The sequence below is a fragment of the Chrysemys picta genome, chromosome 2 (genome assembly GCF_011386835.1).
Source record: "Chrysemys picta bellii isolate R12L10 chromosome 2, ASM1138683v2, whole genome shotgun sequence".
In the NCBI taxonomy this organism is placed as follows: Eukaryota; Metazoa; Chordata; order Testudines; family Emydidae; genus Chrysemys; species Chrysemys picta.
This window is the reverse complement of record NC_088792.1, coordinates 156241854-156386032: the sequence shown is the minus strand read 5'-3', so window position 1 is coordinate 156386032 and position 144179 is coordinate 156241854. Positions and strand designations below refer to the sequence as shown.

The 144179-nt window shown below is 44.2% G+C and overlaps 1 protein-coding gene across 9 annotated transcripts; it reads left to right on the top strand.

Annotated features, from left to right (window-relative positions):
- Positions 1-28968: 28968 nt before the first annotated feature.
- Positions 28969-125994, top strand: DPYSL2 (dihydropyrimidinase like 2). 9 transcript variants are annotated; one of them, XM_065584469.1, is made up of 15 exons: positions 28969-29351; positions 30119-30476; positions 53678-53766; positions 54958-55142; positions 86642-86806; positions 88914-88975; positions 90328-90408; positions 91598-91666; positions 95296-95416; positions 108107-108263; positions 108493-108634; positions 109705-109875; positions 118165-118344; positions 120391-120556; positions 123081-125994. In XM_065584469.1, exons 2-15 carry the CDS (start codon positions 30138-30140, stop codon positions 123170-123172), a joined length of 2019 nt encoding a protein of 672 aa, XP_065440541.1. In that variant the 5' UTR covers positions 28969-29351; positions 30119-30137; the 3' UTR covers positions 123173-125994. The 9 variants fall into 9 exon arrangements, with proteins under 9 accessions (XP_065440541.1, XP_065440538.1, XP_065440540.1 ...); XM_065584466.1 differs by having other exon boundaries at positions 28974-29351; positions 120391-120568; XM_065584468.1 differs by lacking the exon at positions 28969-29351 and adding an exon at positions 29548-29588 and having other exon boundaries at positions 120391-120568.
- Positions 125995-144179: the final 18185 nt, after the last annotated feature.

Genomic DNA, 144179 nt, shown 5'->3' with positions numbered 1-144179 from the left:
ACTGTCCCACTGCTACTCCAAGGAGGCTGGGCTGTCAGGATAGAGTCACAGGGACCCCGTGTTGTGCTGTGCCTAGGGTTTAGAATTCTCTTAGTCTGGGAGTTGTGGATGCTCACTAAATTCAGGCCTGTACTATGAATTATGGGCTGAATAGTGACTATATGAAAGACAGCCTGCTGTGATTTAACAGGTATACTGATTGGAAGTGTGGGTGAAATTCACCGTGCACAAGGTCCTTTTTTTGTGCAAGGGAAGTGGTACAGTATATGCCTTGTGCCCACTCTCTGTATCAGGGTGAATTTCACCCATTGCTCTTATCAGCAGGTTTCAAAGCCCTTCACAAAGTTGGAGTATCAGGACCCCCCACTTCAAAGATGGAGAAACTGAGGTGTAGAGAGACCATGAGTTGCCTAGGTTACGCAGCACATTAGCAGCAGAGGGCCTGATCAACGCTTGTTGAAATCAGTGGGAGTCTTTCCATTGATGTCAGTGGGCTTGAGATTAGGCCCAGAGTGAGGAATAGCACCTAGGAATCCTGATTCCCTATCCTGCGTGCTATTCTTCCAATCATGCTGACTACCCCTGTTGGGTTTATTAAAGGGATCCTGCAAAGGGAGATTTAATAGCAGTCTAGCCCTCTCAGAAGCCAGCCGACTTCTCACTATCAGCTCTAAAGCTGCTGTTTTCAGTGCAGCTCTGTCTGCTGATGCTCCCAGCATAGCTCATCAGACATGCTGAGATGTAATTAGTCTAGCAGGTGTCCAGCACTACAGCTCATTAATAACAATCCCTAAGATAGTGCTGTAAACGTGCACGATGCTTTGCAAAGGAGCAGGGTACATTTCCTGCCCCTGAAAAGCTCTCAGTTGCTTTCTATCTTAGGCAACTTTAGCACCTCACATAGGTTCCGTCTTACCCCATGTGCATACACTGGAAAATCATTAGTTTACTGGATTCACAAAAAATTTCTCCAGCGTCTCCTCCCCTGTAAAACTATAACTTCAGAAAAATAATCCAAGTTCAGTCTCCATTTTTAAACTGAATTAAGGTTCCCAGGTTTCTCACTTTGCAACTTTTGTCTATCAGAGCATCTTTGTCCTGCGTAGAACTCCATGGACTCCTGGCACAGGTTTTGGAGTAGAGCTGGCTGGAATTCTGAAATTTCAAAAAAGTCAGAAAGGAACTATTTAGATGAAGGTTCAAAAAAAGGGGAAGAAGAGAAGGGATGGGGATTTTTTAAAAACAGGATATGGAGTCTTTCACCTTCAGGTTGTTGTTGGCCTATGTGAAGTGAACTGAACTGATGGGTTTGTGAGTTGACAGTGACTTTTTAGAATGCTAATGTCTGAGGAGTAAAGCAGTGCGGAAAATGTTCTTGCAAAGTCCATTCTTTCCTGCCACGTGCCTGTTCTGATAGTCAAAAGAAATACAAACCAAAACAGAAAAGCTCAGGGGGAAGGGAAAAATAATCTCTGAATGGAATAGTTATTTTGATGTCATGAATGCATGGGTTTCAAGGTTTGAGAGAGGAGACAGATGCTAGCTGTAGCAATACAATTCATTAAGGTCGACCTAAATATTAAACTGAGTTATATTAACCCCTCCTAATTGATTATCTTGCCTTTGATCTATAGGACTACTAATGAATAAGGAAGCCAGGGTTTGGCCTATACACTGGTTTCAATGTGGTTACTTCTATGAATAAGGGGAGCAAATTTCCGCCTTTGCACAGTTTTTGATGGGCCTACCCGTGTGGTTAAGGAGAGCAAGATTTGACCTATGCACAGGTTGAAATGGGACTGATCATATGAACAAAGACACAGGTTTGTCTTACATATGTATTTGAATGGGACCGCCCATGAAAGTAAGAAAAGCAGGAGTTAGCCCCACATAGATACTTTTCTAAAGCATCCATCACTATAGTTTCTAGGTCCTAAGGTACTGATACACCCTGGGGCAGGAAGGAAAATTGTAGTGACACTAATTTGGCTGTTTTTCCCCAGATGCAAATTTCCCTCCCTAACAAAACCAGGATGGGGTCTCATTAATTTATACCTGGAGCCTAGGACACAGATCAGGGGGGAAAGCTCATAGCAGCTGTCTCGACATCCAGGTGTAACCCAGGCAAAATTCTGATAAATAAATGATTCTGTACCATTCTAATGGCCAGCCTGTATGAAGATATCCATGAAAGCTGACTTTCCTTAGAAACTGTCTAGACTATCAGATGAAACCATTCCAAGCAGACTCATAGAAAGCTGTCTGCAGTGGGTGGGGTAGTTGCTAGCAGACAGCTGGTTTCTTGGTAGCGGGAATGGCTGGCATGACATTATATTTGCAGGCAGGTTTCCTCTCTATTCATCGATGTGGGTCAGGCTCCTTTTCTCACAGCCTGTTTCTTAGCGAGCTTTTAAACACGGTAACATCTCTTTCTCCGTTGGTTTGCCTAACAAGCAAAGGACATGCTTGTATGTAACAAAGAAAAAGCAGTGCTGCCATCCATGAGTTGTAGTGCTCCCATCCCCCCTGAAATCCCCTTGTAAACCTCCACATTGTTAGTGCCCACCCCGCAAGGGACACAGAGAGGAGTTTCCTGGATTTAAATGTTTGCTGCTTTTAAAGTGCTCCAGTCCGAACCGGATCTATCTTCACTACCCTTATGGAAAAGTCGTCTGCAATTTAATCAAAAGGGATCTTTCTGCAGATTGTTTTTAAGACCATTCCATAGGATTTAATAGAGAATGATCCATTTGTTAGTCTCTAAGGTGCCACAAGTACTCCTGTTCTTTTTGCGGATACAGACTAACACGGCTGCTACTTTGAAACCTGCTATAGAAAGGTTACCATTTTCATTACATTGTTTATTCTGAGTAGTTTCTATTGAACCCTTTATTAAGGCTGATGTTTTCAGAGGTGACTAGTGATTTTGAGTGCCCACTTTGGGACACACTAAATGGGCATGATTGTTAGAGGATGGGTGCTCGGGCCCTGTGAGCTGATCCACCAGTGGGGGGATGTGAAATCACACTCCAAGCAACTGCCCAGCTCCAGCTAATTTCACAGGGTTTTCCTTATCAACAGAGACTCAAGACAACACAAGAAAGCTGCCTGATCCATCTCACCACCCTTCAGGGTCCTGTCTAGCCCTTGTCATAGAATATCAGGGTTGGAAGGGACCTCAGGAGGTCATCTAGGCCAACCCCCTGCTCAAAGCAGGACCAATCCCCAGACAGATTTTTACCCCAGTTCCCTAAATGGCCCCCTCAAGGATTGAACTGAGTTTCACAGGCAACTGCCTGTCAGATGCAGAAAGCTCCTTCACTGATCAAGGGTCTCTCCTGTTTGCTCCCCTGCCTAAGCACCAGGAAGCTTTATATACGGTCTCCTGTAGGGCACATGCATGAAAGAGAGCAAGCATGTGACTTTTCAGCTACAGCTCCCAATCTTAAAGAGCCCAAGGACTGCCACAGGTGCACTGGAGCATGAACCTTGAGGCCCAAAGCCCAGACCCTTTTTATGGTGTCTCATGGTGGGACCCCACCCTCATGAGTCACTTTTGAAAATCTTGCACTGTAGGACTGTGACATAGGCGTGGGTGTCTATCTGCTGAGGGTCTTATATCATGCCCTCACCTTCACACCGGAGCCTGTAAGAGAATTGTTTACTACAGCATGGTTTAGTTTTGGGTTGCTCCCAGTTTATTATTCCTAGGATTAGCCGGCTGGCTTCAGCAGTTTAGGGATGGCAGCAGCAGTGAAAACCGTAGCAGGAAGTTGCTGCCCTCCAGCAGTGCAACCTGCTTGTCAGCCCTAATATTTTGTAAGTGTCGGAGTAGATCAGCCCATCTGGGCAGCTGATGCCTGTTCTCACTAGCCGATGCTTTCTGTCATGCATTCCCTTGTCTAAAGCAAGGCTGGGAACTGCAGAGGAGCTTAAGGGCGTTGTGAGGTACCCGTCTCCCACTGAATGTATTTAGAGTTCCGCTTTATTGGGCTAAATACAGAGGTAACGGGGTGGAATTTTGTGGAGTGTGTTCCACATGAGGTCAGATTAGATAATGTAATGGTCTCTCTCCTGGCTTTAAAAGCTATGACTCTGTGAATTCTAGTGTGAATTGAGTGTCTAATTCCCTTGGCCTCCATGGAGAATCTCCATCAAAAGCTTTATTGTTGATTTTTTAAGGAAGGCTACTACACAGAAGCCCTATTTTGTATCCAGCCTCAGATGAGCCTTTAATGTTTGTTGGTCTTGCCTTTTTTTTTTTTTTTTTTAAATCCATCATGGCAAAATATTATGGGTGTGAGGGATATTCACCTTTTCAAAGGGCTGCTTCTGATTCCTGATTTTAACTCTACAGCTACGAAGTGGTGAAGTCATTAAGACGGAAGAGTATTTTTCCTTTGCATAGGACAGCTCTTACATTTGCAAGCTTCCCCCCGAGCTTCAGTAAATTAATTTAGATGGTATTAGGAATAGAGACGGCTACTATCCCTATATGTTAAATAACAACACTTGGCCAGTTACAGAGCCCTATTCACCTGCAAATCTCAAAGGGCTTTACCGATGTCCTTAAGTATCTTTATCCCCTTTATATACACGGGGAAATTAAGGTACAACGAGGTTCAATAAGGGTGGCAGGCAATGCCTATTGTGATTTCAGTGGGCCAAATCCTGGCAGGGACTCAGCCTCTTCAGGGTCCAGTGAACTCAGGAGGAATTTGTCAGAGTAAGAGCCAAATGAAAATTGAGCAAGGGCTTTTGACCTTCTCGAGTAATAATGTTATTTATTAAGACAACTAGACATGATTTGCAATATGGGATTATTATCTTTAAATAGTCTATAGGGACTTGGGCAAAGGTGCAATTACCAGAGAGGCAGTGTTTCCCAGTGGATAGGGCACTCTGGACCAAGACTTAGAAGACCAGGATTCTATTCCTGACTGTGCCACTGACTTTCTGTGTGACATTGGGCATGTCATTTCATCTCTCTGTCATTTCCCCCCTCTCTATTTAGACTGTGAGCTCTCTGGGGCAAGGATTCTCATACTCTGTGTTGTACAAGAGCTAGTACAATGGGACCAGTGGCAGCATCTAGATGCTACTGAAATTCATATAGTAGTTTGCAATTAAAACATTAATATCAAGCCAGCTGCAGCATGAGAATTAAGATGTATATAAACTGCACAGTTTCAGGGATTCATAAGCTCCTTTGGTAATACAGAATTAGCCTTTATTGAGGAACAAAAACATAACGCATGCTTCACAAAGGATTGCCTGTTAACAGCAGTGGTCATTTAACATGGATGCAGAATGGGGGTGGGGAGGGGGGGAGTATTTTCCAACAGGAAACATAGTCATTGGAAGTGAGCCAAGCACTTGTTAGCACAAAAGGGACAAAGCCTGGCCTGTGGCCATGTTGTACCATCCAGGCTGCAAAGGCTGTGGAGCAGGAAGGTCCCTCATTGTGCTAACGGACTGATCATCCAAAAAGGGATGCTTCGGGGTGGTGACGATGATCAGTACGTGAGAATGATAGCGAGCCGGCCCCTCTATGATAATTGATTAATTATTCTCATTTTATTAACCAGTGTATTAAGTAGGGGTCAGTGCACTAAAAACTCATTAACCAGGGCAGCCAGGGACAAGCACAGAAAAGTGAAAATGAATTGCATCAGAAGGGATGCAAACAAAACCCCCTACCTCGAATGGCCCAAGTCACCCTGCTCGAAAGTCTCAACGTGCAGCACTGCAGGAAATGTTGCTCCCTACTAGACTATCTTAGCTATTATTTTTTGTATTACAATAGTACCTAGCTGCCCCAACTGAGATCAGGGCCCCATTGGCCTGAGTGCTGGGCACACAGAGAGTGAGAGAGTGCCTGTCCTGAGGAGGTTGCATTTTAAATGGACAAGACAAACAAAGGGTGGGTACAAGGAAGATCTTATCCTCGTTTGACAGCTGAAGAACAAAGCCAGAGAAGGTAGGGATTTAGTCAGTGGGATTTAGTCTCCAAAGTCACTTGTTTTCACTACAAAAAAGATGTGTTCTTAACTTGAGTTCAAATTCTAGTGAAGATGAAGCAGGAGTCATTTTAACATGAGTTAGCAGTGCAAGTTAAAACACCAGGGTGCCCTGTAGTCTTTAAGGGTATGTCTTCACTGCAAAGCTAAGTCGTGTGATCTACATCCAGGTCTGAGCACCTGGGTTAGCTTAGCACATAACTGTGGCCTCACTGGCACTGCAGTCTCCTGTGTCTCTCTCTAGGGCTTCTAGGGGGAATATTGCATAGTTCTTTGTGGTGCAGAGAGCTGAGCTGAGCTGCTCTAAAATTCTTTCCCAGTGAATTGTGTAAGAAGTTGTCTGTCCTTCTAGTCACATGGGGGGAACTGTGGGAAGGCATTGGAGGACTATTAGCATTTGTGGGATTTAACCTGCATCCTCACTGCAAAGTGGGCGGGTTATCAACCTGAGTGAAAGCAGCAACTGGGTTTTAGCCTATAGTCCCAGGGTGGGCCAGCTAGACTGGATTGAGAGCTCCATTATATTCAGATCAGAGGAGCTGGGTTGGAGCAATACCTAAATAAGAGCCCAGTTCAACTTTGCAGAGAAGACATATCCTAACTCACTCAAATTGGCTTGTCTTCACTCGGATTTGCACTCAGGCTATCTTCTGGTGAGAACTCACCTTTCTTTGTAGGTCTTGGATGCTTTCTCTCAGAGAAATTAAGGACCAGTTTTTCAAAAGTGGTCCCACGTGAGAACATTTGAAAATTGGCTGTTTCATCCTTTCAGCCAACTGGGAATGACAAATAGTTGAATTTACCTTACCTTAAACTACAGATTGGTCAGCTTCCTAGTGATCTATATGCTTTATGGATTTTGCAGATTATCTTTATTCTGATGTGTTTTTTTTAAGTGTCTATATTGGGTTGGATTTTCCTGGTTCTGGTCTGCATGGTCCCTGAAATGCAGGGTTTGCAAGAAACCCAGTTCAATAGATTATGGTACAATTAAAAATCCTGTTCTCTTTTTCTTCTTCTTTTCTGGCACTCCTGAACATAGAATAGGTCATTTCTACATGGAAGATCCAGTAAAGTCTACAACTGTGGGACATCAATGGAGAAGGATGGAAAAGAGACAAGTGTTTTTTCTTCAAGGTAGGTGGGGAATGGAAGTTAGATGATGTCTCATTTGTTTCACCTTAAATTGCTCTACTCCTGAGAGTTTGATTCCACCCCTTCCCCAACTTTATAAAAGCACCATAAGCATCACTAAGGATGCAGGGCCAACGGAGCTACACTGATTTACACCAGTTGAAGATCTGGATCAATAGCTCCAGAAATGAAATTACCCAGTTTCAGCCCATATAGTCTTGGAAGCAGCAGATTTTTATCGGTAAATGTCGATTTCACTGTACCCACAAACTGACAAACATATATTTCTATCAGTAATCGAAATATACAGATAGGTGAAGAAAAGTGCTGCTTGTCAGCTTATTAGAGTTTGGTTTAAGGATATTTACTTTGTATATTTTGAGGAGCTAAAGGGGGTGACGTAGCCGTGGGGAGTAGAGTATCCTGTAGTAAATCTAGAACCCAGGAAGAGAAAATAGAGAGGTTTGGTAAGAAGGAGCCCAGGGAAACGGCAAAGGGATGGGGACTGAGGACCTGGCCTGTGGTTATAGGGTTCCTGGACTGAAACCTGGAGTAGTGATGGACCTGGGTTCACCTGCCAGCCACTGGTAATGGGACAGAGTCCTGAGTGGGGGCGGGGGACGGGGGGGCTGAACACTGCCTGGAGTTCTTCTGTTGGACTTTGTAACCCCAGACGAGGTGGACTAAGGACCCAGTTCCCAGAAGAAAGACCATTGCAGAGTGAGCAACGAGCAGCAAGGGAGCTACATTCCCAGACCTAGATGCAAGCGGTGTGTCAATCCCGTTACAACCTTCTTGAACGGGACTTTAGGGTACCTAGATCTAGGGTTGCCCCCCTCCTCACTGACACGTCTGAAATTAAACTGCAGCAACTATCAAGCACAAAGTAATATACAGCTCTGAGGCAGGTCCTCCTGGAGATTACCTGGTTATAAACAGGGAGATCGACAAAAGGGGATAGGGAGGGACGAGAGAGCAGATGGTCTTATGGTTAAGGCACTGGACTGGGACTCAGGAGATCCTGATTTAGACACTTTATATAAGGGCCAAGTTTTCCGAAGCAGTCAGCACCCAATGTGCACTAAATATGTTGGGCTCTTTGGAAAATCTGGCCTTAATTTCTCAGAACCTCATTTCCTCCTGTCCACCCTTTATCAGTCTTATCTCCTTAGATTCTGAGGTCTATGGAGCAGGAGCTGCCTTACGCAATGTGTTTGTACAACACCTAGCAGAATGAGGCCCTGGTCTCAGTTGTGGCTTTCTGATGCTGCGGTAATGCACATAATAATAACAGAGAGAAATATTTTCTTGTCATAAATACTTGCGTAATCTTCACGGACAAGCTAAAAATGGCACATCTGTTGTTTTCCTTATTTCTTGCCAGCCTTGTGATTTATACGGGACCTCCAGGAATGACCCACATCCTGAGGCATTTACTCATTCTTAGCCCAACTTTCTATCTGGCCGGCTGCCTGAGAGCAAAAATCTTTCAGTAATATAAAGAACAGGACATAACCGAGAGGAAGGCTGATCTCGACAGAGCCTGCAAAGGCCTGAGCTTGATGATTGGTAACCACGGCAACAGGGCCTCCTTTGAAATAATTGCTTGTTACAGATCCCCATTTTGTGCAGTGAACTGGTCAGCATTAAAAATTGGAGAAGACAAGGTAAGATCTATGAGGCAAGCGAAGGCATCAGCCTGGCCTATAGGAACTGACTGCCACCCAGCTGAGTAAATTAAAGCAGGCACTGCCCTGGGGGACCAGTGTTAAATGGTGGTTTGACGATGCCCAGCAAATGGCTAAGCAGGCTGCTGCAGCTTCTCGACTTTTTGAGTGATGAAAATAAAGATTTAGCAACCCAGAGTGCCCATGTACGAGTAAAAGGGACCACGTGCTGCTCTCGTGTGAATTCACTGGAGTTACTCCAGATTTACGTCGTTGTAATGGCAAGCAGAATCTAGCCCAAGGCCTTTGCCGTATGGAAAACTCCTAAAAGCTCTGATTCTGGGTTGCTCTGCTTGGCATAGGAACAATGGGAAGGGGGTTTCATAAACCACCTTGTGCTCCACGTATTCTGGAGAAGGTTGGGGTTCTGCCGTGCCCATGGTGTAAATTAGACCAGCCTTAGGGCTGCTACAATTTACACTCCGCTCCCCATGCATTCTTAGCACAGTGTCCTGGCTACATTTCCCCTTGTCCCCCTCAAATGTCCGCTTCCTCTGATCGTCCCAGCCCATCCCCGACATTACCCTTATACTGAGTGAGGAAGAAGTCTTGTGCTGGCTTTATAGTGGGCAGTGAGGCCCATTGCACTGGGGTAATCCTTGAGGTGCATCTCCAGTGGCTTTTTGACCCCTTTGTACTGCTGGAGAGGAGCATCAAGGCCAATCACAATTGAGAATTGGACCAATAGAATTTAATGCCAACCATCTTTTTGATGGTGTTTTTAAACCAGCCCCCTGAATCTTACAACAGGGATGCAATGATCTATTAAACCTTGTGGGATATTGACAGAATTCAGTACAAAGGGGTTATCTAGTGTGTAGTCATTTCTGTAGGATCCTATTAAATTTCCAGAGAACCCAATTGGTTTTATCCCTATGAAATTCTACAGGACTCTTCTGTAAGAAGGCCTCCCAGGACACCACTGCAGGAATCAGGATGAACTTTGTGTTCGGGGAAAGTGCTGGAGACTGAAGGCTTAGGGTATAGCTCAGAGCAAATGCTGCATAGGCAACAGCATTGTCTCTTCTCCCTCACTCAGCCCAACCTAGCTCTCATTTGTATTGATATTAATAGCCTGGGGCTCCATTGGATTCAATGGATTTGTCTGGTTTCTCCCTTAAGTGCTAGTTGAGGGTGATCCTGCACCATGGCCGTGCACTACTTAAATCTTTAGGTATAGCTCCTCCAGTGCAGAGGGGTCAGTTCTGGAATTGCAGCCCAAGTGCCTATTTCTCCACAGTAAAAGAACATTTCTTTTGGAAGTGTCAGATTTTGACACGGAGCATTTGTGTTGAGTAACACCTCACAGGGCACTTGTCAACAGAACTATGAGTGTGCTCGGTACCGCTCAGCATCAAGCCTTTTACTAATAGAAACTGGAAACAACTTCTGGGAATAGTAAAGGAGACCAGGTTTAGTTTTGATCTCCCCTTACACCAGTTTAACTCCACTGATGTCACTGGGGTCACTCCTGATTTTCACCAATATCAGGGCTTGTCTATATGCAGAGTTGCACCAGTTTAACTTAAGATGTGATTTGTAAACTGATTTAGTTTAAACCAGTGCCAGATACTTCAGGGCTGGCATTAGAGAAAATGGTGCCCTGGACAAACTTGTATGTTGGTGCCCCTGGCCCCCACTGCCTCCCTGGGCTCCCCACCCTTCCTCCCTGGCCACTGCTGCCTCCCCTCCACCCCATTGCCCTGAGCTCCCTTCCATGACCTCACACCCCAGGCCCACCCCGCTCCTTGACTCCTGACCACAGCGCTCCCCTGACCATAGCGCCCTGGGCAGTCGCCCACATCGCCCACCCATAAGCCCTGTCCTGTTGTGGGCACTTACCTGGGCTTAAACCAGGCTCATGTCAGTTTGTCAGTTAAGCTTAGGGTGACCTGACAGCTAATGTGAAAGAAAGGGACAGGGGGTGGGGGGTAATAGGAGCCTATATAAGAAAAAGACCCCAAAATCGGGACATCTTGTCACCCTAGTTAAGCTAAACTGCAATAAGCCCCTCTTAAACCAGAATAAGAACTTCTACACAGGGATTTTCAGTGGTTTAACTAAATCAGCGCAGAGGTGCGGGTAGACAGCCCCTAGGAATGAGGAGAACCCGGCCCCAGGGTTTCTTTGGCAGTGTTTCATGCCCTCTGAGGAGCAGCCATGCTACATTCTGTTGCCATTACTATAGCAACTTGCTACCTCCTGATTTCGTTATGAATGGCAATAGGAACAGCCTCAGTGCAGGCTCCAGCTGACACCCTGCTGCTTCAAACATGCTTGAGGATTGCTTTCTTTTTAACCCGCCAGAGACCTGTGTGTTCCAGCTGGGACATCTCCGTGCGTGTGCTTGCATTGGTCTCTCTGTTACAGCAGCACTGCACATGTACGTTGCGCAGAGGAGGCAAATCAGGGCCAGTTTTCAATACAAACCAATGCTGGGGAGGAAAAGGGGTCGTGCATTTTTGGGAGCTTGCTGTTCACAGCATCGATCCCCCAAGATCAGTGGGAATCGAGGGCGCTCAGCACCTCACAGGATCAGGCCTGGAGAGCTGGCTTGGCTTATCTGTAGCAGTAGAAAAACACCCCTGCTGGATTTTCTGCCACCGTGGACCTTTGCCTTATGCTGCTGAAAGACACCATAAACCAGGGGTGAATCTATTTAATCTATCTATTTCAGTATTACTATCCCCATTTAATAAATGAGGAAACTGAGTCACGCAGACGGAAAGTGATTCCCCCACGGTCAAAGGGAACCATTGTCAGAGCAGGGATAAGAACATGGGGGGTTGGGTTCCTGGCACTGGGTTAGGCCACTATAATTTTGATTATTATGGTAGCGCCTAGAGGCCCCAGCCAAGATCAGGATATCATTGTGCTAGGTGCTGTACGCACACGGTCCCTGCACTGAAAAGCTTACAATCTAAATAGAGAAGACAGACAAAGGGTGGGAGAGGGAGTATTGTTTTCCCCATTTTACAGATGGAGAACTGAGACCCAGAGAAATTAAATCACGTGTATTCGGGCGCACAGGAAGCCTGTCGCTGAGTCAGGAACTGAACCTAGATCCCCGGAGTGACGGTCTATTACTGTAACCTTTTCTCTCCAATGTGAATGGTAACACTTCCCTTGCAATGTAATAGACCCCAGGAGTCTGTGACTTGTTCTCTCTATGAGCATCTATGCTGTGTGACCTAGAGGCTTGATTTCCCTACACAGCCCGAGGTGCTGGTAAGACATCATTCTGGATTTGCCATGGGGGTAGGCGCTCTTCTTGTAGTGCCAATTTTGCTGTGCCTAGGTGGAGCTCTAAGGCTCCAATGCACTGTTGGCTCACCAGCTCACTCCCCCTCTGAGTCGAGAGCTCCTCTGATGAGGGATGTGATTTAAATTCATTGCTCCTCAGAACTGACTGGCCTTTCATCCATCTAAGGATGATATATACACCTTGTATACCAAGTTTTTGAATATAACCGTTTACTGTAACATTAACAGTCCTCAGAGCCAGTTTTCAAGAAGATAATTGCTTAATTATATATAATGCAATGAGCCTTCAGGTCACTTCATTTCATAATTGAATATTTCATGGACCTTTAATCCCAGTATCTCAAGGCATTTTACAGTCATGAATGAATTAATCCTTACAATCAACCCCTTAGAGATAGGGTAGTATCATCCTCATTTTACAGATGGGCACAAACAGGTGAAGTGACTTGCCAAAGGTCCCAAAGTGTATCAGTGGCAGAGTCAGGAGTAGAACCCAGAAGACCTGATGCTCACTTCCCTACTGCTGCCCCAAGACAATGCTCCTTCCCTTCATAATCAGATTGTGGGGTGTGGGGTAGAAGGGGAAAGAGATCTGATCTTAAGTGAGAAAATGACTCTGGGCCCAACCCTACAGATTATTACCTAAACAATCCTTACACAAATATTCCCATTGACTTTAGTGGGACTACTAATATGTGTGGAGCTTGCAGTATCAGATCCTATGCCAGAGTGTTACATTTACACACATTAGCAAAGCAAATAGAAAAATTACAGAGCAGCTGGTGCACATGTCGCACTTTAATACTAACTTGTCTGTTTCTGTTAGGAAAAGAAAATGGTGAGCAATTAGCAGGTGGCTTCCCCCCTCCATCCCCCGCAAGCCTTTGGATAAAAGCTACCCAGATGGGAAGCTAAGTACGCTACAGAATTGAATGGACCGGGGAAGATCTCCATTGTGTTCTGGGGCTCTGTCCTGCAAGATGCTGAGCACGGTAGTCCTGATTGAGCAAAGCGCTTAAGCACGTGCTTAACTTTTAGTAGCTAAGTAGTCCCATGGTTTTCACTATTCACATGCTTAAATGCTTTGCAGATTCCAGGCTGGCTGTTCGCAATTAGAGCCAGAGATCATGCAGGGGGAATCGATTCAATCAGTTGCCTTTCCCACTTCAATTTTAATATTGATGCTCCTGAAGAATAAAGTGATTTCTTGCTTAGGGTTTCGTGGTCAGATTTGGACAACCAATGCACACTCTCTGCAAAGGGAATTTTTTTCTCACAATTACCCAGCACTGCTAGATATTGCTGTGATGTTAGCTGTTCTGAGATGCTCAGTATAGAAAAAGCTTCCATGGCCTCTGGTGTGTTTAAACCCCACATCAATTAAACCTGCTCAGAGCAAGGCCTTGTCTATGTTGGAGTCCATAGCTGTATCAGTGCAAACCCCTTGTGTAGACCCTGTCTAACCCAGTGCTCCAAGCAGGTGCCAAACACATACATTTCAGGGGTAGCTACTTATTAACTATAGAAATATATTTAGGCTTGTAGCAAGCTTTGTATTATCTACACTTGAAATGTATATGTCTGGACAGCGCCTTGCACACTGGGACCCTGATCCATTGCTGGAGCCCCTTTGTGCTACCATATTAATAAACTGCAATTTCAGTTAGCTACAGTGGGCCTGATCCTGCTCTCATATTGGCTTTAAACAAACGTAACCCTGAGTTACTCTTGATTTATATTGGTGTAAGCCAAGGCAGGATCACAGCCACCAACTTCTTCACTTCCAGTCCTCCGCTTTTGTGCAGCGTTGCTGTGCGCCATTAAAACAGCTGCTCCGTTCTGCCCCAGAGGTGGCCACATTTCACTGGTGGGTAAAGTGGCCCTGTATGTATAAAGCATGCTTGCTAGCTAGCATGGCATCTAACCATATCTCCAGGAGCAGCGCCCTAGACGGGGGTCCTTCCGCGCTCCCAGTCGTCGTTGGCAATTCTGCGGCGGGGGGGTCCTTCCCTGCTCCCGGTCTTTGGGGCACTTCAGCGGTGGGTCCCGGAGTGAGTGAAGGACCTGCTGCAGAATTGCCGCTGAAGACCTGGAGCACGGAAGGACCCCTCGCCGCCGAATTGCCGCCCCCCCAAATCCTGGCGCGGTCGCCTAAATGGAAGCGCCGGCCCTGCATATCTCCTTCTGGATCCCCCTTGCTGCTACAATGTCTCCCTAATTTAGGCATTACACTGGGGTCTTGTCCTTCCCCTGCATGAGCTTTCCTGTAATGACTCAGACAGCCAGGCAGCAACCAGCTGGATACAGGCAATAGCTGTAAAACCCTTCCAGATCCTTCTGGTCATCGGGTGCTATGTAATCGTAAGGTATTAGTATTCTAACCCAAGTGCTGGAAGAGTTTCCACTGCAGAGCTGATAGAGGGAGAGATTTGGTGGTGAGTTTATGAGTTAATTCTCCGGAAGCTCTGGGAAGCACATAGATTTTATAAAACAAAAGGTCATAATGTGGTTTAATGAGATTAGATTTATTCAATAAGCAGGGTTCAAATTTAACCTTAGCTAAAAAACACCCAGAGCTAATGGGTTTTATGAAGCAACGCAGACTGGTCTGATTTTTTTCCATTTCTTTTTTTCCTTCTGAATTGTAGGGTTAGGAGGTGGTCTTTTAGTTTAATACTTCTCAGTCTGCCAGGTCAAGCTTGGCATTTCAGAACCGTGACAACCTTGTCTTCCTCCTCTATTCGATCATAGTCTTTCCTATGGCACATATATTCCCAGGGGGAGTGGTCTAGTAGCTAAATCACTGCAGCAGGACTCAGGAGAGTGGAGTTTTATTTCTGACTGTGCTATAGATTCCAGCTATGACTTTGGGCAGACCATTTAATCTCTCTCTGCCTAAATTCCTCATCCATAAAAGAGGCTAATAATACTTCCTTTGTCTGCATTGCCTACTCAGGCTGTGAGGCCAAGATTTTAAAAAATAACAAATGATTTTGGGTGCCCAGCTTGAGGTACCTTTAAGGGCCTGATTTTTCAGAATGGCCTGAGTATAGCTTTGGGAAACCAGGCCCCTCGAAAGCTGTCTCAAGTTGGGCACCCAAAATCTCTTGACACTTCTGAAAATCTTGGCATAAGCGCTTTGGGGCAGAGATTGTCTCTTATGATGTATTTGCACAGCCCCTAGTGAGGCCCCAATCTTAGTTAATAACTGATGAATTATAATAAAACTGAACATATTGGGAAGCTTTCAGCCTGACTCTTCTCATTTGTGCAAGTTTTAAACCAGTGTAACTCAGCTGACTTCCATGGAGTTAACCTGACTCTTGCTGGTGGATGTGGGATCAGGATCGGGCCCTTTGTGAAGAAGGCGGGAGCCAGGAAAAGCCGGGTTACTGAGTCCTTACACTCTGGGCCTCATTGACTATTTCTGTAAATGCTCATCTCAGGTGAGGGAAGATTGGACAATCTAGCTCTGTGTCTTCAATAACATTCTCGCCAAGAGATGCATTCTTTTCTGTAGAGTTGTCTCTGGTTTTCCTTTCCATTCCGTAAATAAAGGATGACAATCTATTTACCTTTGCCAGCGGATTCAAGACCTTCCCCTTTCTCTGTCTCTCTCTCCAGGAATTCCCCAAATAAACCACTCTGCTCAGATGAACAATTAGGAAAAAAATGGACCCAGAGGTGTTTTGCTAAATGCCCATCATTCCAATGCCATGGCTCTGTTAGTTAGCTAAGTTTAAAATAGCCTTCAAAGCCATCATAGACTATAGAGCCACTCAGGTGAAGCTGCTTAAAGATAAGGTCCTCTTGTAACCAATGAACAAACCAGATAAACAGAGCATAAACATGTTCCATTGTAGGTGAGTTGCTGAGTACAATGCAGCTTTTTGTGATGAGTTGTATCCAAAAATGCTTTGCCGTGTTAAATATTTCCATTGCGGAGAAAAAAAAAACACCTGTTTTTTTTTTGATACAGGTAAAAGAGTTGACAAGACTGAGAGATTCAGGGAGGCAGTGCTAATTGGCCAGAGGTGCAAAGGAGAAGGGACTTGCACCAAGAGTTGGTGGATTTCTTTCTTGCTTGATACATTCAGTCATAACATCCTTCAAGTTTACAGGCTTCTTTTTTTCCACCTTGAGATCTGATCCTGGTGGCTGTGTATCCTGGTGGCTTTGTGGTGTTTGTTCAGTTTTTGAGCTTTGGTTCTCTTCGGGGATTTAATGTTTATTGTAAAATCTGGTTTTGGTGCATCATTATTCAGCAGTTCAGGAGCTATGGGATGGACTGGAGCACCAATACATTTACAGTAGTTGTTATTAATATGGGTAATACTGACTGGGTGACCAAATCTGGTGCATGTCTAATGAAATTTGTCTATGTCCATTTATTAACCAAAATGACTAAATTTTTAGAATCAATAATCCTGATCTGTCTCCCTTTTTACAGTTGACCATCTGGTTCATGTTCTGACATGGTAGACCATGTTTAGGAACATAGGATTTGTCATGGTGCATCAGATTGTTGGTCTGTGCTTGATGCTTTGGAGGAAGTTGAAAACCCCCACAATGCATCAGGGCATTTGTGCAATGCTGTACTTGAGAGGGAAAAAAATCCTTCCTGACCTTTACATGTAAGTTGGTATTCTCCATGCTGGTCAAAAATCTGAAAAAAATTAAAAGGTTTTGTTCTGGCGTTTTCAAAACAAGATGTTTTGATTTTTTGCTTCAAAATGACTTTTTTTCTTTTGAAATTTCTTTCAGTGTCTTAAAAAAAAACATTTTAAAAGAAGCTCAAAATCAAAATGAAATGTTTGGTTTGACCTGAAATGAATTTTTTTTCAGAACTGCCAATAAACCAAAAAGCCAGTTATTCACACAGCTCTAATTAAAATAAATATCTCTGATATCACAAATGTATTTTTGAATCTCTTTTTTCAGTTGTAGGGTAAGAACTTACCATCCACAGAAAATCCATTGGTTTAGTAAAAATGCAATGCATAGCAGTGTATTCCCAGGGAAGCTCTCTTATGATTAGAGTTAGCAGCATTCTCTAGATGAAGTGATTTGGTGGGATCTGCCTTTTTACGCCTGCTTTCTGCTAACGAGATGCACTGTAATTCCCTTGAAGCATTACTTTGCATTTGTCTTTCTTAAAGGGGCAGTCAGTTACAGTCTTAGGAATTCATGTGGTTTCAGGGCTAGTAGGGACAGCGGAAATCTAAAACTCTTCCATAGCAAGATTATAAAATGTTCCCAATTTGTAGGCCATTTAGGAGTGGTGCTGGGGTTGAAGCATCAGGTTTAAGCTTTGAATGGGAGCAGATGAAGGGAATATTAAGGCAGAAGGATGGGGAAAAGTGTAGGGAGAGAGAAGATGGGAGGAATAGGAGTAGAGATTTAGATGAGGATCTCACCTTTAGGCTCTGATTCAGCAGGTCACTTAAGTGTTTGCTTCACTTTAAGCATGTGTGTAGTCCCATTAATTTAAGCCTGTGCTTCAGTGCTTTGCTGAATTAAGCCTTTTATAGCAACTTCCCTCTCAAAGTGCTTTACATTCTGATTTGCGGACTATACCTGAAGTTCACCTCCATGACAACTGAAATGCAGCCCCTTCTGGTGTGGAACTGGGCTGCTGTTTGACATTGCATACCAAACATTCAGCGATCTTTCAGACAAGTGGAAAAGAATACCATATACAGGGAAGATCTGAGGTTGACATAATATATTTACTTGAATTGAAATTTGACTGGCATGGTAGGGGTTAACACCCCGGCCCCTGTGAAAATGTCAAAGGCCTATTTAATGACCGAAATGCAGTCAGTATCTTTGTTTGAAGTCTCATCTCAAAGGCAGAATCTCTCTACAAGGTACTTTCAGGAGCTGGGGTGAAAGAGCTTGCACTGTTGCTGTCCACGCTTTACCATTGTGGGGGTAGATGAAAGACTTTAGACTCCAGAGATGGTAGTGTGGCACTTTTCACAAACATTTAATTTATATTTTAAAGAATCATTTTGAAGGGTGAGATTTTGAAAGGGCGGTTTGATTTCCAACTCCTATCCAAAATCAGTGGGAATCAGGTGCCTAATTTCCATTTGTGCCTTTGGAAAATCTACTCCTAAATGACTAAATATTTGTCCTACTGGCTGTGGGCAAGATGGCACAATGTAGCTTTCAGGCAATCTGTTTTCATGGACTAAAACTCATTGGCAATAAACTCTGACTGGCAGAAATTCACCAAGACTGGTTTACATTAGTCGAGGTTGCCAAGGACAAAAACCATAAAGGAAAACAAGGGTAAGTAAGAAAAAAAGGAGCATGAAAATAAATGAGCTTCGAGCATTTGAACAGACTTAACTCATTTGTCCAAAGACTTTCTTTTGGTCTTTAATGTTTTCAAATTACCGTCATTCTCTTTTGGAGTGCTCAGTGTCAGGAGAGGCTGTCAAACAGTTGAGCAATTATCATATCCCAAAGGGAAGCTGGCTAATGATTTCTCTGGCTGCAGCTTGGTCTTTCAGTTTTCATGCTATGCCAGAATAGCTCCCATTTAATCAAGTGTTTTAGGGGTTGGTTCTTGATGTTAGTGTATGATTTTGAAGTGTCGTGAAAGCTATTAGCTTCCTCCTCTTGATACTTCCCCATTGCCCCATAAGATGAGAATTATGAGGTCGCTTGATTAAATCAGCGGTAACTAAACTAATAACCAATAAAAGGAAATAGTTCTTCCATAGCAGGTGCTCAGGTAGTAATATTCATAGGCTGTTACAGAACTGCATAAAAAGGGTGGATAATTTCAACAGCTGCAAAATGTTGTGATCAATAATGTTTGTGGAGATGGGCTCGAATCAAAACCTTGAATCTGCTCACCCCCAAACTTTGGGGAGTTTGGATTTGGATGTGGATTTAGAGCCAAGCCTTGTGGCTCAGCTCGTCTCAAAACAGCATTTAAAATGGAGCAATCAAATCTCAATCTTCATCTTCACAGGGGTCAGAAAGAAATACCCCCTCAAATTCAGCAAGAATACATATCTTAGTGTACTCTAGATTCTTTTCCCTGACGGGCACTGCCAAAAACCTAACATTGATTTAATGGTCTAATAATCTAGGATAAATCTGTATTCCTGTGGCTAATAAAGACACCAGGATGAAATCTTCCATTGAAGTCAATGGAAGTTTTGCCATTGGCTTCAGTAGGGCCAGTGTTTCACCTCAGATGTTGAAAGAAATCTGGCATGCAACTGTGCATGAATTTGTATGGCTTTTTGTGCTTGCAATTACCGTGATTGCATGCACAAATTAAGCATTTACATGCACAAGTGCCTAATTTTCATGTTTGGTTGCAAATGTAAATTAAGCATGAATTGTACCCCTAAAATCATTGAATATCTGGGGTCATAGTCTCAGCTGGTGCAAATCGGCATCGCTTCACTGAAGTCAATGAAACCTCAATTTACCCCAGCTAAGGATTTCACCCCTGCTCCATCATATTAACCCTTCTGTCTTTTGCAAATATTTAGGAAGAAATGTATGTTTCATGGAATTTTGCCTTCACAAACATACATATTTGAGGGGCGCCAAAGTCCTATGTTGAATGATAAATTTAGCGTACATTGAAGATATTAATAATTAATTTTTTTAATAATGAAAGCTCCAGCTTTTGAGACAGTCTCTGTCATTTGCTTTTAATAATGGTGACATAGGCAGAATGTTCTGCTGTAATTTCTGTCTGAGTTCTTAATCTTTAAACAATGAACCAAATGACGTATTTGGGGCAAGGGTCTCACCTAAAGGTTGCAGGGGAGTTAAAGTAATTCAAATAAAGTTTGATCATTCAGCTGCACATTACACATGTAGATACTTAGGGAAAGGGAATTCAATAAAGCAGGAATTACACTTTTATTGTTTTGTGCTTGAGAAGTCAGGTGGGTTGCTGCAATCTAGTGAAATGGAGGATCTGAAATATGTAGGATCATGGTATTAGCTAGATGCAACATGATCTAGAAGAATGAGTACACAGTTGTATGTCCTGAGTTTTCTTGAGACAGTTGGGTCTAATGCACAGGGCACTGGCCTGTCAGGAGGCCCCAAGTTCTATACCCCAATCTGCAACAACCTACTGTGTGTCTAGGAGCAAGTCAATTTTCATGTTTCCCCATCTATATATCTTAGGGTTATATACTAATACCAATCACAATAGTATCCAAGTACCTCCTTGTACAAGTAATAGCAAAATCCCTTGTGTCTTGTCTATTTAGATGGTAAACTCAGGGCAGAGACTGTATCTTGCTTTCTGTTTGTACAAAGCTTAGCGCAGCGGGGCCCTCATCTCAGTTAGGGCCTTTAGCCACTACCATAATATTAATAGTATAAACCTAGCTCTGCCACCGATTCACTCTGTAGCCTAGGGCAAGTTATATGACTTCACCTTCCCCACCTTTCTCCCTCAACTTCCCCATCTATGATATAGAGATAACACTATTTATCTTTAAAGAGAGTTGAAAAATATTGGCTAAAAATACTTTCAATGCAGTTTTCGTTCCTTAAATTATTCAGTAAATATTTTCCCTTCCATTATTAGAGCAATTCTATTAGTTCATTGACTAATGTCAGTGGACTAATATATTCAGTTAAGTTTCTGTGTCAATTGGCAAATAAATTATTGGCAAATAACTGTTCACATTTTTTTTAACTCTGATAACCGTGTTCACAGCAATATTGCAAGGGTTAATTAATGCTCATAAAACACTTTGAACATGGGAAGTGCTGCATAAATGCTAAAGACTGTTACAGCCTGATTCTAATCTCACATATCAAATGGGACCTGTTCTTTACTCAAAGCAGGTTTTACATTTGCGTAACTCCATTTACTTTAAAGGAGTTTCATCTGTTGACACCAAGGTTTGTTGAAATTTGATCCATTGACTGCTATAGAATTACTCCCAATTTACATTGCTGTATGTGAAATCCAAGTCCGGGCCAGATTTTCAAAGGTATTTAGGTGCCCCAAGATGCAGATAGGCACCTAGTGGAATTTTCCAAAGGCTTTGGGCACCTAACAACTTTCAATAAGTCTGATGGTTGTCCACACTTGCAACACTACATCAGCACAGCTGTAGCACTTCAGTGCTGATGCTACCTATGCTGATAGGAGGGGTTCTCCTGTCAGCATCAATAATCCACCTCCTCGAGAGGTGGTAGCTAGGTTGACAAAAGAATTCTTCTGCTGACCTAGCACTGTCTTCGCTAGAGGTTAGATCAGTTTAACTACATCGTTCAGGGTGTGGATTTTTCACACCCCTGAGCGACATAACTATGCCAATGTAAGTTCCCAGTGTAGACCAGCCCTTAGGCTCCTAAACACCAGATTTTCAAAGGTATTTGGGCACCCAACTTCTGTTGATTTCAATGTGAACTAAGCTTTTAAACACTGATCCTAAGGGCTTGTCTACATGAACAATTAATTCACAGCAAGCTGAGATGTGAATCTACCCTACACTAGCCTGCCGCGCTGTAACCATCTGTGTGGATCCTGGTGACGCGCATTAATAGTTTGTTAATGTGCTTTGATCTAGTCCCGTTTCAAAGAAGACTAGATCAAAGTACATTGACAAACTGTTGAGGAACGACAGTTAATCTGCGGCAGGCTAGTGTGGGGTAGATTTGCACCCCATCTTGTGTGAACTAACTAATGTAGACAAACCCTTAAAATAACTTAGGAGCCTAAGCCCCATTTTCATTACTAATTAAGGACGTCTGAAAAATTTACCCTTAATTTTAAGCATGTGCTTAAATTTCCTATTCAGGAACTGAATTGTGTTGAAGTCAATGGGACTTAAACATGTGCTTAAAATTGAGCACGTACTTAACTGCTTTCCTAATAGACATGCCTTTCTTGATCATGGTATCTGCACTTCTTCATGAACTCAGTAAACTGATTAGTTGCTCTAAATATTCTAGAGTATTGGTTGATAGTCTGAATATATTTTTCCCTATTAAATATACATAAATAATAATAAATCCAAGTAAAATTGTATCAAAGATAAATGGTGTAGGGAACCACACAGGCTCAGGTTTAAATATGCTATGCTGTTAGATGGACCTGAATTGGAAAATGACTTTCAAACACAAGTGAACTCTGGAGAAGTTGGATTCCAGATCCAGACTCAGCTGTTTGGCTGTTCTGTGGGGGGCTAGAACGTGAACAAAGAATATGAGCAACATAGCACTCTGGAGCAGTTCCGATTAATCTCTGAACTCCATATTTGGGACTGATCTCTGGTTCTAAGTATCACTGTGTTTCACTGGGGCTAACTTTTGGTTTGGATGGATTTGCATGAGCCTGAGTTTCAGGCAGGAGCAAAAATTCCCCCATAAAAAACTGATGAAATCTCACCTGCTTTCACATCAGAATCATGTGAAGGATAGGTCCATCAATGGCTATTAGCCAGGATGGGCAGGGATGGTGTCCCTAGCCTCTGTTTGCCAGAAGCTGGGAATGGGTGACAGGGGATGGATCACTTGATGATTACCTGTTCTGATCATTCCCTCTAGGCACCTGGTATTGGCCACTGTCTGAAGACAGGATATGGGCTAGATGGACCTTTGGTCTGACCCAGTATGGCTGTTCGTATGTAAAACCATGAATTTTACATTACTTTGATTCAAAATCATAGACTGGCACCAGGCTTGCTCTGAGACCTCCCCTCAGAATCCAAGAACCTGCTGACGAACCTAGGCTGAACTTAGATGGCAAGAAAATCTAAAACCAGGTGAGTATTTTGCAGTTTGGGGGTTAGTTTGACCATTTTGCACAGTCTTACTTGTAAGCACTGCCCTATTTTCACATCATGCAAGTGGGGGAAATTTGGTCCACTTTAATGATTTGAATGGACAACAGAAGAGTTTGTATCTATTAATTACTGTAGTTGTTTGATGAAATATCAGTTTTGTCTCCATGGTCAATGGGATATGGTAACAGATCGATGTGTGTATGTGATATTGTACATCGATTTGTAAGCACGGCCTCATATCCTTGGTGCAAATGCCACTCAGTGACAAGTCACATGTTTTTGATCTGTATCACATTGTATTTAAAATATGCATAATGAAACTTTGTTTTACATATGCTACAATGGGAGTAATAAAAATCTTGACACTTCTACTTGCAGCAGCTTAATTTATGGTGGTGATTATGGAGCTCCTGTGTTAAGTGCAGGAAATACCACAAATATGGGTAAAAGGATAATGCTGTGGGACAGTAAATGGTAAGATTTATTGTCCCTCACTGTGCATGATTGGGTCAGATCATCACCTGGGGTAAATCAATGGAGCCAGGTTGATTTACTTCAGTTGAAGATCTGGGCCCATAATCTCTAGGGGCCAGATTGTGAACTTCTTACTTACACCGAGTAGTACCTTAATCCTAGAATAGTCCTGTTAAAATCAATAGGATCCTCTGAGGAGAAAGGTAATATGAGTAAGCGTATCAGAATTTGACACTATATGAATTAGTCTTAGCCTGATTCTGATCTCACACCAGTTTTATAAAGCAGTGCCACTGACACACTCTCTTTGCAGTGGTATGAGAGGAGACTCGGGCCCATCATACATGCTGGTTTATGTCTAACATATAGGGAATCTGCATATTGGTGCACTTGTTTCGGTCGAGGTGTACATCATATGGTACAGTATATGTATGACAGTTTTGCAATTTTTCGAGGAGTTAGTTTGTTTGTTTGCCATTTCCTTTTCTACTTCTTTTTATAAACAACTGTGAGGCAAAGGGAGAGTGACATGGCGGCACAGAGAGTATGCCAAAGGTTATGTAGGCAAAAGATATAAATGGATATACAGAATATACATGATGAGGGGATAGCAGCACTCCATAGGTACACTGGTCATAGAAAGTTAAGCTGATGTTTGGTGCAATAAATCCCTTTGTACACAAGTAGTGGGCATCCCTCACTGTTCTGGGCTTGAGAGTCTAGGGAGGTATTGCTGAAGATACCACAGCTGCTCGGTGATCCAACAGTCAAAAGTGTATTCTTCTTGCACACCTGAGAGTTTGACCTTTCCTCCCACAATCCTCCTGTGGACAGATGAGGTCTCCTGGGAGGCTCTGAAATCATTCCAAGTCTGGGAGTTCTGAGATTCAAGACAGGTCCCCTCCTGCGTGACAGCTGACATCTTGACCAACTTTGGGCACTGAACTGAGGACAACCAGAGCATGAGTCTCTACAGCTTGAGGTAAAGAACCAGGCTCTCATACCAAGAGCTGGACAAAACCCATAGCCTCACTGGTTTGGATGCTGAGGACATGTACGTCATCCACTGACCACTAGGGTACAATTGTGTCTAACATAATTGGGTGCTCCACAAGTATGAATGTGACACATGACAGTAAATGTTCTAGAGACAGTAAATGTGTGCTCAGGCTGGGAGGGTTGTTTAAAGGCCAGAAGAGGGAGTGTGAGAAAAATTTCTTTCATGATTTGGTTCCCAGCAAATATGGGTTGTAATTGTTTGATGATATCCCATACCATCACTTTGTCCAAACCATGGAAACAGCCATGGGTTCTAGAATGGCTCCCCAATATGCCAACCTCTTCATGGGCCACCTTGAGGGAAAATTTCTGGAAAAATGTGCCACAAAACCAACTATATACCTGAGATACATTGATGATATTTTCATCCTCTGGAGGGAAGACCTAAGATCCCTCATAGATTTCTACCACAACTTCAGCAACTACTAGTTGTCCACCAAACTCTCTCTAGAATGCTCCCACACCAGCAGCAACTTCCTCAACACCATGATTAGCTTAAACTATGGAACTCTACAAACAACGATATACAAGAAACCCACTGATCACCATATTTATCTTCACAGATCCAATATTCACCCCCCCCCCCCACACAAAAATCTGTTATCTACAGCCACAGCCTCAGCTACCACAGAATTTTTTCCCAAAAGAAAGTCTGGGATATATACTTAAACACACTTAAAACCACCTTCACTAAACAAGCACACTCCATCAGAGAGAAGCAGATTGTGTCATGGAACAGTCTCCCCAAGTACCTTGGTAGAACCTGCTTCAATACAGGAAAAAAAACCCAACCCTGACCACAGATGCTTCGTTATCACCTACCATTTCACACTGGAACACATACAGGGTCTCATTAAACTATTACCACCCATATTTGATGGGGATCACATCTTAAAAGAGATCTTTCCTGAACCCCCCCTCTTCTAACCTTCAAATAACCCCCACTTCCATCAGGAGCAAACTCCCCACAGTCCTAGACATACAAACTTAAAGTGTGACCAGACCCTGTTAGAACAACAGATGCAAAACCTCCAGACATATCTTCACTGTTATGATGATCAGTACCTCCCACAACACACCTTTCAAGATTCATGGGTCCTACACATGCTTATCACAACATGGGGTACCAGTACCTCATCCAGTGAATCAAAATGCCCCAATAACAACTAGGTGGGTGAAACCAGACAATCACTATGCTCTCAAATGAACTCACACAGAAAAATGATAAGACAAATACATCATATCACCTCTGGGCGAACACTTTTCACTAAGCGATCGCTTCATAGCTGATCTTTCAATGCTTGTCTTCAAAGGAGATGTGCACAATACCATCACAAGGTGACCGTGGAAACTTAAATTTCTAGACAGTGAAAGCCATGGGCTTAACAGCGAGGCTGGTCTTATGGCTCATTGCAGCAATTTGTTACACATCACATTGCCTACCACCCTTAATGGCTCACTTCAAACTCTTTATGCTTAACTATATAACCCGCATTTGCCCACTTCATTTCAAGTGACTGCCTCCCACCCCTTCTGCTTAACAATCTGTCCCAACTTGTGTTTAGCTCAGACACTCTGCTTTCTTCCTCAGACTTGAAGAAGAGCGTTGTGTAGCTCAAAAGCTTGTATCTTCCACCAACAGAAATCGGTCCAATAAAAGATACTACCTCACCCAACTTATCTCCATAATATCCTGGGACAACATGGCTACAACAACACTGCAAACAGTAAACGTGCTAAGCATGTGTGTGAATACCAAGCTTGAACGCACTCAGACCTGTTGAGCTTACATTGAGCTATATAACTTGGATTAAGCACAATCGATTTAACTGTGAAATGCAGACAAAACCTCTGAGGTCCATGACTGGTCTTCATCTTCCCCAAGACGTCCTCAGATTCCCTGCCTTTGCTCCCTCACTACTTTCCATGTTTTCTGTTTTGTAAACATTAAAACAAACCGGCAAGCTGCATTTGATCTGCTGACGTTTATGTTTATAGCTCTCTGGTCTGTAGTGAATGAATGTGAAAGAGACTTAGGTTTATGAGTGCACTTTTTATAAAGGAAGAAATTAACTGAGTAGCAATAAAGCTGTGGAGTTACATAGGTTTACCAAAGAATTACAATACAAATGTACAAAAAAGAATAAGACAACAAAGTGACTGTAATTTATCATTTTTAAAGGCCTGACTCTTGGTTGATTTCACAGGCCATAACAAAACCTAAAAAAATTTACACACCGTTTTCCAATATAACTAAAAAGATCATAAAGTGACAAAATTGTAAACCAAAAGTCCCAGAAATAACCAAACTGAAGAACATAACCATATAGACTTGGATTTTCAAAGGAAGTGACGTGCCTGCACCCATAGGATTCTTTGAAGATCACACCCATAGCTCCCCAAAGCCAATCATGGGGAGTTATTCTGTTGGATGGGCTCTGATACCCCTTGCTTGATAAAGGAGGCATTGATTATGCCTGACTAGCTGACGTATGGAGACTGCTGCTCAGGAAAGGTTGAGGTCAGATCAAACTTTGTTTATGGGATGGTGGGGGAAAGAGGTTACAGAGGTGATGGCTGGGCCATTCAAGAGTAGCTAGATTTTTGTAATCTTCAAGTCTGATTTCAGACCATGACGGAAGAGTGCATGATGAATCTGAGACAGGTCTCCACATTGTTATTGTTAGTTACATATGGAACCTTTTGATCATGAGATGAGATAAAGCCTGACAGCATAGATTGATGTAGCCTGAATTGGGTTGCTTCAGAGGGGTTCTGTAATTTCTTTGGAGTGCATGGAATCCTGCAGGAGTAAATGTTATTGCCTCAGTGGTTCAGTATGCATGTGAAACCAGAAATTAGTTAGATATGGAATAGGGCAGTACATCCTACCCAAATTTTGGTAAGCATCTCTCTCTCATAATTCTCATAAATCACCAAGATACCTAAACACAGCACAGCAATTGAAGTCCACACTGAATGTGCCCAGAAGTGCCATACCGATGCAGAAAGACAATGGCATTACTTGTGGAAAAGGGGAAATGGCTGTGGGACATTGCTTGATCTGTGATTGCTCTATGTATTGTTGGTGTTTGCCATGGTGAGGCAGAATGGGGCCATTTCTGAGCATGAGAACAGTGTGGAAGCCTAGGTTGTAGGAGTAGCCTTGATCAGCTCTGAAACACTGGGAAATTGTGAACTTTTCTTCAAGACCCAGGTCTCTTCACAGCCCTCCATGCCTTCATGACCCCCTAGGCTGGGTTATGGAATTTCATTCTATTTAGATTTTTCTTTGGTGGTCATTACTGTGGTAACTAACTTGCAGGGATGCGTCAAGTGATGAATGAGCTTTATTTAGGGGTATCCCTGAAAACCACCACATAAATGGCAGCAACTGCAGAATGTGTCAGTACAACTGCTACGCAGCTTTCATATGCTGACTCTGTCAGTGCTCTCTGCGGCTTGTATCGACTGCCTGTTCAGCAGTGGTTTGGCTATTAATATTTATAAACCTTAAATAATACAGGATTTAGTTGACCTGATAGACCATATGTTGGCCTGAGTCCCATAAAGGCACCTGAGATGGGCCTGGCTACAGCTCAGGACCATCCCCAGATACAATCTTGGGAGGAATAGGAGGAGTGGGGTTTATTCCCTTGAGGATCCGTGTCTCTGGAATGTTCTCCCCTTCATTAATCACCAGAGCACATCTCCATCATCCTTGAGGGCAACACTCCAGGTTTACATCTTTCCTTTTTAGTTGAGTCTTTTATAACTGAGTTGTGCATTTATTTTATGCCTTCTCTTGCGTCTGACCTTGGCTTTACTTGGGCACTTTGCCTTATTAGTGACAATATATTGATTTTTTAAAAAATATGTGTTTCTTGCTAAGATGCTTGCTACCCTTTGGGGCATGGTTGCCTCTAAATTAACATTTCATGGGTGCATATACATAGATGCATATTAATAAATAATGCATTGCAATTAATAGCTTAGCAACTGAGTTTGGTTCAGAACAATATTGCATATGGATTTAGCCTTAATAATACAGATCAGCATTATTAATAACATGTACCAAATGGTTACAGCTACATTAAACCTATGCGTGTTCCACTACTTACTTTTGTGATAGAAATATCTATCCTCCCCTCTTCCCCCCCACATACACACACTCACAGTGCATTTGGCTGCAATCAATCATTGAGGAATTATCAGGGCAACATTTTTTCTCTCTCCAGACCGTTGAACGGTTCATTTAGATATGAAAATGATAGAATAAGAATTTTGTTAAAAAAAAAATCTGTTCACCTTCTCTTGGGAGCTAGGCATGGGAGCCAAGGATTCAGTATGTTACAAGGGGTGTGTGGACTGTAACCCAGCAGCGAATGCAACAACCTTAAATAATAAAAGGGTGGAGGGATGGGAGCGTTGCAATACGGACATGATCATCTTGCAAGCTCCCATCGTACCTACATGTGGCTGATCCCCCCCCTCCCCATAACAATAGCAGCCGCATCTCTTCTGAGTCATGCAGAGGGCAGGCTGGTGCTGAAGGGACAGCGCCTGGGAAGCCGAGCTGGGCAAACCCCCAAGATGAGCGGGGCTGGGCGCCTCCCTTTTATCGGAGCGAGCAATTGATCAGCTGGGCTTGGGTGTCTCCCACCCCACTCCACGCTCCCACCCCAGGGCTCTGCTCGCATGGGCAGGAGCTGGGAGGGGAGGGTTTATCGCGCGCTCTCTCTAGCCTTTAACCATAATTAAATCTCAACAGCCATTTAGTGCCTCCCCCCGACCCCCCTTAGAAGTGAGATCGGGGGTGGGGGGCAGGGGGCTGGCACTGCTGGGTGTTTCCCTGTCTTGCAAGGTCACTAATTCCGGAGGTAAGTCCTGATTAATGGGCAAATTTCCTTCTCTCTTTCTCTCTCCCATCTCTGGCTGTCTCCAATGCCACCTGGCCTCCTCTTCGCCTTTCTCCCTTCACCCCCCCCCCTCTCCAGGGGACACTGCACGAGCCGGGTCACCGCTGACACCCCCCCCCCCCCGCCCATATATGATTCAGCATTTCGCCCTCCCCTTTCCCTGCGGTGCTCATCCTCCAGCTGCTGCCTTTGGAGAAAGTGAGGAACAATAGGCTAACGCCACGCTTCATTTGCAAGGGGGTAGGGGAAGGGGGCTGAGGAGGAGGGGGGCAGATCCCTTGCAGCTAACACGCCCCCCCCCCCCAAGCAGGGGAGGGGCGCTGCTCGGAGCAACTTGTAGCAGCAGCACGTTCGGGGGGGGGCGAGGGGGGGAGGCTTGTTGCTCCAACCCGGCTCGGCTCCGTTTGCCAATTCGCCAGCCCCACATCACTTCCGGATTAGGCCCCAATCTCTGCTGCAGAGTGAGGGATTTTTTTTCACCCCCTCCCTCATCATCTGGAGAGGCTGGGAACTTGAAATCTCTTCTCCTGATTGCAGCAGGAGCTGCTGCCTGCCTTCAACTTTGCATTGCATTTCCCTCTCCATGGACCCAGCTAGCCAGCCAGTCTCTCCTCTATGAGGGCAGGACATACAAACCTTGCAAGGCACACCCCTGTTGGTCTCTCTCTCTCTCTCTCTCTCTCTCTCTGGGGGGGATTTTGATCCTATTTGTTGTTGTTTTTCTTTAGCAGGGAGACCCCCGGAGCCATGGCCGAGAGGAGGCAGAATGAAGAAGAGGAGGTCCCAGCCTTCTTCAAGAACCTGGGCTCAGGCAGCCCCAAGCCCCGGCAGAAATTCTGTGGCATGTTCTGCCCGGTGGAAGGCTCCTTGGAGAACAAGACCATCGATTTCGATTCGCTCTCGGTGGGACGGGGAGCCAGCAGGATCGTGGCCCAGCAGAGGGATGTGGCCCACTTGGGCTCGGATTCCCAGTCCCTCTCTTCCAGGCAGGGCAGGAAGGGAGGGGAGCCATCTGTTGAATTCGGGAGAAAGGTGGAGATCAGGGCGGCTGCTGGCAAAGAGGCGCTGCAGAACCTCAATGACAAGGTGGGTGCAGATGGCTCTGGGTGTGTCTGAGGGAGATCTGCAACTTACACACGAGTTAAGCTGGGGTGGGGGGGGAGAGGGAAAAGGTGATCTCCGATCAGGCTTCCATTTCGCATCATGCCTCCTCATTGCATTCAACTTGCTGCATGTGCTCACTGAGGCAGCAGTTGATACTAGCCTCTTACCGCCAGACTATGTCCCTGTATTCTTCTGCAGGAGCGCGGGGAAGATAGGTAGAATTAGAGAGAGGACTGCTTCCCCCCTCCCCCTTTCCTTTCCATCTGCTGATGGAAGCCAACTTTTTGTTTCTTAGGCATTTCCAAGCACTACTCTAGCACAGTGCCCCACCCATCTGATTAATGCAGCTCACAGCAAGATAAAATGCAATTGTAAGCAAAAGAGCATCGGGCAGCAACCCTGATGGCCAAATCTCTGCCACTTTACTGAAGGTGAAACTCGGCTAGGGCTCAATTCTGAAGGCCTGACCCAGCTTTTTTACTCAGACAATGCTCTTAGTGGGAATTTTGGCTGAGGAAGAATTTTAGCAATTGGCCAGTTGACTGAAATGGGCATTTTGCCTGAATAATTCTTGTATAGGACTGTAGGAATCTGGGCTTGGATTGTCAAAGAACAACTCAAATCCCATTTAAATTATTTTATCTCCTTTAGACTTCTTTGAAAGTCCTGGTCCTGGCCCTTAGTCCCAGGTCCCTGCGAATGTGTCAAACCATGTATAAATTAAGCACCTCTTTGTCCCTTAACAATAAAATATTGAAAGCCATAGCTCTGGCTGATCATGTATAATTTCTTTCTCAGGTAAATTAAAGGAAATCAACTCAAACAAGCTTTATTTAGATGTAAATCAAGAAATATTGTCACTCTCTGTGGTTTCTTTTGACAAACACTAGCTTTGAAGCGTCAAGGTGAATGAAGAGTGGACCCGGAATTTGACAAACTTCCAATAGCAAAGTAGGAAAGAGTTCTTCCAAGTATTCCCCCATGTCCACACCCAAAGGTGCTTACGAAACAATTCCAGTCTCTTAAGAATTAATTTGAATAGCTGGTACCCAGATGCTGATTCACCAATGGCGTGGATGGTACATTCAAGGCAAAAAACTTGGGTGAGAGTGTCCATATGGGCTTGACCTTCAGCACCCATAAATCTAATGCGAGTGTTGGGTACTCAGCACCTCTGAAAATCATACCCCATATCCATCTGCTACTGCAAAAACCCAAGGCTTGATTTTGCCAACATTGATGCCTGTGAATGACTTTATTCAATGAAGTAGTCCCATTTAACTAAGTGAGATTAATCTCAGGAATACAATTACTCATCTGCATACGTGTTTGCAAGTTTAGGGTTCAAGAAAGTTTTTGCAATTCAAGACTTAATTTTGTGTGGTATGTTTCATACAAACCGTAACTCATGATGCTTTGCAATACTAATAATAGAAGACTGGGAATGTGTTGTAAATAATAATAAAAAGGTGCAATTTTTGTCTGGCGGGGAAAAAAGTATCTATTTCAAATATTAATTGAAAACAGTAAATATGGGATTATTTGGAGGAATAATCAGGAATTGTAGCAGAATATTAACTGTATTTTAAAAAAAGTTTTGTTGCATTTTATCAGTTTGATAGTCACATTTTCATTATACCTTTAATTAAGAAGGCACAAAATAATTACATGATCCACCAGAATTTTTGAATTGTGTCCCATTAGCTGTGCATAATGCTGGCACCAATATGGTATTCTTTTTCCTAATGGTGGTGTGAAGTCTTCTGCGGTAAATGACTTAAGAGAGATTGGTACTCATTAGCAGGAATGCTGTAGCTTTTATGGTTTCCCAGGTGACTGCATCTGTGTATTGTATTGAATCAACGTGTTAGGCCCTCAACTGATATAAACTGGCATAGCTCCATTGAAGTAAATGGAGGTGCATCTAATTACATTAGCTGAGGATCAGGCTCAATATATTTATATAAGAAAGGGGAAAGAAAGTACTTCAAGATACTAGACTAAATTCAGACCTGTGTTAAAAGGCTAAAAGCCCACTGGCTTCAGTGGATTTGCGTTTGATTATCTGGGGTCTGAATTTGGCCATTTACTTTCACACCTCAGTTGGACAACATAGTGTTATTAACACACTTATAATCGTGTATAACCTAGCAAAGAACAGCCTATCTACATTTCTGTATAGGTAATGATAATGTGCAACATATCAAACAATAATAAATTCATTCACAGTCCCTGAAGTTATGAAAAATGTAGATTATCTAACAAAAGCCAAGATGTCCTAACACTCAGCTATCTTTAGCTTGGAGACTTGAGAATTATTATGGCCACAACCAATATTCTTAAGAACCCATATATTTTTGATGGTGTGTGCTCTGGTCCAGAAATCAAAGGGCCGTATCATCAGGTGGTATAAATGGGCGATGGCTCTATTGGAATTAGTGGCGCTCTGCCCAGTGACATTAGCCAAGGATCTGATCCAAAATACATTAAAGCACAGTCATCTTTTCTTCTGGTGTGTAGAATGATCCTGCCTTATGCTCAACCTACATTATTAGCGAGGCAACTAGGACCAGCGCATTTGGTATTTTTCTGTACTCTTAACTATCCAGGGAATAAAAAGGGAATTTAATTGTTCTGCATTAAATGGCATGTGTAGTTCTGCAGACTAAGAGTAATCAAATTCCTCTCTGTCTCTCTGGCTGCCTATGGTATTCCACAGGCATCTATCACAGTAGTATCTTATTGACAGGGTGCTCCATGCTTCCGGGCTTAAAATGACCACTAGGGACATCAGGAAGAGTTTCCATTCTACTTTACAAAACATTTCACAGTTAGGTCTTTAGGGGCAGCATAGCCTAATCAACAGGGCAGACCGTGGGAGATCTGGGTTCTGTGCCAAGCTCTGCCACTAACTTGCTGTATGGCCTTGGGGAAGTTACTTCACTTTTCTGTTTCCCCTTCCATTCTTTGTCTACTTAGTTTGTTAACTTTTGGGCAGAGAATGACTCACGCTATGGGTACGGCTACATTGCAACCAGCAGTGGGATTTATAGTTCATGTTGTTGTGTTTGCGCTAGCTCGCTAAAAATAGCAGGGAGGATGCTGTGGCACAAGACTCCAACACCAGCTGTACGAACAAGTATGTACCCAGGAGGATCAGGCAGGCTTGTGAAGCCCGGGTCATGGTGTCCTCATTTTAATTTTTAGTGGGAGTACAGCTCGCGCAGGTAGGTCTATACAAGCTGCCATTCACACCCCTGCCGTGGTATAGACGTACCCAATATGTCTGAGCATGTGCTAATACAGCACTGTCAAGGCTGGATCCCCACTTTGAACTTTAGGGTACAAATGTAGGGGCCTGCATGAAAACTTCTAAGCTTAACTACCAGCTTAGCTCTGGTTCGGCTGCCACCATTTCAATGGATTCCATTCCTGGGAAACCTTGAAAGACCTTCACCAAATCCCTGGTGAATACAAATCCAAACCCCTTGGATCTTAAAACAAGGAGAAATTAACCATTCCCCTCCTTCCTCCCACCAACTCCTGGTGAATCAAGATCCAAACCCCTTGGATCTTGAACAAGGAAAAACAATCAGGTTCTTAAAAAGAAGGTTTTTAATTAAAGAAAAAGGTAAAAATCATCTCTGTAAAATCAGTATGGAAATTAACCTTACAGGGTAATCAAACTTAAAGAGCTCAGAGGACTCCCCTCTAGTCTCAGGTTCAAAGTACAGCAAACAAAGATAAACACTCTAGTAAAAGGTACATTTACAAGTTGAGAAAAACAAAGGAAAACTAACACGCCTTGCCTGGCTATTTACTTACAAGTTTGAAATAGGAGAGACTTGTTTAGAAAGATGTGGAGAACCTGGATTGATGTCTGGTCCCTCTCAGTCCCGAGAACGAACACACTCCCAAACAAAGAACACAAATAAAAGCCTTCCCCACCCAAGATTTGAAAGTATCTTGTCCCCTTATTGGTCCTTTAGGTCAGATGCCAGCCAGGTTACCTGAGCTTCTTAACCCTTTACAGGGAAAAGGATTTTGGAGTCTCTGGCCAGGAGGAAGCACCTAGCACAATGAGGCCCCGATCTCAGTAGGGGCCTCTACAAAGTATTGTTGTAATAACAACACCCCAATTCAGGTAAAAAGTCCCAGTGATTTGCTGGAGTAAAGACGGCCAGGTGAAGCCCAAAGAGTGAAATCATGAATTTAATCTTGCCGCCTAAGTGGAGTGAAGTGCAAGGAGTAGAAGCAAACAAAAACCATGAAAAATAAATGAGATTTGAAAAAAAAATGTTGAGAATATTTTAAAATCTAAGGTGTTTAATTATTAAACTTGCTATGTCAAGTGCTTTGAGGTCCTCGGATGGAAGGTGCTATAAAGTGCAAAGTATTGTTACTATTGATGATCATTTAAAACCCAATCCTATGTATAGTTGTTTGAGTCCATCAAAAATCAGGGCTTCTTATTTAACTTCACAGTTGGATTTTGAATTTCTCCACCACTGGCTCCAGTCCTTTAAAGAACAGGCATTTGAATAAAAGATCTGTCCCCCAAAAAGGTCAATTTGAAGTTTTGAGGCTGCTAATATCATGATAATGTGTGATGATTCCATAAAGAAAAGGGATTATATAGTTATTATTTGTATTATAGTAGCATCAAGAGGTCCTATCAGGTTCCATTGTGCTAGATAGGGTGACCAGATGTCCCGATTTTGACGTCAGGTACTTTGACTGCTAGTATGGTGCTCTATCCACTATAATACACTGCCTCCCACAATACCTCACACTGCCACTCTCAGATAGAATGTTCTTTTTCTATCAGTCATTCATTAGTCTGTATGGAATAACTGGCATATGCTGCAGCAGACAATTACAATACAATGTAATTGCAATTAAAAATATATACGGTCTTGTGTGTGCTGCTCACTTGATTTTTCTGCTTAGAGAGAGATCTGAAAATACCAGGCAGCTCCATTTATTGTTACCAAAACTCTTGGTTATGCTAACACATTGGAAAGGTTAATTAAAATTAAAAACGGTTTGAATCTGGTTTCATTGCAACTCTGGTCTTCCTGTAAAGCAAATTCTAAACTCCTCATGTAATAATAATTATTATGGTAGTGCCTAGAGTTCCCAGCCAAGACGGGGCCCCCATTGTGGTAGGCACTGTCTAAACACGTTGTAAGAGACACTCCCTGCCCCAAAGAGCTTACAGTCTTACAGACAGAGTGCAAGGGGAAATAGAGAGGTGAGGTGACTTGCCCAGAGTCACTGGTGGAAAAAAACAGAGGTCTCCTGACTCTCACTCCAGAGCCCCTTTCACTGGACCATGCTGCCCCGCCTTGGCTTGGCCATATGACCGCTTTGTGCCTCAGTTTCCTCCTTTATAAAGGGGAATAATAATACTTCCCTATCTCAGAAGTGGGGGGAGGTTGTTAGGTTTTAGGCGATCAGTGTTTGCCCTTTGTAACAGGACTTTATGAAGCAAAGCACTATTATGGTGAAAGTGCTGCTACTAATGGAGGTCAGCTTTGTCAGAGAAAAACAGAGTTCTCACTATTTGTTTAGGTATAGCAAGTCAGATGCTTTATTAACTCTCACAATTGCGCAGAGGGAGAGAGCTAAGCAGGTCTCTCAACAGGTAAACAATTACAGCAAGCATTTATACCTTTTGTTACAGACAATAATGAGCAACAGTTGCATTTTGTTTATACATAGGCCATCTTGATATCTCATTTCCTCACTTGTTTTGACTCTTGCCAACATACAATATTTTCTATACCTTATCTACACAAGGTCTTCTACACCTTATCTATACCAGGTCATAATGACTTCTTACACAGTTCTTTCTCACCCGCCTCACACAATCCTCGCTTCTACAAATCTCGCGTTATCAGGGTTACAGTTAGCCTGACTCTTGCTAACGAACTGTCATGTATTGCATCCCCTTCCTGTCAGTTCTTTCTCTGCTTCCACAACTTCTAATCCAAATAAAGATGAAGGTTATTTATTTCTCCCTTTGTGGCTTTTTCCCTTTGCACTGTATGAAAGAAGCTGCCATTAGGCAGAGACTCAGGATCTACCTTTGCAGTCCTCTTATTCCCATTGAAGTCAGCGGGCTTGTTGAGTGCTGACTGAAGGAAAGTTGGATGCTCCAGATGTCTAGTTATCCAAAACTTCTGTCCTAGCTGCAAGGATTATTAGACCATCACTTTGTTTTGGCACAGCCAGCTTTTGGGACCTGTGAATTCAACAGCTTTGGTGGGCTCCTGATTAGAGTGTGCAAATAACATGTTTTTCGGCTCACATAGCAATTCCAAAATAATGAAGGGGGGGGGAGAATAGTTTCACGTTGAGCCAAAAACAAAATTGTTCAGAATTTTCAGTAAATTGAAAATTAAAAAAAACAAACAACCTTTCTTGTCAGACTAAATGTTTTGTTTGACCCAAAACAAAATGTTTTATTTCAATTTCGACCATGTTAAAGGTTTTTGACTTTTTAAAAATATAAAATTGAAGGAAATTTCAAAACAAAAAGTTGTTTCAAACCAAACAAATTAAAATTGGGGTTTGGGTTTTTTTTACACAATTTATCAAAACTGACCCAAATTCACAAAATGTTTTGGTGTTGCTGAATCTGCACTTTCCACCTAAACGTTTTGGCTAAAATACTTGCCCTGCTTTGCCCCTGATTTGGGGAGAGTTGATACATAGAGCTTTTTATCTGTTGATCTCAAAGTGCTTAACAGTTTGTTGTCCCTATTATACAGGTGGGAAAATTGAGCCACAGAGTCCAGAAGTGACTTGCTCAAGGTCACACAGCTAATTAGTGTCACTCAAATATGATCGGGCTTGCATTTTAATTAGGAGTGACTGGGAGAGAAAGAATCAAGGGGTGATGATCAGGGTAAAGGAGCAGAAATGGGGTGGGAAATAAATACATAAATAAATGGCCTGGCTTTCAGAGTTGCTTTGCACCTGCAGGTCCCATTGACTACAGTGGGATTTTGTGGTACTTGGCTCTTCTGAAAATCAGGACATTAATCTAAATAACTTACACACAGCACCTGTCAATCCAGTACATAGCATAGGTAGGAAGGATGGTAAATGCACTAGATTGGGACAGATGATCTCTCTGTTCAATCTAATCCAAATAAAGTTGCGGGTTGTTTATTCCTCCCTTTGTGGCTTTGCTTCAGACTTCCTGGGTGACCTGAAGCAACTGTCTTAATCTTTCTGTGCTTGAGTTCCCCATCTGTAAAATGGGAATAAATAATACTCCCTTTTTCTCTATCTGTTTAGACTGTAAGCTCTTTGGGGCACGGCCTGGCTCATACTGTGTGTTTGTACAGCACGGAGCAGAATGGGGCCCTGAGGCGCCATTGTAATACAAATGAATAACAATAGTTAATAAACACAGACTAGGAAAGCAATTCTATTTTAAAACTGTATCAACACGGAGGGACTAAAGTGGATTTAACATGCAAGGAAAAATAGGTTCCAGAAATAGTTCTGCAAACCTGCCAAATAACTGGGGTTGTTGCAAAATCCTCAAGCCCTCATGATCATGCTTGCCCATCCCGGCAACAAATAATGACTAACCGGACATTGTACAGAGCACAAATAATCCTAGACTTTGGAATGCTAATGGAGCCATTGTGCAAAGCACAATAGAGGTTGTTCCAAACAGCTGGAAATGCTGTTCCAAGTTTAATTTGTTACAATTCCTGTAATTTCTCTAGCCTTTTTTCGATAATCACTACTTGCAAAATAATTACACAGAAAAATGACTTGCATATTCTCCCAATGGATCATAATCATTTGTCTGGCTACTGAAAAACCAAACAAAATCCTGAAAGCTTCCCGGATCCCTCTTTAAGACACCAATCCATATGCTAGGGGGATGCCACACATTCTGAGAGCATAAAGTCTTCTATTAATTACTTATCACAAATTTACCAATTCACTCATCATTCCTTCTGATGCAGAAAAGAACCAGGGTCTTTGATATGGTGCCAACAAATACCATTTGGACTAAAGAGGCTCCACTGTTTGGGCCAGCAGGTGTAAATTGGCATTGATCTATTGTGGAGCTTTACACCTGCTGAAGAAACACTTAGGGGAACAGACTTTGTCTTCCTGTGTATTTACAGTGATGATGGGGCACAAATGGGGAAGTGATCGAGTGCTTTTTGTGCTACTGCAATACAAATAATATGAACATAGTTTTAAACGATTAACTTGTTTGATCAGCTACAAGGCAGTCTTCCAGGTCTGGCCCAAATCTGTTACAGACAAGGCTCTGTCTAATTCCTCATATCCGTTGTCATATCTGCGGCATGTTCAATTTGATTCCGTATGCAGTAGGGTTGTTGGAGAGGTGAGACGTTATTTTGGCAGCAAACTCTGCATCCCAGCTAGAATAACGTTAATATCCCTGTTCTACATAAATGGTTCCCTCATTTGAACTCCTAAAGGGAAGCTTCATTTGGGAGCAAAACTGCGAAAGGATCCAAGGCCCAACTCCTAAATATCTTTGAGGATCTGGACCTAATATAGCAAGAATCAACCATCTTTGTTCTAAGATTCAAACACAAAGGAGATTCCCATTCTTCAGAAGATCTGAGAGAAAAGATAAACTCCATGGCATTGATACCAAATGATTTTTTGGTGGAGAGATCCACCCAGATTTTTTCTTCTCAGTCACGCAGTCAGAATTTCCCCCAATATAGCAGAGTAGTTGAATCCACTGTTCATATTCACAGTTGACATGAGTCTGTTACAACTCCCTGCTAGTTCTTTAGGTCAAGCTGTAGGAGCACATGCTTTAGCTCTGGAAGGCCTATGTTCAGTTGTAGTGATGACCAAAATGACAACCTTACAGTACTTAGATTGTGAGCTCTTCGGGGCAGAGAATCTTTTTATGATGTTTGTACAGTGCCTAGCACAACGGGGCCGTGATCTCTGACTGGGACGCTGAGGTGCTTCTGCAATATGTAAGAACATAAAAACTGCCATGCTGGACCAGACCAAGGGTCCCTCTAGCCCAGTATCATGCCTCCAACAGTGGCCAGTACCAGAGCTCCAGGAAGAGTGTACAGAACAGGGCAATTTTGGCAAACTTCTCCTCCCAGTTTCTGGCAGTCAGAGGTTTAAGGTTGCCCCAAGCATGGGGTTCCATCCCTGGCCATCTTGGCTAGTAGCCATTGTTGGACCTATCCTCCATGAACTTACCCAGTTCTTTTTTTTAACCTAGTTATACTTTTGGCCATCACAACAATCCATGAAAATGAGTTCCTCAGGTTAATTGTGCATTGTGTGAAAAAAGTATTTCCTCATTTGTATTAATCCTTCTGCCTATTAATTTCTTTGAGTGACCTATGGTTTTTGTATTGTGCGAAAGGGTAAATAATACTTCTCTATTCACTTTTTCTACACCCTTCATGAGTTTATAGACCTCTATCCTATCCCCCCTAAATCATCTGTTTTCTAAGCTGAACAGCCCTAATCTTTTCAATCTCTCCTCATATGGAAGCTATTCCATACCCTTGAACATCTTTGTTGCCCTTCTCTGAACCTTTTTCCAGTTCCACTGTATATTTTTTGTGAGATGAGACTATCGTAACTGGACACAACATTCAAGGGGTGGGTGCACCATGGATTTAGTTAGTAGCATTATGATATTTTCTGTCTTATTTTCTACCCCTCGCCTACTAGTTCATACAAAGTATTAGTAAGTAGTAGTAGTAATAACAACAGTTACAAAAGTAGGGGAGCTTGTCTTATGTGATTAGAACAGCGATGGGCCTGAAATGCTTGGGATAAATTTCATCTGTCCTAGGAATATGGGCATAGAAATCATTCTGGGTGTGTTATGTATGCCCCTCTATGCCTGATCCAAAGAGCATATATGTCTGTGAAATCTTCCAGCCAGAGGCTGGGACTTTCCAAGGGGTTTAAGGGAGCTAGATTCCCGGTTCCCATTGAAAGCCATAGAAAATTTGACTCCCAGCCTTAGTGCTTCAGCTCAGCCTGGGGAGGTTCAGGCTTTAACTCTGGAGGTGGTAAGTTCAAACCTTGGCAACAACAGCCCTTACATAAGGGTCTGTCAGAACCGTCTATGTTTCTCATGATATTAGGGGCAACAACAAAAAATTAATCCAGAGACAAACACTTTGATTTGCTTTTATCCACTTGTTTGCACAAATGGAAAATAAACCCTCCACTCAAAACCTCAGATACTATTTATTCAGAATGTCTGACTGTAGAAGCTGAAAACAGTCATAAGATTGTACCTCATCATCATAGCTTCTTTGACCCCCATGTGCATTTAAGTTATGCTGTAACATTTATTAGCAGTCAAAAGAAAATAACTCCTCCCCCACTAGTGACAGAAGGTCCCCTATGTAATTGATAGCTATTAACGGTAGATATTTCTTTCATCACCTTTTGGGAGGGACAAACGTATCCCTACAGATATTTACCAACTTACCTCTAATGCTTCTAGCACTTGATAGCATGTGGGTGTAATGTTGTACTCACATGGCATGCCAGTCAATGCTGCGCTGGTGCAGCAATCTACATGTGCTGATCAGGGCCCTAGTTATGAATGAGTGAAAAGTCTATTGGCCCAATCTTGCTTCACCTGAAGACAATAAAAAGACTCCCATTGACTTAGGTGACAGTAGAAGCCGCTAATGGGGGCGGCTTATTAGCATTTATCTGTCATCTCACATGTCTGTTTTCCTAGGAAAAAAATATAAAGCTTGTTGAGTGAAACCAATCTGTTTCTAACTTGCTTAGTATTTCTCACATACTAAGACTGATGCTGTTGTGGAGTTTCCAGAACTACCAGGGAAGGTTTAAATCCACCCCGATACCTCCTTTCATTCCACTTCAAAATATATGTTGCTGTTCTCATGCCATCACAAGATGTCTTTATGGGAAAAACTGTAAAGAATTTAATAGGGATAAAACCAACAGGATGTTGTAGAACGGGTCGGCAACCTCTGGCACGTGGCTCACCAGGGTAAGCACCCTGGCGGGCCGGACCAGCTTGTTTACCTGCCACCTCCGCAGATTCGGCTGATTGCGGCTCCCACTGGCCGCGGTTCGCTGCTCCGGGCCAATGGGGGCGGCGGGAAGCGGCGCGGGCCGAGGGATGTGCTGGCCGCGGCTTCCCGTCGCCCCCATTGGCCTGGAGCAGCGAACCGCGGCCAGTGGGAGCTGCGATCGGCCGAACCTGCGGAGGCGGCAGGTAAACAAACTGGTCCGGCCCGCCAGGGTGTTTACTCTTGCGAGCCGCATGCCAGAAGTTGTCGACCCCTGTTGTAGAAACTCAGCAGGGTCCTACTGCAATTACTCAAAAATCCTAGAGATTGAAATAAAGAGATCCTTTTCACTTGAACCATCCTGTAATTTATAGTGGGAATGTAATTCTCTACTACATTTGATAGGATAGTCCAAAAAAACCTATTGAGTCATATCCTCAGCTGGTATAAATAGGTGTAGCTCCATTGAAGTCAATTGAACTATGCTGATTTACACCAGCGGAGAATCTGGAAGTGAAAGAGATTCTCATTCTCTATTAAATTCTATCAATAGGACCTGAGATGGTATCAGAGTGGGCATGTGCATTTGAAGACTGTGGTCTGAAGGTAAACACAAAGAAGACTGATGTTATGCAAGTAGGGGATATGGAAGAAGAGCTGGTGAGTGAGATTTGAGGAGAGAAGCAGAATCAGAAGATTTTGTGCACTTGGGAAGAACACGTAGTGCCTCCGAGAGAGATTTGGGGCATGGAAAGGAAGAACCCATGTGCATGGGTGGCAGTGAAAAAGGTGGCAGGAGTACTTTAAGTATTGGCAGGAGCAATTAAGTAAATAACTGAAAGGAAGAAGCGTAGGCTCTGCCTGCTCTATTGTTTGGAAAGAAGGAGTCTTACAGAGATGGAAGAAAAGAAGACACAGGTAGTAGAAATAATAAACTGAGGAGGGCAATGGCAGGCAAGCAGAGTGTAGACAAAGTACACATGGAAGAAAGTAGGAAGAAGATGAACTTGTCACTCTCATTGATAGCCTGGAGAGCGCGTGTTGGAGGTGGGTGAGACATGTGATAGCAATGGGAGAAGAACAACCAGCAAAGAAAGCAGGGGAGGAAGAGGACAGCAAGATAGGACATGGAAGACTGAGGGTAGGATGGAAACTCTGTCAAGGGAAGTTTGAAGAGAAAAGGCCTGGAACTTGAAGACCTACGAACCCATGCCATGGACCGGAAGGAGTCGTGAAGAATTGTGGGCACCTCCAACTCCGTGTAGGGTTTGGCCTATCTACTGGACAGTGTTCCTTTAACATGAAATGCACTCTAGTGCAAAGGACCCGCACAAGCCCTTATGCACCATTTTAAGCCTCATAGAGGCAAAACCTGACTGCAGCCATGGCAGGTCCAGTGGCCAACAAACCACTGTGACCGTGCTGAGCAAAGGGTGGGCAGGATTAGTAGGGGCTGTCAAGGGCCATGCACCCCCTGCAGGGCGTGACTCCTTGCGTGGCATGGGGTGGGTGGGGGCAGGCCTGGGAACAGGCGAGGCACAACTATCTGCTTCTGTGTTTATTCTCCCATCCCCCACCACACTGGGAGGGTGGGGGAGGGCTCGAGGGGGAGAAGAGGGCTTGCATAAGGCCCTGCAGAGGCTATTTCAGCTATTGGACAGGAATAGCCCCCATGGAACAGCAGTGCAACTACTCTCCAATCTTGGGGAAGAATCCTTCCTCCTATCACAAGCCTGGGTGCGGAGGAGAACATTTACTCTTTAATTTGGGATTTAATTGGTGCCTAGGCTCTGTGCATTGGGTAATTCCACCCTCGATGAGGGATGCATAGGGCCACACTGGCAGAGATAGGTCTGGGATACTAACATTCTTCCATTATCCCTCACTCAGCAATTTCCAGGACTTTGGGTGATATCAATGACCTTAAGCATCCCACTCCTTTGTCTGCTGTCAGGAAGGTGGCATTTAGGGTTTGGGCTGACTGGCAATTCCCCTCTGCTTAGCATTTGGCAAGAAGGATCTGGCAAAGAGCTTGTTCATTACGGTGTCTTCTAATTTTAAGTTTCCCAGCCTGCTGCAGGCAGAGCCCCACCTCTGGAGTACAAAAGGAATCAATAGACTGAATTCCTCAGCTGTCTAAGTCTTCCAGAGCTGGATGCATTCCTTCCCTTTCCACAATGTGTGGGCAGGATTTATTTTTTGGTAATAGCATTGTTGTATCACAACAGGGCTATGCCACAAGCCACTAGGACGTCACAAATTAATCCGGTCCATTCATTTTAACCTAGTAATTCACGACCACAGTTAACTTTTCATTGGGATTTATTGGTCTTAATTTAAAGTGTGTGGATTTAGGCAAAACTAAGGCCTGTAAACAAACAAAATAGACTCCAATACAAAACATCTTTCAGAGAATACTGGTTTCTAATTACCATGATCCATTAAGAACAAGGACACATCGTTTTTAAGATGGTCAATGTGAAGAAAGGCATGGGCTGTCATCTCATAAGCTACATTTTCTTTTCTAAGTTACTATTTCAAGAAAGTTTAATAATTGTTTTTTAAAATCATTTATCTTCTGAGGTCTTTTAACTTCCAAAAGGAAAAATCTTGGGCCAGACCCTCAGCTGGTGTAATGGGGCTACATGGGGCTACACCAGCTGAGGATCTGCCCTCTCAACTTTGCACATAAGGGTTAGAGATGGGGTTGTGATCTGGGAGAGGATGAGAATCTGGATGTCTTTTTCACTGTTCAGATCTTGTGTTCGGGATCAGCCTATTATCCAGCTATCTAATTTCTTCATCTGTGTTGTTCTGTGCTAGGAAGGTTCTTATAATATGGTGATGGGAAAGAATCTCTGAGCATCTCCATGATATCGGCAATAGAGGTGCCAATGAAAACTAGCATTATGGGTATCTTTATTAGAGAGAGAGAGAGAGAGTGTGGTCTAGTAGGAAGGGCACTAAACTGAGTTTGTATTTTGGCTGTGCCACTGACCTACTGTATGATGCTGGCATGTCACCTCACCTCTGTGCTTCTGTTTCCTCTCCCTCCTTTTGTCTCTTTTGCCTTTATAAACTCTTTGGGGATAGAGACTATGTCTTACTTTGCACAGTGCTAGCACAATAGGGTCCTCACCTCAGATGGAGCTTCCAGGCATTGCTATACTAATAATAATTTATGTAGGACTTGAAACCATAACCTCAAATCCAAAACCTCTTGAATTATGGAAGTGGTCCGATCTGAGGTTTATACACATTGTGTCCTGTACCTGGCTGAGTGCTTTGGCATTTAATAAATAATAAAACAAGGCTACTAATATGTACTTAGTATGGTATACTGTGTATGTGACTTTGCAGCTAATAACATGCTTCTGCTTCTTTACAGCTTCCTGGCTTCATGGTTTGCTGATGCCAGCATTTTACTTCCAGGTCTCCAGTAAAAATGTGCTGAGATGTCAAAAATTCCCCCAGTGCAGCAGACCAGGGAGGGGCAAGTTAATGCATTTAGTGTTTTCTATTCAAATTGTTAACAAAATATTACACAGCACAGTAACAAGTTAATCATGTTGTTACCGTGACAACGAGCTGCTTTATCATTTGTTACTGATCAGGTATTAGCGGATTGGAGCATTAACCAGTTTAAGGCTTTCTATGTCCCTGGTATATTCAGGAAAAGGTGTCTCTTTCTCTCTCCACTCTGCTTTCCCTTGCAACCTTAGAGCTTAATGTACAAGAGAGGTCCTGGTGTTCATCTCTTTGAGCTGGTGTTCCCTTTAAAAAGATGCACTGCAGTGATACACTAAAGCAGTTTTTAATCTCTTGTGTTTGTGCTTTGTATGTTTTATCTGGAAGGATCTTGTGATCCAAAGGCCCTGATTCTTGCAACCCCCACCCTACTCATGGACTTAGTCCCCAAATAAGAGGTGTCATTTTCTATGGGGCAGTTGCTCCCCCCCACCCAACCTTGAGTTTTCGCCCTGGACTTTTCATAGCTCTATATGCTCCATTATGTCTTCTACTTTTTGTGCCCTCTCCCCAGACTTTGCAGGATATAATATAATCATATACAATGTTTTGTACGCTAGCACAACTTTGTTCTCTCCCCCTGGAATTTTTCTGCACTGACGCCCCTGCCCCAAACGGGTTACTCCTGTGAGTAACAAGAATTGCAGGTTCAGACCTATACGGCTTTTATAGTTTATACTGAATTTAACAGGTACAATTCACTTGTCACTGAGGAGATTAAATAATATCCTTTGTTAGTCATTACCTGGCCCATACAGACCTGTAAACAGAGATGGATTTGTGTCTTCTGTCCATGAAAAAAGTTTCTTGCCTTGTCCTCTCAAGCAGCTGTCCCTGGCACTGATGGGATACTGGAATAGATAGCGACAAAAAGTCCTGTGGCACCTTATAGACTAACAGACATATTGGAGCATGAGCTTTCGTGGGTGAATACCCACTTCGTCAGACGAATGTGGTGGAAGTTTCCAGGGGCAGGTATAAATATGCAAGCAAGAATCAGTCTAGAGATAACAAGGTTAGTTCAATCAGGATGAGGCCCTCTTCTAGCAGTTGAGGTGTGAACACCAAGGGAGGAGAAACTGCTTTTGTAGTTGGCTAGCCATTCACAGACTTTGTTTAATCCTGAACTGATGGTGTCAAATTTTCAAATGAACTGAAGTTCAACAGTTTCTCTTTGGAGTCTGGTCCTAAAGTTTTTTTGCTGCAGGATGGCTGCCTTTAAATCTGCTATTGTGTGTTCAGGGAGGTTGAAGTGTTCTCCTACAGGTTTTTGTATATTGCCATTCCTAATATCTGACTTGTGTCCATTTATCCTCTTGCATAGTGACTGTCCAGTTTGGCCAATGTACATAGCAGAGGGGCATTGATGGCACATGATGGCATATATAACATTGATGGACATGCAGGTGAATGAGACGGTGATGTTGTAGCTGATCTGGTTAGGTCCTGTGATGGTGTTGCTGGTGTAAATATGTGGGCAGAGTTGGCATCGAGGTTTGTTGCATGGATTGGTTCCTGAGTTAGAGTTACTATGGTGCAGTGTGTGGTTGCTGGTGAGAATATGCTTAAGGTTGGTGGGTTGTCTGTGGGCGAGGACTGGCCTGCCTCCCAAGGTCTGTGAAAGCAAGGGATTGTTGTCCAGGATGGGTTGTAGATCACTGATGATGCGTTGGAGAGGTTTTAGCTAAGGACTGTAGGTGATGGCCAGTGGAGTTCTGTTGGTTTCTTTCTTGGGCTTGTCTTGCAGCAGGAGGCTTCTGGGTACACGTCTGGCTCTGTTGATTTGTTTCCTTATTTCCTCGTGTGGGTATCAGAGTTTTGAGAATGCTTGGTGAAGATCTTGTAGGTGTTGGTCTCTGAGGGGTTGGAGCAAATGCGGTTATACCTCAGCGCTTGGCTGTAGACGATGGATCGTGTGGTGTGTCCGGGATGGAAACTGTAGGCATGAAGATAGGCATAGCAGTCGGTGGGTTTTCGGTATGGGGTGGTGTTAACGTGACCATCGCTTATTTGTACCGTGGTGTCTAGGAAGTGGACCTTCTGTGTAGATTGGTCCAGGCTGAGGTTGATGGTGGGGTGGAAGCTGTTGAAATCGTGGTGGAATTCTTCCAGAGTCTCCTTCCCATGGGTCCAAATGATGAAGATGTTGTCAATGTAGCATAGGTAGAGCCTGGGCGTGAGTGGACGAGGGCTGAGGAAGTGTTGTTCCAGGTCAGCCATAAAAATGTTGGCATATTGGGGACCATGCAGGTGCCCATAGAGGTGCCACTGGTCTGAAGGTATATATTGTCACCAAATTTGAAATAATTGTGCATGAGGATAAAGTCACAAAGCTCAGCAACCAGTTGTGCTGTGGCATCATCAGGGATACTGTTCCTGACAGCTTGTATTCCATCTGTGTGTGGGATGTTTGTGTAGAGAGCCTCCACATCCATGGTGGCTAGGATGGTTAGATAGACCACTGATATGATATGGAATGGTGATTCCAATGGCTTGAGATAGTAAGGTGCTGTGGACAGGGATCGTATGTTTCCTTTGTGTCTTGTACGGTGCTGAGCATGCTGTGCATAACAACAGTGTCACCAGCACTTGCTCTAGTTATTGTTTTCCTTTGCATGCCAACTCCCGGAGTCTGATGGTTATGCGAGAATCTCAGCTTTAATTTTTTGTTAAAGTAAGTTTCTAGCTCCCAGGCAGAGAGAAAACATTGAAAACATGACCCGAGAATGGTCTTAAGGCTCAGAAACCGGAAGCAAAGAAATAGAACCTAAGTGGAATTATTGTTTTATAAAAGCTCATGATTGTTAAGCCAATCTCATGAATTTTGAGGCTTGATTCACAGTATTTGAACACTTGGGGTTGGCAATGCTGTAATAATGAATGTGATCTGGATGGACCAATGGCCCTTAGCGTAACCCCTGCTTCTTGAAGATTTCCAGGGAGCCAGAGATGCAGAATGTGGATGCCCCTTAGCTACTTGGGTATTTTTTGGGAAGAGTGGAACAGAGCATCAGACGATGTAGGTGTTCCCAGTGGAAAATGGGAAGGCCTGGTCAAGTCTGAACCCTGTATTTCCTTGGGTTGCTATTCAGGCCTGTCAAGAATTTTGGAGCCACGGTACTTAAAGTTTGCTGGAGCCCCACCCCCTCCCATTTCACCCCAGTTACAGATTTTTCTGGGGGAGCCCAGAGCTCAGGCCCCAGGTACAGTTGTCCCTCCCTTAGCCCCCTCTCCCCAGCCCTGTTGCTATTATTAAGTCTCAAGCAGCACCTTCTCCTTAGCGCAAAGGAAGGTGGAATGGGCGAGATGGACAAAGACAGAGTGTGCCGTATTTTCTGCTGCACCCACTCTCCAGGAAGAATTTTCCTATTTGATTTACTGGCTCGGCATTGGGGAGGGCTGTGTGTGTGTGTATGTGTGTGGAACAAAATAGTAGCATCCACATGCATATTCCTTTCAAAATAATGATCTGAATTTCAAAGTCACCGAGCATCCAGTGGCTCCCACTGGGACCTGCAGGTGCTCAGCATCTCTGAACATCAGGCCAGCCCTCAGTTAGAAGCCATCTCCCTATTCTGATGGGCAAGGCTTTCTTTAGCCCAGGGTGATGCATTATCTCTCCTTTCCCTTTTTTAAAAAAATGCAACTTCCTCCCCCAATTCCCTTGCAAACCTGCTGCCTGATTTCATCCAGCAACCGCCCAGCGTGCAAGCTTTCGCAGCAGCATCTTCAGCCACGCCAGCAGAAGGGGAGGGGGGGAGGGGAGAAACCCACCACCACCATCATCCCACTCCACTGTGGCTGGTGGAAAGGGGCGTGGGCGGCTGCGGAGCTCTGGCCCCCTGTAAGGGGCTTTGCTTCGCCCGATTTCTGACAGCTGCTATCTGGGGCATTGCACAGGCAAAGGGGGCTGGATCTTGGGGAGCCCAGGCGCAAAGCCCTGTTAGGACCAGGAGGGCTCAGCAGCATCCAGGGTGGGGGGATGCAACGAAGCCCCGCTCCCGCTCCCCATTGGTTTTGCCGCCTCTGGAGCCTAGGCAGCATCCCTGCCTGTCTCCCCGCTTGCAGGGCGCTGTGCACCGCCGCGGCTCGAGCTCCCAGCTCGCGCCCGCCCCGGGAAGGGCGGCTCCTTCATTGCGCCACTTTGCATGTTACCTCTCTTCTCCCCTCCCATTGCACAGCGGCCGGGGGTCGTTTGCATATCCAGGAGGCTGCCAGCCAATCCAGGCTAGAGCCGGGTGGCTCCCCCCAGCTAGACAGAGTAAAAGGGAGTGGCTGAGGGCGCATGCGCTCCCGCTGCCTCCTTGTGCTCAGGCTTTTATTGCAACGGGTTTTTTTTTTCTTTTTTCCGCTCTTTCCTTTGGTCTAAATCTGGGGCTGGGCTTGGAGCGGAGCAAAGAAAGGGAGACACGCAGGGGCTCCGATTTGTCCCCGTTCCTGCGATTTGCAAAGAGCCGGGCAAGCTCCACCGATTGCACTTTTCCTCCCCTGCAGACCCAACCCTCCCCATCCACTTCCTTTTGATTGCAATTGATATTATTATTTTTTATTTCAATAAAACGTTTGCAATAAGAAAAAACAAACCCAGCCCAATTTTTATTTTGGGGGTTGTTTGCCAGGAGACATGTCTTATCAGGGGAAGAAAAATATTCCACGGATCACGGTGAGTTTAGCTACATGGGGAAGAAGGGGGAGGGGTGGTGGGGATTAAGCCCTTTGTGTGTTTGGGAGGTGATTGCAGGGGTTTTGCAGAAAGATAATAAGATCACGCTCTCGTGCAAAAAGCTTCCTTTGCCGCAGCATCGATCGAAGCCTTATATCAAAAAAAGAAGAGGATGTGGGGCGAACAATGGTTGCCTGGAAGTTGCATGAGTTAATAAAAGTCGAACCGGATCTGGTCTTGTGTTTTATCAGCCCAGGGATGCTGCTATCCTAGCATGGATCCTAGCAAATGGATGGCAGATTTATATATGCATGGGTGGGAAGAATAGACTAAGAAAAGCTGGCTCGTGGGTGTATGATCTAGATGGGGCTGTCTTCATAAGCACTGACTGGGGAAAAATAGCGGAGTTGAAAATGTATCTGATATTTTATGGCAATCCATTCTGCTTGTAATAAAAAGGGCGGATGGGGGTGGGTGAGGAAGTTAATGGTAGATGCAAAATGACAGCGGGGTGGGGTGGAAGAAGGTAGGATTGGGTAGGGAAGAGGGTATGGAGGAGATTTTAAATTAAACATAAACCAGATTTTACAATCTGGGTTTAAAATATGGCTCAGGAATAGAAATATCTGCAGGGCAGAGCTTCTCCACTACTTGCTGGTTTTGTGGGAGGAGAGGGGAGATTTGGCTGGGCTCTGAGGTCCCCCCCCCCGGTATGATTGAAGCAGCTTTCTCCCCCTCTGCTTATACAAAGAGGGCTGTGATTGTGAGGAGCTGGGGACAGTGTTTGTGCTGCTCCTCCAGGAGGTAATGGCGCTGCTCCGATGAGATGAGCAGATGGGGCTTGTTCTTTTCATCTTCCATCCTCCTTCCCAGTAGCGAAAACAATGCTTAGAAAGAGCTGGTGGTGGTGGTTGTGTTTTTTGTACTAGTATATGAGAAACTCCCCACCCTCTTTAAGATTAGGTTTAGAAATGAAATAGGATTTATTTCTCTTCACCGGGAATATTCTCGCAACACAAAATTCAGTCCATGGCTAAATGAAATCTGAAGGGAAAAGAAAAGGAGCAATTATATAAAACCCTACGTTTTCCCATTATTATGGGAACTGATCATAGTGCAGGTATCACAGATTCAGGGATACTAACTTTCTGCAGCATAAGTGAGGCAGTTAAAAATGCTACATGTTTATTTTTTGACATACAAGTTTGCACTATTTGTATTAGTGTACAAGCTTTCCTCTCTTAGACCTAAGGACACACCCATCGTAAATCTTGTTCCCGAGCCTTAGAGGTGGAAAAGTGAAAGATCAGCAGTAGTGGATGGATGATATTAAGTATGACATTTGGATGTGAGCTGTTGAATTGGGTAGCTATGTTAAACAGCATTTATGCAGGCCAGTGTATTTCAGTGATTGGAATGTGATAAGACTGAATCTTTAACTGGTAGAAAAAATTAGTCGCCTCTCACTGAGAGTCCAGTGTGTTAAGGTTTTAAAAAGGCTAGTCTAGATTTAGAGAAAGTTGAACATTACTGATGGATGGTGCTGTGGGTTTTAAGTGAACTGGTGTATTTTTTTTTTTTCATGAATGAACCTTGCAGTTATTTGGGTTGGGGTGAATAACAAGACAAAGAATAGTATCAGAGGGGTAGCCGTGTTAGTCTGGATCTGTAAAAAGCAACCGAGAGTCCTGTGGCACCTTTAAGACTAACAGATGTAGAAGTGGGTATTCACCCACGAAAGCTTATGCTCCAATACATCTGTTAGTCTTAAAGGTGCCACAGGATTCTCTGTTGCTTAAGACAAAGAATAGGAGATGAGCCAGATTCTGATTTGATTTACTCTGGTATAAACACAGTGTGACTCCACTGAGATCAGTCTGTGTAAAGAGATCAGAATCTGGCTCAATGGGTAGGGGACTTTCACCTGAATCAGCAAGGTAAATATGAACAAGTGTGGTACCAGTCCTTCCGACAAATACAAACTGCATCTGTGGTTTCATCCAAAGCCCATTGAAGTTAATGGAAAGACTCCCGTTGATTTCAGTGGGCTTTGGATCAGCTTCAGAGAAAGGTGTTTACTAGCAGTAGGTTATAGAACAGCATTACAATGTCCAAGGCTCAGTTTTGTCATTATTTGTATGTTTCCCAAGTGACAGTGGATTTAGGACTTTCTTCTGCTCTCATTGTCATCTATGGCAAAACTCCTATTGATTTCAATAGGATCAGGCCTTGAATGGCACAAGAAGGCTGAATTGGAGGGAATTAGTGAGGTGATGCTAGGAATGATGAAGGTGTGGGACAACTTGCTGTCGTGTACAAGAACCTGGCATTTAAAACAAGCACGTTTTTCAAGCCCCATGTTGCTTCGTTAAGCGTTCTTGGCACAACTTATTTTGGCATCCTTACGGAGCCAAAGCTCTCCATTAACTTTTGCCTTAAATAAGAAAAAAGGACTGGAAATGAAAAAAAACTTTTATGATTTTTGTACAGTGATATAAAACTAGCTGTAAATGTGAATCTTAAATGCCTTGGGCCAGATTCTCAACTGGTGCAATCATTGTAGCTCCATTGACTTCCAAAGAGCAATGCCAATTTATAACACCTGAGAATGTGGTCCCCTATCTTAAATTAGATTGTAGTTTCTATGGGGCAGGTACTGCCATTTTCTATATGCCTGCATTGTTCCTAGCACAGTGCAGCCCCAATTCTGACTATGGCCCCTGACTGCCACTATAAGAGTAATAAATAATGCAGCTAAAAGCATGCATTCTAATTTTATGGTCGGTGCATCCACATGTTAAAGTCATGCACTTTCCCCTCTTTTAAATCAGCCTTGGATTTCCTCTATGGACAATAGTATGTTAGGCCTGGGGTTATGAAATGTCATTGATTCTGTATAAAGGAAATGGGGAAAGTATAAGCAGTTTCTTTTCCGAATATGTGCAAATACATTTCTGAGAGGTAAAGGAGAACTTGTAAGGTTTAAATTTAGTGCTGCATGATACATGTGCACTTTGAATTAAGCATTAAATATATATGCACTTAGTGTTTTGAGGAAAGAGGATGAATATAATGTTAATGTCCCACTTTCCTTCTCACCTAAAGATCTTTAGGGTATGTGTTTTGATATTGTGCACAAGTACTACAAAATGATGCATATGTTTTTCATTTACCATAGCTGCAAAGGAGATGTGTAACCTAAGCGAATATCTAGAAGGAATGGCTTGAAAGCTGCCTCATTGGAATTACCTTTCTGTTTCTACCAAACAGCAATCTAATTTGAGGGGGGTTTAATAATATGGCTTCTTAAATCCTTATCTTTAAGTTAATTTGCTAATGTGTGTTTATTTTCATTATATTATGCAGTAGCTGTGTAGAAACACAGTAAAAGATCCACTGAACTAAAACCTTGCTAGACTAGGACTAAATGGGTTTGTTTGTGTTGTGTATCCCATGGCAACAGACTTTTGGTCAATTTCTCCGACTGCAAGTGTGACTCAATTAGCCAAGTGGTGACTTTAGGATGGGTGGATTTCGGAAGTTACGCCTACAACAAGGTTAAAAATAAGAGATGTGGTTAAAAACCACTCTGCTTTTTGGGAAATGGTGTTTAGTGCTTTTGTGGTGGGGGGGTCAATGATTTTGTTTTAATTGGTTGCTGGTGTAGTTAAAACAAACAAGCCTCAAAACCAAACTTCTTTTACATAGAGAATATAGTTTGCTCTTGGATCATTAGATTGATGAAAGGACTTGCAAATGAAATGATATTTTATCTTTTCAGTTGAAAGTACTGTAATTGACTTGTTTTTTGACATACCCTTTGAATAATGCAAAGCTTGTTTCCCTCTCCTCTTTTATCTCTGAACTGATGCTGCAAACTGTCAGTTTACTTACAGACTAATTATGTATTGTTCCATGTTTTTTTTTTGTTTCAGAGCGATCGTCTTTTGATCAAGGGTGGTAAAATAGTTAATGATGACCAGTCTTTCTATGCAGACATTTACATGGAAGATGGGTTGATAAAGTGAGTGCAGCCTGATACAATGATGTGATTGAAACTAGCAAATGTAATGTAAATGCACTGCAGAGCTGCAAGAATAACTCAGTCTTGAGAGCTATATTAGAATGCAGAAATAAATGAATATGTAATGCATAATGGGGTGCTTGATTGGAGGGATTCTAAAACCAAGGTGTTTAAATAATAATAAAAAAGTACTATACATTCTAATTAACATAGTCATTAAAGCTCTGGTCTAATGAGGTACTTAAGTACTTGAATGATTTGAGTTCAGTGGGACTACTCACATGCTTAATTTATGCTGGTCATGTGTTTAAGTACCTTGCTGCATTGAGGCCTAGGAAATTCTCAATCCAGAGCCTAGCAAACTGACTTGAAGCCCAAACCAAATCTCAAATCTTCCTGTTAAAGACTTTCATTGACTTCAAGGGGCATTTTATCAGGCCCCTTTCAGGCTCACCTTTTATGTTTATAGTCCTTACGCATGTAATTCTGGCACATTAAATGTATTACACATTTCCTTGGAATAAAACTCCTAGGGAAAAATGGACTGGCCAAAGGTTACAAACCAGGAATTTTGCTTGTTCTGGCTATATAATCAGCACATCTGCTTTCTTAATCAGGGCTAGCAGTTGGAGGAGCAAGTGAAAGACACCTAATTAATTGTGATGTGCCATCCACAGTTCGGTGTTTAAAAATAAATCCTTGCAAAAGCCAGACTGAGGGGCTTTGGGGTCTCATCAGGAACTTGGTAACTAACATATGTGCAGGTTTATTTTTGTGGTTGCTGTACATATGTTTTAGTGTGAAATAAAGTAGATAGGATACATGCAGAAATTCTTGCAGTCCCTTCCAAAACATGAAAATCTAAAAATCACTGTTCCATCCCAGAATGAATTATTGCACTGGTAGTTAAGGGCCCACTTCAACTCCCTTTGAAGTCAATTTCAAGACTTCCACTGACTCCAGTGGGATTTTGACTAGGCAGAAAATAAAGAAAATGTGATACACTGAAATGCCAGCTTCACAGCAGTGTACCTGCATATTGCTATTGCTGTGTTGTGTTGTGTTGTATCAGTGATACCTGTTAAAGGGTATTGTATGCAGACCATGTCGCTCACTTGAGACACGTTTCTCATTATATTCATGTGGTCTAACATTTGTAACTCACTCACTGATTGACACCTGTTTACCCAGGCAAATTGGAGAGAATCTGATTGTGCCAGGGGGAGTGAAAACCATTGAAGCCCATGGCCGGATGGTGATCCCTGGGGGAATTGATGTCCATACCCGCTTCCAGATGCCAGGCCAGGGAATGATCTCTGCGGATGACTTCTTCCATGGAACCAAGGCTGCCCTGGCTGGAGGCACCACGATGCTCAGTAAGATAGAGAGATATGTATTCCCTGGGAAGTTAGGGGGGGGGGGTTCCCTTTGCTCTTTCGAACAAACCATATCTATAAGCAGGGAACATAATTTATGGAAAATATCAGTGTATTCACCTCCCAGTGTACGTGTCATTTATTGGCTAGAGTAGGGGACAGGGAGTTGGGACTCCTGGGTTCTATTCCCTCCTCTGCCCCTTGGGTAAACTCCCTCTCAGGGCTGGGAAGTGGAATACAGGACTCCAGGGTTCTATTCCTACTTGGATTATGTAGCCTTCAAGTCAATGGGTCATTGACTTCCATGAGGATAGGATCACACCCAGGCTGGCTGTGGGACCTTGAGGAATTTTCAGTGGGGATTTTGCCATTGATGTCACTGGCTGCAGGGTCAGACCTTTATCCTTTCTGGGCCTCAGTCTCCCTGTCTGTGTAGTTGCTATAACGACAACACCTTCACAAGGGTGTTGTGAGGCTCAATTGGTGTATTGTTTGTAAAGTGTTTTGTCATTTGTGGGCATGAGGTGCTGTGCTGTATAAGTATACTATGGGGGCACTTCACATGGACCTCTTGGGGTAAATATTTTAGTCCTCATGGGAGGTAGAGGCTGATCATACTGATGAGGCACAATGAGTCAATGCAAATTACATGTACTGTGCAGCTCTCAAAATCAGACCTCTTTTTTAGGTGCCTAAATGTGGAGGTAGGTGCCTAGCTTTAAGCATCCAAGTTTCAAAATTTTTGGCCCTAGGTTTGGTCCTGATTTTAAAAATTCAATTGAAATACACCCCCTCTCTCTCCAAGTAATTAAACATTCTTTCTTGTTCTTGGAATTACACCATCATATTAATGTGTGGGAATCAGGAAGTGAAACTGACTAAAATCTCTAGGCCAGATCCTCAGCTGGTCTAAATGGCTGTAGTTCTTGGTACCTGTGGCCATTTGTATCAGTCGAGGATCTGCCCCTATACACGAATCATTCATATTTATGTTGTTCTAGTTGAGAAAAAAGTAAAATATAGTTCAGTTCAACTGATTAGTTTGTGAATTGCCATCGGACATCCTGCAGTCTGTTGTCCTACGTGAGCATTGTTGGTTTTGCAAGCTCTTCTATACTGCCTCTGCTGGTTAATGCTGTGGCATACGCTAGAGCAGCGGTCCGGGGCTGCAAGCAGGTTTCAGGGGGTCCGCTAAGCAGGGCCAGTGTTTGGCTTTCTGCCTTGGGCCCCAGAGAGTCTTAAGTCCCATTGCATGGGGCTTAATCCCGGGGTCCAGAGCCCCGCCATCTGGGGCTGAAGCCTAAGCCTGAGCAACGTAGCTTCGTCAGCGTCCCAGGCAATTACCCTGCTTGCCACCCCCTAACGCCAGCCTTGGCTTTTATATGCAGAAAACCAGTTGTTGTGGTACAGGTGGGCTGTGGAGTTTTTATAGCATTTTGGGGTGGGCCTCAGCAAGAAAAAGGTTGAGAACCCGTGTGCTAGCATACGTATTTTACGTTGCCAGAATTCTGGCTTCTCGGAACAAAATTTTTTTTAGAAAGGGAAAGAGAATTCTGCAGCAAAACTTATGAATGAGATCAACACTTCCTGTGACCGTTAGTGCATTCAGGTAGAGGAGAGGCTCCACTACTGGCTGAAAAATGATTATCTTAGGAACCTGTGTGGGCCCCCATTACATTAAAGATTGTGAAATGCTCTGATATTATGGTAGGGAAGTGGTATTATCTCCATTGTTTTAATGGTGGTCTGAGGAACTGCAAGACTAAGTGTCTTGCCCAAGGCCACATAGGAGGTCTGTGACAGAGCCAGGAATTGAATCAGGGTCTCTTGAGTCCTACAAAAGCTGCCCAAGCACTTATTTTCATATAGAACCTATAAACCCACTCCTTTTCCCCTATCATGAGTGTTCTTTAAAAAATTCCCAGTGGGAAATCAGCCACTGGGAGGTGTTAGTTCAGAGCATCCCTGCTGCTGCCCGAGGGCATGCAGCAAGTTAGTAGCAGAACTGGGAATACAACCCAGTGGTCCTGACTGTGCATTTTAGCCACAAAACCATCCTTCCCCTCCATCCCTCATCTTCACCCAGTCTCAGAGAAAACCGCTTTCTTGTCTGGATTTAAACCTGCCCCTGCCATGTTTGCAACCCAAACAGAGCAGCGCTGAGTTAATTTGAGAACCAGAAAGTGAAACTGACCATTATTATAATTAATTTGCATTGTGATAATACCTGTGTGCCCCAGTTGTTGAACAGGGCCCAATGGTGCTAGGCGCTGTACAAACACAGAACCCAAAGAGAGCCCCTGCCCTGAGTAACTTACAGTCCAAGTATAAGGCAAGAAACAACAGATGGATACTGATCATAGACAGAAAGGGGAGCATAAGTTAACAATGAGATGATACCAGTCAGCAGGAGAAGCAGTGGTCATGGCTTAACAGCTGTGTAATCATTCGCTAGAAACACTAGGTGGGTTGTATAGCAGGCAGTGGTGGTCCCAGTGGGTATAGCATTGGCCTGGGAATCATGAGGCTTTGGGTTCTGTTCCTAGCTCTTCCCCTAACATTGGCCAGCCACTTCACCCCTCTGTGCCTCCATTTCTCCTGTTGGGAAAATATCACCCTTTCATAAAGTGCTTTGAGATCCATGAGTTGAAACACACTGGATCAGGGCTAAGTACTAATATTATTAGTCTTATTTTCCTTGCCCGAACTGAGCTACATGGAGAACATTACATTTACAGAACTCTCTTTGATTTTGTTTACCTGGTGAGTTGTTGGAGACACAGGTAAGGAAATTTGCCTTTTAAAGGGTGACTTTTTTAACCTGCTATTTTTCATGTCATTAATTAATCCTCTCCCCAGATGATTAATTGGGATGAATAATAATTGGGCACTAGCCTAGGACTTGGGAGGCTACAGACTTCTATATGACTTTGGGCACTCCACTTTAGGCCCTGACCCTTAAAGGTATTTAGGTTCCTAACTTCCATTGAAACCATTGATACCTTTGAGTATCTGGCCCTAGTCCCTATGTGGATCAGTTCCCCATCTGTAAAGTAAGGATAATAGCCTTTTCCACCATCTCACAGAGGTGGTGTGAGGGTAAATATATTAAAGGTTGTGAGGTGCTCAGATACATGGACCCCATTACTGTAGTAAGTACCAGAAAGAATGTGCATTTGGGGGTAGCTAAGAGTTATTTGGTATTAGATCCATTTTGCAGATGGAAAAACTGACACAGAGAAGATGAGGAGATTTTCAAAGGCATGAATTGGAGTTAGTGCCATCTCCTGCTGACTTTCAGTGGGAGTTGGCTGCCCTAGTGCAGTGAAAATCCCATCCTCCCCCCAGTGGCTTGTTTTGAAGTCATACAGTGAGTTGGGGCCAGAGCTAAGAATAGAACCCAGGTGTCCTGATTCCCAGAGCTCTGCACTAACCCCAATAGTAACATATATAGTATAGGTAATGCTCCTCATTTGGAGGAAAAATGAAGGGAACGTGTCAGCATGGCAAAGTAATGTTGTTGTCATCAGACAAAGCTTTTCACCCAAATTTTCCTCTTTGACAATGAGAGCATTGTGGAATATTAGTTTGGAGAAATGCAGCCTACGGCTTCATTCATAACCTTCCCCATTCAAGTCTTGAATGGGGCAAGAAGCCAGCATCTTCGACAAAATATGCAATTGTATATAAATAGATCCTCAAACTGGTCTGGCACAAAGTGGGGTTCAGACATGAGCCTGATCTTTCAGCTTCTTTCTTTCACATACCCTTGTACATGCATATCCATTGTGGTGGCTTCTCCTGTTATGCAGCTCAAGGGGCGGGGAGTGGTTCAGTGTGAAAGGCTGGGTGTACTTGGTGTGACCTGGTAGGCCTGTCCCATCTTCAGCCTCTGTGGTTTGCCTCATTGCTTCCTTTTCTGACCCCTCTCTCCTTTTGTTTAATACGCTTTAAATTGACTTTGATACTAGAAATAGCTGTAAAGATCAAAGAAACATGCCTGATTGTTACTGAGACAACACACTCATTGACTCCACTGTGGCTAGCTGCAGTCTCTGGGAAGCAGGACTCCACCTGCTTCCTATGGTGGAGAGGATGGGCAGAGGGTAAGTGATTGGGGTAGGAGAATGCCAGTTGTTTCTAAATCCTTCTCATGGGTCTTCTAATAAAATGTGAGACTGGCTCTATTGCGGTTACCTGCTGATCCATCTCTAGGCCAGGAATGCCCCCTACTGAAGAGGGATGGGTGGTTGTTCACCTTTCCTTGAATATAGATCCAGGGATAGGTGCTCCATTAGATCCTAAACAACTAGTTAGTTAAACCGAGCAAAAGCTGCAATCACACTTCCCTGTCTCCAGAAGCAAGTCTTCCCTGCCATTTCAGCGTGTAAGGAACATGTTGTAATATGAGTAGTGAATGGTACAGGCTTGGTTTAGCTTAGTGCACATTCAGAATGGAGGTGGGTCATTTGGTGTGAGGAAAGGAGAAGGGTATTTTAGGCTTAATGGAAGGCATGGAAGCAGACACAGAAACAAGAGTAGGAGATGGAGACCAAGGGAGAAAAGTAGGAAGGAATCTTGGGAGGCGCAAGAGGGAAAGCAGGAGAGTGAGGGCTGGGATGGGGCGATGCTCTACAAACCTGTGTTGCTGTGGGGGCACTGAAAGGACGGGATTGAGGGGACTGACCTGGGCAGAGCAGCCAGGTTGTGAAGATGATTACTGGCAGTAATGATAAGATATTATAACAACTTATATCAAGGGATCAAGGGGGATTTTCAAAGGCACAAATGAGAATTGGGCACCTTGCTGCCATTTATGCCTTTGAAAATCTTCCTCATTGTCCTGTCTATTCCCCATGCACCAAAGCGAAACATGGGCTTTCAGGGGTTCAGCTGATCGCCATATTTGGGGTCGGGAAGGAATTTTCCTCCAGGGTAGATTGGCAGAGGCCCTGGAGGTTTTTCGCCTTCCTCCGCATCATGGGGCAGGGGTTGCTTGCTGGAGGATTCTCAGCGATTTGAAGTCTTTAAATCATGATCTGGGGACTTCAACAACGGAGTCAAGGGAGAGAATTATTCCAGGAGTGGGTGGCTCAGCTTTTGTGGCCCGCATCATGCGGGAGGTCAGACTAGATGATCATAATGGTCCCTTCTGACCTTAGAGTCTATGAGTCTGAGTAGGAGTGACTTTCCTTTCTGCTGAAGGAAAACAGCCAAGAAAGAACCAATATAAAGTCACCAGTGGGGTAGGGGTGACCGTAGTGCTCGCTGATTCATGGCACTGCCTTCCTGCAGACTGGCAAGGAGACAGAGAACAGAATCCTGACGTTGCTTTTATTTTGCATAGTCGCACGCACCAGGGGTAAAAACACGACAAGCAAAAAACCAAATTCCTGATCCCCAAAGAATTTAGATACCAGGGAGCTAATATTTTGGAAATGCCATACATAGAACACAGGAATTGCCAAACCAGATGAGACCCCTGCTTTATCATGTCTAGTATTTGGTCTCTTACCATAGTCAGAACCAGATGCTTCAAAGAAGGTGCAAGAAATGCTGTCACTGGGAGTTTTGCAATAACTTGCCCATGGGAAAACTTCTTCCTATACCTAAGTGTGGTGACTTAAGCTGTGAAGTATAAAGGCTTATATCTTGTATACATTTTTATCCTATCTAAAGCAGCTATGGATGTTTTCGTACATATAAATGCCTAATTCTTTTCTGAATCCTGTTAAGCTGTTGGCCTCAATAATATCGTATGGCAATGAGTTCCACAGGGTAGTTATATATTGTATGAAATGGTGTTTCCTTTTAAGATTCATATTTGTTGACTTTAAATTCACTTGTATTATGAGAGCACTTGATTTACCTTGTCCACATTATTGCTTGTTTTATATCATTCTTTCTTGCTAAACTAAGGTAGGTAAAAAATAACATTTTGCATTTAGATTGTTAAATGAACTGTTCATGTAATAACACAAATGTTAAATAGCACTTCTAGCTTGCGTAGTTATTTAAAAATATTTCCCCCTCCAAAATGGGTACTGATTTTGTGGGCCCAATTTGAGATACCTAGGATCTGATATTTCAGAAAAGCCCCAAACCTACAGTTGTGTAGAAGTGAAGGGGAGTGATATTTTTGAAACATAAGCCCATATTCTATTACAGCCATGTATTTATATAGCCCTCATCAGTGTAGTATCTGAGTGCCTCACAATCACTGATGCTCATATGCTCATTATATTATGCTGATAACACCCTGTGAGGTAGGGAAGTATTATCTCCATTTTACAGGTGGGAAGCTAATGCACAGTGTAGATTAAGTGACATGCCCATGGTTGGGAAGTCTGTAGCTGAGCTATGTATTGAGCCCAAGCCAGTGTCCTTTCCACTATGCCATCCTTCCTCCCAAAGTGTCTTGAGTTGTGCACCCAAAATCAATGGCCACATTTGAAAGAATGGCTGATGTTGCATCATTTCTGTCCCTGTCCCTGCACTAATATTTTCATACAGCTTAAGGCTAGGGAGACATTTCTAATTGGCAGACTTAAGCAACTGGAGCTGAACAGTGGAAAAAAGGATGAATAATCTTACCACACTTCAAAGCTTTGTAGATGCTGGTTTGCTTCAGCTGTTCTCGTCTCTGCAAAATTATACATTCGCATAAAGTTTTCTCCACAAGGAAGCATGGAATTGCTGCCCTCATGAACATCTTCCCTGTGGGTGGCCTTTGATTTTTTTTTCCAAAGCAGGTGGGAGCCGTTGTTCGTTTCAAGATTTCCTTTTAAATTGGAATGTGTTTAATAAACCATATATATATAATATTGCAAACACATTTCAGTCTGAAATACCATGCAAGAATTTTATCTGTTTATTTTAAGCATTGTGCCTGGGAATTTTTTTAAGAAACCTAAGAAAATTAGCCACCCGCTAAATTTCAGTGAGTTGGGTGTCTAACTGCTTTTCCTTCCTTTGGAAATTCCTTCCTCAAGGGACCCAAACTAGATTAAAGATCACCTAAATATCCTTACTTATGCTATAGACAACATCCAAGACGATTAAAAATGAAATAATTGCGGAAGTCTAATTCACTGTTGGCCACTTACACTGTTTGTTTCCTTTTATACATATCCAACAGCTTTGGCCGAAAAAAACAGATTGCTCAGTTTCACATGTCAAGTTCACTTTCAAGTTCTCATGCACTTAGGGTGCTCCAAGGCTGAAGTGTATCTGTTTCAAACACTGCAGGAGTGTGTGTGTTTGTATGTTCCAGTGGAATTAAAACTAACAACAACAAAAAAAAAAGCTTGGAAAAATTTCTACTGGTTTTGCGTTTTGTAAAATCTGCGGATGAAATCCTGGCTCCAGTGATGTCAATGATAGTTCTGCCTTTTGATGTCAGCGGGCCAGGATTTCACCCTGTGTGTTTGGTTTGGTTTCACTGAACTGAAGTTTCCTCTCCTCTCAAATTTATTTTGATGATGTCCCTTTTGCTTTCACATGAAGTATGTACAAGGGAAGCATAGACAAATTCAAAAATGTAATGCATTGTTTCCAGGTTGTACTGTCTTCTCATAGATTTCTGTTCTCCTTTCTAAATGCACTCTTTACTATAGTGTCTCAGCACTAAGGACCAGATCCTCCAGTGGAATAAATTGGTTTAGCTCCACTGATTTACACCAGCTGGGGATCTGGCTCCAGTTCTCTACATCTCAGCTCCTCCACAAGTCAGTAGAAAGGAAGAAGAATGGTTAATAGCAATGATCTCTGAATTGGCCCTTTCCTTTCTACCATACCGTGTGCTGAAGGCAGACTGTACAAAGACCACTGTAGGGTTCCATAATGCTTCCTTCTCCACGAGCCCTGATCCAGTTTGCTCAGTGTGAAAGTCAAAGATGTCTTTTTCTAGCTTTTGGTCCTGCAGATGTATCATGTGGGCTCTGACAGTCCGGCTATGATCCTTTTGCCTCTGACATCTTCAGCAGCAAAGATTCGCGACGAGTCCGCCGCTGGTGTTGTAAGGCAGAATAGAATACTGCTTGCTCTCCCCTAGCTGTGTTCACTCTCCAGGGTGAATAGATGGAAAAGCATATGTGGTATGATTTGCACGCACTCCTGGAGCAGGTCGGTGGCGTGAAAAGATGCTCTCTACACAGTCTTTTTTTTTTCTGGCTGCACCCGTGTTGTTTTGTGGAATATGTTATTGCCTTTGTTTCCTACACTGGACTATCCGACATATTATAGGGTGTGTTTACCCATGTCACGGTTTGGACTACTGTTCTTTTCAAATGCTACCAAATAGCATTCAGATGTTCTTAATCTGTTCGTGAGTTTGGATGAATGGTTCCAGCATAGTCTAGTACAGAGGTTCTCAGCCTTTTTATTTCTTTCTGAGACCTCTCCCCTGCCCCGCAACATCCTATAAAAACTCCACAGCCCACCTGTGCCACAATAACTGGTTTTCTGCATATAAAAGCCAGGGCCGGCGTTAGGGGGTAGCAAGCAGGGCATTTGCCCAGGACCCCTTGCCAGAGGAGTTCCCATGAAGCTACATTGCTCAGGCTTTGGCTTCAGCCCTATGCATGGGGGCTTTGACTTCCTGCCCTGCTTGGTGGCCCCCCTGAAACCTGCTTGCGGCCCCCCAGTGGGCCCCGGACCCCTGGTTGTGAACCACTGGTCTAGTATTTACAGGAAGGAGTCAGGACTCCAGGGTTGTATTCCCATTTCAGCTACTGATTCATTGTGGATCTTGGGCAAGTCACTTATTGTGTATGGGCCAGATCATCAGCTGCTGGAACGTGTCATAGCCCTGATGACTTCCCTGTGACAAATTATACCACCTGAGGATTCTGTGGGCCTCGGTTCATCCATCTGTAAAATGGAAGCGTATGCAATTAACAGGTCAGGCTCTGATCTTAGCTCCAAGGGTGGGTACCTGGAAGTAACTCCATTGACTTGATTGAAGTTACTCTGAATGTACTAAAATGAGAATTCAGCCCATTGTTTGCAAAGTACTTTGGGCCAGATTGTACCCTCGGAGATTGAGTGGGACTTTACGACAACAGTCATGGGATTACTTATGGAATAAGGCACTACTCACTGAGAACAAGGGTTGTCTTGAGAAGATTCTATATTGGCTCAAAGGATTCCTTGCCAAACTCCTATTGATTTTTATTGGTGAAATCCTGGCTCCATTGAAATCCATGGGGGATTTGACATTGATTTCAAATAGGGGTATGATTTCACCCTGTTTATCGGCACACTTATTTTTTTCTGATGTATTTTGATTAATTACATCTATTTATTGCTTGTCTGATAAACCTGGCCTGTTTCATATCCTGACGAGAACGGAAGCTATCCAGTGCAGCCCCCGCACATATTTCAGCTGAGGCAGTTTTTTTTTAAGAGGACTCTACTTCTTGCTGTATCTTTGCTGTCCTTGAGTGAAATCATTTGCTGACATTCCATGCATTGACTCAGTCAACCACTGTTATAATCACAGGGAAGAATTACAGTGAGTAGGAATTATAGCTCTTTCTGGCTTGGCGACTTGGAAGCCAGCTGCCTTTTGAACTTGACTACCAGTTATTCTAATAATATGGAGAAAATACACTAGGGATATGAGCTCTTGTATTTTAGGAGGATTATAAAATGAATGGACACTTCAAATGGCTTGTAGCCTGCTTTCCAATTAAAGGGCCGGTGTACCTCGAAGAAGTGACTTTCAAGAGTCAGGTACTCAACTCCCATTGAATTGCAATAAATCCTTTAGGCTGTTTTTGAAAATCCCTAAATATCTAACCAGTGGCAAGGGAATTTTTAAAAGAGAACTGGATAAATTCATGGAGGTTAAGTCTGTAAATGGCTATTAGCCAGGATGGGTAAGGAATGGTGTCCCTAGCCTCTGTTTGTCAGAGGGTGGAGATGGATGGCAGGAGAGAGATCACTTGATCATTGCCTGTTGGTCCACTCCCTCTGGGGCACCTGGCATTGGCCACTGTCAGTAGACAGGATACTGGGATAAATGGACCTTTGGTCTGACCCAGTAGGGCCGTTCTTATGTAATTTTTAAGTCTGAATGCTCCCTTAGCTTTTACTGTGTCAACCAGGAGTAATTCAGTTGTTGTGAATATAGTTACACCAGATGAGTTCAGAATCAGGCTCTAATAGCCTAACAGGGTGAACATCTGAGAAGCAATGGGGAATAGGGACAGGGAGAGCCAGCAGCTAAGCAAACGAGGTTGGGAAGGACTGCTCAAAAGAGGGTTAGGTGTGTGAGTGAGGGTTGCAGGATCAGCTCTCCGGTTTAATCTTGATAGTGCAACGGTCACGAAACGCGATCATTTTAATATCTTAAATCACTTCTGAGCTATTTCCTTCCAGGGGTAGAATGGTCAATGAGGATGAAAAGTTTGAAGTGGGGGCAGAAGCATCTGCTTTTACAAGAGCTGATGCACAGTGGCATCAGAGCTTCAGAGGAGCACTGTCAGGTTAAAAGTGATGGGTGTCGTTCTTCCCTACTTTGCACTGCGTGTACTTCCTTCTGCCAGGGTACAAAATGTGATCACTCAACGGTCCTTATTTAATATCAAATACTACTGCTATTGCAGTAGCACACAGAAGTTGTCCCCATTGTGCTAGGCACTGTTCAAATATATAGTAAATGCTGCTCCCTGTTAAATGACGGCAGTGTTTTTGCACAAATTTGCATGATTCCACAATATGCAAGGCAGTGTATTAATAAGCCATATATATATATATATATATAAAAAATATTTATTTTTGGCCTGTGCTTCTAACAACACCTTAGACTATGAATGAAATTATTATTACCATAGATAATTAATAAACACCCAAGATTTATATATTGAAAAGTTTCTAATTGGTTTTTCATTTTTTTTTTTATTTAATTTTTTTTTTTTTAAATCTTTGCACGTCACTTAACTTGGGCAGCGAAACTAGATTGGTCACTTTCACTCTTTGGGCCTGATCCTGCAACCTTACTCAAGCAAAGCATTGGGAGTCTTTGCCTAAGCAAGGGTGGTGTTAATAATATGATAGAGTCTAGAGAGGCCGACCAAGATTGGGCCCCACCATGCTAGGTGTTGCGCATGGTAAGAGTCCTTCCTTGCCCTGAAGAACTAACAATCTAAATAGGTAAGAGAGACAAAGGGTGGGTGGAGAAACAGGCATAGTGAGATGAAGTGATTTGGTCAGGGGCAGAGCTGGGAATAGAACCCGGCGCTCCTGAGTCCCAGTCCAGTGCACTGTCCACTGGATAGCAATGTTTCACCAATATTCTTTGTTTTCTCTGCATTGCTGCTGCCTGGTAGACGCTCAGAAACCAGAGAGGAACTGGCTGAGTGTCCAGGGGGAACCAGTAGCTAATACACACTGGCCTGCACTTTCCAGTCAGTTCACTTTCTGGCAGCTGTGCACTGGCACTGCGTTGTCGTGTTTGAGGTTCCAGTGCTGAAAGGAAACTTTTAAATCTTCATCTATAAATTGCCTAAAAATGTTTATTCTGAGGGTAAAAAAAATCTGTACAGAAGCTAAATTTTGAGACTTATCTGGACAGTGTCCCTTGAAGTGTAGAACAATGAAGATCCCAGATTGACTGGAGCAGGGTGACTTCATTTTCTTTCCATTTGGGCTCCACATGGATTCACACTCAACCTTGCCTGTTGCTGTGACTTTTAACTTCTGGGTTCCATTGACGTGTGTGTTACTTTCAATCATGGCAGCCTTCAGCTCTTCACTACCAAAGCCTGTCTGTATCCAGACCTGGGCACTCCCCATTGTAAGCTCTTTGTCTCAAGCTTTTAAACCCTGCCACGTCTATTAGGAGTCTCTGGCTGCTTTTAAGCAACACAACTCGTGCAAAGACAGCAGAGCACTTGCTGAGGCCGTTTGTGCATCCAAATATTTCTCAGGCTACTTACTTTCCAGCCTGTGGAATTGTATGTATCATTCTAATGGTGGGATTCCATGAGGGGCCCCGCTGGAAATGAAAGTACTAATCCACCGAGCCCTTAGAGGCTCTTGCCAGTTAGCACAGAAGGGAACAGCTGTTTATTTCTCAACATACGTTGTGTGTATTTCTCTTGCATCGGGCCATGTGCAGTCTTTGTTGTGGTTCCATCCTTCAGCCCACTGCAAGGAGGAGTTCGGAGGCTGCTCATATGAAAGGGACGGTGGCAGCACGTCAGATATTGCCATGCGAGGACTCTGTCCATTTCAAACATTGCTCTTACGGAGAGGAGGGGATCAGAGAGTCTGTCTTAGTGGTTACCGGCATTGAAGGCAGTTCTAGATAAATAGACCTTGACGACAGGTGCCTGTCGGGGTTAGTGCAACGTTTCCTTATGCTTTCACTTTGCCTGGCTTTATACCCCATGTTTTGCCTTGAATTTTGGGTTGGAGCTGAACCCCACAATTATGTAGATACTTATCTGGCCCCCCATTAATGTAGTATCTAAGCTCCTCTTAATCTTTAATCTATTTATCCTCACCCTGTCCTGTGAGGCAGGGCAGTACTAGTTTCCCCCATTTGATAGATGAGAAGCTGAGGCCCAGAGAGGCTAAGTGACTTGTCTTCTGTTACAAAGGTAGTCTGCAGCAGAGCAGGGAATTGAACCCAGGTTTCCTGAGTCCTATATTAGCACCCTAACCATTGGAGCATCCTTCCTTTCTGGAATGCTCAGCTGAACTCCTGTGAAAACAACACAGCGTCTGGTTTCGGATCAAAATCCTGTGAAACCACCGAGTTTAGTGTGATTTGCTTATAAATCAGCAGCTACCTTCCCGGAATTTCCTCTCCTCCTTCCCATTGCCCTCAGTTAGCCTGGAATCTTGGCCCCCCCCTCAATCTTCTGAAGGTGTTGTGACTCCTTTGGCCAATTTTAGGTTTGTAACCAAATTTTAAAGAGCAGGTGAATGTGACCTCGATTCAGTTTCTGACTGGCCCAGTTCTGTTCAGGACTCGGTGCGGCTCTGTCTGATTGTTTAGGGAAGAATAGGAAGGAATGGCCGAAATCTGTGTCATGTGTGCTGTAGTTGGACCTTTGCTTTTAGCTAGGAACAATTGAAATGGCATCATTACTGACAGTGCAGCGGCCTCCCTGCAGACGCAAGTGGATAGCTAACCTAGATTTTTCCATGCATCTGAAAAGAGGGATTTGGCAACTGCTCTAGAGAAGTAACCGATGTTGTGTGTTTATGCAATAGCACTTAATCCCTAGTGTTCACTAAAGCTGCTTTCTCACTGTGTGTGTGTGGGGGGGGGGGGGGGGAAGGGAGGTGGATCATGCTGTGTTGTTCAAAGAGAGCTGCTCTCAAGTACTTTTGCTGCTGCCCTCTCCTTATGAACAATATGGAGCATAGGTAGAAAGCTAGAGCAGCACTTTTCCAGGGTACTTTTTCCATTCTGCCGACTTTGGGCCAGATCCGCAGCTACTATACATCAGTTGTTTGTATTGTGATAGCACCGAGGAACCCGAGTCATGGATTGGGACCTTATGCTAGGTGCTGTACAAATGAAGAGAGACAGCACTTGGGTACAGACAGAAGAGGAAGAACAAGGAAACATTGAAGTCAGCAAGCTGCCTTGGTGGGGTCTGGCTGTTTGCACGGCGGAAATACTTATCAGGCCACAGTATGCTAGGCACTGTACGCATATATATCAGATAAGGTCCCTTCCACTAAAAACTTACAGTGGAAGGCCTCTATCCTGCATTGTGCTCTATGCAGATCACCCATCTGTCCATGCAGCTTGCACTGCAGAATTGGGGCCATAGTGGTGAGGTAAAGTGAAACAAGAATTGGGTGTAAATGCTGGTGTAAGTGGGAGGCGATTCAAACCCCGGGGATTTAAAATGCTTCTGGGTCCCTGTAGCTGAAAGCTGCTCTGTAAGATGATTTTAAGTAATCTTAAGGATCCTTTTAAATGTGAGGTTAACATGTGAATTCTAATGGCAAACCTCTGTCTGAATACTAAGCCTACTGAAAAGTGACAACATCCTAGGTAAGTTCCATTTCCTAATGGCATATAGTCCAAGCATTAGCCAGATGGCTTTGCTCCTGCAAACAGTCGTGTATGTGCGGTGTATATATTTGGAATGCTGGGCACACCGCGATTTTTTTTTTTTACAAATGAATGAAATTCTCTGGCACGCTGTAGTGGCGACGTGAGGGTAAGTCAGTCAGAGTTCCTTGAGGATGATCCTCTGTTGTTACACACCACCACTTTGTGTAAAGGAAGCGGGGAGAGTTTCAATAGCATTTCACAGTGAGGAATCAAGTCATGTAATTTTATTCTAAAAACCTAATTCCTTAGCTGTATGTAGCACAAAGGGTCTGATTCTCCTCCTCTTCCCCCCCCCCCGCCCATGGCTCCATTTACTTCAGGTAAATTACTCATGATTTATACCAGTGTAAGTGAGAATTTAAGCCCATTATCTAGTATCTTTTCTCTAAATGGGGCCCTAGGTTTTGCACATTCTGGAATGCAAAAGGATCACTTCATCCAGCATTAACATGAAACACAGCTATGTTTTTATCAGTACACCACATCACAACAGTGCAGCTTAGGGTGGGGGGGAAACTTTAGAGGGGCTATCTGTACTTACCCAACCTGGAATTTGGCCAGGATCCAGAACTAATGCCTGCTACTGCTGTGAAAAGTTTCATGGCATCCTTAGTTCCTAAACGTACTTGGAATCTCTGGTTTATGCCATATATAAAAAGTTGGTACCATCAACCACATGACACTGGCTAGCACCATTCTTTGCAGAAACGGGGATCCAGTAGCTCCATCCAGGTACTGACTCGGCCTGATCATCTTTAATGTGTGAGAGATGTCCAGGATCGTAGTAGATGGGCATCAGCATGAAGGTCTGCAACACTAAAGAGATGCTGGGGGAGGCTACACAGAACTGGTGCAACTCATCCAGAATCAAAGTTGCATAAAATAAAGCTTTTTGTAGAGTGCTCAGAACTGCTATTAATCAGTCAGGACTACTGAGCCGCAACTGAGACATCGCCTTATAGTCTGAGATACCCAAGCAAAAAGTGAAGTGGGAGAAGATGAGTGAAGAAGGCATATTCCCTGCCTCAAAGAGCTTACACTCTACCCAGCAGGTCTAGGGGCTTGTACATCAATTAAAAGAGCCACATCCATATTTAACTCTATCCCTAAATCAATCAGATCAAATTAATTGCAGGACCAAATCCTCTTCCCATCCCAAAATCATGGAAGTTTCTCTCCTCAAATTCCCCAGGAGTCTGAGAAAACACACGAGTGTGCTCAAAAGGCCAAGAGATTCAGGCTATTTCAGAAAAGGGAGATGTGAGTTCCCAAGTCAACGGCATGTCACAGAAAGTGTCTTACCAGCAATCCCTTTCTGTTTAAACTGAGGGCGCCCCCAATTACAGTGCCTCCAAAGATCACTATGGTGGCAGTGTTGCATGGAGTGAGAGGGGATGTCCTCAGCAACCAGCTCCCAGGCCATTTAGGGCTTTATAAATCAGAAGGCGATGGAAACGCTGACTGGTGCAGAAAATGGGTATTTGCTATGCTAAAGTGTTGGGTTGAACATTGTCCTACGGCCCCCTGGTTGAAAATTGTGCTTTGTTTATACTGCGTATACTTATTGCACCCACAGCTGGAATCCTACCAAAATTCTAACGTTCGTGCACATGTGAAAATTTGGGTCCATTTTCTGGCTTTCCCTGGTGTAAATGGGGTGTTAACTGCACTGAAGTCTAGTTTTAATTGAGAGCTGAACCAGGGCCCTGAATCTGTTAACAGAAGCAGAGATTGATATTGACACATTTCCAGACCCCCTTCTTAAAGTGTGATATCGCTTAACCACAATCACAGAAAGAGGAATTTTCTGGTCTTTGTGCGGTGAGGGAAGATTTCTGTAGAGATTGTACAGCGACAAAGGAATGTTCCGATAAGAAAATCTCTTTGTAGCACCTCCTACGTTGCCAATAAAATGCGATGCCATATGTGCCTCAGATCTCCCTGAGACTTTGGGTTTTTTTTAGAAATAATTTTGATCTTCTTATTCCTGCAGAACTAAAACCTTGTCAGAACCATTTAAAACTCTCGTTGTAAAAAATCTTGTCTTGCTTGTCTGTCCCGCTTTGGCTCAAATGCTCCAGGAGGCAACACCAGAGAATGACATAGAGATCAGAATCCAAGGAGATTGTTTTTGGTAACACTGCCTTAAATCCAGAACAACTGCACTGATGGAAAGCAAAATTAGGGTCAGATTCTCAGCTGGGGAAAAAGCTGGCAAAGCTCTGTGGACTTCAGTGGAGCTACACTGACTTTTATACCAGCTGATTCTTTCTAAACAAACTTTTGCCCTCTGGATATTGTTAAATGTATTTTACCTTGACTTTAAATCCAAGGTCACAAACAGTAAATCTCTTGCTTTTTCTCCCACTTGTCCCCTCTAGGTTTGCAGACCATTTTATATATTGAATTATCCTTTGAAGTGTTACGTGCTTTTTCATGAGCTTCAACTGTGGAATATGCCTAAAAATAAGAAATAGTTGAAGTCCTTGCAGGTCCCATCTGAACTTGCCTCCCCTGCTCTTTTTAGCATGATCACCCCCTGAGATATAAAACCTACTCGGAGGCACTGTACATTCCTACTCTAAAGAAACCAGGGATTTATTTGGCCTGTGATCTGAACGTTTAATAATTTCCACAGCTGAAAAGGGTAATTAATTGTTTGGACATATGGCCTCCTATTACTCTTTCAATTTGGGTCCAAAAGGCATTACATTATTATTCTTGTATTTTGGATCTAATCAGACAACTGAAAAGACAAATGAAATATCCACTGCCCTCTATGTTGTCGGCTAGGGGATAACAGAACATTATAGTACATTCTCAGCCTTCAGACACGTTTTATTCTTCTGAAGCTGGTCTGATTTAAAAAAAAAAAGTCTAATTTTGGCTCTAGGCAGACACGAAACAAAGTGACATCATTTATTTTTCTTTCCTTGGGACTAGCTATCAGAGACGTACAAACAAACAATTGTATCACAATTGTGTTAGCAGAGCGAATGTCACTGTGTGTAGGGCTTTTAATAAACTCTCATGAGACTCTAGGATAAAGCAGTTAATGTTTTTAAAAAAGGATTTGGAAATAGAAAGGTGCAAGAAAAAAAAATCCCTGTTGTTTTATGTTAGACCTTTGGCAGGACCTCCGTGGGGGTATGTCAATTAGTGGGAAGCGGTTTGAGGTACAGTATGTTGAGACAGTTTGGTGTGGGTCTGTTTCTCCACTGTGGAATGCAGTGTAAATGAGTAAAATATATAAGATCTAGATAAACTTAAAAAGCCATCTCCGTTCTAGGCTGCAACTGTAACAGAGCATTGAAAACTTTTGGGAAGCATCGTAAGAAATACTGGCCAGATCTCTAGCTGGTGTAAATCGATGTCGTTCCACTAAAGTCACTGGAACTAAGCTGATTTATATCAGCTGAGGGTCAGGCCTGTGGTCTATAAGTCTCTGAAGTGTATTATTAATCATGCTTATTACAGTCATGCCTAAGAATTCACTAAGAATGGGCCCCCATTGTGCCAGGCACTGCACAAATACAGAGTAGCAGTCTCTGCCCCAAACAGCTTACAGTCTAAATAGACATGGCAGACATAGAAGGAGGGAAAGGGGTATACCACAGAGTGTACAACGTGATGGCAGCAAACATCATGCTTGTGCCACCGTGGTTGTTTTGTGGGTTTATATGGAGGACGTCCTATTGCTTCATCCCTAGCACACCTCCCCGTGCCGAGTTGTCCATTCTTCGGGGAGGAGACTTTGTGCTAAATTCTATTCTGTCACTTCTTCATGCCAAACGTCACTGAATCTCTCCCTGTTCACAGTATTTGTGGAGCTAAATGGCGCTGTGAGGGAATCGTGTTCCAGTGGCTAATATGAGGGGTTTTCCAGGCTGTTGTGCTAATTTGTCATTTTTTGGACAAGGCCAAGAACCTATTCATGCCTCAATTTCTTGATCTGGGGAATGGTGATAGTGGTACTCGCTTACCTCATAAAGGTGCTGTGAAGATGTGTTAGTACAAAGTTTGAAGTGTCCGGGTGAAAGGTACTCGGTGCCCATGAAAGAATCTTGGGTTAGAATTTGGTCTTAAAAGTGCAAAGTATTTTCATGTTATGAAAAAAGATCTTGGCTTAAGTTTTCAAAAGGGACTACTTATTTTGGGGACTTCGTGTTTTGAGTGCTCAATGTCAGATACCTTAAAGGGGTGTGGATGCCCAGCACTTTCCAAAAATCTGGCTCCTGTAAGGTGAGTCAAGCTGAGCATCCAAAAATTTGAGATCCCTTAAACCACCAGTCGCTTTAGAAACTGGGTGGTGGGGGCCCAGTTTTGCTCTAACTTACGCTGGGGTGATTCTGTTAACTTTTTGGGAGTTGCACCTTGCTCTTGCACTGCTCTGTTTCATGAGAATCGTGCCTGTAGGCGCAATAGAGCTTTTAATTACGCTTTTCAATGAAGTGGCTTGCAGCAAGATGTACAACCCAGTAAAATAACCAAATTTCATCAGATGCAGCGGGAACTGCTGCTGGGAAGATTAAGCAGCATTATTCAATCTTAAATGTGGATGTTATAATGACCAAGCCACTGTTTAAAATCTGGTTTGGGGCGGGATGCCTGGTAACAGTTTAGTTCATTCCTGTTAAGGATTTGCACATTATAAACTCCTCTTAAGCAATATGCACATATTAGTTAGTTAGAGCTTTGATCTGGCTTGTTAGGAGGAAGGTCTTTATCATGGGAGTTAGAAACTGAGTCGTGTTTTTATTATGTGCAGAACTTTTGACGTGGTCCCTAACTGAAGATCCTAACTGGATTTTATACTTTAGTATTGAGCAGTTTCTGTCCCTCCTCCCCCTTCTGTCAGTATTGTTCATTAGCTCAACACTGGGGGAAATTTCACGTGTTCTAGATGAGACAGATGCTTAGTCCTGTTGAAAAGCACTTGTGGGTGGAAATTCGAACTGAACGCTATGAATAGAAATGTCAGGAAAAGGTGGTTAGGCAAAGCAAGGTCTCTGAAAAATGAAGCAGGATGCTAAAAAATAAAAACGCGTGCGCCACAATAGCAGGAAACGATAAAACCATTATTCCCCACCCATCACAAAAAAATGTGCTGCTGATTAAAGGGTTGTGGTTGAAAGAAGCCGAATATCTGTCACTCCAAGACTTGGAGAGGCCATCGGGCTTCTCATGAGCTAACTGATGGCAGCACAATTAAAAACTCTCTGGATGTTATGCTACTTTTCCTCTGGGAACTTCAAAGTGCTTTACAGACATCGAACATAGCTTGGATCCTAAAACGTGTCGCCCCCTGGGGCTTAGATTCCTCACTGCTTTGCTCATTGTGTTGTCATTTACACTTGTGCAGTGTGGCTTCTGTGATCAGCCAAGAGTAGGTCTTGAAAGGAAAGATAGTCCAGTGGTTAGGGGAGCTAGCATAGGACATGGGAGACCCAGATACGTCTGCTCCATCACGGACCTTAGGTAAGTCACTTAGGGCTAGATTTTTAAGGCTATTTAGATGACTATGGGAGTTAGATGACTAAATATTTTTTAAAAATCTGTCCCTTAGCCTCTCTGTGCCTCAATTCCCAATCTGTACAATGGGGATAATAGCATTGACCTGCCTCCCGGAGGTGGTGTGAAGATAAATATATTAAAGATTGTGAGGTACTCTGATACTATGGTAAAGGTGGCCACATAAGTACTAAAGGCCTCGTCTACACTATGGGGGGAGATCGATCTAAGTTACGCAACTTCAGCTACGTGAATAACGTAGCTGAAGTCGATGTATTTAGATCTACTTACCGTGGGGTCCACGCTATGCGATGTCGACTGGAAAAGCTCTCCCGTCGACTTCCCTTGCGCTTCTAGTTCAGGTGGAGTACAGGAGTCGACGGGAGAGCAATCTGTGGTCAACTACTAAATCGACCGCCGATGCATCGATCGCTGCGTATCGATCCCTGGTAAGTGTAGACAAGGCCTTAGAAAGACAAATCCCTGGAGCTAAGTTTATGAATTGGATGTAGGTGGTGTCTAAAAATAGCCTAGCACCATTATATGAATCCATGCTGTTGTGTAGAAGAATCATAGCAATGTAGGACTGCTATGGGATGGGACCTGGATGGGACCTCGATAGGCATCTAGTTCAGTCCCCTGCACTGAGGCAGGACTAAGTATTATCTAGACCATCCCTGACAAGTGTTTGTCTAACTTGTTCTTAAAAACCTCCAGTGACGGAGATTCCACAACCTCTCTTGGTAATTTGCTTAACAACCTTTATAGTTAGGAAGTTTTTCCTAATGTCTAACCAAAATCCCCCTTGCTGCAATGTAAGCCCATTACTTCTTAACCTGTCCTCAGTGGCTAAGGAGAACAATTTACCACCTTCCTTTTTATAGCAACCTGTTCCTTAAGTATTCTAGGATGTATTTCATCAGGGCCTGCCATGTAACTTGTCTACGTAATTCATAGCTTGATATTTCTCTATTTTAGCCTCACATCCTACCCCACCTAAACTGGTATTCACTGTGTTAGGGTACGGCTACTCTTACAGCGCATGTGGTGGAAGATGCTCTCCCGCCAACATAACGCTGTGCATGCTATCTCTTACACTGGCGTAACGTATGTCTCTCAGGGGGGTAGAATATTCACATCCTTGAGCAATATGTGTCTTGCCGACATAGGCAGTAGTGTAGACATAGACTTAGTCCTCTGATCACTGCTAACCTTTTTGGTGAAAACCAAAACAAAAAAGGCATGTAACACTTTGGCCATTGCTGCATTTTTTGGGATTGTCTTTCCCTCCTCATTGAGTAATGGGCCTACCCTGTCCTTGGTCTTCCTCTTGCTTCTAATGTATTTGTAAAAAGTTTTCTTGTTACCCTTTATGTCCATAGCTAGTTTAATCTCATTTTGGGCCTTGGCCCTTCTAATTTTGTCCCTACATGCTTGTGTTGTTTTTTTAATAGTCATCCTTTGTAATTTGACCTGGTTTCCACGTTTTGGATGCCTCTTTTTTGAGTGTCAGGTCATTGAAGATCTCCAGGTTAAGCTAGGTGGTCTCTTACCAAACTGCCTTTCCTACACATTGGGATGGTTTGCCCTTGTGCCCTCACTAAAGTCTCTTTTAAAAACTGCCATCTCTCCTAAACTCTCTTTCCCTTTAGACTTGCTTTCCCTGGGACCTTACCTACCAATTCTCCTGAGTGTGCTGAAGTCTGTCTTCTTGAAATCCATTGTCTTTATTCTACCGTTTTCCCTTCTACCATTCCTTAGAATCAGGAACTCATCATTTCATGATCGCTTTCACCCATGCTGCCTTCCACCTTCAAATTTTCAACCAGTTCCTCCGTATTTGTGAGAATCCAAACAACCTCTCCCCTAATCTTTTTCTTCACCTTCTGCAATAAAAAGTTGTCTTCAGCACATTCCAAGAATGTGTTGGATAATCTATGCCCTGTTGTGTGGTTTTCCTAATAGGTATTTGGATAGTTGAAGTCCCCCATCACGACCAACTCCTGTGCTTCATCCACCTATTCTTTCAGGTTAGGTAGTCTGACTCGACACTAGACCTCTACCATGACATCACCCTTGTTTTTTACCTTTGCCCAGAGACTTTTAACAAGTCTGCCTTCCACCTCTAGCTCAGCCTCAGATGAATACATCGTTGATATACAAAGCAACTCTTCCCTTTTTTCCATGTCAGTCCTTCCTGAACAAGCTGTACCTTTCTACACCAATATTCCAGTCATGTGAATTATCCCAATCTCTGTGATGCCAATTATGTCAAAATTGGGATTATTCACTAGTATTTCTAGCTCTTCCTGTTTTATTCCCCACACTTCTTGCATTAGTATACAAACATCTAAGGTGTTCATTAGATTTCCCCTCTGTATTTCCTCTTGTCTCTCCTTTGTCCCTGTTACGATTGCCCATGTTCTCCCCCACCAATTCTGACCCTTCTCACAGGTCTCCATGGTTTGGACTTACCTGTGGGCTTTTGTCTCCTGTCCCTGTAGAACCTAGTTGAAAGCCCACCTCACTAGGTTAGCCAGTCTCTATCCAAAGATACTTTCTCCTTCCTTGATAGGTGGATCCCATCTCTGCTCAGCAATCCTTCTTCTCGGAATAGCATCCTGTGGTTGAGGCCCCCCTGGTGACCACAGCCATGCATCCACCTTCAGGATGTGGCTGTGTCTGCCTGGGTCCTTACCCTTGATCGGAAGGATCAATGAGAACACCAGATGCACCTCCAGTTCCTTCACCTTCACACCCAGAACCCTGTAGTCACTTCTGATCTGCTCGGGGTCATACCCTACAGTATCATTAGTGCCTAGCATGGGGTTGTAGTCAGAGGGCTGGATGATTCTCGACAGTCCTTCTGTGATGGCACAGATGAGTTGTTCCACTTCATACAGGGTGGAATGGTGCACAGTCATGCCTGTGGCATCTTGAAAACACAGCTGGAGATGTGATCAGATTAACATCCATGTCTTTGTGCAGAACTAGCCTTTCCATTCAGAGTGCACCAGTTACTTGAATAAAACTTATTTTTTTAAAAGAAAGCCAACACTTCCCACTGCCATGCAGAAGAAGATTGCATTAGCTGGTGCTTTCCAGGCCAAATAGATTCAGGCTGTTTTAGGAATGAATTTTCCCCTCCCTCTTCAAAGGGCTTTATAAATATTGACTAACCCTCCCAAAGGCCCTGTGAGAGGGCGAAGTGTTGTTGGCCTCATTTTTCAGCTGGGGAAACTAAGGTGCCAAGTGGGTAAGGCTGTTTTCAGAAGTGGCCGCTAATTTGGGATGCCTCCCATTTTCTTTTCAGTGGGGGCAGGGAGGTGTCCAACTTGAGATGCTTAAGGGCCTGATTTTTTTTTTTTCAGGGTTGCAGAGCACCTGCAGATCCTGTTGATTTAAGGAGTGGGGGTTGGGCTTTCTCAGCTCTTCTAAAAATTAAAACCTTTTCGGTGTCTCCTCTTGAGATTTGGGGTAATATTTTCAGAAGAGCCCCATGTCCCATTGAAAGTCAGGGGGGTTTGGGCTTCTAGGTTGCTTAGTGCTCTTGAAAATTTTACCCTAGGTCATGTCCACACTACAGACCTTACAGCAGTACAGCTGTTCCACTAGAAGGACTCCCGTGAAGCCACTCTATGCCTGTGGGAGAGAGCTCTCCTGCCATCATAATTAATCCACCCCCAACGAGCGGCAGTAGCTATGTTGGTGGGAGATGCTCTCCCGCTAACAGAGCACTCTCCACAGCAGTGCTTTTGTCGGTGAAGCTTATGTTGGGCAGAGGGGTGTTTTTTCACACCTCTAATTGACAAAAGTTTTGCCGACAAAAGTGCTAGTATAGGCAAAGCCTTGGTGATCACTTCTGCCTCTTTCTCCCCCCCCATGCCTAGCTGTGAACTGGAGAGAATGCCAGGGTGCAGTGCAGGATGATTCATTAATCACTTTGAGAGCCATGGATGGACACCTAGCAGACAATGGGGCTCAGATCTTCAGAAGTGTCTCCTAAAGACCAGAATTTCTATGAGTTGGCTGGCACACACGATCTAAATCAGGCCGTTTAGTTTGGTGCCTATATGAGAGATCTATGAGCCTGAGCACTTGAGAAAATCTATCCCTAAATAACTTGCCCAAGATCTAGGGACTTTGTGTTAGAGCCAGGACGTGGAACCAGAATATAACACATTATGAGCTGAATGCTTTAAAAACAGACTGATGTATCCTTACTATTTTAGCATGTTATTTAACCCTTTGATCACTTTGTCTTTGAAAATTTTGATAGGGCTGGGGGAAAACAATGCAAGTTTTGTTAAAAGGAACTTTAACTGATCGATGCCTTATTAAGTACATGGCAATATTTAGCAAAGGGGCACATTTGCCATCATAACTCAGTTGTCCTACTTGGATTTTCATGCTCATGTGTGGTTATGTTTTCTTTTCCCCCCCCCCCCCACTGTAAATGGTTGTGTTTGAAATGTCCCTTCAGATCAGCTTCTCTTATTTTCTGCTTTTCCACTTTATGTAACACAGAGCTCTGTTATGGCTCTGCTCTGTCAGATACATTAATGTCTGTCATCTCTCCCCCCACAGCGTTCCACCATTGGTGCTTGGAGAACGCGCAACATTTCATCATGGCTAGATGCCAGCTCTGGCACATTAAAGCCACACAGATAAGCTAACAGTGGTTAGTGTTGTTGTCTCACTTTAGCTTATTGTCTGGTTTTAATCTTGAGCTGATTAATTTGTACCAGGAGGGAGAGAAGGGAGCATGACAGAGACAGAAAGGCGGCAGTGGATACGCGGGTGAAGGGGATGGCGGTCAGAATGTGTTGGGAGTAAGAACAGATGCACCTTGTAAGCTGCATAGAATGACCGAGAAGACCTGGGCAATTAAAGAGAATGTCTTAAGGGTTATGGTTGGGATTTTCAGAGCAGGTAGGTGCCTAAATCCCATTGATTTTCCATGGGAATTGGGTTTCTAGCTTGTTTGCCCAGGGGAAAAATATGCTTCAGATTCAGAGGCTTTTGAACACCCCAAGATCATAGGGGGAAAATATAAAGATTTGCTATAAACAAAAACAACGCGGAGTCCGGTGGCACCGTAAAGACTAAGTGGTTTTTTTACCCACGAAAGCTTATGCCCATATAAATCTGTTAGTCTTTAAGGTGCCACCGGACTCCTCGTTGTTTTTGTGGATACAGACTAACATGGCTACTTCTCTGATGCTATAAACAAAAACGCCATCATCTCTGAGCCAGCTCCTCAGCTGGTGTAAAAAAGCATTGCCCTTTGACGTCAGCGGAGCTACACTGGGTTACAGCAGCTGGTGCTTTGTTTGATGTCTTCGTTTTGCCATAAGAAGAGAAGGAAAAGCATTTTTTTTTAAGCAATTCAATCTTTTAAACTAGATGCTTATTCTCAATGCTGTAGATAAAAAGGACGAATTGATGGCTGGTAATGCACCAGCCTAGAGTCTGGGGATCAGTGTTCTGGTCCCAAATTTGCCACTTATTGTGGGTGAAATTTCACCCCTGTGGATGGGGTCGTTACAAGGCCGACGCACCACTTAAGTCCTATTTAAGCCTTGTTTTGAGGTCTGAAGTGGTGCACATAGGCCCCTGCTAGCCCTCTGCACTAGGGCAAATTTCCTTCTTTGTGACCTTGGCAAGACACTTTGGGTGAAATCCTGGCCCCTTAGAAGTCAATGGCAGTTTTGCCATTAACTTCAGAGGGGACTCTCTTCACTCTTCACCTTTCTGCTGCAGTTTCCCCAGCTGTGCCTCACAAAAGTCACTCTCTCCATCTCAAAGGAGCAATTTTCTCAGACTCCTAAATTAGGGTGCTAAATCAGCCTGAGGGGTCGAATGCTCAAAAGGAGTTAGGCTCCTAGCTTCTATTTAGCCTCCTATCTTCTTTTGAGCATTCAGCCCTAGGAGCTTTAAACAGATATCCGGGCACATATGTATATATTAAAGCACTTAAGCGTAGAATTGTGGTGGTGTTGCTCTTTTCATCAATGGTAAGAAGAGACTGGTCAGTTTCATTTTTGATTTTGGTCAGTTTCACCATTTGCTTCCCACACAGTAACCCAACACTATTGCATTTGGGGTTCCCAATTCTGCTTTGGAGAAGGTTAAAATTTAAATGCATGTAATGATTTCTGTTCATAGTGGACCACTTTTTGAGGTCCTTACCTTGGGGTTCCATTTACCTCACTGAAAATGGGCCTGAATAAGACCTGACTTACAAACAAGTAGGAACTTCATCCCAGATCCTGAAATTTTTGAGGCACCCAACTCCCATTGATTTCAGTAGGAGTTAAGCGCCGTCAATACCTTTGAGGATCTCAACCTTCAGGATTAGGGATGAAATTGACTCCAGTTCAGAGAGCCAGCACAAAGTCCATGCATCACTCAGGTCCTGTTTTGCAGGCAGTTATGTGTTTCACAGGGGAGAATTTCAACTTTAGTGCTTTAGGGCTGTGTCATCAGCCACTTTTTTCAACTTTGAGCTTAAACACAGTCGACAGCTTTCCCTTTAAAGATTAGAATTTGGCATTGTTTGTGTAGTAATAATGGAGACCAGGATGAAAACATCTGGGTCAAGGAAGGGAGAAAATCAAAGCAATAAACAAATGCAAAGTAAGGGGGTGATAACAGCCTCTGCTGAGAGAGTTTCTTTTGAATCCATCCTGAAGTAGCTAAGCCACACACTGCTTTAGGAATTGAACATCTCATGCTTCCAAAACAAAGGAAAGAAACTAACAACAGTACAAGCAGCGGGGTTCTCAAGAGACAAATTGTTCAGTAGGGTCAGAACGGGACGCTGCATTTCACATGTGAAGCTTCCAGGGTGATCTGCGAGACTGGGTTTTCTACATGTTCTAGTGGGTCAGGAGCCCTTGCATCCGTGGTTTGCTAGCAGATAATACCCAAAGGTCAATGCGGGAAGCTAGGAGTGTGGGAAAAAGGGAGGAAGAGGCAGATGGATTTTCATAAACTTCTCTGTAGATATGTGAAGTATGGCAACCTTAAAGAAAAACCTTTTGTTTCCCTCCGTGCTAGCAAGTTCTGCGAGAGGCCTGGAAGTAAATCTTCCTGTTTGGATGCATGTGCACAACTCCCACTAGTGCTAATGAGAGTGAGGGGTCATCTGGCAAGAGACAATTGCAACTCACTAAACCAGGGACAGTGCCTAGTTCTTTCCTGTTTGATTCTGGTGTCTGACCCTGATATCTAAAAGACTTAGATGAACATAGGCTCATTGATACCAGCTGGAGCTTTGGCTCTTACATTTTCATTTTAAAGAACAGTTGAGGGAGCTCCTAGAGGCTGGGGGACTGGGCCATGACCTCACTGGTCTGGTTTTCAATTGGCCATCTTCTCAAAAGCACAAAACATGCTGGGTCTCTCTCCTTCCCCACCAGTGTGGACACATTCAAGCTGCCTTGTACTATTATAGTTATACCTGCAGGGATGCCAATATAAGGCACCTTTATACCAGTATAACGGTGTGGCCAGTATGGCTGTATTGATTTCAACTACACCGCTACCTCGATATAACACGACCCAATATAACATGAATTCGGATATAACTCGGTAAAGCAATGCTCTGGGGGGGCGGGGCTGCACACTCTGGTGGATCAAAGCAAGTTCAATATAACGCGGTTAGTGTAATATCGAGGTAGAGGTGTATTTTGATAGAAAAGTCACACTGCTAACCAAAATAGTTACATCAGTACAAACCTGTGTGTAGGCTACACGTAGGTCTGATTTTGAACCAAAACTGTAAGGGTAGATTTGAGTCTCCGCTCCCGTCCCCTACTGGAAATTCATTCAGAGGGGGTTCTAGATTTGTTTTCCGCTCCGAGTTTGGGGCCTTTTTATTTCCTGCTGCATCTCTACAACAATCAGACCATCATGCGGTAGCCTGCAGTAAATGTGGTCTTTGTTCGGTGCTAGCAATTCTCCACTGTGGCAGAGGGCATAGTTTTTAATTAAGACCTTAAATAGAGGAAAGGGCACCATCCTAATAAACAGCCAACAGATCTGTCTCGTCTGTGCCCTTTTGTTGCTGATGCCTGGCCATAATGACCAGTTATAACGCTGTGCTTGGTTGCAAATATGTCTTGTCTGGCGTTGCTGTCTAATCTAAATCTATCCAGTGTTTATAATGTACCCATTACCATAGTCTCTGACTGCTACCATACCCATGTTACTATCACACTGTTTACTCTGTGTTATACCTCTTTCCCCCACCCTGTGTCTGTCTTGTCTATTTAGATTGTAAGCTCTTTGGGGCCGAGTCCATCTACCACTCTGTGTTTGTGCAGGGCCTAGAGAAGAGGAACTGCATTCTCAGTGGGTCCTTAGGCATTGTGGTAATTAGCAATATGTGGTTTGCAAAGAAGCCTGAGATACTCTTGCAAAAGGGTTTGTATTCTCTCAATGATGATGATCAACTGACAGCAGCTTTTCGATCTGAGTGCATAAACGGAGCAAGATTCAGCTTGCATGGTCTTAAACCATCAAAGGAAGCTGTACAAGATGCGTCAGCAACGCTGCTTCCACGCTAGATGTTCTTAATCCCTAGTGCTGACTTTCTCTCACAGATGTGCCACCATCTCCATTTTTATAGCCTTATTATAACCAGCTGTGCTTTGACTTTGTCAGAGATCAGATGGAGATTCTCCATCTCCCTCCCCCATTACTCATACTTGGACAGCACATGAAATAAGAGAGCGACAAAGTTCTGATCGGACACCAGAGTCGATCCTTTGCGCCGGGATCTTACAGCTGTGTGGTGTTTAACCCTTTCAGGCCAGGAGGCAAGATTTCCTAATGATCCCTTTGTGCTCTAATTTGCACTTCTGTAGCCCTTTTCATCCAAGCATTCAACAATTTAAGCTTCTCAGCATCATGGCGTGTTAGGTGGTAACTGTGCCCTTTTTATTATTGTGCACACTGAGGTTCAGGAAGACTCCGACCAACATTTTAAGACCTGGGTGCCTAAAAGTAAAATGCCCAAATCCATATTCAGACACATAAATAAGTGGCCCAAGGAAGGGCAGTTTTGTGGGAAGGGCACTGGACTGGGACTCAGGAGATTATGGTGCAATTTCTGTCCCTTTCACGGACTTCCTCTGTGACCTGGGTCAATTAACTTCTTTGTGTCTCATTTCCCACTGTGCAATATGGGGACACAATCTCACCAGGGCATTGGAGGTTACATTCTTAAATGTTCACGAGGTTTTCAAATATGGCGTAAGCTATTCAGAGCAGAAGCAGCTGGTTTTCACGACTGGTTGAGACCCACCAACTAATTTCACAAAAGGCTGCCGTTGAAGTTGTCGTGGCTACGGTTCTAAGCTGGAGTTGAACTTGCGATGCGGAGGCAAACCGTTCTGCGTCACACCCTTCCGCCTTGCAGAATGACTTGCTACATCTAGCTGCAGGCACAACTTCATCTGAAGGGCACAAATATTGTAACCGTTAATTGCTGAAAGTGACGTAGCCACCATCACAAAAATGGGAGCGATGGCCAAAGCTTTTAATTCATGCAACAAAGATGGTTGCTTTACATAATCTTCTTTACTTCCTGGAACACTCGCTCGTCTCAGGCAGTTTGGGGACATTGTTACTTATTCAGACGGCTGGCTGCGGCTAATGAGGCGTTCAGGGAAGCGACGCTGTTTCTACCAAGCTGCTCATGTAAATCTTGAATGGTTTGTTTGGCTCTGAGTAAGAGCAAAGGGATGGTTTGTGATACGGCAAAGGCTAACAGGGCCTGAGGACTCCGTCTCTCATTTCAGCGGTTCTGTCACGATTTAGAGCCAAATGCTGGGCTGATTGCAACCCAGATATTTAACAATATAGTTAAAAATAAACTGCTCTGGTTTCTCTGCTGATAACTAAGCGGGTTTCATGTATTTCCCGCCCCCCCCCCCCTTTGGCCAATGTACAATCAGCCAAGCTCTCCTCCCTCCCCTAGCCCCAACACAAGTTCAATTTGTGACCTCTGAAGCCATGAGATTATATGTCTTTTTCTTCCCCCTTGAGCAGCTGCCCAGTCTTTCAGACTCTGGTTTTGTGGCCTTGTTCCATGCTTGTGTTTTTTCTCCAGGATGTGGAGCCCTCTGACTGCACGGTCCTCAGGGCTTGCTGACTCGAGAGAGAGTTCCTCTTAGTACTTACATTTTAAACAATTTTTGGAGGGGATATTAAACGTCATGCTTCAGGGTTTTAGGGTTTTTCACCTGTTGATCTCCGAGCTCTTTACAAAGGAGGGTAATATCATTATCCCAATTTTACAGACAGAGAAACTGAGGCACAGGGAGGGGAAGTGATTTGCCGGGTGGCCGAGCCAGGAATAGAATGCAGATCTCCTAGTTCACTGGACCATGCTGCCTGTACCTACGACGTTGGTGTTAGTTCTAATCTGTCAAGTTCCTAATGGCTCCAGACCTGCTTCCCTCCTTCACGTGATGCTGCTCCAGTTGCAATCAGTGGAGGCCCTAGAAATGGAGTACTCTCAGAAGAGGTGGTTGGCAGCACCTTCTCCTTGAAAGTGTTTAGAACTCGCCCCTTCTTCATCCACTGGAACCCAGATTTGCCAACTTCCCTGGCCATGCTGCAGAACCCACCTTGGGTGTTGGGGAGATGATGAACTGGGATGTAGGGGGGGTTGTGTTGGAGTCATTATTGGTGGGCTAATATCAGAATATCGGCAGCTCAGACAGGGCTTTAATCTGAAATTTTTGCATTGACTGTTGTTTTTAACAGCTAGGTTATACAGCTGGTGCTAAAAAATCAATACAGTAGACTAGGGGCTCCTTTTCAGATTACACTCAGAAGGCCTCCCTTGTGCATACATATTTGAGGTGAAGCTAACCATTGTGCCAAGAAAATTACAAGGTCTACTGTGCACCACTTAAGCCCCACTTGAACCTTGGGCTGAAGGTGGACAAAAGTGGTGCATAGATTTTGGCTGGGCCCCTCTGCACACGGGTAACTATCACCCTGGATCTACAAATGGCACCTTAAAAGAAGTTAATTGAAGGGATGTGTGAATATATACAGATTGCTGTGGTCTCTGCATAGACCCCCAATTTGCATACTGCAGTCAATCAGCAGGTTTTAAAGACAATTGTAGCCTTAGTTATTTTGGTGGATTTAAAGAAGAGCTGAACTGCTCGCTGGAAGCTTTGCTGCTCCCTCTTTTGTTGTTAACTGTGGGATTATGGTAGCAGCAAATTAGAGAATAGGTGCAGAAAGTGGATCTTTTAATATCTCATCTTTGTATTTAGACTGGAAACTCTTTAGGGTAGGGAGAGTCCTTTTGGTCTGTGTTTGTACAGTGCTGAACACAGTGGGGTCCTGGTCTGTAACTGGAGCCTCTGAGGTGTTCTAATAATAGAAAAATACATCCCAAACCCTTTGGGGTACCTTATCTGGCATCTCATAGGGCACATAGTAGACAAAGATGTCCCTCAGTTTGACTGGAAAGCTACTCACTGATGCTCATGGGGGCGGGGCGGTATTGTCTGTCATTGTTTGTAACCCTAATAGGAAACGGGAGTAACTACATATAACTGCAATGGTTTGAATTTGCACTGGCTTTGAACTAGGAGTTTCATCTGCTCCATTCACATATACTTGCAGTGAAACACTCTAGTAACTGAATGATTTCCTCCTTTAGTTTTTGCTTGCAATCGAATGGCAGAGTGGGTTCTCGAACCCTGGGCTTTTGGAAACACACAGATCTTTTCAAACTCCAATTTTTCTTTAGAGAGGGGGGAAAACATCCTGTTTCAGAGAGTCAGTGGAAAGTGCTATCTGTCTTGGATGGCTGCTAAAGGCCTTTGGACACACGTTCACGGGTGCAAATGTTTTATGTCTTTTCCAGTTGATCACGTAGTTCCGGAACCAGGAACCAGCTTGATCACGGCATTTGACCAGTGGCGAGAATGGGCGGATAGCAAGTCTTGCTGCGATTACTCTCTGCATGTGGATATCACGGAGTGGCATAAAGGGGTTCAGGAGGAGATGGAAGCCCTGGTGAAAGACCACGGTAAGTTTCGGGATCATTTAAATTGATATGTTTTCACTGATTCAAATTTATTCTTTTTTTATTTGTTTTGGTCAAATTAACGGCCAGATCAGAGTTCAGAATGGGGTCTGTTTTTGTTGTTGTTGAGGCTTGGTACATCAGGAGGCGGTGTTGTAGGGGGGCTGGAGAAGTAAGGTTAGTGTATAGGGTGGGAATGGAATCCAGTGTTGCCGTTCTGAATCCTTCCCTCTGGAATGGCGTTTGGGCAGGGAGACTGCACTGACGGTGTGTAGGGGGTAAGATATGACAGCTGGGGTGGTATTGCTCATGGCTGCCATGGAGCGCTGCCCATGTCATTCAGAACAAGGCATACCAGATCCTCAGATGGTCTAAGCTGGCATAGCTGCATTGTCTTCAATGGAGATTTGGTGAGCTGCAGCAACAGAGGATCTGGACCTTCTCTGGAGATGGGCATCCCCCTAAAGGAGTGATAGCGACACTTTTTTGTAGGATGTCTCTCTCCCCGTTGGCCAGTGTCAGCAAGAGAGCTGTAAGTCATCCAGGGGAGATAGAGGCGGCCTGACTTTCCTTTCACTTGCAATGGTGCAAGCCCGGAGTAACTCCTGGAGTTAAACTACTATAAGCGAGAAAAGAATCTGGCTCAGGAAGAACAATCCTTCAATGGCCAGCGAAGGCAGGGGAGATGGATAAGATGATCGAATAGGTCTTTCCCATCTCCGATTTCCTTGACCTTTCATCCCTGGGCTGGAAGGATTTTCCATCCTGTTTATGGTGTAAAAGTTTGTTGGTGGTGGTTTTTTTAAATCCTAATGGTGGTTTTCCTACACGTCCTGGTTAAGGATTTTTACCATGTCATGTGCTATAGTGTGCAGGGGAGGGGAGGCCGATTTGCATGAATTGTAGAAACGCTCTGTTAGTAATTCCCCAGCCGTCTAGCAGGAGGGGTTGGGAAACCAGGCAGCCAGTACCCATTTTTCAGGTATTCTGCTTATTTTTTTGCTCAGCCTCCCACAAAGCTGAATCCAAAAGATTTATTCCTTTTTGGTGTTGAGTGGAGCCTTAAAGGCTTAGCTCTCCTCTCTGCCACAGGGTGGGTTCCATCATTCTCAACTCAGTGGAGTTATTAAATGCCACATGGCTAAGAAGATGGTGGACTTTAATTGTGATTTATTAAGTGTTGTGTTGTTTCACAGCAGATTGAATTTATTTCTTTATTATTTCTGCTCTCTGGGGGAGCCCAGAGCGGTCCACATCTTATTTCCAGGAGCATCTTCAGGCTCGTCAGTTGTCCGGTCATACTCTGGTGTATTTCAGTACATTCTAAACTGTGGGATCGATTCTGCTCCCAGTGCAGTCAGTGAGAAACTCACATTGACTCCAGTGGGGGTAGGTCCATTGTCATGCATAGCGCACAGTCTAAGGGGCTGGTACGGCCAGGGGCTGAGCACCTTAACCTGATGTTGCATTTTCATGGGAGCTGAGGATGCTGCGCACTTCCCAGGAGGCACAAAAGGTCAGATCCTCAGGTGGTGTAAATTAGCATAGCTCCATTGATTTGATTGGCAGTACCTTGATTTACTCCAGCTGAGGATCTGGCCCTCAGAGCCAAGAAGGATTGGGCCATCCATAGCAGACCTTTCCATTGAACGGATGCAAAATCAGTTCATTTTGATGGGAAGAGGTTAAAAGTTTCTTAAAGCCAGCCAATGTCTATACTTGTTTCAATGGTGCATCTGGTCCACTCCGGCAGGAAGGGGAGAGTCCTCCTTACTTAAGACAGGTGGAATTTTACAGGGCCAGGACTGTCTTATTCTGCCGTTTCCAAACCGTATAGTCCGTTTTAGCTCTAAGAACCTTGTACTTGAGTCTCTTCTCACTCACACCCATGTATTCCCATTAGCTTCACTGAAGTGCCTCCTGATTTACACCAACATGAGTGGCAGGAGAATCAGGCTCTTGGGCTGTCTGGCCAGACAGCCCATCTATTAATTTAACTTCTGTATGGATCACTTTGTTTATGTAACTTGTGGCTGGCTCACTTGTAACTTCAAGGTAGACTTTATCTATGCCTATTACTTGTACATTTTCTTTGTTTTGTCTCTGCTAGGTGTGAATTCCTTCCTGGTTTACATGGCCTTCAAAGATCACTTCCAGCTAACAGATTCTCAGGTAGGAGGGCTTTACATTCACAAGTGATGCTTTAGCCACACACAAGTTTTTGGGCTCAATAGAGGAATAACTGGATGACATTTAATGGTCTGTGCTACACAGGAGGTCAGACTGGATGGTCTAATGGTCCTTTCTGGCCTTAAACTCTATGAATCTATGTTCTATGCCTGTATCAATGACTCAGGTTGTGCCGTCAGCCGGGATTGAACCGGAGGCCTCTGGATCTAAAAGCAAGAGCTTCTCCTGATGGAGGTCAAAGAGCAGCGCTGAAAGTCTCTCTCCATTGAAGTCAATGGCAAAATGCGCATTGATTTCAGCGAGGCCACGATTTTATCCCAGGCCCTTTAATTTGGAGGCAGGACCAGACTCATAAACCTCTCTATGTGGTCTAGCCATTAGAAGGAGACACACTGGTTAGCATGTGTTACACACGCTATTCTGGGACCTAGTGTCTGATTTTAACTGGGAAAGCACTTCTTGGTTTTACTATTGGAATCACCAGGACCTTAAGAAAAAATTCCCTGTGGCAATTCTATCTGCACTCGTCAGTCATTGGCTATGTTTCATTGTTGGGATGTACAAACTGCAGAAGGTTTTACTTCCAAACGTGATGTGATGGAGATTTTCCTCAGTGTCGGAAGTTTGCTTTGAATTGAGTAAGAGGCGACAGAAAAATTGGTCTCTTTTATCTAAGAACATGGTCAAAATTTTCAAAAGTGGTCACGGATTTTGTGAGCCCCATCTTTGGATGCTCAGCGTGAGACCCAATGCACCTCATTGTCAGAGGGGCAGAGCTCCAGCAACTCCCATCAATGCAGTGGGAGTTGTGGGCGCTGATCAGCTTTGAGAATCAGGGCCAGTGCTTTGCAAGTTGGGCACCCATGACGTGAGGCATTGAAGAAGCCACTTTTGAAAATTTGGGCCCTTAGAACTTCTACTGATGATGCCCTGGAGAACCTACCAATTCCTGTTTTATGCTCCATTATAATAATAATAATTAATAATGCTACCTCTTATATTGTGCTGCTCATCTGTGAGTCTCAAAGTGCTTTAGAAAGGAGGCCGTTATTGTTATCCCCATTTTACAGATGGGGAAACTGAGGCACAGAGAGGTGAAGTGAGTTGCCCAGGGCTCCTCAGCAAATCAATGGCCAAGGCAGGAACTGAACCCAACTCGGAGTCCCAGTCTACTGCCTTATCTTTTATGGCAAGCTAAAGAGAGCTTGTCTGTCTCAGTCTCTTTTCTTTTGTTTCGGTTTTACATAACAGTTTAAGCTAAAGGACATTTAAGCTACTGGAGTATTTGTAAAACCAAAAGGTATATATCAAATGGTGTCCTGTCTTTCTCCTAGATATATGAGGTCCTGAGCGTAATCCGTGATATAGGTGCCATAGCTCAAGTTCATGCTGAGAACGGTGACATCATTGCTGAGGTATCTTATCTGTTTGCTCTGTGGAATTTTAGCGGCATTATGCTGTCAGGTGTTCAGACTCCAAATCCCTCTCTTAAAACCCACAGTAGGAAATCACTAAGACAAGTCAAGGCACTGTATCAAGTAGCATAGACATTTCCATATAGAAAGCAGAGCTGTACTTCAAGATTACAGCCCCTGTAGCTCACAGTAAGAGAACAACAATGCCTCAGGTTTATATATGTGTGTGTGTGTGTGTGTGTGTGTGTGTGTGTGTGTGTGTGTGTGTGTGTGTGTGTGTGTGTGTGTATATATATATATATATATATATATATATTTTTTTTTTTAATGGAGATATCCTATCTCCTAGAACTGGAAGGGACCTTGAAAGGTCATCGAGTCCAGCCCCCTGCCTTCACTAGCAGGACCAAGTACTGATTTTGCCCCAGATCCCTAAGTGGCCCCCTCAAGGATTGAACTCTCAACCCTGGGTTTAGCAGGCCAATGCTCAAACCACTGAGCTATCCCTCACTCTATATATCTATATAGATATATAGAGATAGAGGGTTTTATTCCATAACAGTTGCAAACTATACATAAATCTCTTCACCCATCACTGAAATGCAGCCATCTCTGGGATGGAAGGTGGCCACTGTGTATATTAATGTTACACAGCACTTTAGGACAGGAAGTGAAGAAACATTTACTATACGTTTTGTACAGCACCTAGCACAACAGGACTTGGACTTGGTTGGCCTCTAGGGACTATTGCAATAGAAATATAATAAATAAATAAATAAATAATTGGGTCCTGAGGCTGAGGTCACACTTATTTTACACGTCATGCCTAGATCACGCAACTTGGAGTTGCATAGGTTTTCAGTGTGTAGCCTGATAGTTTTGGGGGAAGTTTCTTTTGTTCTTTCAAACCTGCAACTTGCAGGGCTGTGAAGTGAAATCAGAGGAAAGGTTGGCATGACAACACTGCGAATGAAATGGCAAGGATTTGAAGAGCTCTGGTAATTACCCAGACACTGCGAGTTAGTTTGAACACTGGTTCTACTACTCCTGCCTTTGTGAAAGTACCGTGGGATATCTAGAGAGCACAGATGACAGGGATCTCAGTTTTACATCTCTTCCAAATCTCTCCAGCTCCTGGAATTAGAAATGACATTGTTTTGAGCCATCTTCTTGTTTTTTCCTGCCTTAGGAGCAGCAAAGGATCCTGGACCTGGGAATCACAGGCCCTGAAGGGCATGTACTGAGTAGACCTGAAGAGGTGAGGACGTTACACATTTTCACTTAATTCCACCTATTCTGGGTCATGTCATATATTGCCTCATGCCTCGATTAATGTGGCCATGAATATGGTTCACATCGTGTGCCCTAGGAAATATTGGCTTCACAGACAGATGGGAGGAAGGGAAGAGAGGATATTGCGGCTGGAAATTCGTGTTTGCTTGTTCTGTCCGTGCAATAAATACTAGATAATGATGATGACCATTATATTTTATTTGAATTACTGTAGCGCTTATGACAAAGATATTTCTGTCATGTCAGATGTCCAGAGACCTCAAGCTGAAGACCCTTATAAGTATCATTAGCCCCATCTTACAGCCTTGGGCTAGGTCTACACTGGGGGGGGAAGGAGGGGGGAGGGTCGACCTAAGATACGCAACTTCAGCTACGTGAATAGCGTAGCCGAAGTCAGCGTATCTTAGGTCGATTTACCTGGCCGTGAGGATGGCAGCGAGTCGACCGCTGCCTCTCCCCCGTCGACTCCGCTTCCACCTCTCGCCGCGGTGGAGTTCCGGAGTCTACGGCAGAGCGATCAAGGATTGATTTTATCACGTCTAGTGTAGATGTGATAAATCAATCCCCGATAGATCGATCACTACCCGCCGATCCGGTGGGTAGTGTAGACGTACCCTTGGTAACTGGGAAGCAGAAAGTGAGCATTTTTGAAATTTGGAGCCTAACGTTAGGTAGCCAACTTGAAATGCCCTGGCCTCATTAGCAGAAGCACTGCAAGCCCATGACGACTTCTCAAGTCAATGAGAGTCGTGGATGCTCAGCAACTCTGAAAATCAGGCCTGTGGTGCCTCAAACTGGGAGGCCCAGATTAGGGGACACTCATTGGCCTGAGATCCTTGCCCAAGGTCACACAGCGGGGGCTGTAGATGATGGAGGACTCAGATTACGTGACTCATCACTCTCTGGTTCAGCCACTGGATTGTGCTTCCTCAAAATGTCACGGTAGTCCCCAAGGAATCCTCTATATACTGGAACCTCTTCCCTCCTGGAACATGCTCATTTTCATTAAAAGCTGAGCTATAACTGGAATTGCTATCTGCAGCTTGCAAAGTGAAACTATTCAGATCTTTCCTTCTGGCCCTGATTTTGAAGCCCTTATTCTGATTTTACTTAGGCCAAATCCTGGGTTTCTTGCATATTTTAAACCTCAGCAAATTCCCATTAACTCAGGAGATTTGTCTGAATAAAGGTTTCTGGATCTGATTCTGCATTGGATTTTCACTTTAGCTGAGTTCTCTGTGCTCCAAACCTTCAAGTTGTTGTTCATTGTTTACTTGGTCCTTGTTTGGGCAAAACTTCTTTAGAAGTCAGTGGGAATTTGTACATAGGGACAAAGTTCTATCTATCTGAGGTATTTATATTCTTGTGAGATAGGGAAGTGCTAAGGTTCCTGTTTACACATGGGAAACTAAGGCATAGAGAGACCAAGTGACTTGACCAAGATCACACAGGAAGTTTGTGGTGGAGTTGGGACTTAGGCTGGTGTCCTAATCATTGGACCATCCTTCCTCTCCTATTGATTGCGCTGGGATTAGGTGCCCACGTCACACTGACATTCGGTGGGAGGTGGATAGCTAAATCCCTTAAGGTCCTTTTGAAAATTGTTGCCTAAGTAACAACACAGGATTTGGTCCTAAATTCTGTTCCCGCTGAATTGTACTTCTCTGAGCTTTCAGTATCTCTGGGCTGGACCTTGCACCATGGAATATTGGCTCTGTGAGGGCCGTCCTTTCTGTACAAGGAGATTCTGATTGTTCCTCCAAAGTCTCAGGGCTTTGCTAAAGGTGCCAGATGTGGTGCTGCTGAAAGCCCAGTGGGTGAGATCATTTTCACAGCTCCCCCCTTTTTTATTTACTTCCTGTCAACTTTGTTCAGTCAAGCAGCATCCAAAGGCATTTTAGTGCCAGCCATAAATCTTTCAGTTTCAAATGCTGTTGCGGGTTGAGAGGAACAATGCCCGGCGGAGTGGAACACAAATCCTCTCCTTTTTTCCCCTATTGTTGGCTCTCGGGATGGGGACTGTTTCCTGGATGCTGTGCGCAAACATCTGCATCCAAATTTCCCATCCACCCTGGTATTCCTTGACATATTTTCCTGATTGCATAAGGAAAACAATAACAGATGGTGGCATTGGAGGAAAACTGCATGACACTTGGGCTCAAACTGCTGAGCACCCTCCAGTCCCGTTGACTTCAAACAGAAAAGAGGATGCCCAGCATCATGGAGGATTAGCTCAGTCTTTCGCAGTGCACCCTGAGCAGGAATCAGACTCTGATGTAATGGATGGGGCCGTTCCCTTATTTGGCTTGTTTGTTACATCTCCCTCCTGCAGTTTGAATTAGATGCACAGACGCTCGTTCTTCCTTCAGCGTAATCAGGATACATTGCATGTGATGCTGCTGCCTAAAATGAGAATCAGCCCAAGTCATAGAGAGCCACCTTTTCACTTGAGGTCAGCTGTTTTAATGCAGTTAATGGTGCCTTGGCCATGTGCTGCTCCCTTGCAAGCCCAATAACAACAAAGCTTTAGTGAAGGGCCTGATCCTGAAAGGGGCAGTGGAGCTGAAGTTTCCATTGAATTGAAGGGGCTCAACATCTAACAGGCCTAATTCCTGCAAGATGTAACTATCTGGTGGCAGGGCTGTCAGCTCTAGAATTGACTTCTCCCACCGGCTTACCAGAGCCTGCAGTGTTCAAGGCCAGTCCCTTTCCCCGGTGTGGGCATTAAGGGGATGGGTTGCTGTTTATTTTGTTGGGTGTCCTTTTTCCTATTGGATGAAATTTTAGGGCTTAAGTGATGCATTGGCATTGTGTTGGCCCTCTGCACAAGGGTGAATTTCACTGGTATGCCTATGATTGAATAAAGAAACTGACTAAAATGTGTAGTAATGCATAATAAGGGCAATCGATTCTCATGCGTCAGGGTGTATTGCCTGCAAGGGTCAGGAAGGAATTTTCTCCCATGTACAGCACTTAATGACTGGTGGATCATCTATGGGGAAACATGCTTTTCTCCAACGCCTCAGGTATTTCCAGAGGAAGGATAGAAGGACGTGATGTTAGATCGTAAAGTGCTCAAGGCAGGGACCATCTCGGTGCAGTGCTGAGCACACTGAACCAATAACGATAATATTAGGCATGTGATCTGTCCTTGTACAGAAAAATCCTGTGGGTGAAATTGTCATTGCGGTTCCAGCTTCTGTGAATCAAGTAAAGGGATCAGAGCGCTGTGAAAGCTGTAAACCCTGGATCCAACCTGGGGAGGAACTGAGGAAAACCCCCAGCGGCGGGGGCAGGGTAGGAAGAAGCTGGGAGCGGGACTGGACCAGCGATGGGGATTTTAGATGCTGCAGAGCAGCCTGTGTGCATGGAGGCTCTAAATTGGAGCAGCTCTCGAGGCTGCCCCAGTTTATGGCAATCCAATCCAGTCCTGACAGCACCTGGAATCTAAATGGCTTAAAGCCACCAAACCCACTCCTTTGAGTCCCCCGCACCCTCTGCTCTTAAGAAAACAAAGTTGTAACTGGGTGAGTCGGAAGAGCTGGCCACGCTAAGCCAAGCTTGTTCTTACGTACAGCTGGCTTTATTTTTTAGGTGGAGGCCGAAGCAGTGAACCGGGCAATAACCATCGCCAACCAGACCAACTGCCCTCTGTACGTCACCAAGGTGATGAGCAAAAGTGCCGCAGATGTTATTGCTCAGGCCAGGAAAAAGGGTAAGTTATTCATAGATGGAAAAGTCCTATGAGATCATCCAGCCTGTCTCCCTGCCAAGCCGGGATTGTTCGCTGAAGGACATTTTTCTAGTATTGTCCAGGTTGGGGTTTAAATGTCCCAAACAACTGGCTCTGTATCACTTCCCATGGGACGCCTGATAGGCTGTCTGGAAGTTTTTCCTGATCTTCAGCCCAAATGTTCTCTCTCTGAATATTTATCCCATTACCCTCAGTAATTTCCTCCATTAGACAGTTATTAGGTGCCCTGCCTTTAATCATTTAGTCATATTACACAAAGCTCTTTCCTTGTAACTCACTCCTTCCAACTCCCCCGTCTTTCTTTTGTACGGCTCCCTTCTACACCCAGAAATAAACAATATTCCAGGGGCAGCTACAACAGAGAGAAGTATTCTCACCATCCTCATGTCTATACTCCACATTGCTGCGTTGGTCCAAATTCAACGCTGGCATTGGCTCATATCTTCTGCTTCTCGGACAAATGGGGGAGGAAAAAGTGAGCGGTGCTGCTCTTAAGAAGGGCATTAGCTTAAGCAGGACAAGCAAATGACATCACTGCTTTCCACCCTCAGTGGAATTACAGTTAAACAGCGGAGAGATCTCCGGTTTCATCCCTTTATTCTGCTACTAAAGCCTTGTTAATTTCCATTTAAATCATCCAGGGTGGGCGTTGAAGTGGGAGGATTTTTTTCCCCTTTGCACTCAAGGATTGGATTTAATTTGATGCAATCTAAATAAAAACCAAACGAATACACAAATGACATCAGTTTCCATGTGGGGGCAAGGTGCTGGAAGAATTAGTTCCTACTGCAGCAAACTCCAATACGGAGGGAGAGAATTCATGAGTGCTTAGATGCCATGATTCCCGTTAAATTAATTCAGAGCTGGTCAGAAGGATTGAGGGGGTTCTCTTTTAGCCACAGAACTGGGACAGCACAAGCAGCATCAGGCCTCATTTGAGACCGAGAGAGATTACCTAGAAATGAGAGAATAAATTCACACAATGATGAGACTGTATGTCTGAGCACTCAACTAATGACTGAATTTATCCTCCGAATGCCCCTGGGAGATAGGGAAGTGTTATTCCCACTTTATAGGCCAGGAACTGAGTGATAGAGAGATTAAAAGACTTGGCCAAGGAGGTTGTGGCAGAGTCAGGAACTGAAGTTGGCTCTTTCGAGTCCTAGTCATGTGCACTAACCACAAAAAACATCCCTCGACCCTTGGTCACAATTGTAAAGACAACCAATAGAGGTGGTAGTTTTTGGGATGTGGGCTAGCAGTCTACCAGCCCAGACCCATTTTGGGCATTAAGGAGTAACCCATCCGGTAGAAAAATTTCATTGCTACCATGTTCGGTACATATCTGGTGGTGATTACCAGGGCGGATGTAGGTGCTGGAAGTGGGTCAGGTTTTCTCTGTCACAAAATATTTGTCATTATTTGTAGAATTGACTGATATCTGTCTGCTGCTTTTATCAAATGATGCAGGTAATAAGACCCCTACCTCCTAATTATAAAACATGCCTCAGGCCGAGCAGACAACATCAAAACTATGTCTAATGCACACATGGTATAACTGTAATTATCTTCTTAGTATCACTGAATACAATGACAATAAATGTAAACTATTTATATTATAGGTTTCAGAGTAGCAGCCGTGTTAGTCTGTATCCACAAAAAGAACAGGAGTACTTGTGGCATCTTAGAGACTAACAAATTTATTAGAGCATAAGCTTTCGTGGGCTACAGCCCACTTCTTTGGATGCATATGGGCTGTAGCCCACGAAAGCTTATGCTCTAATAAATGTGTTAGTCTCTAAGGTGCCACAAGTACTCCTGTTCTATTTATATTACAGTAATGATTCTTAGCAGAAGATCTGTAGAATGTTTTGCATGAATATACTGTGTGAATAATGTACTCTGATGTAATCCCTACATATAACTAACTATGAGTTACTAAATGTTTAATCCCACACCACTTTGAGCTATAATTTACTTAAAAAAATACTCTGATAGTTGAAATCTTTCTATTGCCCCTCACAACCTGTGTCTGATGTATTCCTATATTCATCACTGTCACAGTTGCCTGCATAGGATCACATCAAATCTTCCCTGCGGCATTTCCATCTCCTCAGCAATGCTGCCCAAAGGCGAGGATGACTTTTGGCGCAGGTGGAGGACCATGATTTGAGGAACAAGATGTCCCGTGCTGTCTGTCACCCATCTGGTTTTGACAGGGGACACTTGAAGATACTGAACTGTTGCACGAGTCCATATGTATAGCTGATGATTTGCACATAATTGTGCAGCCTGAAGGGTTTCTCACTTGTTTTGTTCTTCTTGGCAAACAACTCTTAGTGCGTGTTATCTAGATACTAGCTTCTTACCACAATATAGAAAAGATACTACTGTTGACTTTTTGAAAAAGCTGCAGTTGGGTTGGTCTTCAGTTACTGCCCTTGCTAGTGCTACAGAGTAAGGACTATTTGATTCAGCTGCTCGTTGGTTCTTCATTAACTCTCTGGTTAGGTCAGCTCGGTCCATGCCATGAATTCAAAGTAATGGTCCGAGGTTCTTCTTCAAGTGATGATCCCTATGTGGATTCCAAATGTGGGGTTTCAGAGTAGCAGCCTTGTTAGTCAGTATCCGCAAAAAGAACAGGAGTTGCACCTTAGAGATTAACAAATGTATTTGAGCATTCTCGCCGTGCCTCAGAGCCACAACTATTCATAGTGGTGTTCATTGACCCACACGTACGTCATGTGCCCACCGGGTGGTGTGTCCGAGGCTTTAAGAGGACATGAGGGTCGATGCCACTCCAGTTCCCTCTTACCAGGCAGGAGCAGAGCCCGGAACAGAGGGGATGGAGGATTGGGATTCAGATAGGGACCACACATCTCAAAGAAACCTCCAGTTACAGTAAGTAACCTTCTCCTCTTCTTTGAGTGCTGGTCCCTATGTGGATTCCAGACGTGGGAGAGTGCCGAGCAGTACACAGTGTGGAGGTGGGCACGAGGGCTCTCCAGAAGTCACAGTCTGAAGGACGGCATAGCCAACAGCCACATCCGCCGCAGGGGCGAGGGCACAATGGGTTGTAAAAGTATGGACAGAGGACCAAGTGGCCACCCGGCCAATGTCCTGCCCAATGATCTGGCATGTCAGCAAGGAAAGCTGCCGTGGCGGCATGAGCCCTCGTGGAGTGGGCCATGACCCCCGGTGTCGTGGTGGGGGAATGCCAGAGAGAGCGTAACAGTCCGCAATGCAGCGGGAGATCCAGTGGGAGAGACGTTGCGAAGAGCACTGTGGCCGAAAGGGAGCTGAGAATGGGCATGCCACTAACATATTAGCCCTGAGGCCAGAGGAGAGGGATTGTTGAGGGTGGATGTGCTTGGTTCATACCACAAACACATCACTAACAGTAAGAGAGCTGAGAAGGGAAATGCCACAAGCACAGGGTGGGGGGATGCAGAATAGACCCCATCAGCGCGGGCCGCAGCCTCGCACCCAAGACCAAGTGGGGGACTGGGAACAAGCAGTCTCAATGCCTGCCATAGACACAGAGCCCCGAGACTGAGGGTTGGGATGTCCAAATGGGGGTGTGAGGGGGGGGGAGGGATAGCTCAGTGGTTTGAGCATTGGCCTGCTAAACCCAGGGTTGTGAGTTCAATCCTTGAGGGGGCCACTTAGGGATCTGGAGCAAAATCAGTAGTTGGTCCTGCTAGTGAAGGCAGGGGGCTGGACTCCATAATCTTTCAAGGTCCCTTCCAGTTCTAGGAGATAGGATATCTCCATTATTATTAAAAAAAATTCTGGAGCGTTCCTTCCCACACATTCCCGCTGTTCAGGGTGGGTTGGGGTTGGCGGGGGGAGAGAGAGGAGCTCTAAATTCCTTCGCCACCCGCTTCTCCGGGGGCTCAGCTGCTGGCTTCAGCCATTTCTTTTTCCCATGTCACTGAAAGCTGAAGTACAGTCAAATCCATTGACAGCATGAATGGTGACACAAGACACATGTCTGTTCCCCATTCCCTAGCTACGCTGTGCATGGGAACGAATCTCTTCTTTGGGCCAACTTCAGTTTTGAAATAGAATTCATCTACCCCAAGAACAGAGCAATGTCTTGGGCACGTAGATGCAACCTCTGAGTCCAAGCTCTGCATTAGCACCCTGTTTACTCCAAGTGTTTGCTTTGCATCAGCAACGTGCAAAAACCATGCACGAATCTGCTTCCTCGTGATCTGCCTCAAGTTCTGGTATTGCAGAATGGTGGCCTGGCACTACTTTCACTGCTCGTGAGAGGTCGTGAAACCCACCAGCCAGGTATGCTTCAGCATCAGGCAACAAACTCTATTCACACTTCACGATCCAGTCACTGAGGAGGAAGTTTGCAATGTTAGATTTGTTCTTTGAATGTGATGAGCTCTTCAAGCGTTGCTTTGGTAATGGTGTTAACACAGTGGGGTTTCAAACTTCCTGCATTTGGACATTCCTCCCATAGGCTTGCTCACCAGATTTGATTGAGTCTTCATCTGCATAGTTGTCACCAACAGCAGCAGTGAATTGACATGTTAGTCTAGGGATAATGTTTAGCAGCTGATCAAGCAGCTCGCCAAAAGTTTTGCACTTGGCAGTATCAGTGCACACCATCTGCAGAAGGATCAGGAGGTCAATAATAGCTAACGTTGGCTAGCTCAACCATTGACAGATTTTTCTCCAGCCAAGACAATGTGTTGCTCTTTTGGGTCTTTCTTAGAGATCCTCCAAGTTGAAGAGGGAAAGTGGGACAGGTGCCAGGACATACTTCATCAAATCCTGGATATCAACATCTCTGAACTGGGCAATACCTGTCAGCTTGCTGACTATCAATAGTTATTGATTGTGCTGTCTGCATCTTCTTTTGTTCATCTGTTTTTGTTGAGTTTACCAAACGGTTTGAGATGATGCCTTTTCATGGGATCAAAGAGGCCTTCCTCACCCCTTTGCAGCCTATTGGTTACAAGCTGCTTCATTCCTTGTGTGCCATTCTCTCTTATCACAACAAACTTCGTGCAGTTTCAGGTGTGGGCCACAGAAAATGTTGCAATGTTCACAAGCGGCTTTCTATTGTCTGGGCTTCTTCCAGGTTCAGTGCAACACGGATTTGTCATTCTTTCAGTCACGGCTTTTATAATATCTTGGCCAACAGTTTCATTTGCAGCCAGGCACTTTGGGGCAGCTTCTTTGTGGAGCTCTGTTGCTGAAGGTTGTATTCCACCCATTTGTTTGGCCATAGTTGTTACAGCTGCCTTAAAATGTGCAGTCAGGTATTCCCTGGTCAGAGCCTTATCCTTTGTGCAAAGATGCTGATGCTTTCCACGGTCCTTGTTGAGAGACTGCTCTATGGCCATATCATACCATACACCTCTGAAAGCTCTGGCAGTCCAGTATACTGCTTCTTGACTATTAACCAGGGCATGATACATCTCCTCTGCCAGAAGTCTGGTTTCTGTTACATTTTACACAATCCCATCTAGCCCAGTTCATATGACCACACTGGATATTAAGTGGAATCATCTCTGCAAATGTCTCAAGCTCCATGGACTTATTTTTTATTTTTGCTGCTATGAAATGGAGGGAGAAATCTGCTATATAGTTTTTCCAGGACAGAAATATATCTAAACAGTTTGTTCCTTGGGTAACATAAGCGTCCATGAGTTGGTGGAATGATGGTTCATGAGGTCTGAAAGATCATTCTGTGCTTCCACTCTGGTTCCTATATGTGCCTTCTCCACCTCTTCAAATGCTTTAGTTCATGTTCAAGCTTTCTCTAAGATGCATCTCTTTGCATCTTTTGGGAGAACATCGTTGTTCATGGACTCACTAAGTTCCATCCATTTCAAGCAACTCATTGCCTCACTCATAAGTTTGTGGATTCTAACACCATGGTTATATGCTTCTCCTCTTAAAGCATGGCTGATGACTGAAGCATCATGGATGCTGACTTCCACATGGGTGTCTTGAAACTCACTTTCCTGCATCACACTGCCTGTATGACCTATGAAATTCTTTGCATGATGCATGCCTTCCATCTCAAGGTGATCATTGTCAAATTCATTGTGATTCCGCCATTTAATCAACTGTGCTTTGCAGTAGATTCCTTCATCATATGCGTCACAGGTCCAGTCTTGGCCCAGAGAGTGACACGTATCTTGAAAATATTTCATTGTGGCGTACACCATGTTAACAGCAGTTGCTGGTGCAGGAGTCTTTGGACTTTTTCTCAAATCCGTCCACTCTACAAATAATGACACATATTTTGCATTATGAGTTGTATTTAGAAGCTTTCTACCAATTTCGGTCAAAATTAGACTGTTTCTTCGAGTTATGGTCCTTTTTTGTGATTTTTACAATTCTTTCAGATAGAATTCCTGACAACATTTAAACATTACGTGACAGAGACAAACTGCACCATTTCTAGCATCTACATCCACTCTGGTGAGGACCACCCGATATGTGCCTAACGTGATAGCAATGACATTTTTCTAGCTGATGGGTTAGCCTAACTGATTAAGACTTGTTTTTAAATCTGGTTGATAGACTATAGAAACTGCCTATTCATTGCACTCAGGCTGTTAAACAGGCTTTCAGTTGCTGTGGAACTGGCCTGGAATTGAACCAACAACCTACAAATTAAAGGCGCTGGAGGCTGTTACTAGTCTCCCATACTGTCCAGAACAGTGGTCCATCTAGACCAGTATCCTGTCTTCTGACAGTGGCCAGTGCTGGATGCTTCAGAGCGAATGACCAGAACAGGGCAATTTATCAAGTGTTCCTCCCTCTGTCATCCAGTCGCAACTTCTGGCAATGCACCCAGTCAATCTGGGCAGAGTTGAAATTCCCCATTAATATTGGGTTTTCTGTTTCTGTAGACTCTCTAATCTCCTTGAGCATTTCATAGTCACTGTCACCATCCTTGGTCAGGAGCTCAGTAATATATTCCTACTGCTATACTGTGCCAATCAAGTATTATTCAAGCATCAGAGGGGTAGCTGTGTTAGTCTGGATCTGTAAAAAGCGACTAAGGGTCCGGTGGCACCTTATAGACTAACAGAACTAGCCAACTACAAAAGCCGTTTCTCATCCCTTGGTGTTCACACCTCAACTGCTAGAAGAGGGCCTCATCCTCTCTGATTGAACTAACCTCGTTATCTCTAGACTGATTCTTGTCTGCATATTTATACCTCCCTCTGGAAATTTCCACCACATGCTTCTGACTAAGTGGGTATTCACCCACAAAAGCTTATGCTCCAATACTTCTGTTAGTCTATAAGGTGCCACAGGACCCTTTGTCGCTTATTCAAGCATGCAATTTCTAGTCATGGAGATCCTGTGATACAGTTTGATTCATTTAAGATTTTTACTGTATTTGACTCTATGCTTTCTTTCACATGTAGTGCCACTCCCCCACCAGCACGACCTACTTTGTCATTTCTGTATATGTTTTACCCTGTTTATTACTGGGCCCTATTGATTATCATCATTCCACCAAGTTTCTGTGATGCCTGTTATATCAATATCCTCATTTAATACCAGGCACTCAAGTTCACCCATCTTAATATTTAGACTTCAAGCACTGGAATACAAACACTTAAAAATTTGTCAATATTGAATAGGACTCTTTCATTTGACTGTTTCTCTACAGTTCCTACCTGTACTTTATCAGCTTCTATCCTCTCCTGTTTACTAGGATATAGAGCATCCCCTTTAATAAATCCTTGCCTAAGTGATGTCTGTCCGAACCGTGTGCTCCTCTGTACCTGTCGACTTTCCTCTAGCCCTTAGTTTAAAAACTTCTGTGACCTTTTTAATTTTACATGCTAACAATCTGGTTCCATTTTGGTTTAGTTGGAGCCCATCTTTCCTGTATAGGCTCCTCCTTTCACAAAAGGTTCCCCAGTTCCTCATAAACCTAAATCCCTCCTCCAAACACCATCATCTCATCCACGCATTGATACCCTGCAGTTCTGCCTGTCCAACTGGCCCTGCATATGGAACTGGAAACATTTCAGAGAATGCTACCGTGGAGGTCCTGGATTTTAATCTCTTATCTGGGAGCCTAAATTGGCCTCCAGGATCTCTCTATCTTTCCCCATGTCTCTGTGTAGCTACAGTGCTCCTTCCCAGAACTGCACATAAGTCTGTCTAGATGTCTCATGAGATCCACAACCATTGCATCTGACAGGCAGTTCTTGCATTTCTCCCGGTTGTAACAAATCCAACTATCTTTCTTTCTAATAATCGAATCCCCCATTACTATTACCTTGCTCTTCCTAATAACTGAGGTCCCTTCCCCTGGAGGGGTATCCTCAGTGAGAGACGATACCATGACATCATTTGGAAGGAGGGTCCCAACTATGGGATCATTTCCCTCTGCTCCATCTTTATGTTCTCCTTCGAGAGTTTCATCCTTCTCAACAGCACAGAGGCTGTCAGACTGGGTATGGAACCTCTTTGATGTGTCCATGGAAATGTCATCTATGTACTTCTCTCTCTCCATTAGTTCCTCCAGTTCAGCCACTCTCAAGAGCCCGTACGTGGTCTTTGAGGGCCACTGAATGCAGACATATGCCACCTGTCCACAAGGCAGGTAATCATAGATTCATAGATTCTAGGACTGGAAGGGACCTCGAGAGGTCATCGAGTCCAGTCCCCTGCCCGCATGGCAGGACCAAATACTGTCTAGACCATCCCTGATAGACATTTATCTAACCTACTCCTAAATATCTCCAGAGATGGAGATTCCACAACCTCCCTAGGCAAATTATTCCAGTGTTTAACCACCCTGACCGTTAGGAACTTTTTCCTAATGTCCAACCTAGACCTCCCTTGCTGCAGTTTAAACCCATTGCTTCTTGTTCTATCCTTAGAGGCTAAGGTGAACAAGTTTTCTCCCTCCTCCTTATGACACCCTTTTAAATACATGAAAACTGCTATCCTGTCCCCTCTCAGTCTTCTCTTTTCCAAACTAAACAAACCCAATTCTTTCAGCCTTCCTTCATAGGTCATGTTCTCAAGACCTTTAATCGTTCTTGTTGCTCTTCTCTGGACCCTTTCCAATTTCTCCACATCTTTTTTAAAATGCGGTGCCCAGAACTGGACACAATACTCCAGCTGAGGCCTAACCAGAGCAGAGTAGAGCAGAAGAATGACTTCTCGTGTCTTGTTCACAACACACCTGTTAATACATCCCAGAATCATGTTTGCTTTTTTTGCAACAGCATCACACTGTTGACTCATATTTAGCTTGTGGTCCACTATAACCCCTAGATCCCTTTCTGCCGTACTCCTTCCTAGACAGTCTCTTCCCATTCTGTATGTGTGAAACTAATCGTATGTGCTGCATTCATTGCAATAAACCGGATAGTCCCCACTCTGCTGCTAGACTTCTGCCTGCATTATTTTGACTCTTGCAGGGTTTTTTGTTTATTTTTTGGGGGTTGTGTTGTTTATTGGCCTAAGTTTAGTGTGTGTTTTTTAGGTGTATGTGGGTCTCCCACTCCTTTAAACTCCCCCATAAAACTCACCTGTTCACTAGCTCCTCTGGTTGTTTAAGAGCTGGCTTTTTAAGCCCCTGTTTTCCCTGTGTTAACCATGGCCTCTTGTCAAGGGATCCTAAAGGCATTAGAGATTAATGGATGGATGGCTACTGCCTTGTTAGGAAGCTCCGAGTCTTGCCTAGTACCCAGCCCCACCAACAGACAACACTACAATCTTCAGTCAAGCAGGCACAGGGCAAGCAAGCACGCAACAAATAAGCTAACATTCAAACTCACACCAAGGATCTCGTCGTCGCTCCTCACAAAACTCCCCTGGTTGCTGCTCCTGTTTGTTATCTCTCAGTAGATCTCAGAGTGCTTCATAATCTTTTAATAGTACCCCTAGGAGGTAGAGAAAAATTATTATCCCCATTTTACAGATGGGGAACTGAGCCACAGAGAGGCTAAGTGACTTGGCCAAGGTCACACAGAAAGTTTGTGGTAGTGCAGGGAATTGAAGTGGTCTGTCTCATCTTGTAGGAGAGAGCACCGACTACTAGGCCATCCTCTCTCTTTGGTGGTAGCTTATGTACAATTCCAGGGCAAAATGGCATTTGCCCCTACTAGGTGACTTTTTGTACAAGTTACACAAGCTTAAAAACATGGCATGCAAAGCAGAATTACACAACAGAGAGAGGGCAACACAGCTGGCACCCACAACCCTGAGAGGGTAGAGAGTGAGTCACTGAAGAACGTCCAGATGAATGAACAAAAGGTAATTGATTTCTTAATGGGGGGGGGAGAGAACTTTATGTAAAGCCAGATGCACATGGTGGCAATTGCATGGTGAATATTCCCTGCAGACACTGTCCTTGGCAGCCCTGCAAGATGAAAGATAGCTTGCGAGAACAATTTCTCCAATGTATTGGGTATAAACAGGCTTCCCTTTCATATCCAGCGTGCCCTTTGCTTTGTTCCGGTTTCATGACCCCTGAACCTATTTGCTGCGAGTACTCCCTGGCAGGCTCCTCTTCTGCTGGAGAATTGTCTCTTAAACAGTCCCAGTGACAGGGTAGGAGGCCAAGCCATTATGATCCACACTTAAGGCCTGTTCTCCAGGATGCACCTTCAGCATTCTGTCACAGGAAAGTGGCCAGATTTGATGGTCTTTGCCCCGCTTTTTGCCTATTTTTGGTGTCTGAAAACCCACAGAGCCCCAGATGCCTTCTTTGCACGTGAGTACTAGCACAATAAGGATCCGTGCTTGGATGCCACAGTGAGGGGTGCATTAGATAGAGCTCAGAGGGGTTCATTTGGTTAGTAGTTCAGTGCCACTAGCAGCTGTCAGGGATTCTGAAGTTGCAGCCTCCAGTATGTGCTCTGTATGCAGACAATGATAGTGAATCCCACCCATAAAAAATCATGCCCTGAAACATGGGCTGTTCCCGCCTGTGGTTAAAAATACTTCTCTAAAGAGGGCTTGTGGTTAAAGCACTGGACTGTGACTCAAGAGGTCTGGTTGCATTTCCTTGCTGTGCCACAGACATTGGGGAAAACAGCTTTCTTCTTTGTGCCTCAGTTCCCCCTCTGTAAAATGAGGATAATACTTACTTTCTCTTATCCTTTGTCCTTTCTATTTAGACTCTAAGCTCTTCCGGAGAGAGATTCTCTGTGTGTATGTACTGCACCTAGCACTATGGGCCCCAGTCTCAGTTTATGACAGCGTTACTGTAAATATAACAAAATCTTCATTCTGCTACTTTTTTTATCAGATCCCTTCTGATTTATCCTGTAATGGGCCTTCAGACACTCTGTTTTTTCTCCCAGCTCTTATCTCTATGGGCCCATTATGAGGCATCTAATAAACTGGCAACATTTGCTGCTCTAAATGCTGATCAAGAACAAGACCTTCACTGTTAACTCACAAATACTGAAAGGCATATGTTTTCAAAAGTAACTAGCGGTTTGGGTGCCTGACTCGAGTTGCCATAAATGGCCCTGAGTTTCAGAAAATGCTGAGTACCCACACTCTAAAAATCAGGACTCTGTGAGGCCATAAGGCCTAGGGTGACCAGATGTCCCAATTTTATAGGGACAGTCCCGATTTTGGGGTCTTTCTCTAATATAGGCTCCTATTATCTCCTGCCCTGATTTTTCACACTTTCTGTCTGGTCACCCTAAGGCCTAGTGATAGAGCAGGGGACTGAGACTCAAGAGACATGGGCTCTGTTTCCATCTCTGCTGTCACTGGGCTGCTGGGTGACCTTGGGCAAGTCACTTCACTGCTCTGTGCCTCAGTTTCCCCATCTGTAAAATGGATAATGATACTGACCCTTGAGAGCTCCTGATGAAAAGCTCTATATAAGAGGTAGGTGGTGGTATCATTATTAAGGTTTCTCAAGCTGGGCACGCAAAATCACCAGTGGCTTGTGAAAACTTAGGTCATAGATAAGATAATGGCAAGCAGTGGTAGCATGAGTACTTCTGAGGGAGCTCTTAACCAGGCAATCTTGTCTAATGACGCTGATCTAAGCTGGTCCCTCAAGCATGAGAAGCCGTGGAAATGGGAATTGTATGGTTGTCATCTCATCACCAAATCTGCATTTCATACGCAGCACTGACCTCGTTTTTTACATCGTTTTTTTCCACTAGCAGGGGGCGGCCATTTGTCCATACCAATGAAATGTTAACATTTGAATACACTCCAGGATACTGGAGATACTGCAAACAAGGGGTGGGGGTAGTCTGGGGTAACAGAGGCAGAATTTTGTTTCAGATAAAATTTTTGGCCAAACCATACAGTTTGTGTTGGTTCAGATTTCACCAGCCTTAATTTTGGGACATTTATAGCACCTGGCCTCATCTAATTTGTTGTAACAAATAGATTGGGTTGGGTTCTAACAGCAGGATAGAATGGGACAGTTGCGATGCTAGTCCAGTATTCTGCCTCTGTCAGGGGCCACTATCAGCTGCGTCAGAGGAAGATGTAAGAAATCCTGCTGTAGTTATGGCATAATGTCCCTAGGAGCAAGTTATCTCCCTGTTCTCCCTTAATTAGAAGGATGGCAGGGCCCCCACAGAGAGGTTGGAGATGCATGTTGCTCTGTTGGCATTGTGATGCTTACAGCTGTCCTGTTGGTGTCTTTCTGCCCCATAGGCACCGTGGTCTATGGTGAGCCCATCACAGCAAGCCTGGGGACCGATGGATCTCATTACTGGAGTAAGAACTGGGTCAAGGCTGCAGCCTTTGTCACCTCCCCACCACTGAGCCCTGACCCAACCACTCCTGATTTTCTCAACTCCCTGCTGGCTTGGTAAGTAGACGAGGCTGATAGAACATGCTGCCTAAGCACATTATGCATTCTCTGCTAGTGGGCGGTCACCAAAGATAACTTCCCGGTGCTGCCTGCTAACAGAGTTCCAGCTTTAGCTCAAGGGGGAGAGTGCTGTGCGGTGATGCAGAAGGTCCTGGGCTCTCTGAGGACATGAGTTGTTAATTTGCTGTGAAGATAAAGTAATTGTCCCCCCCTGTTTGGGTTTCAGCGGAGACCTGCAGGTAACTGGCAGTGCCCACTGCACCTTCAACACTGCCCAGAAAGCTGTTGGAAAGGACAACTTTACCTTGATCCCTGAAGGAACCAATGGGACTGAAGAAAGAATGTCCATCATCTGGGATAAGGCTGTGGTATGTCACTCAGGGGTCTGATTCCCATCCGTTCTCTAGATAAGGTGGTCAATTACATGGTTGGGTTATGTTTTGTTGGGCCCCTCCCACCCCTCACCCCTTTTTTTTTATGTCCCTGTTTAACATCTAAAAAGGGCACTAACAAAAAAAAGTGAAAGTGATTTTTAAAACAGAATCTAGTGAACGTTGTCTGCCTCTGTCTAGAGGTGGATCGCCCACCTTTGCACCTTCCCACTTCTGGGCTGCTATTGGGGCGTGGAGTGAGTTATAGCAGCCCTTGCTCTGAGCACCCTTAATAGCTGCTTATAGGCTGCTTTGTAGCCTAGAAGTGCCAGTGTCGAGCACGCTGGTGACTCTTCCTCTGGTCCCTTGCATGTCTCCTCTGGCCCTGCCCCAACAATGCCACTATACCAGGGCTGCACAGGAGTTGAATGTAGGGTCCTAGGTATCCCTTCTCAGGGGGCTGAATCAGAGACTAAAATCTGGCTCTCAATTCTCCAGCCTCATGGAGGAAATGTAATTCTTTCCACCTGTATTCTCTCTGTGTTGCCTCCGATTCCTCATCTGTAAACTGTCTAATAAACTGATCCCACAGGCACATTGTGTGCTGCTTGATTAAGATTTGCACTGCTATAGGGATGCAGTGTGGCCTAGTGAATAGTGCACTGGATTCAGACTTCGGAAACACAGGTGCTCTGCAACTGATTCATTGGGTAACCTTGGGCAGGCAACTTGCCCTCTGCGTGCCTTAGTTTCCCCATCTGTAAAATGGGGATAATAGTAGTGACTTCGTTTTTTTTTTTTCCTTCAAGTGTTTTGAGATCTACTGTTAATGAGAACGAGGCATTTTTACGTCTTTGAAGGAAAGATAGTAACAGAGCTTGGTTGTTACAATTAATAAGTAATGTTGTCTGTACAAAGCCAGCCACCTCCTCCGTCCAATGGTAACAAATCTCTGTCTAGCACAAGGCCCTGAGGAATCTCCTTTCAGCAGGAGGTGGTATTAGCTAGTTGCTGTTAGTGCAGGTTTGTGCTTTGCTAATGCAGTGATTTCTTTGCTCCTTCACCAGGTGACTGGTAAAATGGATGAGAACCAGTTTGTAGCTGTGACTAGCACCAACGCTGCTAAGATCTTCAACCTGTATCCACGGAAGGGCCGCATCGCTGTGGGCTCAGACGCTGACCTTGTCATCTGGGATCCTGACAGTATCAAAACAATCTCTGCCAAGACTCATAACATAGTGAGTACCTTTTGCAGCTGAGCCCTGCCTACCTTCCCTTCTGCACCGAGCTACAGCCGGCCTGCTGTAGTACAGAGGCTTCCCATGGTTAGGTCGATGGAAGAATTCTTCCACTGACATAGTCGCATCTACACAAGGGGTTAGGTTGACCTAACTACAGTGCTCCAGGTGTGAAAATTCTCACCTCCCTAGGCAACGTAGCCAGGTTGAGCTAATTTTTTTTAAGTGTAGACCAGGCCTCTGTAGCCGAGCACTATGCATAGTGAAAAGAACAGGAGTACTTGTGGCACCTTAGAGACTAACAAATTTATTATAACTAATAATAAATATAATAATAATATTATAACTAATAAATTTGTTAGTCTCTAAGGTGCCACAAGTACTCCTGTTCTTTTTGTGGATACAGACTAACACGGCTACTACTCTGAAAACTATGCATAGTGCAAATTCTAGTCTGGCGTTCTCCATAATGTGCCTTAGAGCTCCCTCTGATGAAAGGTAATTGAGTGTGTTTGATGCACACCTGATTCTGATGCATGATCCCTCCTTGGCACTCCCGGGGAAGATGAAAAATCTGCCATAAAGCCCCATCCTTCACACTTACATCCACCGTTACAATTTACTCTCCTGTAGAGTCCTACTGAGACCACGCACCCCCTGTGCACACTGCCACAGCAGCACCCTGAGTGTGAAGGAGCAAATAAGTGTTTACTGGCCCACGAACATAGGACTAGGAACACTGCTTTCACACTTAGGACGATCTGCATTCTGGGGATCATTTTTCAGCTAATAAATGATGCAATGTCTTTTTTTGGGTGGAGAGGGAGCAAGTGTTCAATTTAAACCTAAGATGAGCACAGTTATGAGCTGATTTTTGAGACTTAAGTTTTGCCAATGACCCCTAGTCATTATAGTGGGCGGAATCAGACGTTTAGATCCAAGCGGACTCTTGAACTTTGGAGAGTTTGAATGACAGATTCAGATTTTGCAGACTGAACTCCTCTCAGTTAAAAACGCAGCCTAGTTTAACCAGGATCTTTTCCGCTGGCTGCAGGATTTCTGTGTCGTGTGTGATTCAAATGGTTAGACTAGATCAGGCCTGCACAACTTGTAAAGCGGCGAGGGCCATATTACTCCAAAGAAAACAACCGAGGGCCGAAACCCCCCAAGCGCCGCCAACCCCCCCCCCAGCGCCACCCAGCCCCCCCCCCGAAACACAACACCACCCCCCCCCAGTACCGCCCACCCCACGGAAACAACCTCCCCAGCGCCGCCGAACACCCCGTGCCCCCTGCGCGCCATCTGCTCCACGGAATTAAACCCTCTTTCCCCAGTGCCGCCACACCGAAACAGCAGTATTGAACCTCGGTAATATGTTATAGCGGCCCCTAAGGTAGTATAATTAAGGTAAAAGAATTTTTTTTTTTCTCAGCTCCTCAGCTCCCTTGCCCCGGCTCGCCTACTCACCCCCCGCCACTGCCCGCCCACTCGCCTCCTCAGCCCTCCACCCTCCCGGCTCGCCTACTCATTCCCTGCCACTGCCCGCTCGCTCACCTACTCAGCCCCCCTCCCTCACCCGTCGCTTGTCTACTCACCCCCCCCTCCGCCCGCGGGCTGCACAGTGAGCCCATCTACTCAACCCCCGCGGGCCGCACAATGAGCCCACGCGGGCCGCATGTGGCCCCCGGGCCGCATGTTGTGCAGGCCTGGACTAGATGAATGAGAGTAGTTCCTTCTGGCCTGAAAGTCTATGGGCCAGATTGTCAGCTGGAATAAATCAGCAGAGCTCTACTGACACTATATTAATTTACAGCAGCCGAGAGTCCTATGCATCCTTAAGCATGCGCTCCAGCAGTTGACTAAGTAGGTCTCATATTCGAAATGAGACAGTGCGGACCACTATCAGCAGGCAGGGCCCGCTGAAGTTCCCCCTGACCCTGTAGTAGGGCAGGAGAGAGAGAACAACCACTCTGTGGGTCTGTTTACAACTGGTGTAGCTGCTGGCTAAAAACTTCGGGAATGTTTTCTTGGAAAAACCTCCTTGTGCTTTTTCCCATGAATGGCTTTATTCACTCCACTGCTGAAGCAGCAAAATTTTCCTACACAGATTGGATCCCCTGGGTACATTAACAAAGGCTTTTTAAAAATAAGTTTGGCTGGGTTTTGTGTTCCTTAACACTATCTAACTTGGTAAGTGGGCTATTAACTTCATTATGGCGGATGAAAGATCCAATATATAAAACAAAGCTTACAAGGACTGAGTGGATCAAGAGATGGTTATAAGGGGCTGGATCAAGTCCTGCTTCGGTTGGTAGCATGTGAAAATTCTTGCCATCTGATGGCTTTTTTTTGTCTATGTGATACAAGTATGGTGGGTTCCCAAAAGGCATGGGTCCATATCACAAAACACACAGGACCTGATTTACTAGTGTTTACACCAGTATAATCAGGACTAACTCAATCCAATTAGCCAGCGCCATCAGAGTTAGGGTAGCATACAGCCAGTATAGAGCAGAGGAGAATTAGGCCCACACTGGAGAGAGTTTCAGAAAACTCAACTGATTTAGGAGCACAAGTCCCCTTGATTTTCAACAGGACCAATGCACCTTACTTACTAGGGTGCGTTTGTGAATTTCTGGCTTTGTTGGCTGTCAAGCACTCAGTGAGTGACCCTCTTCCCAAAGATGGCCTCTCAATATCAGCTTAAAGCAGGCCTGCACAACATGCGGCCCGGGGGCCGCATGCAGCCCGCATGGGCTCATTGTGCGGCCCGCGGGGGTTGAGTGGATGGGCTCACTGTTGCGGCCCGCGGGGGGAGGGGGTGGTGAGTAGACAAGTGGCGGGTGAGGGAGGGGGACTGAGTAGGTGAGCGAGCGGGCAGTGGCAGGGAATGAGTAGGCGAGCCGGGAGGGTGGAGGGCTGAGGAGGCGAGTGGGCGGGCAGTGGCGGGGGCTGAGGAGGCGAGTGGTGAGTCGGTGGCTGACCTGTTCTACTGATCTGGTCTTGCTCCCATCCCCTCTCCCAGGGCCGGCTCCAGGCACCAGCAAAACAAGCAGGTGCTTGGGGCAGCACATTTCTAGGGGCGGCATTCTGGCGCTGGCCATCAAAGGTGCCGACTCCGGGGCATGGGAAAAAAGTGCCCCCGCCACCCCAGCTCGCCTCCGCCTGCTCCCCTGAGCGCGCCGCCACCGCTGTTTCACACAGCAAGGCTGGGAGGGAGGAGAAGCCAAGTGGCGGGGCGCTCGGGGGAGGCGGCGGAGGTGAGCTGGAGCGGGGAGTGGTTCCTCTACCCCCCCCGTTACTTCCTGCACCCCCCCACCTTAGCTCATCTCCGCTCCGCCTGCTCCCCTGAATGTGCCACCGCTCCGCTTCTCCCCCCTCCCTCCCAGGCTTGCCATGTGCGAAACCGCTATTTCGCGCAGCAAGGGTGGGAGGGAGGAGAAGCTGAGCAGCGGGCGCTCGGGGGAGGCGGTGGTGGTGGAGCGGAGGTGAGCTGGAGTGGGGAGCGGTTCCTCTAACCCCCCCATTACTTCCTGCGCCCCCCCCCACCCTAGCTCACCTCTGCTCCGCCTGCTCCCCTGAACGCGCTGCTGCTCCGCTTCTCCGCCCTCCCTCGCCTGAGAGGGACGGGGGAGAAGCGGAGTGGCGGCATACCCGGGGGAGCAGGTGGAGTGGAGGTGAGCTAGGGCGGGACGTCACGGGGGGCCCGTAGGAAGCAATGGGGGGGAGAAATGCGGCACGCCAGGGGAGGAGGCGGTGCTGGGGATTTGAGGAAGGGGTTCGGAAGGGGTGGAGTTGGGGTCGTGCCGGGGGCACGAAAAAGAAAGGGGAGGCGGCCAAAATTTTTTTTGCTTGGGGCGGCAAAAATCCTAGAGCTGGCCCTGCCCTCTCCAAGCGTTGCAGCTGTCCAGAGGTGTCTGCCTTCCACGCCTTCCTCATTCACACCTCATTCATTCAACAGGGCAATCAATTACAAAGTGTGTGTGGGGGGGAAGATCTTATTTTACTTCTAGCAAAAAGACATTTTTCTTTTACCTTAATTATACTACCTTAGGGGCCGCTATAACATATTGCCGTTCAATACTGCTGTTTGGGTGGGGCGGCGCTGGGGAAGAGGGTTTGTTTCCGCGGGGCAGATGGCGCGTGGGGGGGTTCGGCAGCGCTGGGCGGGTTGTTTCTGTGGGGCGGGCGGTGCTGGGGGGGGGGGTGTTGTGTTTCGGGGGGGCTGGGTGGCCCGGGGGGGGGGGGGGGAGGGTTGGCGGCGCTTGGGGGGTTTCGGCCCTCAGTTGTTTTCTTTGGAGTAATATGGCCCTCGCCGCTTTATGAGTTGTGCAGGCCTGGCTTAAAGCATGTTTGTGGGACTGCCCTATCAGCCCTGCAGCTGGAGGACCTCAGGCCCACCTCCTTAGAGGTAATTAGGTGTCTAATTCCCATTGAAATCCATGGGAGTTAGGTGTCTAAATACCTTTTGATAATCCGGACCACATTGTCTCAGGCTGCTAGTCCAAAACCTCTCAAAAGCTACCTTTTAAAACCCCAAGAAAGGAGAGACTTCAACTGAAGACAAACAGCACAAACCACTAACTTGTAGGCAACAAATATCTAATTTTCATGCAGGTATCTACCCATCCAGACAGAGATCCTGTCACTGTCCAGATAGGTACAAGCAGTACCTAAAATAGACATTCATTTCTAAATAGCGTGTTTATAGCCCCAAAAGTCTCCCTGGAGGCATTAATATTTTCTATATTACAATACCAGTTGGAGGATCAAATCCCCCATCATGGTAGGTGCTGTATAAATATGAAGTAAAGAGGTGACCCTTGCCTTAAAGGCTTCCACACTTGGTTATAAAAAGATGGATGGGTGGGGGAAAGAGGATGAGGTTGTAGGGAGACTCTTTAGATGGTTGTCATCCCTTATTTGGGTTACAGTAGCAACTGGAAGCCCCAGCCCATTCCCATTGTACTACTTGCTGTATAGACTTTAGGCCCTGGTGAACGGTGACTGTTGTGTATCGTACATGATTGTAATGCTCTTCTGTTTATCTTGCCCCTCCCAGTTGCATCTTAACATAAGACTAAGCTTCCCAGGTCAGGGACTTTCCCTACATAGCATCTGTTAGTTATTTTGCATCCGTAGCACCTTTTATGCACTTGGCGGTGGAGGCAAAAGTGATACAAGTGCAGAATTATTAGCATCCTTTATTTTAAAGGAACAACATTTTATTAAAAGATAAAACCAAAGCTGGTTTGAAACTCAAGAGAAGCTATTACGGCTGCAGAACCAGAGCTAGTGATTATGGGGCACCAGTTTGTTCTGTTGTTTTTAAATGTTAGAGCAACACGCATTTTCCAGGATTTCACAGCTATGCCACTCTCTGGCAAGGAAACGTTAAAGCTAGAGAGGGAAACTGTTGTGCTTGGAACTAACCTAAGTCCTGAGCTTTTATCCTAGTTCTCTTCTGGGCAATCACAACGTTTTTCAGACTGGATCTCATTTGCTTTTTGGTTTAACCTCCATTCTAATTGTAGCACTGCACTCAAACACACTTAAGGAGCAGACTCCATCATTAACTCCGCAAAAGTGACTTGGAGCAAGTTGCTATCTTTCTGCTCCGATGATCACAAGAATACCCATTCCCAAATAACATATTAGTAGAGCCTTTCATGCCAGTACAGGTAAGGAGTGGAGCATATACCAGTGGTTCTTCTGGAATGCCCTGTTTGTTGTCTCCTCCCCGATCAAATATTTCAAATCCCATTAATTGAGAATGTGCAATCCTATTAGAGTAAAATAAGATTGGCCTAGTCCCTGACTCAACCAAAATGTTGACACACACACCATTTTGTAAACCTCAATTTAGCTTTAATCTAATTAGGATTAGATTTTTTTTAAACCATCACTGAGCAGTGTATGTTTGCTTCTACTCTATGTATTAGTGACTCAAAGGTGTTTCCAATTGTTTGACTGCACATGGTTCATTTTTAAGCTTCAAAACACCAAATAACTGAACTTAGCCATTTTATTGTCTAAAGACAAAACAGTACAATAGGAAAGAGCAACATCAATGTCCTCCTTCTGGGGAGCAAATTCTCACAGCCTGTTCACCTTATACAGAAGATGTGCTTCAAAGATGTGCATTTCAGCTAAATCAATAGGGCTTTTCTCTCAGTTGGGACCAGTAATGGGATGCACTCCCCTCTCGTGAGCGCCCCCTTGGCCAAGTGCGCACACCTGCACATACTGATTGTCCCTGCTCTGCCCCATGGCTCCCTCCCTGGAGACAATGTCTTCACCCTCTTAGAGCTTCCTGGCTACAGCTCTCCAGCTGGGCTACTACAATTCCATTCCCCCTTTGGGGTGCCTCAGTGTCCAGGCCACTTCCTCCCAGTGGCTAACGGACCCAGGCCCACTCACTACTCCAGGTCCCAGCCCAGGGACCCTGTAGATCACAGCTGTTTGCTGTGTCCCTTTAACTATGTCACACGGCTTCTCTAATTCCCTGGGCCACATTTTCACCCTTACTTCACGGTCTTGTCCTAATGGAGTTCCAGCAACCAGCTCAGGGCTTCTTCTTGCTCTCCCTAGCTTCTGGCAGTGCTGCCCTGTCCAGGGTTCTGTAGCTCTATCAGCCAGCCACACACCATCCACACTCCTACAGCTCCAGCAAGGAACTGAACTCCCTCTGGCCCTGCAGCTCTTCTTATACTAGGCTGCTGGGCCCTAATTGGCTGTGTCCCACACAGCCACTCTAGGCAGCTTGGAGACCATCTCCACTGTCCTTTTTTGAGGTGGGGTGCAGCAAGGGGCCTCAGAGGTTTGGTATACCCTGTTACAGGACCAATTGGCAATAATAGAATACAAATATGATTAATAATAATGCATACAATACTTTGAGCATAAAGCAGGCTCTTATTTGCTTCTCTCACATGGTCTTTCTTTTTTTCACATGTACTTAGAATAAAAGCTTGTTCAGGTTTGATATATGAGGAGTATTTCAGAGGGACTGATTTACTAAATATTGTTTATTAGGATAATCCCTCAGGGCCTTATATACTATTTAATGATATCCAATTAAGTTTAAAAAGCCTGGGAAGATACCAGGAATTTCTATAGATAGTGTAGGAAGGTCTATACTGGGCTAAATCAGGCAGGATCTGGTTTAAAAAAAAAAAGTGTCTGAATGAAGATTTTAAAATGTAGGACTTAATCTATATCAGGGTGGTACCTCAGGGCCCCAGATAAGATCAGGGCTGTATTGTGCTAGGCACTGCTCAAAACACATAGTAAGAGAAAGTGTCTGCCCCAAAGAGCTTACAGTCTAAACCAACATGACAATGAAAGGGTGGGAGGGGAGAAAAAAAAACTTAAGAGTGGGTCAAAATAAAACAAGAACATTTTTAAATTGAATTTTTACAAGCAACACTATTTACCATTCCTATTTTACAGATGGGGAATGGAAGCAAAAAGAGGGATTGAAGTGACTTGTCCAGGTGACAGAAGTCTGTGGCAGAGTGGAGAATGGACCCCAGTCCTTCAGAGTCCCTGTCAAGGGCTGTAACCATGTGCCCATCCTTCTGTTCCACAATGTGGAGTCAGTAGGAAGGGCTGGTACTCAGCACCTCTGAAAATCAGGCCTAATAGTGAATGATTTCCAAGGGCTTTGGATCAAGCTCCTAAATCCCTTTAAAAAAAAGAACAGGAGTACTTGTGGCACCTTAGAGACTAACAAATTTATTAGAGCATAAGCTTTAACTTTCTTTGGAAGTGGGCTGTAGTCCACGAAAGCTTATGCTCTAATAAATTTGTTAATCTCTAAGGTGCCACAAGTACTCCTGTTCTTCTTTTTGCGGATACAGACTAACACGGCTGCTACTCTGAAACCTAAATCCCTTTGTCAGCCATGGACTAGGTCCCTTGAGGATCCAAGCCTAAGAGGTTAAACTATAGTGCATCCAAGTTTGAACTTGTTGGCATTTGTTCATCAGGACAATTTGCGCCTCAGTGCGAGTTTTGCCTGAGTAAAAACTGAATAAAGACCTTAGGATTTAGCTTCATAACATTAATTACTATTGCTTTTATGTCACCACATATAATGGGGTGAGTGCATCGACATTATCACCTATCTCTCACCTGAACTCTAAAATTTGGGAATCAGCATGGGTTGTTACTTAAAAAAAAAAAAAAAAAAAGGTGGTCGTGGGGATTCTTACTAGACGATAGCCTAAGACGTGGCTTCTTGCATTGGGATGAACACTTGATGCTGATGTCTTCTTTTTGTCCTAGACTCTGGAGTACAATATCTTTGAAGGCATGGAATGCCGTGGGTCTCCATTGGTGGTTATCAGCCAGGGAAAGATTGTGTTGGAGGATGGGAACCTCCATGCAACTGAGGGCTCTGGACGATACATCCCCAGGAAGCCATTCCCTGACTTTGTTTACAAGCGCATCAAGGCAAGGAGCAGGGTGAGTATATCAATGAATGCTAGTTAGCTCATGAAGGGTCTATGTTACGGGGCTGGTGGACAGGTGACATCCCCACCCCACTTCTTCCGTAGAGAAAACAGTGGGTATTGTCCAAATTTACTTTCTTCCCTGGGTTGGCTTTTATTTTCTAAAGTAACTCTGTAACCTAAGTAACCTCAGCCTGAGCTAGGCTATCCCTGCAGAATCTTTGTCTCTGCTCCTAAATTCCCTCTGTCTTAGAGGGATGGACAGGAGTAATAAGAACTAGTAAAAAGAACAGGAGTACTTGTGGCACCTTAGAGACTAACAAATTTATTTGAGCATAAGCTTTCGTGGGCTACAGCCCACTACTTCGGAACCATTAGTAACCATAGTAAGAACCATTAGGTCTGGTGGTCAGGGTGAGTCAACAAAATGACTCTGCATCCTGTCACAATAGAAAGAAAAAATAGTGTTTAAGTTGATCATCCAGATAAATTTACACTTTTAAAAGAAAACTAATTATGCTGTTTACTTTGTTCCCTTTCCATTTAATCAATCTTCAAACAATGAAAATCACACTTGTTTCAGGCAGATAGTTTGATTTTCTTGCGATTGGGTTTGCAGCATTATTGGTTTAAATTCAAAAGTTTTGAAAGTTTTAAATTTAGTAAGTTTACACTTAGGAAGGAAAAAATCAAATGCACAACTACAAAATGAAGAATAACTGCTAGGCAGTAGTACTGCTGAAGAGGAATGGGTGTTAAGGTGGATCACAAATTGAATGAGTCAATGTGATGGTTTGGGGGGGGAGGAAGGCTAAAATTTTGGGGTGTATTAGCAGAAGTGTTGTATGTAAGACATGGTTGGTAATTGTTCCACTCTACTCAGAAGTAATGAGAGCTCAGTTGGAGTATCATGTCTAGTTCTGGGTGCCACATTTTAGGAAAGATGGACAAATTTGAGAGCAACAAAAATGATAAAAGGCAGTGATTAGTTGTTCTACTTGTCAAGTAGTAATGGGCTTCATCTGCAGTAAAGGCGATTTAGGTTAGATATTAGGAAAATCTCTCTCAAAGATAGTTAAGCTGTAGAATAGGCTTACAAAAGGAGGCTGTGGAATCCCCGTCATTAGAGGTTTTTAAGAACAGGCTGGACAAAACACCTGTCAGGGATGGTCTAGGTTTACTTGGTCCTGCCTCAGTGCAAGGGGCTGGACATGACGACCTCTCAAGGTCCCTTCCAGCCCAACATTCTATTATGAATTGAAACAAATATAGTGAGAACATTTCTACTTTGGAAAAATACTGAACTTAGTCCGAGGCTAAAATGTGAACATTTGTTTTAAAAAGGCATAAAACCAAAACAGAAGTAATTAGAGAGATCCTCAGCCAGTAGAAGTCAGCATAGCTATATTGAAATCAGCATAGCTATATAGACTTACAACAGCTGAGGATCTGGTCCCTAGAGTGTTTCAAAATGGACCTGTAGCGTAATTGTATGTATAGGTTAATTTGTCAAAATCTTTAAGAAGGGAAATATTACATGCTGTACTGACGTATCTGCAACACTGCCCTCTCCTGGATAGAATCAGTTGTTTGCTTGGGATTATACTTCGTTAAAGTATTCATTGCAAGCGATACTCCTTATGAATAGAGTGACTGTGTTTTGAAATGTTGATGGGAAATAATTTGCAGTGCTTTGAAGCCAATGGATTTATACTACTGGAGGCCCATGATTTTGGGATACCTTGGTCACCAGAAATATTGATTTCCCTTCCAGGTCTGGTTGACCTTCTCTCAATTAGTGAAATTACACTCAATGCAAAAGAAGTTATTGCAGCCGGAGGGGCAAAGGCTGGTCTCCCATTCACTTGTGCAGTTGAACAGCCATAGTTCTCAATCAGCATCAGCACCATGCAGAGGTGTGGCTTTTACATTCTAGTGCAAAAACTGAACCTGGAATCAAACATCTTTGACTTGGTGACATCTGGTCCCGGTTCAGGTCTCTTCCTAACGCTGCCTTTAGCTTTGCTGTTTGGAGGCTCATTGCTTGTGTTTCCTCCAGCTGGCTGAGCTGCGGGGCGTCCCCCGGGGCCTGTACGATGGGCCCGTCTGTGAAGTATCAGTGACACCGAAGACTGTCACACCAGCATCCTCGGCTAAGACGTCTCCAGCCAAACAGCAGGCCCCACCTGTCAGGAACCTGCACCAGTCTGGATTTAGCTTGTCTGGTACATACTTATGTATGGCTAAATTATTACGTTGAAATCTTGGTTGTTTTCTTGTGGGGCCGTGGGTTCGGTTGCAATAACAAGAGAAGGCAGGGAGTGGGAGGGTTTACAGCAGTGAGATTCATTCAGCAGAAGAAAAAAATCTGGATAGAAGCCCTCCTAGAATTCTGATTTATTTCCGTGCCAAAGCAAAGGAATCGATATCTCCATCCACTTCAAAGGGCAGGGCCCCAAGCTGGGATACAAATTAAGTAGCGCCATTGTAGAGTTTTGCCAGTTATGGATCTGGCACTTTGTATATTTCACTTTTTATCTTGCAATGTCTATGGCTGAGGTTTTTCAGCCATGAATCGCTTGGCCAGAATGGGAGACAATCACACAAGCTTCCTTTATGGATCAGGATTGAGTGGCCCAAAGACCGAGAGCCTGCGATTGACATTCAGGGTCAGATTCTATGGAGCCATACTGGTGTACATCAGATATGTGGGATCTGGCCCATATAGTGCAGAGTGAGGCAGTTCTGTAGGGCATAGGCAGTTTTGTGTAGCATCACAGGATACTGCAGAGAGACTGTCTGTCCTGAATTGGGAAGAGAGGGTTTAATGGTGAAGTATGAAGAGATAGTGACTCAGTGTCTGGGAGACAGATCCAGAGAAGGGGGGTAAGGCTACCTTACTGCTAAATTGAGAGCTGCTCAGGAAGTTCACTTTTTCTGTATGGAAGATTTTTGATTAAAGCCAAAACTTATTCAACTTTTTTGGATTGGTCAACAAAAATATATTTTTTTCCAATGAAAATCCAAAATGTTGACAAAAATGAGGGGAAATAAAGAAAGTTTTAATTTTTTTTGGTCCAGGTCAGTGACTAGTCCAGAGAGAGTCAAATAGGAGTACCTACCTGGAAGGCCAGAATTGTAGGGTGGACACTGGAGCAACTCGATGAGAGAATAGGATGGGTTTGAACTTGGAGATGTAGTTATGGAAACCAGAGGGCAGTTCTGATGAGACAGCTAGGAAATTCATGTTGGCGGGTGGAACAATGTGCAGCTACTTTGGTTCTACTCCCTGAAGCAAAGCAATCACCTGACCAAAAGCAGTTTGGGCTGCCTGCAATTGAGGAATGCATTCGTTTTATTTAGAGATATGCGTCTCAGAGAGACTTGTAGTGCTTTTAGCGGACTTGAAAGCAAGCATTTAAAAAGTTATTTCAGTACTTTCACATGGTCCTAGGGAAACTCACTTGTGGCTTGAGGTTCTCAGCATAGGAAAGTGTTACACATCTGTCTCATTTTGTGCTGAGGCAAAAAGTTGAGGATCAGAATGACGATTTAATGAGGTTCCTCCTTCCACAACAAATATGACAAGGTCTTCCACTAAGTTAACTTACCTGGGAGGAATGGGTGGCCCAAGTGTTTGATAAAGGGCTAGTAAGCCAGCAGCATGCCTCAGCAGAAGCTAAAAACAGGGGAAGCCAGGAGAGGGATTTTCCTCCCAAGATGATTCTTCTAATCGGCAATTAAACCAAGTTAGCATTGGGAGGGAGACTAACAAATTTCTCCACTCACCAGCCTACCACTTGAAAGCTTTCTCAGTGCCCTCTGCTTCTGCACCGTCTAACCTAGCCCTGTGTGATCACAAAGAACCATCATAACAGTGTGAACCGATGCAGTGCCCCTTCCCTGAATCTGCAGGCAGCTCCAGGGCCGCTGCTGCTGCTGCTCAGAGCTTCCACTGAAACAGTACCATAGTCTTGTCTGGTTTTAGTGCTGCTGTTCTGCAACCCAGGGGTCAGTCCTATGTCCAGCCCCATTCTATGGGCACAGAGCCGTAACTTCCTGCTAAGCAGTCTCCCCCGCTTTATGTCCCAAGCAGCCAATTTAGAGCCCTTCCATTGAGCACCTGATGCAGCGAGAACAAGTGAGCGGAGGTTAAAGCTCTTGTTCACTGTGGGCCAGATAGTGCTCCCTCCTTGTGGCACGGGGATAGAGAACCTCTCTTCTAGGTTGGCAGTTCTGCTCACTCCCCCACAAAGCCATTAGCATGGATAGCTGGTGGCCACCAACCTACTTAGAGGTCTCAATCTAATCCACATCGAAGGACCCACCATCCTAATTAATAGGGCAGCCTCAGCAGAGAAAACTAGGACTCACTGCACTAGAGAATGTGCTACACTTTCCAGTTCCAGTGCTGGTCCCTGTGGGTTTGGATTAGAGCAATTCAGCAGGGCATAATGATTCCCCACCTTGCAGAACAGCTGCCTGTTTTGTGATTCCCCAAGGCAGGAAATCAATTGATTTCCATGGGAATTAGGTGCCTAAATGCCTTTTTGATGAACTGGGCCATAGGGCCTAATTCAACCTGGCCTAAGAGGCTATTATCAATTCCAGTGGAGCTGCATTCTTTTAGACCCATGGGCTGAATGCAGCCCATAGACAGCAGGCAATGTCACAGATCTAAGTTACTGTGTTGAAAGATACTCAACTCCAGCACTGCACTGACATGGCCTCTTCTCCCTCTCCTTCCAGGTGCACAGATCGACGACAATATCCCCCGCCGCACTACTCAGCGCATAGTGGCGCCGCCCGGTGGACGTGCCAACATCACCAGTTTGGGTTAAGGAACTAACCTCTCTGAGGCCGCCTAGCGGACCAGGGGAGGGGGCAGGGTACCTGGAGACCCTTTTGATTCTTTTAGAGCCTGTGACAGTTACTGCGGGCAACCAGTGTGCTATGATGCCATTTTCAGTCCCCCCAATCCATCCTCCTCATTGTCACCGATCCCACTCAATTCCCCCTCCCCCCGATCCCACCACATTTAAAGAAATAAACCCGGTTTGATACGCTGGACAGGCAAAAATTCAGTTTAAAGAGGGTGTTTGAGATGTGGCCTCTGTTCCCATTAAACATCTCTCTTTTGACAAAGGAAGGATAAAGTGAATTTCCCGGGAGCTGCCTTTTAAAAAAATGAAATTTAAAATTGCTTTTCAAGACATCCAACCCAGCAGTAATTCAAGGGGTTTTTAAACTGGATATTCCTTAGGGTCCTGACCTGCAACAGGACAACTAAATGGAGGGCAGAGGAACACAAGTCTAAACTTGTATCAACATTCTCCCCATCAACCATTCTGTGATCTCCCTGGGTATTTTATTACAAATAGGAACCCTGTGCTAGAAATTGACAAGATGCATCTTACCCAGTTGGGTTGAGGTTTTGTGGTGTTTTTCCTTCTGGATTTTTCTGCAAATTAGATCCTTGAGGAAATTTAAAAAATTGAGTACTTTTTAAAATGTTTTGTACCATTGTGTTTGCAGAGTCTCATCTCAGAATGGACATCCCTCCCCCATTCTCTCTTCCCTTCCCTAGCGTCATTCGTGTCCTAGCTTCTGACCATCGCCACAATCATTTGGTTGTAGAAGTTCATAGCATCATTTCAGCAAGCACTTGAAACTTGTGTTAGTTCATGGACACATCTAGGCCTCAAAGTGAAGCCATGATCTCCCTCAAAATGTCTCAGGTCCTCATCAGGTGTCAATCAGCCTAGCGCCATTGAAGTTCACACTTAATTGACACCAGCTGCGGATCTGGAACAAAGTCCCATGAAAACCTTTCCTCAACAGGCTTTTCATTTGGGGAGGTGAAACTCCATAAGCGGAGATTTTAGTCAATAAACTAGGTTCATTTGGCAGTATGTTAAATTCAATAGCCACCCCTCCTTTGATGATCAGAAAAAGAGTAGAACTCACAAGAGCAGTCATTTAAGATAGAAATAAACTTTGTTAGTATCGTGTAAAGACCCCTCGTGAAAGCATACAAGAAAGGGCTTACCAATGGCAATTCCAATTATTGGGCCAGAGCTGCAGCTAGTGTAAATGGCAACTCTGTGGTAGCTATGCTGATTTACACCAGCTGAGGATTTTGCCAGTGATTTGGGACATCGTTATACAATAGATCATTGCACAAGGGCAAATTTCATCCTACTGGAAACACCCATGAGAAGGCCTATATTTAACCCACCCTAACTTAGGGTCAATGGTAGTTTTTTCTCGTTATATACTAGCTAAATCCCATATAGAGATTGCTTAGTGCCTGTGAGCTAAGGCCCAGATCCTCAAAGGTATTTAGGTGCCTAACTCCCATGGAAATCAGTGAGCGTTGGAGGCCTTTGAGGAATTGGGTGCTGATCCTTTAGCTCAAGCGATGGATGATCCTGGTTTCAGATCCAGATGGCAGTTGGTTCACATGCATCATTTAAGTCCTACTCAAGCTGTATTTTGAGAACATGGGGCCTTGGGCTGGTTCTTTGCACAGAGGGTAATCTTTCACTCATTGTCACAACATTTATCTTCACTGCCTTTTTGTCCCCTGCAGCTCTGGTAGAGCCAAAGTGGTCCCAGGATATGTGGGAGACAAGGTGGATGAAGTAATATCTTGGTCCATTAAAAGACATTACCTCACCTACCTTGTCTTTTTGTCCCCTGGTATTCAGTGGTGTCACCTGCTTCTTCGGTTTGTATTTTCACATGTGCATTCACTTTATTTTTCCATGTTTTAACTCTTTTAAAATGGTGTTTACAGGTTCTTAAGGAAAATAGATATATGCAGGCTTTTAAAAACTAAAAACCAAATCCGTTTTTGTAAAGTATCAAAGCTGGGATTTTCCAGTGATCTTAAAGCAGTTTAGGTACCTAAGTCCCATTAGATCTCAACACCTAACTCTTTCAGTCTCCTTCAAAAATATCAGCCTTATAAAAAAAAAAAAAACACAGTATGTTTAGTTGTCCAGCCATGTTTGATTTTGGTTTAACTTTTGGGTCTTTTGTTTTTCGTAAAAGAGATTGCACTTTGTTAAAGTAATCAGAAAAACCTAATATATATTACAGGTATTTTTTCCACCTGTGCTTTGAAATAAATTGGAACAAGTTGGGGAGAAAAAAAGAAACAGTCGTTTCAATTCTACGAAACATTTGCAGCTCTTCAGTATTCACTTGAGTCTTCCTTGTTTTTTTTCCTTCACAGACTGACTTTTCAGATAGTTTTGTTCATTCATTACAAAAGAAAAAAATATAAAGATTTTTGCAGGCTATGTAAGCATGTTTTTCTGTGGGAGCTCATTTGCTTTTTGTCTGTTTAATGAATGTCATATGTAAATGCTTAAAGAAAAAATGAGACTGACAATTAACCGCAGTGACTTGAAGCTCTAAAAATAATAAACACTGTAGGATTTAATACTAGCTGGATTTTAACCCTTGGATTTGTGATTGTGAACTATGAGAGGAGGAGCTGTAAGTTCTAAAGATGATCATGTGTGTAGACAAAAGTACTCATATTTGACCATTGTCTCAACGGCAAACCCCACCCCAAAGTCTTGTGTTTTATTCCTTACAAACTGTGTTATATTACCATGGGAACGCCTAATAAAGACAAAATGTTGTGGTTCCACTAGGTGTATCTGTGTCTTGAGGTGATCAGTGTTGAGAGAGTGTACATGGGGGAGGGGGCGGCCCTCAGCTAGTATAGATTGGCATAGCTCTGTTTGACATCAAGACTGATTTCCAGCAGTTGAGGCTCTGCCCCATGCTACACATGCCTAAGGACATGCGTATCACAGCTGAAGGGAGCCTGAGGGATGGAGTCCTAGCCAACAAGAATTGCCAAAACAAGCCCATCTTGCTGGCACTCATTTCTGTCATCTCAGTAGTGAAGCCCAGGATTGAGTGGTCCATGGAGACTGAATCTACCACTCTCTCCTAAGAGGCATGTGAGTAAAGGACAGTTTGCACCACTGCTCCCTGCGCCGTTCTACTATAATGCCTCTGTATAACTAGTGACCTTGTCTCCACAGTGCTTGAGCCAGCCTCTTTCACAAGCAAATTCACACTATATTTAAGAGACTTTTCATACCAGGTGTCTGATGAACACAGCATCTAGCACAGCAGAGAAGTGTCAATTCCCACTATAGTTTGTCTGAACCCCCCCCCCCTCAGTTTACATAGTTAAGCAGTGACCAATGATCTAAAGCAATCAAAGGGGAACCAGAGATGAAAGCTGTTGGCACAGCTCTCAAGCCTCCAGTGTGCGCCCACTTGGACCGTATGCGGGATACAGACAGAGAGAAGCACCCACACAAAGAACTGAGTTAGAATTGGTCAGGAAAATGCTGATGAGCCATTTTGAATGGAATTTGCTGATTTGTCAAAGTTGAACTGTTTTGCAGAGATGCTACAATTTCAGAGTTGCAGTAGAACTCAGGCAGGTTTCCAACGGAACCTTGCATGCCAGGCAAGTTGTGAAATCTCTCTGGTTCTGTGTCAGCTCAGCAGCCCAGTTCCTCAGCAGCCTGGGATTTCAGGCTTCCAGCTCCCTGGCAGTGGATGGGGAACTATAAGCCTGGGAAGCTTCCAAGGTTTGGAGCGCCAGGACAGCCAGCATGCCCTGAGTCACAGCCCCCAGCACTTTCCTTTTTGCAGAGAATTTTCAAAGTTTCTAGTTTTCGTTCCAAATGGGAATGAAATCCCATTTCAAAATCCTCCATTAAACAATTACCTTTCTCCACGCAGCTCTGGGAAGCATGATGTGTCTGTTCATCTTTAGGTTGTCTACGTTCTCTCCATCTCTTTCAGAATACGCCATGGGCTCTAACTTCCACATGGGCAAGAAGGGACCCTGCTTTAATGTCTCAGCTAAAAGGTAGCATCCCTAACAGTGCAGCTACCCTGTATTACAGCAGTAATATAGAATCATAGAATATCAGGGTTGGAAGGGACCTCAGGAGGTCATCTAGTCCCATCCCCTGCTCAAAGCAGGACCAATTCCCAATTAAATCATCCCAGCCAGGGCTTTGTCAAGCCTGACCTTAAAAACTTCTAAGGAAGGAGATTCCACCACCTCCCTAGGTAACCCATTCCAGTGCTTCACCACCCTCCTACTGAAATAGTTTTTCCTAATATCCAACCTAAACCTCCTCCACTGCAACTTGAGACCATTACTTCTTGTTCTGTCATCTGGTACCACTGAGAACAGGCTAGATCCATCCTCTTTGGAACCCCCTTTCAGGTAGTTGAAAGCAGCTATCAAATCCCCCCTCATTCTTCTCTTTTGCAGACTAAACAATCCCAGTTCCCTCAGCCTCTCCTCATAAGTCATGTGCTCCAGCCACCTAATCATTTTTGTTGCATCGGGATAATAGCAGTGGTACTGTAGGAATTGAGCACAAGCATGAAATGCTGTCCTCATTGTTGTCAATGGCAAAACTTCCACGGATTGTCAGCAGGGTCAGACATCGCCCCAATCTTGCCATGAGGCTCAGTCCCATGGTTCTCAAGCACAGAGGGACTGCTACGAGCAAAGCAAGGCTTGACAATATTCTGTTGGGAATTGAAAAAGGCAGGTGGGCAGGAAAAGCCCCCTAGCAAAGACCTTCACCTCGACTAATTTGCTTACGTTCTCCTGTCTCAGCGAAATGCAGCAATTTGGTCATTACCTCCTTAGACTAGACAGTAGAACCTATGGAAGCACCCTTCCATTTTTTCTGGGATTGATTTATATGAAGCTGGGTTTAGATAGTGTAGATACGCTTCAAAAGTTGAGCCTAACATGGAGCTGAAATATGAAGCCAGCCCACAGCATTAATATTTAGTTAAAACACATAGATGGAGCTTCCACCTAATGAGTGGTCATTTTGGGATTCTCATCTCCAGTCTCCTAAACCACAGAAGAAGCTAACCCCAGGGAATCCATCCCAGGATTTTCAATGAGCCCAGCGTAGGCTGGGATAGAATTTGGAGAGTTTACTAAGATCTGACATGCTCACTAAATTCTATTAATAGCTGAGGGATAGAAGCTTTAAGGGGAGAAGGGACCATTTAGATCTAGCCTGATCTGTACAATACAGGCCATTAAATATCATCATTACCCCTGTACTGAGCACAACAACATGTATGATTAACGGGCGCTGGAACAATTTGTACAGTGGGGGAGCTGAGAGCCATTGAACCTAACTGTTAACCCTGTATATGATGGAAACCACTTCAAGCCAAGGGGTGCGGCAGCATCCCCAGCACCCGTGGTGCCTAAAGCACATCTTCTAGAGACATCGGGACTGGGCTTGACTCAGAAAGAAGAAGAATCTGCCACTTCCTGTAGATTAATAATCATCCTCACTTAAAAAGATTGTGCCTTATTTCTAATATGAATGTCTGGCTTCAACTTCCAGCCACTGGTTCTTGTTATGCCTCTCTCTGCTAGGTTAAAGAGCTCTTTTTAACCTGGTATTTTCTCCCTGTGAAGTTACTTGTGCACTAATCAAGTCACTGCTCAATCTTCTTTTTGATAGACTTTTTTTTTTTTGAGTTCTCCATCTGTTTAGCTTAACAGTGAGAGACTTAATGTCTCAGTGTGTTGATTTAAAGAAACTCTATAGTCATGTGGGATAGTTGATTTGATGAAAACATCATGAGCTAGATCATTTGTACTGAAACAACATGACTGCCAGCCTTTATTTTGGTTCATCTCACCAGCATTGACTGAAAAATTCAATTGCTAGCTCGAGAAAGTAACTATTTGATCAAAAACGGGGCTCAAAATTCTGAAAGAGGAAGAGAAAGTCCATGAGAGATCAATACAGTGCTTAAAAACCCACTAGAACAATAGTAATGCTATAAGCACTGCTGTGTGCTATAGCTCTCCGATCATGTGAATTAATCAAGTCAACTGTCTGTGAATCTAAGGCAGGGAAATGTTTGAGCATAGTAGAGGAAACCAATGGCTCGATTAGACTGATCCATTGGGTCAGTTCCAGAGTGTATACATCGGTAATACTTTTACTGGAGTCAGTAGAGCCACACTGATGTCTAGCTGCTGAAGTTCTAGCCCAGGGGTGGACAAATTACAGCCTGGGGGCTGCATCTGGCCCCTTAGACATTTTAATCTGGCCCTCGAACTTCCGGCGGAGAGCGGAGAGCGGGGTCCGGGGCTTGCCCTGCTCCACATGTGCCATGGCTCCACGAGGCTCCTAGAAGCAGCGGCATGTTCCCCCTCCGGCTCCTACGGTAGGGGCAGCTAGGGGGGGGGGGGGGGCGGAGGAGGGCTCCGCATGCTGCCCCACCCCAAGCACCGCCCCCACAGGTCCCATTAGCCGGGAACCATGAGCTTTCATGGCCCGCCATATAATTTCCATACCCAGATGCGGCCCTCCGGTCAAAAAGTTTGCCCACCCCTTTTCTAGCCCATACCTTACTATCTATATGTGTGTACATTACCCATCTGGTTCTCCGAAGATTTCCCATTGGTTGGGTCAGGGTCAGACATGTAGGGCCAAAACACATCCAGACGGGGCTCATTTCAGCTACAGCACTGCTAACCTATAGAAGGAAGAGGAAAGATACGGCTGGCAAGAGACATGCTAATCTCAACAACTCGGAAGGCTGGATGGTCAAGCTTGCAGGCTGTTGAGAGCTTTGTTTGCAGCCTGGGAAGGCTGAGCGTTGTTTTGGTTGTTTGGCTTGCCTCCCAGGGAAGAGAAATCTGTGCTTGTTTGGTGAATGTCATTTACTATGGATGAGGGAAGCCTACTCTGACATTTACCCATCATGCCCAGGTGAAGCACCCACCACAGGCTCCTTAACCAGTCCTGCCAGACTACTCACATTTCTAACAGGACTGTAAATCCTCAGCTACCGTAAATAGAATAGATGCAGATATATCAGCCTTCTATGTCACTCATAGCTCACCGACACCCCCCCCCCCGCCACCCACCCAGCAATAGACAGCTGGGCCCAGATCCTCCTCTAGTTAGGCACCTAAATACCTTTGAGGTTCTGGGCTCTGGCCTCATCTCCTGCCCATACAGTGCAGGATTGACACTTATTACTTATATTCATTCTTTCTATCTAACCTCGCTTTTCCAATCCAGCCAGGTACCTCAATGAACTATGGCCCTGGTTCAGCAGAGCATTTAAGTACATGCCTGAATTCTATCAACTTTCATGACACTTCAGCAATGCACTTTTGGCGTTCTGCCGAATCAGTGCCTAGCTGAGCAACATTACAAGTCAGATCTCTCTCACCAACGTTGCAATTGGTATGTGTACGTACACCATAGGATTACTTGTTAGTGCCATGACAACAGCCTGGTGCTAGTTAGTGGCCCTTAACTATGAATTTCCTGATTTTTCCAACTTTAATTTCCAGGCTCTCACTTTATTGTTTAATGTAGCTACACCAATTTCATATTTTAAGCTGATTTCTATTCTGATGTATTCCTCAGTTCAGGAATTTTGTAGGCACAACTAATACCAGTAGATGGCAGCAAGACATGTAAAATAGAAATTACCTAGGTTAGTGGGGCATATGTAACACTAGAATCCCCTTGATTTAGTACATAATAAATGCAGAAACATGCACATGGCTTCTTACGGTGACATAGATTACATATGAATACATTAATAAATGCACAGTATTCTATCATTGTAGATCAGCGTTGAAAGATTAATATCCTTGTGTTTTATTAGAATTTAAGCCCCAACAGCGTGCTCCTATAATAAAATAAAGACTGTGCTATAAGCATTATCTATCAAACTAGTTACAGAAGAGATGTGTGTTTACAAAGGTTTCATTTACATCATGGAGAGGCTGATGAAATCCTAGACTAAAAAAGTGAAATGGATCTGGAGAGACCGCATTTTCCTAGGCTATTTAATTCTCTGGAACATTTCATGGTTTTCTTAATATGATGAATTTTGCGAATAATTCCTAAAACAAATGAAAAACCATTCCCAGTGCAAATCAGGATATGTTCACTTCCGAGTCATGCTTTAACATGTGTTAAGCAGGACTGTAAGGGCAGGTCTACACTAGAGATTTTTGCTGGAATGACAATGTCTGTTTGGGATGCAATTTTCTTTTTGGCAGCATTTCTATGCTGTGAAAGCCTGATGGCTTATTTCACATAGGGAACTGGTATAAGATATACCAGCCAAAGACATGCTTGCCAGTATAAGTGCATCTGTGCTAGAAGAGTGGGCTGCTATAAGTGTTCTGGCAAAACTTAAGAAGCTTGCATCTGAAGAAGTGAGGTTCTTACTCACGAAAGCTTATGCTCCCAATACTTCTGTTAGTCTTAAAGGTGCCACAGGACCCTCTGTTGCTTCTGGCAAAACTTAATGTAGACTAGGTTTAATTTTAGTGTGAGCAGGATACAGGAGTTTGATTTTAGTCATGTTTAACCCTAGGAGCAGCCAGTTAAACACAGCTAGGAACAAACCTTGTGTAGTATCACAATTGTTTTAGTTAAGTGTTATATATGCTAAAACATGAGTGAAAATCCAAAAGACGGCCTCATTGTCTTCAGTTTAGTTAAAACAGGGTGAAGTAATGCTGGGTTCACAATCTTTGTGAAAGTTAAGTTTAGAGCCTGTTGAATTTTTTCATTCTAAACGTTTGACAATAAATGGCCTTAAAACAATAAACAGCAACTTGGGGTTCAGGTTTTCCTTGCCAAAAACTGAAGAGTCAAACCTTGAAAAATTCAGAATTTTACTTTAACAATTTTTTTTCTGAAAATTTGAGAAAGCTAAAGTGTTATTTTTAAAGCCAGAAATACATACCATTTTCAGACAGCTTTCATTAAACTAGTGTCCTGTGCATAGGTGCTGGAACTAGGGGTGCTACTGCACCCCCTGGCTTGAAGTGGTTTCCATTATATACAGGGCTTACAATTTGGTTCAATGGTTCAGCACACGCACTAAAAAAAAAAAAAAGTTCTAGCACCCTGGTCCTGTGTCTCTTCCCACCCTGGGCTAATACTGAAAAGTGCTGTGGGATCTGCAGTGACCACAAGAAGCCACAATTTCATCTAGAAGATCAAGATGATGCCCATGAATAGTTAAAGCTGATATAGATTCATTTTAAGTCAAAAAAGACCATTAGATCATCTAACTTGACCTGTAGTAGAACACAGGCCAGAGAAGTTCATCTATGTATTCCTGTATTGAGCTCCGTAACTTGTGGTTGAACTAGATAAGCGCTTCCAAGCTGTAGTAAGTGTACCACCCGTTGGATGTGAACTTGATGTTTCATCCATTCCCTTAATTATTTAAGATGGTGTGATGGGGCACCTGCCCTGCATTGGCCTGTTAGGGCTGTGCAAAAAGCAGCCAATAGGAAAGGGGCTGTGAGGAGCAGCCAATCAGGGCTGGGTAGGCCCATATAAAAAGAGCTGCAGGGGAGAGTAAGTTCAGTAGCTGACAAACTCAATGAGGGAAGATCAAGCTCCTGGCCAAGCAGAAGGGAACTAGCACCCTGGACAGAGCAGTGCTGCTAGCAGCAACCGGGGAGGAGCTAAAGATGCCCTCTGGTTGGCTACAGGGATTCGTAGGCTGAGGCCCACAGGTAAGGGCAAAGAGGGTTCTGGGAGCCATGGGGAAGTGGCCCAGGGAAATAATCTAAGGAGTTGGAGGGGACGCAGCAGATGGTGGCCATCTACCAGGACCTGGAGTAGCAGGTGGGTGCCTGCCCACTCCCCCCACCTCACCACTGAATAAGTGGACAGACAATTGGCTGCAGTCACTACAGCCAAGTGGCTGGACAGCGGACTGGAGTTCCCCCAGAAGGGGGGAGAACAGAGTGTGACATGGCCAGAGGGCTGTGTCATGAAAAGGACTCTGGTCCTGGGAGTGAGGTGGCCCTAGAGCAGAAGTGACGGTGGCGAGACACCAACAGAAGGGCATAGTGGTTAGCAGACTAATCCCCGAGATAGGCAGCACCATAGTGGTAAGTGAACCTCGTCACATACGGTAGGTGAAAAAGTTTGGAAGCCACTGAACTACTCCTCCAGTCTTGATCTGGAGACATTGAGAGTCCACCACAAACCACTAGAACAAGAAACCAAAGGAAGTCACCTTCACTTAAAAATTAAGTTCTCATTTGAATTTGCCTGGCTTTAGTGTCTAGCCATTGGTTTGTGTTATGCCTTTCTTGGCTGGATTAAGGAGCCTGATATTTTATTTGGAGTTAAGTTTAGCATTGTTTGAATCAAGTAGGTTCAACTTCTGAGCTAGGAGAGGAGAATTCTGGGTTTATTCCACTCTGTACCTGCTGTGGAGAGAGATGAACGCCACACTGTGTGATGACAGAAATAGATCTGCAACCAAAATTGCATTGAATATTTATGAGCTTCATCACATGATGCACTTTGATGAAAGTTGGAACTCCTGCTTGCAAACCCCATACTGTTCATTTCTTTGAATTATAGTGATGCTAGCCTGGAGTAATGAGACACTGGTTTAATATATGAGGGTCTTTTTGGCAGCCCTGGGTAGATTAGGAGATTGGTGGGAAGGACACAGCAAGTGTCCTAGGGGATCGATGTCTTAAGCTGATATATCAAAGGGAGCTGCCAGCAAGTTCCTGGATCATTGGGTGTGGTAGATTAAAAATCAAAGCTCAGAAAGGAAAGGATTTCTCTCTGCCTAGTCTCCACTGCCCAGGAGGAAAGAGGGAGGTGTCAGATGCTATCAGTGGTCTCTCCTTGCACCCAGACAGAAGCAGCCGTTTGGCAGGCCTGGCAGATCTCAGTACTCAGATTTCAGTGTTGCTATGAGGACTGAGAGATTCTCAGTGGTTTTGAGGCCCAGAGGGTCATGGGAATATTTACTCTAGTTTTGATCCAAAAGCATTCACACCAGCCCTGCTGGGAATCTGGTTCAAGTGAATCCCAAAATTCAAAATGCTGCTATTCTCTTCAACAAATCACTGCTAAACAAGTCCTTTAGTAAGGTCTGATCCTGAATCAATGAACTCACTGGGAATTTTGCCATGAACTTCTATGGATCAGGGTCGCACCTTGATTGGCCTGCAGTAATTAATCTGTAATTAGGGTGTGGTGCATGTATGTGCGTAGAAAGGAGTTTATTTTTGCACATTGTTGGATTATGTAGCACACTTCATACATCTTTGTGCAGAGGAACCTTGGTTGCTACTGCAATATACATTTTTTTAAAATGTTAAATGAGAACTTTAAATTGCTCACATTTCCTGATCCTTATAAGATGGGAAGATTGTTTAAGGTACAGTTTAAACAAAACCATTGTGATGGGCATCATGTTGAGTTTGACAGCCACTGAAGTCAATGGGAATTTACATGTAATTGTTTGTTTGCATAGCACAGTTAATATGTCAAATGATAGAAGTGCAAGGATAGATTCAATCAAATTGAATTTGTATGGTTAATTAGACACCATTGCCAGATGAGGGTTGTGACGGGTTGAATCACAGAAACCCCCTTGAGAGCTGCCACCTAATGTACCAAGACTACGTCTATTCCGGTTTTCCCTGCCAGTTCAGGACTCCAGCACCCTGTCTTGCTGAGCCAGACACTCCTGTCTGCTCCAACACAGACCCAGGGTCTGAATTACTTGCCCCACAGCTGCAGGTTTACCTGAAAACAGCTCACAGAAGCGTGCTTGTCTTTAGCACTCAGATGCCCATCTCCCATTGGGGTCTAAACCCAAATAAATCCGTTTTACCCTGTATACAGCTTATACAGAGTAAATTCAAATTGTTCGCCCTCTATAACACTGATAGAGAGAGATGCACAGTTGTTTGTGCCCCCAGGTATCAATACATACTGAGTTAATTAAGAAATAAAGTGATTTTATTAAATACAGAAAGTAGGATTTAAGTGGTTCCAAGTAGTAACAGAACAAAGTAAGTCATCAAGCAAAAAAAAAAATGTGCATATCTAGGTCTAATCAAACTAAATACAGATAATCTCACCCTTAGAGATGCTTAAGTTTTTTTTTTTTTTTTTTTTTTTTTTTTTTTTTTTTTTTTCCTCCCTTCAGACTGGATACCTTCCAGGCCTGGGCACAATTCTTTCCCCTGGTACAGCTCTTGTTCCAGCTCAGGTGGTAGCTAGGGGATTCTTCATGATGGCTCCTCTCCCTCTCCTTTGTTCTGTTCCACCCCTTTATATAGCTTTTGCTTAAGGTGGGAATCCTTTGTCCCTCTGGGTTTCCACCCCCCCACTCACTGGAAAAGCACCAGGTTAAAGATGGATTCCAGTTCAGGTGACATGATCACATATCACTGCAAGACTTCATTACCCACTTGCCAGCACACACATATACAGGAAGACACTCAGGTAAAACACAGCCATCTGCAGACAATGGTCCTGGTTAATGGGAGTCCTCAAGATTCCAAACGACCATTAATGGCCCACACTTCACATAGTTACAATAGGCCCTCAGAGTTATATTTTATATTTCTAGTTTTAGATAGAGTGGTACATTTATACAAATAGGATTATCACACTCAGTAGATTATAAGAGACCTTTTGCATGAAGCATATTCCAGTTACATTATATTCACTTACGTTTTTATAAAACAATATAGACTGCACAAAGTCACAAGGGTATGTACTGCTTTCCAAAGGGACTATGTCAATTGCTTTTCTTCCTGCCAGGAGATGAAGCCACCCAAAGTACAGCTATGAAGATTGGCATAAATTCCACTTTTGTTCTATCTTCAGCAAAAACAAACAGAAGCTATTTGACCATACTTAGATTCTACTGTATGTTCTTAGGCAACCTGACCCTCCCATAATACACTACACGCTAATATTTTATATTACTGTTTTTATTGTGGCAGTGCCTATTGCCAGTACTCTGCTAGGCACTTTACAAAAAAATCAAATAGCTCATTGGGGCAGGGACTTATGGTACCTTAAAACCTGCCTTTGCCAAGCAAGACTGAAGTATGAAGTTTCCTCACAAGAGGGCACCATAAATACATTGTTTAACCTGGATGCCTCCCTATCTTCCTCCCCATACTCCCACTGACTTCAGTGAAATGACTTACAAGAGCAAGTAAGTGGGATTTGGCATGTATATATGCACATAGAGATGGACATCTGAACCTCTTCCCAAAGCAGGTGGTTGAAGAGAGGGCTTTTCAACACTGAATCCCTCTGCCTCTACTTTATTCCTGGATCAGATCCTTATTTTTGGTTCTGGTTTAAATGCAGCTGAAATATCATGTGATTCTTATTGAAAAATCCTGTTGAATTTAATACAGTTGACCTCAAACTGATCTACAGAATTCTGCAGCGGGGCTATAGTTCTATTAGAGTCTATTGTTCAGAGTGATTCTTAGAGAACCCTGTCTGTTTCATCCCTATTAATTCACAGCGGACTTTTCTGTAGTGGGAGCACCTATTCTTACAAGAGTTTGGCAACAAGGCATTCAGCAGCGTGGGCCCAGAGTTTAAAAAAAAAGAAGAGAAAATCAGCTAAAGCTCTGGGATGACAGCTTTGCTCCTCTGGCCCAGTGGCACTTATTTCTACCATATCTTAGAATATCAGGACTGGAAGGGACCTCAGGAGTCATCTAATCCAACCCCCTGCTCAAAGCAGGACCAATCCCCAGACAGATTTTTGCCCTAGATCCCTAAATGATTGAACTCACAACCCTGGGTTTAGCAGGCCAATGCTCAAACCACTGAGCTATCCCTACCTGCTCAGGATCCCTGGTACTACACAACCACTCAGTGTGCTGCTGGTATGGCTTCACTGTGATAGTTACTTGAGCTAGCTTTGATCTCCCAACTACACTGTACACAGAATCCACTTGGGGGCCGTTCCCAGACTGTGGCTCTAACTCCCATGAAGGACCATCACAAGCCTCCCCCATCTCCCACTTCAAGTGCCAGGTGCATGGCTTTTCCTGGCCTTCTCTAACAAGCGTAGAGCAGCGATGGTGAGGAGTGCAGTACAAGAACCTATACAGAATAGACTCAACTATATGAAGGCCAATGCTGCATTTTATTTTCGATTCCATAGCAAAGCAGAAGCCTGATAATAGCCTATAGGTAGGTAAGATATGGGTATGGACTAAGGCAGCAAGGCAAAAGCCTATAGGGCTCAAGCCTCTAAAGACAACAGCGTAGCCAAACTAAGTCCAAGGCATAAAAATGTGATGTAACTAACCCATAAGCGACTCGAGATCACAAGAAAGTGATGTCATAAGCAAGTGTTGCTAAACAGCTGACAGGTAACCACAAGATACCAGTCTATACCAGCTTTAGCTATTTTAAATTAGGAACATCAGCAGATGTTTGACCACAAGAATACTATGGTAACCAATGAACATATATGCTAATAAGCATGAGAGAGACAGCCTAGTAACCTATGAGAAAAGAGCACTCTGCCATTAGTAGGGTGAGGAAATACAAAGAAGCAAAAAGGGCTGAAACGCCTACTGAATATGCACTAGGCATAGTGGGAGTCAGCACAACACTATAAAAGCTGCATCCTAGCCTGTGTGCCTTGGGAGACACCAGGATGACAACCATGGTGGTGATAAAGGTGAGGGTGAGGTCTAATACTTTGGGCCATTCAACCAAGGATGGTGCAAGTATAGAACTGCTGATGCCAAACCTCTTGATCATTCTATATTATGTCTTCCTACTTCGCTGGGTTGGAGGGTTTGTCATTTGACTAACTGTGCTAGTAGATATTACAAGGATAGAACGCCTTTCCTATGTGTGACTCTCTCATATGCATCCTGGGGTCTGCATAAGAACTAACTTCTGGGTCTGGTCATGAGGCAGAACCTTGCCAGACTACACAGCGCTAATTGGCTTTTTCCTAAGTGATCACTATAATTGAAACACAATCAGCAGAACAGGCAACACTGAGCAATAGAGGTGCCTAGCAATTGGCCTGAACAGTTGCATGGCTTTGCTTTTTAAGGATTACATTACAATAAATACCCCCCAGCAGTATCTCATAAGCTTTTTGCCTGTGAAAGTCTTCTAGGGGGATAGTTGAAAACCAGGTGAGCCCATAGATTACCTGCAGGTTCAGGGAGAAAAATAGAAAACATTCCATGATGCCTACATGATGCAAAGCTGTACATAGTGAAAACATCCCTTCCTAACCCCTTCAGACAAGAAGTGCAAGCCTAGAAGCACGAGCATTGATTTCCTCCTGTGATGGGGGTACACTCACAGTTAGGTGCCTTCTTGGGGCTACATCTGGGGAATAGCTCTCCTCCTGTCTGATGCCACCTCCTCCAGTTGCTCACCCCCTAGTGTCTCTCTCATTCAAGGTGCTCACTCTGGCCAGCTCACTATAGTCCTCTGCTAGTGTAGGAAATTCCCACTGGACAAGTGGTCTATCTGCAGTCTCAGGCGGTCTTCTGATCTACTTCCAAGTCTGTGCCACTTTCCCAGTGGCCAGTAGAGGAATCTGGGTTTGCTCACTACTCTAGGCTCTATCACAGGGACCCTATGCCCAGCAACCACAGTCTCCTCAAACTCTGCTGCTGTTTCCCTGGGTTTTCCCCACCTCTCATCCAACCCACCTCTGGAGCATCCTCTGCTCCCCAAAGCTACTTCTCCCCCTTTAGCTTCTTATCAGAGTCTGTATTACAAAGCAAATTCCCAGGGCCAACTTCCTCCTCTCTAGATAGCAACTATATAGCTTCTCCTTACAGCCTTATCTTCACCAACTTCCCTCTTTTTTTATACATTTAGCCCCACTCCTCCCACAGCTGGGCTTTATCAGCCATGAGACTATATCAGGCTGGGGTCTCCTCCAGATGCTGCTTATAAGGTTAATGGGCCCTTTTTTATGATCTGTTCAGGCTTCCTGTAGGATAGACACTCTATCACCCACCCATAGCATTCCCTTCAGCCCTGACCCTGCAGACAGATCCTAGATGAGTCGCTTGCCTCACGGAGTCAGTAGAACCCACTGAATATTCTCCAGCAGGTTCAACAACTGCAAACAGTATGGCTGTTCTTATGATGTTCTAGACCAACACTACCCCAAATAGCTACAATGAGCACAGAACGGTCTGAGTTAGTGCATAGCATTTAGCTTGTGTTTATACACATGACTTTCTTTATCCTTCCAGTGTGCTAAGAGGGATGGTGTTTGTTTGCAGTAGACCATTTTGACTGCACCTGAATTCATTAATCTCGTAAAATAAAAGTTGAACACACAGGCCTGAAAGGAAACTCTCCATCTTGCTGCAAAGCCAGACCAAGCACCCCCACTCCACCCAAGGCACTGCAATAATCTTCACTGATTCCTTATTGTTGTGGGTGCAGAACTGAATGCCAGAAAAGCACAAGCTATTTGGAAAGGGGGAAAAATTGCCCCTTTCTTCCTAGAGGCACTATTAGATTTACAGTGATGAGCGCTTTTAATCAGGGTCATGTGCCTTTAAGACATAAATTATTGTCGGAGAGTAGGGACAGTCTTTTGGAGGACTTGCTGACACTCTTAGCTTTCGAAAGCACTAATCAAAGATGCTGTATTTTTATTTTTATTTTTGGCAGGCACTACTAACATGCCATATAATGGCAGGTGCTAAAGAACAATATGAATTCCCCTTGGATCGCTATAAATAAATAACACAGCTATAAACATGCCTCATAAATTACTCAAAGGGCTGGGTTGCTTTCTTTTCCCCATCCTATCTCCAAGCTTCCGTACAGACGTGCAAAGCTGTAGACAGGAAGAGAAATCTAAGTAGTGCAAAAGGCTTGCTGCTGGCTCTCTCCATGGGGGGTGATTGTCACCCTCTAAATCCCGTAGCATTCCTTCCTGACCATTACTGAGCAAATATGACTCGGAATATGTCTACACAGCAGCTGGAAGGTGCAGTTCCCAGCGCGGGTAGACATATTGGTGCTAGCTTTGCATGAGCTAGTGCCTTAAAATAGCAGTGTGGCTGCAGCAGCACAGAGAATGGCTTGGGCTAGCTGCTCGAGTATGTACTCAAGGGGTCGGGCTGGACGGTACTTTGCTCAAGCTAGTGCATGTAGGTTAACATGCACTGGGAATCACACCTCCCTGGTGCTACATAGATGGATCCTTAGTGAGGAATGGGATTCAGTGACATTACATCCAGCTGTTCCAAACAGGTCAACACCTAATATGCTGTCTCTTTTGAGACTCTGCCCGTTGGTGTCCCTTCACTTCCATTGTTGATTATTAGGTACCTTAGGCATTTACAAATAAAACCGGCTGAGTCATTTACATGGCAGGAAGAAATCTCTAAAAATTTCATTTGTGAATAATTTTTGGGAGGGACCATTCCTCATTTGGGGACTGTCCATACATTTGGGCTTTGGCAGGTTGAGAAGTATATTCCTGACCCTTCCAGGAGACCAGCATGGATCTTGAAGCATGAGAGTTGATTGCCCCATATCATTTTCATAGCTTGCATTGCTATAAATATTATTGAAGAGGAGAAAAGGGCAAGGACCACAAGGTTTAAAATCATGAACCCCCTGAACTGGGGGGTTTATATTAAAAAAATATAATAGCCTCTAGAGAGGGTAGATAGGGCAGTGAAAGTATGTTTACACTGCAGAGTTAACTTGGGTGATCGGCACTGGGTCTGAGCAACCAGGGTAGCATAAGAACGGCCATACTGGGTCAGACCAAAGGTCCATCAAGCTCAGTATCCTGTCCTCTGACAGTGGCCAATGGCAGGTGCCCCAAAGGGAATGAACAGACAGGTTATCATCAAGTGATCCATGCCCTGTCACCAAATCCCAGCTTCTGGCAAACAGAGGCTAGGGACACCATTCCTCCCATCCTGACTAATAGCCATTGATGGACCTATCTTCCATGAATCTATCAAGCTCCCTTTTGAACCCCGTTATAGTATTGGCCTTCACAACACCCTCTGGCAAGGAGGTCCAGAGGTTGTCAGTGCATGGGCCTGGGCTGGGTGTGAGTAGTCACACCGCAAAGCCCTACCTGAGTTATTGTGTCCTCACTGGTGCTATGCTTCCCCATGTGTGTTGCTATGACTTTGGGGGCATATCCCATGGTTCTTTGTACTGCAGTGAGCTGAGCCACTCTGATTCTTTCCCAGTGAATTATGAGTGAACTTGTCTGCTCTTCTGGACACACGGAGGGATTTGTGGGAAGGCACTTGGGTGGTTTAGCCTGCATCCTTGTTGCAAAGTTGTAGGGTTTCCAGCCTGAGTGAAAGTGGCACCCATATTCTCCACCACCATCTGGGCCAGCTGAACGTTGAAATTTTTTCAGAACGGAACCTTTTGCTTTTTCATTTGCAAATGACTTGTCTACATGGAACTCATTGTTCTGCAGATTTAACAACATTTACAGAGTTTTAAAGGTCAAAATTGGAAAGTAATGTTTTGATTTCTATCAATGAAATGTTCCCATCAACCCAAAACATTTTGGAATTTTGATTTCAGGAAATTTTGATTTTCATTCAGTTTCAGTGAGAAGTTTTTTCCGAAATCACGGCATTTCTTCCTTACAATCTAAGTAGAGAAGACAAAGGGAGGGGAAAACAGAGGCAGAGAGAGAAAAAGTGACTTGCCCAAAGTCACACAGCAAATAGAGTCAGGAATAGAAATATGACATCCTGATTTCCAATTCAGTGCCCTATGTACTAAACCACATTGCCTCAGGCACTGAAGCCTATATATAATATATAGTGATCATAGGTGGACTACAGAATCCTAGCTCTCCTTTTTAATTTTGAAAGGTGCTGTATAGACAATTATTAATCAATAGATTAAAAATCTGACCCAATATCACCCAGAAGGATTTGGTTCTCCATGGCAAGAGATTTATCTCTTTTCGCTTCTTTTGTAGGCCTGTCCTTTCAAGCTAGGCCTTTATGGTGAATGCTAATGACTGCTGCATCTGGGTAAGAGCCTCTTCATCACCTCTTGCTGTCAAGTCTTCATCGGTAGCTATGGAGATGGCACCCTATGCTCATCTGTTGCTTCCTGTTAAAATTCAAGCACTTGGCGCGGAAAACCCTAGGACAAACACAGCTGATCGATAGGCAGCTTGAAGAAGATGAGGACTGAATAAATATTCTGCCTCCTGTAGGGAGGAGATGCTGCTGTTTGTAACTGGAAACTTTTGGGTTTTAATTACTATTACCATAGCATCTAGAAGTTTCAACTCAGATCAGGCCCCATTGTGCTAGGCCCTGTATAAACACGTAGTAAGAGAGTCTTTGCTCTTATAATCTAAACAGACAAAGGATGGGAAACTGAGACGCAGAGAGGCAAGGTGACTTGGCAAAAGTCACACACCAGGTCAATGGCAAGCCCAGGTTTCCAGCCTCTCCATCCAGTATCCTACCCACTACACCAGTCTGCCTCTCTCAGAACATTGTGCCTTTATTTTAGAACATTCAATAGATTTGAATGCCGTGAATATGTTTACACGAACAGTAGCTTAAGTGTGGATTTCAGAGGTCTGTCAAATAGAGAGCTGGGCGGGAATTTTTTGACAACGTTTTTTCATTGAAAGTTGCTGATTGGTTGAAACAAACGTTTTGTGGAGAAGGGTCCGTTTGGACAAACTTCTCAAGTAGGAAAAAGTTTAAAAAAAAAAAAGTTTCAAACCAAAAATATGGGATTGTTTTAATTCAGCAATTCCAAAACAAACTTTTGGTTTGAAATTGAAGCAAATTAGAGCATTTCTTCCTTTTCCTTCCCCCCCCCCCCCCCCCCCAAAAAAAATTATTGAAATGAACTGTTTGTTGATCCAAACTGAATTTTTTTGAGGGGGATTTTTGCTTTGTGAAAATTTTCGAGATTTTAACTTCCCATCCCAATTTAGGATGGAATTTTTTTTTTTTTTGATAACTCAACAATTTTTCCAGGATGGGAAAATCCTTTCGTGTCCAGTTCTAGTCACAGATCACTTTGGTGCAGATTTTATGAAACTCTGTTGGCTTCAACTCTGGAATAAAGGAAGGGACAGCCAACTTAGGACAAAATAAGCACAACTAGGCTTCTGTATAAGCCTAGGTTGTTGTTACTACGTATTTGTTGTTCAGTAACACCCAGCCAAGATCATGGCGCCATTTTGTGCATTACACAAACCTAGTGAGAGACAGTCCTTGCCCTGATGAGCTTACAATCTAAATAAACAAGACAAAAGAAGTATGATGCTGTCATATGCTGTCATATGCTTACCCCCACCCCATTTTATAGATGGGGAACAGAGGCCCAGAGAGATGAAGTGACTTGCCCAAAGTCATGCAGGAAATTCCATGGCAGAGCTAGGTAATGAACCTAGGTCTCCTGATTCCCAATCCTGTGCCTTAACTACAAGTTCATCCTTTTGCTGTAACGTTTTTGAATTGGTTCTAACACAATTCCATAATGCTTTCATTTGGGGTGACTGGCTGTAACATTTAAGGCCAGATGCTCAGCCTAACACTGGCTCCTTGATCTCCTGTACTGAGGCCTCCCTTGAATACAAGGTCAAAGTTACAGATCAGCGGCCTGAGAACAGATCTGACGCTGAAGAGCACCGATGGGAAGCTGGCATTGTGTGCCAGGTGGCATTTGCTTGGCCAGAGAATTAGAGTCAGCACCTACTTTGAGCAATCCATTGCAAAAAAATAGGACTTGGAGCTTTTCCATGACCCACTGGGACATCTTGGATCGCGTCTTCTGAAAGCTTTTAAGGCCTGCCAGTGTACTTTAGCTGTTGAAACCCTGTGTAAATATTGAATTATCTGCTCCGATTCAGCACAGGGGTCAATTTTACCTCTATTTAAAAGCTTTTTATTTCCAGCCATCCTTGTTGTGCAATTCATTATTA

Excerpts from the sequence above, each read along its gene's own strand:
- DPYSL2 (XM_065584466.1), top strand. The coding sequence starts at position 30,138 with ATGGCCGAGAGGAGGCAGAATGAAGAAGAGGAGGTCCCAGCCTTCTTC. Across the intron at positions 90,409-91,597 it reads ACGGTGACATCATTGCTGAG|GAGCAGCAAAGGATCCTGGA; the intron begins GTATCTTATCTG and ends TTCCTGCCTTAG. Across the intron at positions 95,417-108,106 it reads TGCTCAGGCCAGGAAAAAGG|GCACCGTGGTCTATGGTGAG; the intron begins GTAAGTTATTCA and ends TCTGCCCCATAG.